We start from the raw sequence: 103,613 nt of genomic DNA, 5'->3' as shown, positions 1-103,613 counted from the left end.
GCACCCATATATTAATAACCAGAGACAGAGATGCACAGTGACGCATTACCTGTCATAATTCTAAATTCGGTTGACTAAAAACGGAGTCACTCGTTACATTCAGTACTTGAACCATCGAGTGCTGAAGCCGAAAGCCTTCACTTCTTTTCTTTTCATGACACTAAATGCGTTCATTAATTACTGGGGAGCAACACTAGACGTAACTGAAGCCTTTAACTACAGCTCTGCTACTTACCTCATTAGACTGCTGTAATGAATTTAATTGACATTTTCTCCCTCCACTAATATATTATTGTAAATTCTAGAATATTGCCATGTCACAAATTACAATTTATAAGAGATAAAGAAGCAAGTCCAGTTAAAGAGTTCGATCCTCTTTCTTCGGTTTGAGCGGGTTTTTTTTCACCTGCAGCTGCGAGCCACGCAAATGTTATGCGCAGTGCTCACTTTTCAAGGCTCCGTACCTCCGCAATTGACAAACACTGCCGTTCCGAGGCAGAAACGTTCCCCCTGGAAAATCCATCCATCTATCCATTATCCAACCCGCTATATCCTAACTACAGGGTCATGGGGGTCTGCTGGAGCCAATCCCAGCCAACACAGGGAAGGAAACAAACCCTGGGCAGGGCACCAGCTCACCGCAGGGCGCGCGCACACACACCCACACACACACCCCCACACCAAGCACACACTAGGGACAATTTAGAATCACCAATGCACCAAACCTGCATATCTTTGGACTGTGGGAGGAATGCACGGAGGAAACCCACGTAGACATGGGGAGAACATGCAAACTCCACACAGGGAGGACCCGGGAAGTGAACCCAGGTCTCCTAACTGCGAGGCAGCAGCGCTACCCCTGCCGCCCCCTGGAAAATCCTTCTTGAAATTCATCGAAAAGCTGTAGTAGAAGTCTGGAAAAGATTTATTAATTGCACTTAAATGTGTAATACTTCTTCAGATGGGCCATTTTGAATTTTTAAACCTCTAGAACAAACTAATTTAGTGGGAGATAAATTACACACCGTAACAGTCCAATAATATTGTTACAGCGCCTTTATAAAATCTTCGAGACTACTTCACTTTCCCCATATTTCACTATGTAGCAGCCATGTGTTAAAATAATTTTAATAAATTTTTTGACCTCATCAAACAATACCTCGGAATGACAGAGTGAAAACAGAATTTTAGATTTTTTTCCAAACATATTAAAAAATGGAAATACTCCACTCCCCCTTGAAACAAGACCCTTTGCTATGTCACTTTCAATTTAGCTCTGGAGGATCCCATTTTATTGATCATCATTGAGATGTCTGGAGCCCACCTGTGGTCAATTTCGATTGACGGACCCTGATAAGGAAAGGCACACAGCTGCCCCAAAAAAACAACACGAGGATGCGGGAATTGTCTGCCGAGCTCAGTGACAGGATTGTGTAGAGACGCAGATCTGGGGATTCATCATTGCAGGTCCCTGTTATATCAGAAGTAGCGGTTCACACACGTGTAATGCTTAACTGCCTTTCTTTATTAACATCCACACCAACAACAAAAACTTCTGTTTTTCTTCTACATACCCCCACATTCGCTTCTGCACAGACATCACATTTCCCCTCCCCTTTTTTTAAAATAAAGGCCTAGTTGGTAACATAGCCCTTAAGCCAGGACGGAGGTCTTCTGTGCCTAAATGAACATGAAACCTCAGCGGAAACCCGTGGGAGTCCATCTAGTCCATTTCCAGCCACCATCTGGGGCTCCCATGCCATCAGGCTATGCATCTTTGGGCCATGATGAAGCTGACTCGGTGATGTGACTTTTTTCAGGCTATTTGCGTGATGCCTAGAACCATCTTGCAGAAGAAAAGTAGCTGGTCCAAGCTGCCGAGTAATTTGCAATGGATTTGACCAATGGGGTCTCATCTTGATACAGCGAGGAAGCCACACACGCACCCAGTCTTGTTCCTTTAGCAATGGCAATTTTGATTTTCTGGCCTGACTGAAATGTTGCTGTTGAGATGTAACATGGACCTGTGTCTGTGAGAGTGTTGGCATAGGTAGTAAAGATTTACCCAAAGAAAGACGGACCAAAGGGAGAGTCAGCTCTCCACCCAACATTAAGGAAGCAGGTGATACCCCTGTAGTAATATGTTTTGTTGCTCGAAAATGTAACAGGGTCTGGAGGAGAGCTGCTTCAAACTGCCAACCTTCTGTCAGGTATGCCCGGATTCCATTTTTTATCGTGCGGTTGAGGCGTTCGACCCCGCCACTCAATTCTGGGTGGTACGCAGCAGTTCTAATGTGCTTAATGGCCTTCTCTTCCAAATAGTTATGAAATTCACCAGAAGTGAACCGGGACCCGTTATCAGTAGTTATCATGTCTGGCAAGCCCCATCGAGCAAAAAGGTAATCCAGGCTCCTAATAATGGATTGGGTAGTCGCAGTTGCAAGAGGCAGGGCTTCTGGCCATTTGGAATGGAGATCATATACCATCAAGAGATAGCGAGCATGGTGTGGAGCATCAAGCAATTCACCACTAGTGTTGACTTGCATGTGCTTCCAAGGAGCAAACGGCCATTGTACAGGAGTGAGAGGAACTGGTGGACTAGGTGGGGATTTTCCACTGAGGAGACGAGCAGTACAGTCCTATACCAGTATCTCAACATCACGGTCTATATTAGGCCACCACACAATGTCCCTACAACGCTGTTTCAGCTTAACAATGCCCAAATGACCCTCATGTGCCATTCGCAAAACTTGTGCTCGTAGCGCTGCTGGTATGAGAGTACGATGGCCTTGAGCAATACAGACATCTTCCCAACAGAGTAAATCGTCCTTAACCCTATAGTATGGAATCAGTTCCTGTTCTATTGTGGTGGGCCATCCTTTCCTAATAAAACAGCGAGGTTTGGAAAAAATAGGGTCATCCCTAGATGCTTGGCGCAGCTGGTCCAAAGAGATAACAAAAGAGAGGGGAGCATGCAACATAAACACCAGATCTGGCTCCAGGTCACAAATCTGTTGTACTGCAGCTGGCACAACTGCTCGGGATGAGAGGTCTGCTACTGCATTGTGCCTACCCGGTGTGAATTCAAGCTTAACATTGTACTGGTGCAAACAGTCTGCCCAACGCAGCAACCTGAGGGGCTTATGACCAGATCCATTTGTGTGTAACAGTGTTGTAAGGACCTGGTGGTCAGTATGGAGAGTAAAGAGGTGCCAGTGTTCACAAGCCCATATACAGGCCAAAGCTTCTCTTTCACCAGTGGGAGACAGTGCCCGCGAAGCATAAGCGGCATGCCTTTCTATGCCATTGTGTACTTGAGAAAGGACTCCTCCCAAAGCTGCAACAGAATCATCACATGTCACAATAGTGGGAGCTGTATGACTAAAGTGAGCTAAAGTAGGAGAACTGGTGACCTGCTGCTTAAGCATCTCCACTGCCTTCTGACAGTCTGCTGTCCAATGCCAGGGAACATCCTTCTTAAGGAGATGGCGTAGAGGTGCTGTTGTTGAGGCAAACGGTGGGAGGAAGCGAAGATAATATGCAGCCATTCCCGAAAAGGATGCCAGTTGTAAGGATGTTAGAGGTCCAGGAAGAGAGTGGATGGCATCCACATGCGACATTATAGGCGTGATGCCTTGCCCTGAGAGCCTATACCCCACAAATTCAACTTCTTGCACCCCAAAAAGATACTTTTCCAAGTTAAGAGTGACATGGTTGCTGGAGAGTTGGTGGAGCACCTGAGAAAGGCGTTCATCATGTTGGCCCAACGTGGTACCATGCACTGCGATGTCATCCAAATAAATGGCTACACCTGGAATTCCTGCCAGCATGAGAGACATGACCTTCTGGAAACAGCTAGGAGCCGAGCTGAGGCCAAAAGGCATCCTCTTGTAACGAGGTGGGTCACAAAAGCTGCTAGATCTCTGCTTATAGGATCAAGGGGAACCTGCAAATAGCCAAGATTTAGGTCCAGTTTACTGAACGCTGTAGACTGCAGTGCCTGCACAGCTTCGAATGGCACCTGAATGTTACGCCACGTCTATATTTTCGAACGTGTTTTTGATGTTGTTTTTGCTAACATACTCTCAGAATAAATGTCGTCACTCTACACTTTGTTGCAGTAAAGGTCAGGTTTTGTTTGCACCTCAGTAGGTGTCTGTGTGTGTAACTCACACCCTCACGGTTTGATTTGGTTCATGAATCCGAGATGCCTATGAACTTGAGGTCATGCAAGTGCTCATCACACTCTTCAAAGGGTTATTTTTTAACACCCTTTGTAGATATGAAATTCTCAGCTTTGGCTTATTAACTGATGCTTATTTAGTAATGCAGTGCTATTTGACCACATCAAAGTTTTATGAGAAACAGTCGTTAGGTTTGCTAAATTAGACTACACGTTGTCTGACTTTGCAGCCGGGCCATCTTCACAGCATCATAGACCCCCCAGGCAAAGTAATGCGCTGGGACTCCTGTTTTGATAGCAAAACAGAAACATTGTGGGCTCCTATGCTCCTGGGACCCCTGGACAGTGCCCATATGTTATGACAGCCCTGCTTTGCAGAATCTGTTGGCCTCTATCATTCAAATCTCCCAAACATTCTACATTTAGGTAATAAGAGGGGAAGCGACATTGTGTCCACACAGGCTCGTCCACATTCATGTAGATTGTTCTCTTGGGAAACAGAAAAGGTTCCCCTATTGTACTGCCCAGAAGAGACACCATGACAACATTATGTTTAAGAGAGTTCACCGAGTTTAGGTCGATGACACGTGAATTGGAAGGACCAGGTTAGGGTTAGGATGACAGACGGTGACATCAGATGCAGGGCAGGAGTTGGGCTGATCATCACCCTGACTGGCATCAGCCATCTGGGGGGACATACCATGAAAACTTGGTTCAAATTTACTTGCTTTGCCAGAGCAGTGTTTCTCTGCCTTTTTGTTGTGACCCACACTTTATCCTATAAGTATTTCCGCGACACACCAAGGGCCCCACTGGCCAATCGAGCGGTGCGATTATCAGAGTGGAAGGTAGACCGTAGATCAAGCACCATTTCAAGATCTACTAATGACCCACCACTGACCCACTACCAAGATAAGCAATAGCAAATTGTGACCCACCACCGCCAGACTAAAACCCAAAAGTGGGCCGCAAGCCATTGATTGAAAGACACCGTACGAGGTGACAGCAAGGAGATTCGTTATTTGTAAAAAAAAAGCCAAATTTCACCCTTGGGACAAATCTATCTATCTATCTATCTATCTATCTATCTATCTATCTATCTATCTATCTATCTATCTATCTATCTATCTATCTATCTATCTATCTATCTATCTATCTATCTATCTATCTATCTATCTATCTATCTATCTATCTATCTTATCCTGCCTACTATGCTAAATTTAAAATCTATCTATCTATCTATCTATCTATCTATCTATCTATCTATCTATCTATCTATCTATCTATCTATCTATCTATCTATCTATCTATCTATCTATCTATCTATCTATCTATCTATCTATCTATCTATCTGAGCGCAACAGAACAGAACAGAGCAGACAAAGAGCTCAGGCCTCATAACTCATACAGTGCTGCCAACCTGGATGACGTGGTCATCTATTCCAGCACATGGATGGAACACCTACAGCAGGGAAAAGCGGTATTGCAGACTTTGGATTGAGCGAAGCCAAGTATTTAGGCTACCTGGTGGGTCGGGGTACCGTGAAGCCACAGTGCTCCAAAGAAGATGCCATTTTGAAATGGCCCCATCCGCGAACCAAGCAGCAGGTCCCAGCCTTTCTCAGGTTAGTGGGGTACTACTGCCGGTTTGTGCCCCGGTTCTAAGAGAGAGCAGCACCCTTGACTGATTTGACAAAGAAGAGGGCCCCAAACATTGTGGTATGGACTGAAAAGACAGGTTCTGCATTTAGTCACTTGAAGCAGGCCCTTACATCCGCACCTATTTTGAAAGCACCTAACTTTTCTTTACCTTTCATCTTCCAGACGGACACTTCAGACACAGGCCTGGGGACCGTGCTGAGCCAAAGTGTCAATGGTGTGGAACACCCCATTATGTTCCTGAGCCAGAAACTGTTGGACCGGGAGACCAGGTATGTGGCAGTGGAGAGAGAGGCTTTGGCGATTAAATGGGCGATTACTCAGCTGAGGTACTACCTGTTGGGCTGGGAATTCACCCTTGTCACAGAGCATGCATCTTTACAGTGGATGGCACTGCACAAGGAGTCAAATCCATGGGTCACCAGGTGGTTTCTTGACCTCCAGCCACACAAGTTTCCGCTTGTTCATTATTAGGGCACTCTTCATGCCAACACTGATGCCCTTTCTCGGGTTCACTGGGCTGAGAGGGGGGCCTTGTCACACACGTACGCATGGGAGGCAGCTAAAGGGCTTGAGTAAGGGCAGTTCTGAGTCATACCGGGATGTGGCAGAGTGCACTGACTCTTTTTCTCCCTTTCCTGCAGACTATTCACGGGAGATTCCACCTGGCCCTCTTGATGTCACTTCCAGGACCGAGCCTATGGAAGGAGACCTTGCCGGCTCCGGCCCCTGTGATGTCATGTCCGGGCTCGAACCAATGGCTGAAGACCTTCATGAGCTCGATCTCTTTGATCTCCCTTCCTGTCTTCCCCTTTAAAAGCCTCCACCTTTTCCCTATTCCCTCAGTTCTGTTTTGGACTCCGTTTTGTGCACAGTCAGTGCTATCATTTAAACAAAGATTTGCAGTCAGGAATCCAAATATACGGGTGGCTGCCTCAAACCTTGCTATGGCTCTTTGTGGCTTTTGTGACAGGGGAAAATGAAGTGAAATGTTTTTAGCAGCAGGCTGCAACATAAGGAAATGTGAAACAAATGAAGGGCTCTGAATACTTACTGAATCCAACGTGTAAGTGTGTGTATATGTAAATATCTTTTTTTTTACATACTCCGTCCTGGGTATGATGTTAACCTGCGTCCAGCCCTGCATGTAGGTCCTCTAACTTGCAGGACAAACTCAGGGGTCAGTGGCAGGACTGGCATTCCAGCCATTGTAAAAAACCTCACACTATGCCACTCCATTTGAACTCATGCGGTGCTGAGGTGTCACCCGTTACACGGCTGTGCTTGAGTCCTAATTTGGGATCCTGAGGTGGTTTGTCATATGGTGTGTAACTTGACTTTCAATACTTGGCACCTATGGCTAACTGGGTGCCCGCTCTTTTTTAAGGCAAACGTTCGACAACAGGATGTCATGTGTGGCTGCTGAGCAAACCACATTGCTTCTCTTCACATTTTTTTAAAAGCTGCCATGGTTTCCCCACTTCTTTTGTGTTTTGCGGTGTTGGCCCCACTGTCCTCGTTTGCTTCTATCTGGACATCTTAGAAGATCTTAATCACCAGTTTACCTCAGAATGTGGGTGGTGAAAAACATTTACTGTCACGTGAATTACTAAAGGAAGGACTCCTTTGAAGTTTGAAGTGACATGAATGCTTGACAGAATCTTTTAAAAAGTAGAAATTATAGTCGTTTTTTATAAAAGACAATCATTTTTTTGCTAAATAGTGATAATCCTGAAAAGTGATTTGCAACCTTAAAAAACCTGCCGAGAAGGAGAGAAAATATTATCTATCACTTTCTGACTGCAAGAACGAGGACAGCCATTTCCTGTGCCCACCTGCACCTGGGCATAACACTAGAGCCAACGTCACACTGCAGTGCGCAAGCCTCACGCCTTTTTATACCTAAAAAAAATACAAGAAGTCGAACTCTAAAGAACTGGCTTGGGCTATAAAAGACGGTCGTGGTTTGTGATCCGCTGTTCTCACACCTCACTCCCAAGTGACAACTTCTGTCATCTGCAGACTTGAGCAGGACGATGGAGAGCCTTCTCCTTGTGCGAGTCCTTCTGTTCCACCTGCTGATGGGCCCCTCGGCCTTCTGTAAGTAGGAAATTCGACTTGGGTTTGTGGGATGTCCAAAGTCAATGGTTTTAATGTTACGGTGCTGGGAAAGGTTCTTCGAAAATGAAGCTGGGTCATTGGGCTTTGAAAAGACTTCTACAGAGTGGAGAAAACGGACATCTTTAATGTATGGTAGGCTCTCGAGCAGGAACACCAACAGATGAAGAAAACCTGAACTGGCACTTTAAGTTCACTCCTATCTATCTATCTATCTATCTATCTATCTATCTATCTATCTATCTATCTATCTATCTATCTATCTATCTATCTATCTATCTATCTATCTATCTATCTATCTATCTATCTATCTATCTATCTATCTATCTATCTATCTATCATATAGTGCCTTTCACATCTATCTGTCTAAAAAATAACTAAGCAGAATGAATGAGGTAAGTGAGCTTTTCCTTTATATATTTAAAAATATCTTGAATTACCATGTGCTTAATTAGCAGTATAATCCCTGATTTTTAAGATGGCTACACAAAAAAAAGTTGCTCCAAACTACTTTTTTTCTCAGTATGTAAAGGTATTTTAAAAAATCATCCCTTTTCTAAACCTACTTATTTAAGGCAGGGGGCTGCAGGAGCCAATCCAAGCAAGCAATGGGCACAGAAAGGAACGATCCCTGGCCAGGGTGCCAGCCTACATATGTTGCAATATCTGCTAATTGTTATGAGATTTGTAAAAGCAGTGTTAATGTTTATGATGCACCACCTGTTGGAATGGCATAGCAACCAGATGGGCATACAGATACACAGATGTATGTGTGTGTGTGTATATATATATATATATATATGATGGTTGAAATAGTTTTACTGTCACATAATGCAAAGAGTACGCAACATGTGTTTTGCCCTAATTTTGGGCTCATCAGGCGTACACACTCACTGCGCCCCCTTTCGGGGAATCGAACCTTGGACGTCAGTGCTGGAGGCGAAGCCTCTAACGTTACACCACATTCATTTGACAGCATGTAGATTGGGGTAATTACATTCATGGCATTCATAGTCTGAATCACAATCTGATTGTATGGGTGGTTACCTAACAGGTAACGCTTGTGGTTGGTCAGCAAGTTGGCTGACCCGACGTGGCGCAAGGTTAGAGGCTTTGCCTCTGGTGCTGACGTCTGAGGTTCGATTCCCTGAGAGGGGGGTGCAGTGAGTGTGTACGCCTGATGATCCCAGAATTAGGGCAAAACACATGTTGTGTACTCTTTGCATTATTTGACAGTAAAAATATTTCAACCATTCTATGATCTGCTTCTCGCAATTGAAAAGAGGGCACCGTGGAGGATATCAGCCGACTTGCTGACCAACCACAAGCGTTACCTGTTAGGTAACCACCCATACAATCAGATTGTGATTCAGACTACAAATGCCATGAATATATATATATATATATATATATATATAGTAGGAAAGCAAAATACAGAAAAAGGGGTTTGGGTACCACCAGAGTATGCCCCATAAAAGAAAAAAAACAAAAGAGTTTTGTGGCCATATAGCAGCGTTTCTCAACCTTTAAGTATTTGCGACCCAAGTTTACGTAACAGTTTTAATCGCGCCCACCTAACGTTTTTTTTTAAAGGAGCCCACTAATACCAATTTGTTCTTTTTAAATTAATGATACAGTATATCATAGATGCAAATTTTATTATACCTACTTAACTTTTATCGACATTTATCTAACTCTATATTTATTTTTCTAGTATCAGAATGTAGTTTAAGTTAATTTGTTTTGGTGTCAATAGATGTATTTTTCATATTTTCGATTCTTGTTTTCTTTTTTTCACATCTTCGCACCCCCCTTTTTGTTACTTCGCGACCCCCTAGGGGGGCCCAGCCCACAGTTTGAGAACCACTGCCATATAGAATGTCATGATCACAAATCGAACATATAACCACTGTGGATAAAGTCGAAGTATACTCTCAGATGTGGGTTCCACAACTGAACACCAGCTCCCAGCCTTGTCTGTCCTTCTATTCCATCAGAGGTGGAAGGGGCCCGACTTGAGGTCTGAGGGTGGTGGAAGTGATGCTAGAAGTCCAGTGGCTGCTCTGTCCTGGAAGCAAAAAAGAAGACAGAATTGCCAAGAATGCCTGTCAGGCGGTGGTATCCCGATACTGTCAAAGCTCTGTGGTGTCTGACACTATATGCAGAAAATATATTGTAAAAGAGGATGTGGACTGCCCGGCATCAGAGCTGGGATTGATGTTTCTTTTCACAGCCAGGGTGCCTTTCTAATGGGTTGTCCGAATGGACGGTTGGGCATTCTGCATAATTCCATGGTTGGCTGTAATAATGAATGGAAGGATGGACACGTGCAACCCAAACACACTGGGTGGCAGTATCTGGCAGCTCTCCCATGTACACGCACACCTGTAGGGTGGTATGGTAGTTTTTGTCCTGCTTGGTGACCCTTCTGGGTTTCATGGGATCCACCAGAGGGACCTGCAGGAAGAACAATCCTTTTCTTTAGAGATGTACTGCCGGATCCAGACCTGGGTTGAGGCTGTGGCCCCAGAGGAAGTCCTGGGTCTGGTATATAAAAGAGACCCAAATGCTGATCTGGGAAGTCCTATTGAGGTTTTGGGGGGGGGAGGGGGGGCGCAATCCTCCCCAGGAGAGGAGAGGAGTGGCGGAGAGGATGACCCAGCATGACTGTGTTTATTTGATTGTACTTATAACCAAAGGTGATTGTATGATTTGATCAATAAGCCTATGAATTCAGAACTGTGTCTGTGTTGTGTTCGGGGCTCTGAGGTGCCGCTCTCGCTATATATAGTATATCTAGCTAATGTATTATCCTGTAATGATAACAACGGTCTGCTTCCTCTTCTTTCGGCTGATCATCTTTTTCCATTTCTTTCTCTCCTCTGCATCTTACTCTATTACACCCATCAGCCGCATGTTCTCTCTCACAAAAAACATATATTTTTGTTTGCTACTGGTGTAGAAAACAATATTCTTAATGTTGATGATTTGCATGTATTCAAGGAGAAGTCAAGCAAAAATGACACCTTTTATTGGCTAACTAAAAAGATTACAGTATGCAAGCTTTCGAGGCAACTCAGGCTCCTTCTTCAGGCAAGATGTAATACAGAAACTGGAGCTCCCTGTGTTTATATGGACACTAGGACAAATAACAACATTGGAAAACCTTTAAGGGAGACATCTTAAATGTAAAAAATTAATAGACCTCTTCAGGCTAAGATTCATTTAGCAAGAGAGGAGAACAATGTATGGTCAAGATCTTTTGATAAGATAACGGTCCAACAAAGACTTTTGAAGTTTTGGATGAGTTTTTCAAAACAATGTGGGTCTGCAGACCCATGTCTCTATTCAAACCATGTTGTAATGTGTTAAATTTTAGCACCATTCTTTTCTCTCTTGCTGTGTTCTGAAGTTGCCCATAAGCCCTGTGACTAAAGTCCCTCTCATAGTGTCCATGGCTGTTGAAGTGGGCTGCTATGGGAACATCTGTGTTGCCATGCTTGATGTGGCACCTGTAGAAATCCATTCTTTGATGGAGTGTTTGTCCAGTTCATTTCATACAGAGAATAAGGTAGACTACATTAGATGATCTGCAGGAAAATCATCCCTTTATGCTATGTTCTAGTCGGCAATGTGGTATAATTACACGGTCTGTATTATAAATGTGGGCACACGTTTTACATCTTTTCTGTAGGCAGGGAGATGTGCCATTTCCTGTTGGTCCACTTAGGGAGTTTTGGACAATTCGTTGCTACACTTTTGGTGGTTGTCTGTATGCCAGGAGGGGAGGTCCTGGAAATACATTTTTCATTTTTCTCGTCATTGTGTGGTTGTGTATGCTGAAGTTCTTTTATAATTTTTCGAAGTGCTTCAAGATGTGGGTTATAGGTGACAACAAATGGAATGCGGTTCTTGTTGTCTTTGTTTTTATATTCCAGAAGGTGTTCTCTGGTTATGGCAGTAGCTCTTCTTATTTGAGTGTCTAGAACCTTGTCTGATGAAATCTTGTCTAAGCTCCTGCAGTTGTTTATCCCGGTCTGTCGGGTCTGAGCAAATACGTATTGTAACGTATTGCTTGGCTGGAAATAATGGAGCACCTTATATACTTGGGGTGGAAGCTATCACTTCTCAGGTAGGTCCGTCTGTCTGTTGGTTTGTGAAAAACAGAGGTTACAAGGGAGTTATCTTTCAGTGTCAAGGAAGCTGACTTCTGTTTTTGAGTAATTCAGTTTCAGCTTTATGTTGGGGTGGAAAGAATTAAATTCATTATGAAAATGGAGGAGGTCCTTCTCACTGGCAGTCCAGATTATGATCTATGTAATGAAGATACAACATTGGTTTTAAGATGCACTTGACATAAAATGTTCCTCCAATTTTGCCATAAATATAGGTTTGTGTAGTGAGGTGCAAACCGACAGCCCATTGCAGTCCCCATTTGTTGCAAGTAGAAGTCTTGTCCAAATGAAAAGAAATTATGTGTCAGAGGGAATTTTATCATTTGTATAATTGACTCTGTGGGTAAATCATGTTGTCTGAGGAACGTTTCACATGCCAATATGCCATCATCATAAGAGATGTTTCTGTAAAGTGCCTCAACATTCATTGTGGCCAGTAAGGTTCCCTCAGGTAAGGGGCCTACAGCAGACAGTTTTTTAAGAAATCAGTGGTGTCCTGGATGTAGCTGGTCATATTGCGGGCGAGGGGTTGACTGCTTCCGACAGAGAATGAAAACAGGGATGTAAAAAATGTCATCTTCAGTGTCATTCTGCTTTAAGCAGGTTCTCCACAAGCTCGGCATCCTTCTCTGCTCTGTGACTGCCAAGAAAATTGTGGACGATCTGCGCAAAGGCTTCCCATGCAAGGTGCAGATTCAGTTTCCTTTTGAGCTCCTCGTCAAGCATCAGTTCACGGATTTCAGGAGCAACACAAACACCTTCCTTAATTTTGGCTTCCCTTTTCTCGAGCCCAAACTTATTTCGTAAAATGCTGAAACGCATCGCCTTGACAATATTTTCTAAGTAACGGTGAATCGAAGAAACGGAATGTCCTCAAATGCAAAGGAAACAGTGAAACCAACCACCTACTGCAGCATCATGTCTGCTTTAGGGTCACATAAGACTTGGTAATCAGTGACAAATATTTTTTCCGCTAATTAAAAATGTGATCATTTTTAAATAAAAATGAATAATGACAAGGTATACAACTCACAGCTGTTAGTAACGTGGCGAATTCGTTTATCTCAATGGAATTACTGGCATTTATCAAAATAATAATAATCCATCCATCATCCAACCCGCTATATCCTAACTACAGGGTCACGGGGGTCTGTTGGAGCCAATCCCAGCCAACACAGGGCGCCAGCCCACCAGAGGGCACACATACACACACCAAGCACACAATTTAGGATTGCCAATCCACCTAATCTGCATGTCTTTGGACTGTGGGAAGAAACTGGAGTACCCAGAGGAAACCCACACAGACACGGGGAGAACATGCAAACTCCACGCAGGGAGGACCTGGGAAGCAAACCCAGGTCTCCTTACTGTGAGGCAGCAGTGCTACCCACTGCGCCACCCCAATAATTATAATACATTTTATTCATTTGTGGGTGCCTTTCTAAACACTCAAGAACACCGAACAATAGATAAAATACACATTATGAACAAAACTAAAATACAAAATTAAAATCAGACAGTGCAATTGTAATCAAAGAGAAAAAGCCGTCTTAAACAAATGAGTTTTAAGTTTAAGTGAAAATGATTCAATATTTCTAAGCTCAGATGGTAATGAGTTCCAGAGCAACTGAATGCTCTGCTCCCCATAGAGGTAAGACGGACGAAGGGGACAGTCAAGTGGATGGAGGAAAAGGATCTAAGGGTACGGGTGGGAATCGCAACATGGAGGAGGTCAGACAGATATGGAGGGTCGAGGTTGTGGAGAGCTTTAAAAGTTAACAGAAGAATTTTGATTTGAATTCGGAACTAAACTGGAAGCCAATGAAGGTGCTGCAAAACAAGAGTGATATGGTGAATAGAGGGGTTTCTAGTAATGATGCTGACAGCTGAATTCTGGACCAGTTGAAGCTTATAAAGAGATTTGTGAGAAAGACCAAAGAAAAGGGAATTGCAATAATCCAGACGAGAAGTGACAAGGCTATGAACAAGGATAGCAGTGGTGTGGGGAGTGAGGGAGGGGAGAATACGATTAATGTTACGCAAGTGGAAATATGCAGACCGGGAGATGTTATTGATGTGGGACTGAAAGGATAAAGTGCTGTCAAGGATGACACCCAGACTCTTAACCCCTTGTAGACGATTGTCACAAAATCGCTTCAAACCGCTTCTGGCCTGAATGCAGCCGAGGTGGCATATGTATCCCACCAATACCAGTTGATGCGTATTCGATACGTACCAAGGATCATATTGGAAGCACTGGTCACACCATCTCGCAGTCGTAGTGGAAACTACATCCGCCTGATGGAAGTAAAGTGTTGGCGTGGCCATGCACATGGTTTTTGGCTACTAATTTCAAGAAATTGTCCAAATTTGAGGAAACTTGTGCTAAGATAAAAATGCGTACCCGCTTATTGTTTGCTTGTGTGCTATATTCAAATGAACAATCTCCACTTAATTTCAACAGAATGTAACTGCAGACTGCAGAACCTGTGAGGTCAGTCATGTAATGCCCTAACGTCATGAAACGCCCTCAACGTCCATGACGTAACACCCATCACATTAGACTATGATTAGCATTAGGGTTCCATTACACTACGGTTAAGATTAGGGTTGTAGGTGGGTTATCTGAGTCAAAGGGTGCTTTTGTGACTGACATTGTGGGCATTACCTGACCTATGTCATAGGTATTGCAGGCTGCTGCTAGACCCTTCTCCTTAATTTAGCATCTACTTGACAGCAAAAACACACATTTCTTGTTTTATAAAATTGTAAATAAATTTAGGCAACAAGGGGTTAACCTGTTATGGTTATCCACCTTTTGCTGTCCAGTCACCCCGGAACATCATAATTATAAAACGGGACGTGTTAGATGAAAGTGGTTTTCATATTTGAAGTAACCAAGTGAAATTTGTTTACGTACCGGTGAAAGAATCCCAGTAGCGAAATGCTTGTTGACCAGTGTAATCGCTCCATCTCAATTGTACCCTTTGGCCTGCCATCCTGGACCTCACCATAACATTACAGAAGTTTTATTGTAGTCGAAAATGGCAAAACAAAACAAAAAAAAAAAAAAATGCTGTCTTACTGTACAACATTACAAGCCCAAGGAGGCTGAATAGTTTTTTTTCCAAGCCAGTGTAGATTACAATGAATTCACAACCCTACCGAGTCTTCATGCATTGCTATAATTTATTGGATCAGGAATCCTTTTGTTAGGCCTCTATGGCAGGAAAGAAATGGGAAAAGTGGAAGTGAAAGCAGATTCATTTGCTACTTCCACACACACTAATGCTTTAATTGTGACAAAGACATTTCTAACGCAACATCTGACATGACTCAGGAAGTTGCATCCTGACTGCTTCCTGAAATCTGTGGCCGTGTTTGGAAAACCCCAGCAGCCACCCCAGACTGCAATAATGTACCACAGTTGCATAACAGGAAAACGTCCAAATGGGGTGAATACTTTTTATACTCCCCGTAAGTTGTATCTTCAGGGTCAACGTGGTACTCCCTCCATGGTGTTGATACTTCTAGGGTGGGCTGTGCCCATCTCGACTCTCTACTGGGAGCTCATGAATGAATGAATGACTTGAATTTCATTGCCCACCTATGCCCATCACAGTCCTATGGCAGTCCTCCCTTGGCAATCACACGACTTGTGAAGTTGGAGGTGACACATACTCACACATCTCATCTTTTCATGCAGTCATTTGCCTTTTAAAACCACACAGCAGTCACCATTGGTCACACCCTCCCTTACCCCCTGTACAGTGATGGCTTCACCACAAAGATGTTGCAGTTCCAGGAAGGAAATCTGTGTGGCAAGGTTTCCTCTGAGTGTTGTGACACATATTAAAAAGTGTTAAGATGGACATCCTTTTTAACTTTGGTTAGTGAGGTAAAAAAACAAAAAAACAAAAAAAGAGAAGGGATTGATTCTACTGCTCAGTCGAGCCAACTATGAATGTATTGAAGTGACCGATTTCAAGATCTCCTCTTTCATCCATTGACCTGGATGATGTGTTCTGCATCATCAGATAACTGACAAAGAAAATGCACACAGGTGGGGGAATCAGCCTGATCCCTTTTTCTTGCATATTTGAATGCCTTTCACAAAAGCCCTACTGTGACAAAAATAGTCCTACTCAAAAGAAGTGGTCTATGGAGAATAAAGCCGGGGCACACTGACAGGGCTCAGTGTAGCAAATTAAGCTGATCTGCTCAAAGTGCTTTACACAGACACTGGGGAGCCACTTCAGCCACCGCCAATGTGCAGCTTCCACCTGAATGATGAGACAGCAGCCATTTAAGTGCCAGTATGCTCATCACACATTAGCTATTAGGGGCTGAAGGGTTGACAGAGATAGTTAAAGGGACAGTGACTTGAGTGGGCAAGGTCATGGAGAGGGAGGGGCGAATATGATTAATGTTACTCAAGTGGAAATATGCAGACCGGGAGATGTTATTGATGTGGGACTGCCAGGACATTGGGGCACACCCTACTGCCAAGACATTGGGGCACACCCTACTCTTTTTAAGCATGCCAAGGTACTGACCAGACATAAACATGCTTAACTTCAGGTGGACGACTTCTGAAATGCAGGTAGTATGGATGCTGCTCCCATCTATCTGTCTTGCTTACTATGCTATAATTAAAATCAATCAATCAATCAATCAATCAATCAATCAATCAATCAATCAATCAGTCATATAGTGCCTTTCACTTCTATCTATCTATCTATCTATCTATCTATCTATCTATCTATCTATCTATCTATCTATCTATCTTATCCTACCTACTATGCTAAAATTAAAATCTATCTATCTATCTATCTATCTATCTATCTATCTATCTATCTATCTATCTATCTATCTATCTATCTATCTATCTATCTATCTATCTATTTTATCCTACCTACTATGCTAAAATTAAAATCTATCTATCTATCTATCTATCTATCTATCTATCTATCTATCTATCTATCTATCTATCTATCTATCTATCTATCTATCTATCTATCTATCTATCTATCTATCTATCTATCTATCTATCTATCTATCTATCTATCTATCTATCTATGTCTGTCTGTCTGTGTATCTACCCTGCCTTCTTCTTCTTCTTGTTTTGGCTACTCCCGTTAGGGGTTGCCACAGCGGATCATCTTCTTCCATATCTTTCTGTCCTCATCATCTTGCTCTGTCGCACCCATCACCTGCATGTCCTCTCTCACCACATCCATAAACCTTCTCTTAGGCCTTCCTCTTGTCCTCTTCCCTGGCAGCTCTATCCTTAGCACCCTTCTCCCAATATACTCAGCATCTCTCCTCTGCACATGTCCAAACCAATGCCATCTCGCCTCTCTGACTTTGTCTTCCAACTGTCCATCTCGAGCTGACCCTCTAATGTCCTCATTTCTAATCCTGTCCATCCTCATCACCCCCAGTGCAAATCTTAGCATCTTTAACTCTGCCACCTCCAGCTCTGTCTCCGGCTTTCTGGTCAATGCCACTGTCTCCAACCCATATAACAAAGCTGGTTTCACTACCGTCCTGTAGACCTTCCCTTTCACTCTTGCTGATACCTGTCAGCCAGAAGTCCACATGACTGTCATCATCAAGTTCTTCCATGTGAACCCTGAATACCAGGAGGACTGATTGAGGTTATTTATATCCTACATACTATGCTAAAATTAAGATCTATCTATCTATCTATCTATCTATCTATCTATCTATCTATCTATCTATCTATCTATCTATCTATCTATCTATCTATCTATCTATCTATCTATCTATCTATCTATCTATCTATCTATCCATTATAGTGCTAGACTCGTCTCGAGTCCCCCCTTTTTTTCTCCTCAAGACCCAGAAGCCCCTCATTTTGGGCCATTTTTGTAATGTATTTTGTGCATAAAATTACACCCTAATGATAAAGAGTAAACCAACAGGTGTCTTCAGCAAAATTAATCAGAAGGACTTGAAGTTGTGCAGGCCATGCCAACCGACCCCAGGGGCTCGCCCCCTAATAACATACCAGGGCTCAAAGTTACTCCCTTTCATAAAACTTTTAAAAAATGGGGATTGGTAATGTAGTCATGTGGAGTGTCATAATATGCTGTCTTGGGGTTGCTGATCATGAATATGAGAATATTTTTGATATTTGACTCTTACCCGGTGGTCCTGGGACTATAACAGCCACTCGCATAAAGTTAAACTGACAAACGTCAAACATAAGCTTGTTGGGTATCGTTTTAGACTACTTTAAGGTCAGGGATTATGAATATGATATTACTTTTGATCCTTTAGTAGGGACCTAGTCCTCCATGGACCCCCATCAGAGGGTGAAAATGACAAATTTCTATTACAGTCAAAGATATTCAGATTTTGAAATTTTTAACTCCTGTTTTAATATTTCAAGCATTTGACACAACTACTCTTATTTATTATGTACTGCTACCTCATGCAGTAAATTATTACATTTCTTATAAAGGCACAAAATCAGGACGACTTATCTTAATTCATAAGTTTTGTTGTTGGTATAAAGAATAATAATAATTAATACTTAATAAATAAACAAAATCCACCTTAATAAAAGGATAAGTGTGTGTATGTCTGTCTGTCTGTCTGGTTGCTATGTCCCGGTCATTCCAATAGATAACGCATCACAAACTGTAATGTTGCTTTTACAAATCCCACACAAAATGGCATAAAACAGAGACATAGACATTGCATTTTTCTTTCCAACAGATTTGTAGTAATAAAATGCATTGCATTTGATATTCCAACAGATGGCGCATCACAAACATTAACACTGCTTTTACAAATCCCATAACAAATGGCTTATAACAGGGTCATCTGCATTGCACTTGTCATTCCAACAGATGGTGTATCACAAACATTCATTTTGCTTTTTCAAATCCCATATATAAAGGCATATAACAGAGGCATATACATTGCATTTGTCATTCCAACAGATGGTACATCACAAACATTTGTAGTAATGCATTTTGTTACTAGTGTTTGTGATGCGCCATCTGTTCGAATGACAAATTCAGTGCATTTTAGCAAAACATGCATTACAAAATACATTCTAATATATGGTGCACTGCAAATGGAGTGGTGGCTCTGAGGCTAGGGATCTACACTGCCAATCGGAAGGTTGCCGGTTCGAATCCCATAAATGCCAATGGTGACTCTGCTCTGTTGGGCCCTTGAGCAAGGCCCTTAACCTGCAATTGATGAGTGCTTTGAGTAGTGAGAAAAGCGCTATATAAATGCAAAGAATTATTATTAAACGTTAACACCGAGGGCTATGTTAATTATTTAGATTTCAACCCTTCTTATACAGGTAACACAGCTAGTAATAAATTAAAAAAATAATAATAATAATAAAAGAAACCAACATTAATAACACAAACACATACATAACAATAATTCAAAATTAACAAAAACAACAACAGAAGAGTGAATAAATACAAGGCAGGGACAAATCCCAGGCTGTCACATAACACTATCATCAATATCTTAAAATGGACATCCTAGCCACATCATCACTAAGCTTCAAAATAACTAAAGTAATATTTAATATTTTTTTTAGTAGCAAAATGAAATTTGTTCATTTGTGTATTTATTTATTTATTCATTGCTTTTCTTAAAGTGCTTCACAGTCGGGGGTCATGGCGTCACCCCCTGGTTCAGAAGTCACGCATTGGTGGTTTGACACACCTTTTATTAGTTAATTCATTTCTGTATTTATTGACAGATGACCAAAAGTGGAACGGTTATGCTCACATTTTACTAACGGAGGGTGAAACGGCTAACATCACCTGCTCGACAGCTGGCTTTGCAGAAGTCAGATCTGTGCGGCTGAGGCGCAGTGTGGTCCGCCGCACGGATGTAATTGATCTTCAGAGAAACGGGATCTTTTATGCTTTACCCAAATATAAACCACGCTTGGATTTCAACTGGTCTCTCACTGAAGTGAACATTTTAATCAAAAACGTGACCTCGAACGACAGCGACATTTACTCCTGTCAGCTCCAGAAAGAGAACTTTGACCATTCTGATTCAGAAATTCTGCTCATCGTGCTGTGCAAAGGTGAGTGCCAGGGCCCAGTGGTCTGCTCTGCTCAAGTTCTCTTGACTTGTGTACTGAAATCGGCCCAATGCTTTTGGCACCTGAACTGAAGACAGAAGGCCCTCGTCTGAGCTGAAGGGTCCTAACTGTTTTAGTTGACTTTGTTTTAAATAAATGTGTCTGTAGCTCATTATTATTACAGGTTTAATTTGGTCTAACTAACAAATTCTCGAAATGTCTTTGAAACTTCAAGCAATGTGAAAAAATCTATAAATAAAGTGTCATGTCTGTTTGTTTTTTTTAGCTGTAGATGACATGCCTAATAGTGTGTCAGAGAGCAATGCAGTAGATCTAAGAGAAGTTCTCATTGTGCTGTTTGTTGTATTTATCTTCTGCATCGTCTCCTGTGGACTCACCTTCGTGTTAAAGAAAGTAAGTATGGATAATAAAATCCACCATCTTGATGACTTGTAGTCCACACCACTGTAAAAACATCTTTAGTATTCTTGCAAGTAGCTCCGTGTTTGAATGAAGTCCTCCTACGTCTTTCCCCGCCCGGAGCTTCTTGTATTGAACGTGTTTGACTGAACTACCACAGCAAAGCTGACCAATCAGACCAAAGTCAAACTGACCAATCAGATTGCTCTAAGGGATTGAACACACACACACACATACAGACATTAGTGTTTTATTATATAGATAGAGTAATCAATTACATTTATATTAAGCTTTTCTAGACACTCGTAGCACTTTACATGGACAATGGGGAGCCACTTCAACCAAACCAAAGTGAATATGCATTGCATTTGTCATTCCAACAGATGGTGCACCACAAACATTAACACTTCTTTTAGAAATCCCATACCAAATGAGTTATAACAGAGGCATGTGCATTGCATTTGTCATTCCAACAGATGGTGCAATGCAAATGTTAACACTGCTTTTAGAAATCTTATACCAAATGACTTATAACAGAGGCCCGAGCATTGCATTTGTCAATCCAGCACCACAAACATGAACCCTGCTTTTACTAATCCCATAACAAATGGCTTATAACAAAGGTATATGCATTGCATATGTCATTCCAACAGATGACACACCACAAACATTAATGCTGCTTTTACAAATCCAATAACAAATGGCATATAACAGAGACACGTAAATTGCATTTTTCACACCAACAGATGGCACATCACAAACAGTAATGCTGCTTTTATGACTCCCAAAACAAATGGCATAAAACAGAGACATGTGAATTGCATTTTTCATTCCAACAGATGGCACATCATAAACAGTAATGCTGCTTTTCTCACACCAGATCGATTACAATAGGAACACATTCAGCCGTTCTTGTGCCAGTATGCTCACCACACATTAGCTTTCAGGTGGTGATGGGGTGTGACAGACATTAAGCCAAAAATGGACTGAATGACCAAACCAAGGTGGGCAATTTAGCCAGGACATGGGGGTACACCCAACTCTTTTTGAAGCATGCCCAGGGATATTTTGTGATCACAGAGAGTGAGGAGAATGACGCCAATTTTTACAACACAGTGTTCCTGTCACGGCACTTGGGGTCATTGTGGTCCACACGCAAACCACCGGGTCAGTGCCCCCTGGTGACCTCACTAGCAACCTAAGCTTCTCATCCATTTAATGGTCAGGCCTCAACTTGCTAAGCCCAGGTGGGTGACCTGTCCTGAAATGCAGGTGGTATGGCTGCTGGAACTTCTGGACTTCCCATTGTATTCTTAAAATGAACAAAAATGATGCTAATTTATATGCTGTTTTGCTTATCCCATATAGTTTGCAGTGGTGGTCATGCAGAACGGACCATCCAAAGGGTACAATGGTGACCAGCACTGAGAAGCATTAAATAAGATCAAAGCATCCCTGAAAATATCACCTGCTACTCGTGACTTGTAATCCAATCATAAACTTATAACATCCCAAATACACACATTTTTACTAAAATATTGTTAATATGAACAGTATTTGAACAGAAGAGCTAACATAGGAGCTTGTGTGCTGCTGTATTAACATATTTAAACCTTTACGTATTTATGGTGGGATTACAGATTGTGGAGAGGCTTCAGGCGGCCATACAGACGGCTCTGATCGTATTGTCGCTCCGTGTTTCTGCTTCCGTGGGACTTGCACCAAACACTTTTCCTTCCATTGTAAGATGTATGATTGTATTTAACTGATTATTTCGTCACACGGATCTTATTCTTTTATTTTTGCAGGTTTACTTAACCCTTAAGGGGAAGCAGAAGCCGGGCAATTCAGTGTATGAAGAAATGTCAGTGGTTAAAAACATTCAGGTTCCCTCATAGGCTGGCTTTGTCCTGAAGGTCAAGGAGACGCATGGCTTGGCATCATCCATCCCAGCAATAAATGGAACGGTGTGTGTCGACGCCAATGGAGACACTGTCGTGAAAACCTTTCCTGCTTTCTTGATCAGCAGCGCTTTGAGTGACGCAGGACATGCAGTTTGAAGTCAATCTGAACGAGACGTCACCTCTGACACCAGTAGTCATTTGGAGTCACTTCATGAGCAGCCGTGCTGTGTCCTTCATTCCCTTCTGTAGTTTACTGAAAGATCCATCGAAGAAAGTGTCGACTGCTGCTCGCATAACTGCTTGATTTTAAATTGTTAAGTAACTGCATAACTTTGAAAGTTGCGCACACATCAGCTTTTTGGTTACCATTGTTTTGTGTTGAGCGTATAATAGATAAAGTAGATCACGAGTAGGGTTTCATTGTTAAGGCAATGTGTGTATATATATATATATATATATATATATATATATATATATATATATATATATATATATATATATATATATATATATGGGTAAGCGTTTTCCACAGCACAATCTTGGTTTCTCACAATTAGCAACTCACAACTCTCTCATCTCTCTCCTTTGCTCCTTACAGTAAGAATTGTCCCCATCCACCTGACTCAGGCTCCCAGAATGAAGTGGGGCTGCTCCTTTAATACAAAACCCCAGAGTACTTCTGGTGTCCCAAAGTCCTGAGCACTTCTGGGTGAGGCTGGAGCCCAACCAAGTAGGGCTTACTAGTCCCTTCTGCACACCCTGGCGGCCCCCACGGGGCTGAGCCAAAGAACTCCAGTTCCCAAGGTACCCTGTGGTGCAATTTTGAATCGTTTCCCACCAATGCACAGTCTTCAGTCTTCTCTTTTCCTCTGTCTCTCCGTCTCTCTCTCTTTCCATCGCTTCTACTCCTCCAGCAAGTTTTATCTACCTTCCACATGACTCTAGCTCATCCTTGTGAGGCAGGCAGCTCCTTTAATTGCAATCCCAATGAGTGCTTGCATTGACATGATGCTGCCACTCTGAAGCACTTCAGGGCGAAGTAGTGGCTCCCAAATCCCGCCACTCGCCCTGTTGGCCCCCAGGGTACCCATCATGACTGTCCCCCAGGACTACAATACCTGGTACGCCTTACGGGCAGCTTTGCAGGGATCCAAATTTGGGGTCGCCACCATCTAGGGCTCCAGAGAAGATAAAGCCCCATTCACATTCTCTCCCCAGGTCCTTCTATCCCAATGGTATCCCAGCCAGGTAAGGACACGGGTCATCCTTCACAGTATGTAGAACATTATATATATATGTATATATATATATATATATATATATATATATATATATATATATATATATATATATATATATATATATAATATAAAAAAATCTTGGGTCGAGACGTGATCATCTCAGAAAAACACTTTGAAGTCCCTTGAGACTTCTTGCACGTCACTCCCTACTTACAAACAATTTCTCGGAGACACCTTAACGTCCCACGAGACAAGGAAGTGAGACAAAAGGACAGCTGCTGTACAGGCTTTTAAATGATAGATGCGCAGCGTGACATGCAGAATATGCAGCTTGGTAGCACCTAGCAGCAAGCCAGCAGCTAATCCGTCTTTAGTATGTGTTCAATTCCGCCCCCCCCCCCCCCTTCACAACGCGAGCGGCAGAGACGCGAAGTGGCTAGTGTGAAGCGCACCCCCAGAGAGAGGGGTGTGGGGGGGGGGTGGGCGAGCGAAGCGAGGAAGATGCAGATACAAGTCCAGCACAACACATGGCTTTAATTTTGCTGTGGGAAACGCTTCCCAAATTATTTCCCATCAACCAGCACAGTACAAAGCACAGTACAACACAAATTGCACAGAGCGATGCCTTTTCCTCCTTCTTTCTTTGTCTTTGTCTCTCTCTGTCTGCCTCCACTCCTTCACCAGCCAGCTTCATCTATTTCCCCCCCCCCCCCCCCCCCACCCCCCTCGATGCTGGCTCCTGGAGCAATGACAGCTGGCTTCATTTATATTGCACCCAGTGGCCTGTTAGCACGGCGGTCTGGAAGCACTGACGAAGTTGGGCTTGCTAATCCCCACAACACCCCCTGGTGCTACCCATGGAGTCCAACAGGGCAGAGTTTTAGAACTCCAAGTCCCATGATGCCCTGAGGGGATCTGAGGCACTGCTGCCACCCAGTTGAGGGGCTGCCATCTGGTGATCTGGGGAAGACAGTGCAAGCTCTCTCCACCCTGGTCCTTCCACTATGGAGATGTTCTGGCCGGGTAAGGGCATCAGCTGTCCTCCACAATATATAAATTTTATACTTCTTTATATTTATTACTATTAGCTCTCATTCTATGTAAAGCACTTTGGTTAACTTTTAGTTCTTTTAAATGTGTTGTATAAATAAAGAAAAACTATGAAGTGATCTTAATAACTCTTTGACTTGTAAAATTCTGTATTTCATCATCTCTTATGTTTAATGACCTTAGAAGTTGCCTTTCCTGACAAATAATATATAAAACTTCCTCTTTCAAAGTTTCCATTATGTCCACTACAGAAGTGAAAGTCTGTCTGAAGTGGAAATCGACACCATTGGGCATGTTACTTTTTTGAACTCTTCCTTCACCCTCACACATACACAGTGGATTCAGAAACGATTCCAAGCACTTCTCCACTTTTAGTGTGCTAATATCCTTTAAATTCATTTTGTTTGGCAACACTCAATGCCTCAGAATGACAAAGCGAAAACAGGACTTTTGGGAATTTCTTACCAATGTATTTGTAGCCGCCGGGGTGTAAGGCGAGTTCAAGGACAGGTAAAACGTGTACCGAAAGAAATCTCTCAGTCCAAAAGTTCGTTTTAAAGTATTTAGTGAAAATTCAAAGCAAACAATACACACAAGAATAAAGAAAAAAGTTGTTACACACGTAACAAAAATATGTATCTTCTCTAAATTTAGCCTTTCTTATAAAACTTTAGTTATTTCTATACTTAAAGATTCTTAACTCTTCTTCTTTACGTTGTGAATTAGATGCTATATAGTGTCTGACCCGGCACAGACTCACACTGAGGCACGTGTAAAAAGACACAAAGACTTTATTTTTCTTCAGCTGGAGGGCATGTCTTCCCCGTGAAACCCCCCAGCCACAACACAGTCCCAAAAGCACTTAAAGAAAGTCACACACCCTTTCTTCTGGCACCACCACTCCTCCCTTGAAGCTTCGTCCTCTCCTCCCGAATCTTGAGTGGTGGTTGCTGGCCCTTTTTATAGCCCACCCGGATGTGCTCCAGGTGCTTGATCACCTGTTTCTGATTGCACTTCCGGGTCGGGCTGTAGAGTTGTCCAGGGCGGCTTCGGGACCCATGCAGGACCCCCTGGCAGCCACCCCAGATCCCAACAGGGCTGTGGAGAACTCCATCTCCCATGGAGCCTTGCGGGAAACTGAGGCACCATCGTCAGCCAGGGAGGCTGCCACCAAGCATCCCAGGGGAGGTACTGAGGAACCCATGGTTGCTCCCCCAGAACATACAGTGCATCCGGAAAGTATTCACAGCGCATCAATTTTTCCACATTTTGTTATGTTACAGCCTTATTCCAAAATGGATTAAATTCATTTTTTCTCTCAGAATTCTACACACAACACCCCATAATGACAACGTGAAAAAAGTTTACTTGAGGTTTTTGCAAATTTATTAGAAATAAAAAACTGAGAAATCCCATGTACATAAGTATTCACAGCCTTTGCTCAATACTTTGTCGATGCACCTTTGGCAACAATTCCAGCCTCAAGTCTTTTTGAATATGATGCCACAAGCTTGGCACACCTATCCTTGGCCAGTTTCGCCCATTCCTCTTTGCAGCACCTCTCAAGCTCCATCAGGTTGGATGGGAAGTGTCGGTGCACAGCCATTTTAAGATCTCTCCAGAGATGTTCAATCGGATTCAAGTCTGGGCTCTGGCTGGGCCACTCAAGGACATTCACAGAGTTGTCCTGAAGCCACTCCTTTGATATATTGGCTGTGTGCTTAGGGTCGTTGTCCTGCTGAAAGATGAACCGTCGCCCCAGTCTGAGGTCAAGAGCGCTCTGGAGCAGGTTTTCATCCAGGATGTCTCTGTACATTGCTGCAGTCATCTTTCCCTTTATCCTGACTAGTCTCCCAGTCCCTGCTGCTGAAAAACATCCCCACAGCATGATGCTGCCACCACCATGCTTCACTGTAGGGATGGTATTGGCCTGGTGATGAGCGGTGCCAGGTTTCCTCCAAATGTGACGCCTGGCATTCACACCAAAGAGTTCAATCTTTGTCTCATCAGACCAGAGAATTTTCTTTCTCATGGTCTGAGAGTCCTTCAGGTGCCTTTTGGCAAACTCCAGGTGGGCTGCCATGTGCCTTTTACTAAGGAGTGGCTTCCATCTGGCCACTCTACCATACAGGCCTGATTGGTGGATTGCTGCAGAGATGGTTATCCTTCTGGAAGGTTCTCCTCTCTCCACAGAGGACCTCTGGAGCTCTGACAGAGTGACCATCGGGTTCTTGGTCACCTCCCTGACTAAGGCCCTTCTTCCCCGATCGCTCAGTTTAGATGGCCGGCCAGCTCTAGGAAGAGTCCTGGTGGTTTCAAACTTCTTCCACTTACGGATGATGGAGGCCACTGTGCTCATTGGGACCTTCAAAGCAGCAGAAATTTTTCTGTAACTTTCCCCAGATTTGTGCCTCGAGACAATCCTGTCTCGGAGGTCTACAGACAATTCCTTTGACTTCATGCTTGGTTTGTGCTCTGACATGAACTGTCAACTGTGGGACCTTATATAGACAAGTGTGTGCCTTTCCAAATCATGTCCAGTCAACTGAATTTACCACAGGTGGACTCTGATTAAGGTGCAGAAACATCTCAAGGATGATCAGGGGAAACAGGATGCACCTGAGCTCAATTTTGAGCTTCATGGCAAAGGCTGTGAATACTTATGTACATGTGCTTTCTCAGTTTTTTTATTTTTAATAAATTTGAAAAAATCTCAAGTAAACTTTTTTCACGTTGTCATTATGGGGTGTTGTGTGTAGAATTCTGAGGTAAAAAATGAATTTAATCCATTTTGGAATAAGGCTGTAACATAACAAAATTTGGAAAAAGTGATGCGCTGTCAATACTTTCCGGATGCACTGTATGTAGAAGGGACGTCCCAGCTGGGAATGGGACCTGGCTGCCCACCACAATGCTTTAAACGTACTTGTAAGTGTTGTAACTCTGATGGTGCAGAACAATAGGGAAGTACATGTTTTGCAAAGCGCTGTCTCTGTAAAACTACCCATAGCTGAATTGCATACCCTAATTTGGATGGGGAACCTGGGACTTTGAGCATGCTGACTACTGTGTACTTCTGCACGTACTGATTTAATGTGTCATATTAAGCTACTTGCAAACTCTGCGTGACCTCAAATTGAACTGACATACTTCCTCTTTTTGTTTAGTAAACAAATAGTTATAAAACTGAACTAACTTCCTTTTTTGAGCAGGTTGTCTGATCTGACCTGTCAGTAGCAACTTGAGCTGGCAGGCGGGCAGCCTGCCTCCTCTCACCAAGAATAAAGAAATTGTTTTTTATTTTAAATAGACAAAGAGCCTGTTTCGACAATGTAAGATGAAACGGGCACAAATTTGTGTCAGCAGTGTATGAAGAACAAATGATACGTAACGAAGAAGTTGTTTTGTAATGATTGTAGTCCGCTTTACTCATTACTGTACAGGCTTGTACTGTTAGTTGATGACTTTTCCAGGCCTATAGTATAATATTGAATGATGAATGTTCCAGTACAATATGGAATAGTAATAAGTATAAGCACCACAAACCTGATATAGGTGTATTGAATGACTGCGTAATTGAATCAGAATGCGTAATTAGGCCTCGAGCTGTAGTCGAAATCGCCTTTCAGGCCTCTAGGGCTTTAATCGAAGTCACCTTTCTCTTTGAATTTTTGCGGCCGTAAAATCGCCTGCCGCAATGTTGCGGTTGGATGTCGGTCTTGTAAGGTTTTTCGGCCAACTGTGCAGAAGGCGACTGCGCATTCGACTTCAGACAGACGTGAGTGAGTGAGTGAGTGAGTGAGTGAGTGAGTGAGTGAGTGAGTGAGTGAGGAGGCAGGTGAATTATGTATTAAGATTGGTGTTTTTGTCTCCCGTTGTTTTTCCGACTTCAGCGACCACAGCACACAAAACACGCACACAAGGTATGCAAGGCATGAAAGGCACGGTTTAAAACCATGTGCCCTCTACACCTTACACATGGCAAGGCTGATTACTAACTGAGAATAATGTTTAGTCAGATAAGCTAGAAGTAGTTAGAATATACCAATTCAATTCAACTGATGGGGGTTATAAGAAACTTCCATAAATTATCCATCCATCCATCCATTATCCAACCCACTGAATCCGAACATAGGGTCATGGGGGTCTGCTGGAGCCAATCCCAGCCAACACAGGGCACAAGGCAGGAACCAATCCCGGGCAGGGTGCCAACCCACCGCAGGACACACACAAACACATCCACACACCAAGCACACACTAGGGCCAATTTAGAATCGCCAGTCCACCTAACCTGCATGTCTCTGGGAGGAAACCAGAGCGCCCGGAGGAAACCCATGCAGACACGGGGAGAACATGCAAAATCCACGCAGGGAGGACCCGGGAAGCAAACCCAGGTCCCCAGGTCTCCCAACTGCGAGGCAACAGCGCTACCAACTGCGCCACCGTGCCGCCCCCCATAAATTATGCACTAGTAATTAGTAAAACATTTATGAACCTTATATAACTAGGAAATGGCTCTTACAGAATTAAAAATAAAACACCAAAATATGACATGGACATAAGTAGGCAAGCCCTCTGCTAGGAAATTTGGCTCTGGTGCATCCCATTCTATTGATCATCATTGACATACATAAATAAATACAGGAATATTTATATTGGCAGGCAACATCACTGCTAGGAATTTCTCTTGAGTTCCATCTGTAAATGTGACAGGGGAAATACAATTAAATGACACAAGACGAGGTCTGTCTATTCTTTAACAAGACTTAAACAAGCAGTGAGAACTGATCATGAGCGCTGGCCATACCTGCACGACAGACGACAACACTCTCTGTCCTTTAGCTGTTTGTCAGTCAGAGTTTAATGCACTTGTGTTTCTCCTCGTGTGTGGTAATCCTGCTAAGTTTAAAAGCTGAGCAACGTGTCAATTTGAAATTTTTAGTAGAATTGAACAAAACACTGACGGGATTTTTTCAAATGCATAGTGAGGCTGACGGTGGAAGACTACGTGGCTCGTGCGTAGGGATGGGAATTGATAAGATTTTCACGATTCTGATTCCATTTTCGATTCTGTTTAACAATTCGATTCTTTATCGATTCTCCTATCGATTCTTATTTTTAAAAAAGGAGAACACCCAGGTCGATTAGCTTAGAACTTTGTTTTATATCTTATCTTTGAACAAGATAGAAATTTAGGAGTAGCATGACCTTACAAACCCAACAGTGAGATCTTAAGAGATCCACAGCCTACGGCTCCTCGATGGGGTGCCACGGGGTCCCCAGAAAAAAATTTGTAAATGTAAAATAATAATAAAATAAATATTCTTCTGTAGCAATAACAAAGTATAACATAAATTATTCTGTAGCAATTACACAAGAATGTCCAGTAACATTTACACTCTCCTTTTTAAAAGTATATATGAGCTGAGCACTCAAAAATAAAACTACATCAGCCAGCAACAAATACAATCAACTCAAGTCCAATGGAACTGTGCACTGTGCAATTCTGCAACCATCAACTATTTTGACAGCTACATCCATGTTGGCCGCAATATCAAGAGTGGCTACCACAACCTTGTCTTTGATACCATACTCCTCCAAGATCTCATCAATCTCCTCTGCTACAGCTGTCCCTGTCTGTGCCTGGTACACTGGTTTGGTTTTGAGGACTTTTTCTTGAGTCTGGCCATTCCTGACATAATGCAGCGTTACTGTGAGGTAATGATCTTGACTAAAACTTGTCCACCCATCTGCAGTGACGGCTGCCTTCAACACATGTTTCAGCTCAGAAATCAGATTTGCCTTTTCGACCGCATACCAAACAGGGATCAAGTGGCTGGTTAAACTGTCTCTGTTTGGGGCTTTTTGCTTAGGGTTCAGAGTCTTTGTCATTTCTCTAAAAGATATATAAATGGAAACAGATGAAACATCTGGTAAGAGGAGAACATGCAACTTTGACATTCCCTGACTTAGCCTACAATTAAACACATTCACTTACCGAAAATCGGGGGCATCTACTGTGGCAAATGGGTGCAAGCCTTTTACCACAAACTTAGTCACTGCTCGGTGACATTCGTCTATCCTGGCCTGTGTCATTTTACTTTTCCCCGCCTCTGTGAAAGGAGAAGCTACCGGTAGACTGCAGCGAGAACTGCCAGCATCTGAGACAGCCAGACTCTGTCTGTCTCTCTCGTCATGGTCATCTAAATGCAATGCACAGTAATAGCAGGTTTTGCAATAAGGCAAATCGCGCTAACATAATCTGCAATGTTAGTTGATTAGTTACCTGCCGTATTAACGGGAGAGGACGTGCAAACGTTACCGCTGCTGCTGGGTTGAGATTCACTAGTCCGGAACGGATCAAAAATACGACATTCATTTAAGGTTATCGCGTGTTTTGTGAGCAAATGCTTTTGCATATTCGTAGTGTTTCCTCACTTTGATGAAATATCTACTTTGCAAGTATTGCAAGTTGCCCTGTTGTCATCCATTCTCGTAAAGTATAACCAAACTTTTGACCGTTTGTGCCGCGTAGGCGCCATGTTTTCTGCTGGGTAAATAACGCTACGCAACGTGGTGATGTCATTCAAGGCGACTGGAATCGATAGGGGAATCGTTTGCAAAAATGGCAAACAATTCCAAGGAATTGAAACAGTGGGAACCGGTTCTCAACAAGAACTGGTTTTCGATTCCCATCCCTACTCGTGCGCGTGTGTTTGAGTGGCACAAAAGAGTCAACGAAGGACGTGAGAACGTGGAAGATGATAAGCGTCCTGGGCGACCTTCCACTTCAAGAACCGAAGAAAATGTAGAAAAAATTAGCCAGATGGTTCGAAATCACCACCGAGTCCGTGTCTGAATGATAGCAGAAACCATAAACATTGACAAATTGCGAATGGGGAGTATACTGAAGGGGACAAGCATTAGAATTGTTATATATGTAAATAAAAGTGTCGTTATTTAATAGACAGACCTCGTATACGATAGATGACGCCATCACAACAAGACACACAGTTGCAGAGTCCACAGTCCATAGGACTAATCAGGAAAGGCACACAGTGGGCCAGGGAAGGTCCCACAGATAAGGGAAAACCAAGCTGTGAGCTCAAAGGAATGGCCAACAAAGCTTAGAGAACATAAGACCATAAGAAATTTGAGAAACAAGAGGAGACCATTCAGTCCATCAAGCCCGTTTGTTTAGCTAATAGCTCGGCCGTCCCAACATCTCCTCCAGACTCTCCTTCAAGGTTGTCAAGGTTTCTGCTTCGACTCCATCTTCTCACAAATGATGAGCCATTCTTCTTCTCTAAACCAGTAGAACTCACACTTTGGTGGATACTTTGCACTGTAAAGAGACAAAAAACAAAGAAAAAGTATTGGGGCACCTTGTGGCCAACCCCGTATATTTGAATGCGTGAAACGTGAAAAAAAGAAAACGTGTGTTAACAGCGCAAAAGCACAAGTCTTCCCGTCATTCATCAGTTAGACTGTCCAGGGTGACGCTATTTCGATTTAAGAAACATTTCGGGAGGAAGTGATGCCATAGGTGGAAAGGTGCCCATCTTCCTTTCTGCAGAGGGCAGAGGAGAGAGACTGTTATTGCACAGCGCCACCTTCATGTCTCGGCAGAGAACTACAATCACTTAAGGCCTTAAGCTGTTCCCCATAGCATGTGTGTGACAGCACTTTATAAATTTACTTTTCAATAAAACCAATATTTTAACCAGGATACAAAGTTATTGTCTGTCTGTATACCTGCATTGTTATCAATCTTTAATTTAATATTGTTCTTTATCAGTATGCTGCTGCTGGAGTATGTGAATTTCCCCTTGGGATTAATAAAGTATCTATCTATCTATCTATCTATCTATCTATCTATCTATCTATCTATCTATCTATCTATCTATCTATCTATCTATCTATCTATCTAAAGAACAGAAAATCGACAGACTGCTGTGGAAGAACGAGAGCAGCGACAAGTCCTGATATTCAATAACGGCTTTAATGAACAGCAAGAATTGGCTTCTCATTAATAAACTGGTTGGAGTGAAATTGGCTGGAGTTTGACGTTCCAGTTCAGCTGGTCATCTGTCTCATTTCTGTTTGGCTGCCATTTAATGAAGAAAAGAATCAAATCAGAGGACTGAATCCTTAAAAACAGGGCTATTAAAGTGAAAGGAAAAGGAGTTAATTAGCAGTGAAAACTGCTCGCTGATTAGGAAAAGGGATAGAATGAAAACTTGTAGCCACTGCGGCCCACCAGGAATGAAGTTGGACGCCCCTGACTTGGAGGAACGAGCCTGTAGCTCCAAGTGCTCTGAGAAAGAGAGAGTGACTCCTTCAGGGTATTTTACATGATGGCATCCAATTACGCGACCATCCCCAGCTCTGTCTCCGGTCTCTAAGCTCTGCTGGCCATTCCCTTGACCTCATTGCTTGGTTTTTGTTCTGTTTAACTGTGGAACCTTCAGCAGACGGCTGTGTGCTTTTCCTAATTCTGGCAGTCCATTCAATTGACCACAGGTGGACTCCAAAACAAGGTGTGGAAACATCTGAGTGATGATCAGTAGAGCCTGAGCCAAAATTCAAGCATCACAGCAAAAGGTCTACATACTTGTTTCGATATGACATTTGGGTTTTTGTTACTTTTAATACATTTGCAAGTAATCCCAAAACCCCGCTTTCGCTTTGTCATACTGAGTGACTGAGTGTTCAGAGAAAAAATAAATTATAAGATTTTATCTCAAGAGAAGTGAATGGGGTCTGAATTGGGGTCCCTATCAAAACTGTCATGCAGGTTTCTAACACAAGTGTGGAAATTGAACTGAATTTTCTGAAGGCGTTGCTTAATCTGAGCTGGCCAGAGCAACAAGTGACATTCATTTGTCACGTATGACTGTCTTAAAATATATCATTGTACTTTGCAAAACTGAGCAGAGAATATGCTATTTAATACAAAAACAGTTGTGAAGAAATTCCCTGTTGGCAACAATGTCACAATAGGGTCTTTGGCAATTTTGAAGATGAATCCTTACGTTCTGCTACTAATGAAACTAATGCCAATAATCATAAAAATCAACCTTAATAAAAGGACAAATATCTGTGTGTCTGTCTTGTTGATATTTCTCTGTCATTCCAACAGATGGTACATCACAAGCATTAGTTTTAATAAGATGCAGTGCATTTGTCATTCCAACAGATGGTACATCACAAACATTAACACTGCTTTTATAACTCCCATACCAAACAGCATATAACAGATACATACTGTATGCATTGCAATTGGCATTTTGACAGATGGCACATCACAAACATTTGTAGTAATAAAATGCAGTGTATTTGTCATTCCAACAGATGGGACATCACAAACATTAACACTGCTTTTACAACTCCCATACCAAATGGCATATAACAGAGACTATCTGCATTGCAGTTGGCATTCCAACAGATGGTGCATCACAAACATTTGTAGCAATAAAACGCATTACAAACATTAAAATCCTCATTTACAAATCCCATACCAACTGGCATATAACACAGACCCTTGCATTGCATTTGTCATTCCAATAAACATTTGCAGCAATGCATTTTATTACTATAAATGTTTGTGATGTATCATTACGGTTTGGACTTGTTTCTGGTTTTCACTGCAATTCATCTTGTTAATTGCTGTCACGGTTTAAAACTGCTGGGCTGCCTTTTGAATAATCAAAAAGAGCCTCGGGACTTTCTGCAGTGAGAAATCTTGAAAAACAGGAAATGGTTTGGTATATCAGGGATCTAGATCTAGATGGTTAACAACTGTGCCTGTGTATGTATAACATGTGAAAAATCAGTGTAACGGTCTGACCATCCTTCTGCTAGATGTTAATGAAGATTTTGAAAATGCTAGCGGTGTCATTCAATTTCTTCATATAATATTAATAACAATAATAATCCACCTTAATAAAAGGATAAGCGTCTGGGTCTTCCTTGCTGTTATGTTTCTTTCATTCCAACAGATGGCACATAACAAACATTTATGGTAGTAAAATGCATTGCTTTTCTCATTTCAACAGATGACAAATCACAAATATTTGTAGTAATAAAATGAATTGCATTTGTCATTCCAACAGATGGTGCATTACAAGCATTAATACTGTCATTATAAATCCCATACCAAATGGCATATAACAGAGGCACATGCATTGCATTTGTCATTTCAGCAGATGCTGCATCACAAATGTTTGTAGAAATGCATTTTATTACTGCAAATGTTTATGATATGCCATCTGTTGGAATGACAAATGCAGCGCCTTTTATTACTGCATGCATTACAAAATACATTCCAGTGGATGATGCACTGAAGGTCTATGTTGATTGCTTAGATGGGCAGCACAGCTAGTACCATAATAATACCAATAATAATAATGCTAATAAATCAATTACTACTGTAAATTACTTACTTATAATAATATGTAAAAAATAGTCCTTTATAATACTTTCATGACCTGTTGACAGGCATACTGAAGTGTTAGAAAGTTACCATTGGCTCTCTGGGTGGAAAGCCAAACTTAAAGCACATGCTTCTGTAAATAAATGAGAGATTTCAGTTTTGCGTTTTGAATACATTTACAAACCTTTCTGAAAACATGTCTTCACTTTGGCATTATGAATTATTGAGTGTATATTGATGGGCAAAAAAATGAACTGATTAAAAATGAAATCTACAACACAATAAAGAGTGAAGAAGGTGAGGGGGGCGAAGGAACACCAGAATGATCAAAAACAAATGGAGTTCTAGGAGAGAAACGAGCCGAGGCTGCCATACGCGGTGCCATCATGGCGACAACTCGCCCTTGTGTGTATGTCCGTCATGTTAACTGTGCTTGGAGAGCCGTCAAATAAACGGAGTCAAATTGCGAGCATCCTTCTTTGCCAATAAATGTGATTCTGATATTACGGGCTGAAACTGTCTCGTTCCTCACTGGGGATTTTAACGATTGTGTCTTCACCCTGGAGCAGTAGGGGGCTTTTGTTTTACTTGTCGCACGAGCAGGTGGGATTTCTGGAGTCTGTTTACTTCAGCGAGACCGTGATGGTCTTTTATACCCTCGTGACAGCACTTCATTCTAAAAGACAGCCATACAATTTCTGCTGAGCGGTAATATGTACGGATTCGACTCTGTTATCCCCGTTTAGCCCCCTCATTGAACACAGAGAGCTCTAAAGGAATGAGATTATAAAATGAAGTCAATTAGTGAGTGATTTCCATCTGGGTTTAGCTGCAGGTAACCAGTAAGATAAATATGTGCGGAGACGGATGGGAATTATAAGTATAATTATAAGAGTGGAGCACGGTTATTTCCTAAAGGGCTGTCTGGAGAATTCCCTTAAAACGGTCCAACCGATCACCTCAGTTGTGGACACGAGCTCAAGTCAAGGTAAGCCAAATGTTATATGAGATATCGTTCCAATGTTTCATTTGAAATGTAAGCATTTCCCTCTAAGAATAAGCGAAACAGGAGTTATCCTTTGTGTTGAGAACTTAAAAACATTTCGGAGAAGGTGTTTTTTTGTGTTCTCTGCTTCTGTGAACGCCGGCGAACGATTGCAGTAAGGGCGGACGTGCCTCAAACCGAGAACAGGAAGCCTGCACCAAACGTGACCACACAGAAGGGCAGAGCTGTCCACAGCAGCCGGCGACAGACTCACACTTCTAATTGCAGTGGAGTTCTTGGTGGGGCCTGTATTAGAAAACTCCCTATGGTGGGGTTTCGCATATAGGGGGTACTCCTGATATGATTTGAGACATGACGAACTTTACAGTTTAAAGAGCCCCCTCTGCTCTGCTCCACTGCAGATGCTGCACTTGGCCTTACAAAAAAATTAACGTGTGAGGGTCTATTCCGGAGTCCGGACAACGAGAGGTTTTAGACCCAAGTAAACGTCTAGACGCCTGGGGTTCGCTTTCTGGGTCCTCCCTGCGTGGAGTTTGTATGTTCTCCCCGTATCAGCGTGGGTTTTCTCCCACAGTCCAAGGTGCATTGGCGATCCTAAATTGTCCCTAGTGTGTGCATGCATGCTGTGTGTGCGCCCTGCGGTGGGCTGGCGCCCTGCGCGGGTTTGTTTATGCCTTGCGCCCTGTGCTGGCTGGGATTGGCTCCAGCAGACCTCCGTGACCCTGTATTAGGATATAGCAGGTTGGAAAATGGCTGGCTAAACGTCTAGACGTTCAGGGCTTTGACAGCTGAAAGCATAAAACAGTTTAGAAAATAAAATCAAAGAGAAATATTCTGACTATGCTGTTGTTTTGCAAACACCCCTCCCTAATCTTACGATCTGCCTTTCAGCACTACGCTCGCCGAGTCATAAATTATTAGCTGCATATGCTATACTGTATATCAGTGGTTCCCAAACTCGGTCCTGGGGACCCCCTGGGGCTGCAGAATTTGGTTCCAGCTGACTTCTACTTTAATTGGACTCCAAGCCCAATTAAGTGAGTTGTTATTTCGCAGTTTCTGTGTTTTGGGGACAATAAAGAAATTACAAAAGTAAGCGTGTTAATACATTTTAATAAGAACTAAGCAGTTATATATGGAAAATATATTTTATTTTAACTCTTTTACCTATGTTCATCCTGATTTCCATTCTGCTTTTCAATTATTGGCTACTTTGTGGGCCTGACGCTGAACCAGGTGCAGCCTTTCATCATTTAGTGTTGCTCACCCGTGTGTCTGCTTTGATTGTTTTTAATTGTCACCATTAGAATACAATGAAGGCGAGCAGACTACACAGAAAAAAGGAAATATAATAGGAAAACAATAGAACAATTAAGCATTTAAAGCTATAGGAAAATGTAAAAAAATTCTAAAAAGTATTTCTAAATATCTTATAGTGTATAAATCATATTTTAAAAAGTATATTCCGTTTTGTCAACAGTTCTGAGGAGACGTGCAAGAAACAAATTCAACTGCACTGATCACTCGTACACGCTGAGCAGGCTGAAATCATAAACCACTAATTTGTTTGTTTCATAAGTTTCCTATCACGCATCTTCTCGCTTGCACCGGTGCGGGTTGGCCGAATGTTAGTCGGTGATTGGACCGACAGGTGCACGGAGGATGCAGCATGGGCCAATCACGATTGCTTCTCTCTCTCTCTCTCTCTCTCTCTCTCTCTCTCTCTCATACACACTTTCTTTCTCCCTCGCGCGCTCTGCAGCTTGTGACCTAAATTTTAAGTTACATATTAATCAGATCACTAGGGCGGCATTTTTTTAACTTAAGAAATATTACAAAATTTTGGATCCCTTATAACTTCGCAAGAGGCTGAAAAATTAGTTCACGCTTTTGTTTTTAGTCGACTAGATTACTGTAACGCACTCCTCTCAGGACTACCCAAAAAAAAAAATCAATCGATCGCGACGAGTGCAGAATGCAGCTGCCAGAATCTTAACTCGGCAAAGAAAATCCGAGCCCATCTCTCCCGTTTTGATGTCACTACACTGGTTACCTGTGCCTTTTAGAATTGACGTTAAAATACTGCTTGTGGTTTACAAAGCCTTAAATCGTCTCGCTCCGTCCTATATTTCGGAATGCCTCTCCCCTTACACTCCAAATCATACCCTTAGATCTTCAAATGAGGGTCTGCTTATAACTCTAAGAGCTTAAAAGAAGTGGTGAGGCAGCCTTCTGCTGTTATGCACCTAAAATCTAGAATAGTTTACCGATAGAAATTCGCCAGGCTAATACGGTGGAGCACTTTAAAAAAAAAACTGCTAAAAACCCATTCATTATTTTAATATGGCTTTCTTATAGCTTCATTTTAGTGCAACCCTGATATTCTGTATATGTATTTAATTATTATTATTTTTTTAATTTCCGCAGTCTAAACTAACCCCTACTTTCTCTGCTGTTCTTTTTCCAGTTCCGGTGATCTGCGCCACCACCATCTGATCAGGGCCATGCAGTCTCTCCACTGATGGATTGAAGACCAGATGTCCACATGACCATCGTCATCTAATTGAGGTTATTTATGTCGGGTTTGAATGCCCAGTGAGGGTTGGGTGGTCTCCTGGTTTGGCAACCCCTGCAGATTTTATTTTTTTTCTGCAGCCCTCTGGAGTTTTTTTTTTGTTTGTTTTTTCTGTCCTCCTGACCATCGGACATTACTTTATTCTTTACTTTTCTTATTTTTATATTTTTCTTTTTTCTTTCTTCATCTTGTAAAGCACTTTGAGCTACATCATTTGTTTGAAAAAGATCCATAAAAATAAATGTTGCTGTTGTTGTGGCTCAAGAGCACTGCATATCCAGGGGGTGCGAGGGGAAGGTTTTGTCCTCTTAGTGCCAATGGCCCCTTCATCCATGCAGGTAATGTTAAGTGTCACCAGTAATTTAACAATAATAAGTGTCAAACTGACCAGGACAAGGCAGATCTATAAAATGAATGGACAGCTTTAAAGATCACTGGTCCATTAGCAAGGCCAGATTAAGGCCTTTTAGAGGTCCTAAGCGCTTGAAAGATTTTGGTGCTCCCTTATATAGTGTAGCGTGCAGATGCCTCCATGCTGGGAGAACCGGGGGAACAATCATGAGTGTTACCTTCCCCTGGTTGGCTAGATGGCAACCCCCATGACTTGCAGTGGTATGTCGGACTCCCGCAGGGCTTCATGGGAGTTGGAGATTTGGTGCAGCCCTGTTGGGATCTGCAGGAGCCACCGGGGGTGCTGCAGCAGGAGCTGCTGAGCTCTTATGGGCAGTTCTTCCGCCACACCTGGAAATGAGTAATCAAGCACCTGGAGCAGTTCCGGGTGCCATATAAAAGGAGCCAGCAGCCACTAGTTGTGAAGCCAGAGTTGAGAGGAGGAGGACTAAGCTTGACCAGAGGAGTGGAGGAGTACAGAAAGAGCGAAGGAAGACTTGTTGTATGGTGCTGTGTTGGTACTTTGGACTGTGTTGTAAGTGTGGGAAACGGGAGAAGGCGTTTCCCACGAGGTAATAAGAAAATAAAAACTCATGTGTGCCTTGAACTTGTGTCCCACGCTTGTCTGTGTCAGGTTCAGATGGCAGTACCAGCCTGGGTGGTCCACAACATATATATAAAATATCATTTTTTTAAAATTAGACCAAACTTACAGTAAGATGGAAAATGTTTATTGTTGTATACTCCCACTTTATTTAAATATGAAAAGCTTTCTCTTACTTTTTCAAATTGCAAAGTCTTTGATCAGATCCTCAAAGCTAATCTTATGTAACACATCTGCTTCTATACTTGGTAGAGATAAAGCATCCAGCCAGCCCTTACTTTTACTATTTTATTAATATTTTTATTATTGTATGTATATGTGTGTGTGTGTGTATGTGTGTGTGTGTATATATATATATATATATATATATATATATATATATATATATATATATATATATATATATATATTGTGTCACACGTGCGCTTGGGAGGCAGTCAATGGGCTTAACTGGGCATAAAACGGTGAGTCAAGGGTTGACGCTCTGAACTTAACGCCTTTTCTCCTTCCTCTGTGGATCACCAGAAGGCAAGACGAGTTAAACCCTAACCAGCTTCCTCATTCCTCACCAGACCACGCCCTCCTACTGACCTCACTTCCGCTACTTCTCTCTTGGACCCTCCTGTTCCTTTCCACTGCCTATAGAAACATCATCTCTACCCTTTTGTCTCAGTCCCATATTGGACACAGTCTCGTGTGACTACTCTGTTTCACTGCAATATACGGGGTGCATCCCCAAACCTTTTTTGCCTTTGTTTTCATGTATTTACAAAATATACAGTATATATATCTCTCTATTATAATAAAGAAATATTGGGTCGAGATGTGATCTTCTCGGAAGACACTTTGAAGTCCCGTGAGACAAGAAAGTGAGACACAAGTACAGCTGCTGTACAGGCTTTTAAATGATCGACGCACAGCAGCAGTTGGCCTAAACAGGGAGGGGGAATAACTCATTCACTACAGCTTTATTACTGGCAAATATCAAGAAATAAAAAATGAATGAAATGAAAATAACAATCTCTTTAAATTGTATATCTACCATAAAGAGAAGACTGCATGAAAGTAAATACAGAGGGTGCACTGCAAGGTGCAAGCCACTCATAAGCCTCAAGAATAGAAAGGTTAGATTGGACTTTGCTAAAGAACATCTAAAAAAGCCAGCACAGTTCTGGAAAAACATTCTTTGGACAGATGAAACCAAGATCAACCTCTACCAGAATGATGGCAAGAAAAAAGTATGGAGAAGGCGAGGAACAGCTCATTATCCAAAGCATACCACATCATCTGTAAAACACGGTGGAGGGAGGCAGTGTGATGGCTTGGAGGTGCATGGCTGCCAGTGGCACTGGGACACTAGTGTTTATTGATGATGTGACACAGGACAGAAGCAGCCGAATGAATTCTGAGGTGTTCAGAGACATACTGTCTGCTCAAATTCAGCTAAATGACGTCAAAGTGATTGGGCGGTGTTTCATGATACAGATGGACAATGACCCAAAACATACAGCCAAAGCAACCCAGGAGTTTATTAAAGCAAAGAAGTGGAACATTCTTGAATGGCCAAGTCAGTCACCTGATCTTAACCCAACTGAGCAGGCATTTCACTTGTTGAAGACTAAACTTCAGACAGAAAGGCCCACAAACAAACAGCAACTGAAAGCCGCTGCAGTAAAGGCCTGGCAGAGCATTACAAAGGAGGAAACCCAGCATCTGGTGATGTCCAGGAGTTCAAGACTTCAGGCTGTCATTGCCAGCAAAGGGTTTTCAACCAAGTATTAGAAATGAACATTTGATTTCCAGTTATTTAATTTGTCCAATTACTTTTCAGCCCCTGAAATGAAGGGGTTGTGCTAAAAAAATGCTTTAGTTGCCTCACATTTTTATGCAATCGTTTTGTTCACCCCACTGAATTAAAGCTGAAAGTCTGCACTTCAACTGCATACTCCTTCTTCTTGCTTATCCCATTACATGATGTCCATGAGCTGGTGGAGCCCATCCTGACCTCAAAAGGTGCAAGAAACAGAAACGAAACGCATGACAAAAGATAGTCACTCACCACAGTCCAGTTGAGAACTCCCAGTGCCACTTTGCAAATGTGGAAACGAACTGCAGAACTTGAGGAGCACTTGAGCCGACACGTGGAGATCTTTTAAACTCCGGGAGGGCCGGCTTAACATCATCACAGGCCCCCCAGTGCACTAGGATCCCTGTTTTGGTAGCAAAACTGAAACATACATAGACATCAGAAACATTGTGGGCCCCTAAGCTCCTGGGACCTCCCCCCCCCCCAGCCAGTGCCGATACGTTAAGTAACTGGGTTGAGATTTGAACCCATGCAGCCCCCTTTACATCGCGATCACTTATTCGGGTAATCTTCATTTTTTGTTATAATCCTTTGATTAGGGAAAACTCTGTAAGAAAATGACTTGAATTGCTTTCTTTGTATTATTTACGTAGCATTTGAAGCCCACACTGAGCTAGATAGAAAATCTCAGAAGTGGACTCTATAAACCATTTCCGCTTTCATGATGAAAACAGGAAGTGCCGGCCTCAGTAACGTGAAGGTTTCGGAAATTCCACATTCTATTCTTGTCCAAAAGTGGCCAAGTGTGTGGCTCAGTGGTATTTGTTCCCCTTCGAAACGTCACCGGCCCCCCACTTTAAAAGGCATCCCCCTCAGACCTGAGGCTCATTCCCGCAGAGAGCTGCAGACCCGCTCTGGTGAGTGCGCCTTTTATATATTCATAGACAGACATCTTAACTCAATAAGCTCGTCTCTTGATAAAAAGTGAAGCTTTCAGGAGAGCATTCTGCTGAGGGTGTTTGCTTAGAAAGAGGGGGGTTTCTGTAGAATGTTAATCTTTGACAAAGGGATGCATTTTATGTCGAATAAAAAAAAAAAAATGTGGAGGAGCTGCCTGCATTTTGGACGTAATGTGATTCTGCAGGGTGGAATTGGTGATTTTTTTGCAAGGCCAGTTAGGGCCACCAGATGGCATATTTGACCTGGAATATCCATCCATCCATCCATTTTCCAACCCGCTGAATCCGAACACAGGGTCACGGGGGTCTGTTGGAGCCAATCCCAGCCAACACAGGGCACAAGGCAGGGAACCAATCCTGGGCAGGGTGCCAACCGACCGCAGGACACACACAAACACACCCACACACCAAGCACACACTACGGCCAATTTAGAATCGCCAATCCACCTAACCAGCATGTCTTTGGACTGTGGGAGGAAACCGGAGCGCCTGGAGGAAACCCACGCAGACACGGGGAGAACATGCAAACTCCACGCAGGGAAGACCCGGGAAGCGAACCCAGGTCCCCAGATCTCCCAACTGCGAGGCAGCAGCGCTACCCACTGCGCCACCGTGCCGCCCGACCTGGAATATGCTCTTAGTAAAGATAGTCGGGTTTGGGGGGGATTAGGTATGGGTAGTGTGGGGGAGTGCCTGGGCATTGGTGTCTGGCAGTGACACACAGGATATGCCACCTCCAGGATGGCTGGTCCACCAGCTTTGTGTTCTGAGGGTCCAACTGTCCATCCATTTCTTGAACTCATGTTCTGCAGTGCAGGGCTTCACCCTTCCAGTCCTGCTGAGGCATATGTCCCAGCTCCGTATTTTATGCCCATATGTGTGGTGTGGGGTTGGGGGGGTTTGGGGGTGGATGGAGCACGGTGGTCAATGGAGGAAACCAACAACCCTTGGGATTAGATTTAAAAAAAAAAACTTGCATACTCGTCTGACGCCCTGCGGTGGGCTGGCATCCTGCCCAGGGTTTGTTTCCTGCCTTGCGCCCTGTGCTGGCTGAGATTGGCTCCAGCAGACCCCTGTGACCCTGTAGTTAGGATATAGTGGGTTGGATAACGGATGGATGGATGGATACTTGTCTGAAATGTGCCTATGCAACACTCCATGCAAAAGTCGGGATTTATAAATGAAAAAGTGATAGGAGAACGTGGGTATAAATTTACAGCAACTCTGATCCGTGCTTACGTAACATTTTTGGAGAACCTGGGAAGTGACGACATTCTGGATCGAGTAGGGAAATGCAGCCAAACCAGCTAAACGACGACTTGCATGCATAATAATTGATATCACTGAGCCGTTACCATGATGTGCGTCGACGTGACAAACCTATCACACCTCAGAAGTATTGCCTAGGACATACAGACTCTATTTTAGTTCCCTCTTAAGAGGGTCAATGCTGTGTATTTGCCTTTAACAACTTTTTTGTTTTTTTGTCACTTTATATTAGCCACCTGTTATCACTTCTTAAGGAACTGCCTGACAGGTCAGGAATATCTCTGTCAAGCTTCACACCATCATGCCTGATGTGCTGGAGGCCATTAATTGACCGACGAGGCACTACATCCACTTCTCTTATGGCATGGATGCACAATACTGTACATAAAACATATTTTTGATGAAAAGGTAGTTTGCAGCCGTGTCCGGTTCTCCTAACATAAGCAATTGGCTGCAGTCGTATTGCAATAAGGGCATAGTGTGAGAATGCTGCTGCTTTTGTTAACCATGATAGCAGTGACATTCCATTAACACACAAGCCTTTCAAGATGTGACTGACAAACGTCATGTCTCAGTGGCCTGGGTCAGCCCGTGATTCATTTATTTTGAAGCAAAGTAGCCTTGGCAGAGATGATAATGTTGGTAGTGGTTGGTTTGATAGTAAGGTAACTGGCTGAACCCTCCATTTTTCACATGGCCGGTACTAGTCATTGTAACAGCAATCACATCATGACATGTGCAAGGTGAGGTGGCAACCTACTCAGTCACTGGCACCTTACACTTTTCCCGGACCCCCAGATTGCAGAGGAGAGGTACTAAGACCTTGTCCATGCTCTTGCACGCTCAGTTGCTTAGTGCCAGCCAATGACGTTTTGCATATGTATGAGGTTGATTAGCATAGTCCATATATGGTTGTTTCAGGGTGGCAACTGGGTGGGGTTGGAGGCGTGTTCACACCTGTACATCATGACTGTGATTTCAAAAGGTAAACTGCATTGCAATGTGTCCTACGTCAGGTTTTATAAATCAGATTTTTTTAGTGTATGTATTTTCCTGTTTTTTTTGGTGTATGCATACTTTTCACTTGTGAATCCATGCAAACTTTTATAAATGAGAGCCCAGGGGACTGTGTTTCCCTGTGACCATGTAACTTTTTCTCTAGGTGTCTGTTAAGGTAACTGGATAATCTAAACTGGCAAGGTGTGGGTCTGCATGTCCTGTAATGGTTGGAAGGTTGTAGGGCTGGTTCTTGTGTCTCGTTTCCCAGTGCTGCCAAGAGACGTCTCGGGCTCCTTGCAGCCCTTTTATATGGATTAGGCAGATTTGGGAAATGTACATATTACTTATCCCCTGAAACTCAGAAATATATCTGAAAATGTTATACTATGTGGCCTATTCAAAATAACGGTTCTAAAATGGCACTTTACTGGATTGTGTGGTTCCATTGCGTGATAAATAACCGTTTCATGGTGGGAAGAGTTTCCTGCATATGGCATCAATTCTGTGGGCTTTGGAAAGGCTCTTGATATATGAACAGAACAGACATCTTTAACGTCTAGTAGGCGACCCTTCAGGATACAAGAGACCGAGAAAAGCTGAACTGAGTCTGCATGATGGGAAGGGATGGAATGAGAATGTTTGGAAGTTATCAATGTGGAATTATTAATTATGAAAATTTTTATTTTGAAATTGTTCTTCAATGACTGGATCATGTGGTTTTAATGAATTACATAAAGAATTACATAAAGATTGGGTTAAAAAAATATATAGTGCCTATCTATCTATCTATCTATCTATCTATCTATCTATCTATCTATCTATCTATCTATCTATCTATCTATCTATCTATCTATCTATCTATCTATCTATCTATCTATCTATCTTATCCTGCCTACTACACTAAAATTAAAATCTATCTATCTATCTATCTATCTATCTATCTATCTATCTATCTATCTATCTATCTATCTATCTATCTATCTATCTATCTATTATACAGTTCCTTTTTTATGTATTTATCTGTCTGTCTATTGTCTATAAAATGTAAATCCTTTAGTTTTTATTTGTTTTTTGTTTTTTTTTTTTTTTTCTTTTTCAGAAACACGGGATGATTGAACGAAACATTAGGGTAAGTTCTGAGTTTGTTTCTCGTCTGAATTTGCCTTGTTGCCTCTGATCCCATTATGAGTCCTCTGATTTGTTTCCTTTGCTGTAAATGTCCTGTCATCCCAACCCATACATTTTCCTGAGTCTGCATTTTCCAATATGCCATCCAGGCATCTATGGCGTCTACCTTGAGGCAGGAGCCAACCCTGGACAGGATGCCTGTCTATTGCACGCTCCCACCGTCACAGTTTAAAGCTGCTAATGTGCTTGACCTACAATGTACTGTAGAAAACCCATGTGGACATGGGGAGAATGGAAAATTCCACTTGGCCTGAGGTTTGAACCATGGAGCTGTGAAACAGCAGTGCCAGCCAATGCACCAACATGCCCACCATAACCAAACACTTGCCTGAAATGCTTGTCTGTGTGTTAACTCTGCGATGGATTGGCGCCTTGTCCAGGGATTGTTCCTGTCTTGTGCAGGATAGGATGGAGCTTCCTCAGGTGCCTCCTCTGGATGAAGCGGGTTTAGAAGATGAATGGATGGATGGATAGATGGATGGATGGATTGTTGGATGGGTGGATGGATGGACAGTAGTCAACATTTTCTCAATGTAAATCCCATCCTGACTGCTCCTTCTTACTCTTTCTGTTGCTAGGGTTACCACATGTGGTAATCTCGCCTCCATAGGTGGGAAGCCACCTTGCATCTTGGACCTGAAGGGAGAGACCTTGGTTTGATTATACCAATGAAGAAGTCTGAGCTGGATGTGTAGACAAGAAGGGGCTAAGAATATCTCACCACAATGTGCCAAGTGAGTTGTGATTCAAGAAGAAGCCAAGTTCCCCAATTCATGGATTGCCAGTTCCCTCTTTCTTTGAAGAAGAACACGAGTGAAAGCTTCCAAGCTGCTCAATTTGACTCGGACAAAATAGCCATCACATAGAATCTAAAAACAACAAACCTCTTTGTCCTAGTTAAGACAACAAACAAATGTGTTCAGAATAATTTTGGGAAGTGGGGTAGCTAAATGGAGATCACTTCAAACAACTACAAACCAAAATAACCAAAATAGTGAAAAGCCATCAAACTCCTTCAAGCGTTTCTAAATTTTCAAATATTTCCTCAAAAAAACCCCAAAAACCATAATTCAGATGCCAACGACACACCTGAGTGTCCCCCTGCCATTCCAGTGTACTGCTCATATGATAACATCGCATAACGGTGGAAGCAGCAGTGCACACTACTGTTCACGCATCCATACTGTATATACATATATGTGGCCTGTAGGGGGCGTCTCACATCCCCAAACACCAATCCAGGAGTCCAAACTGACCAAGCAAAACAAAGACTCTGATAACCAAATCTCAATCAGTGATACAGGGGAACAATAAAGTACAACCAACACAGAAAATGATAAACCCTTCTGCCCCTCTGGAGTCTAACTAAACAACAGTAACCCCCTGGCTTCTCTGTTACCACATTTCTCCTGCTCACTGTCGGTCTCCTTCCTCCATCTGTCCAGCTGAACTCGTCACCTGCTGCCTCTCAAACTTAAAGCTGTCTGAGCAAAGGAACATTGATGACCCCTGGAAGTTTTTACAGCAGGGTACCCAGAAGGTGGTTGAGGAACGACAAGCCTCTTTTATACTGTGACCCAACCCCCTTCTGTGTACATTTCTGTAAGCACTTCCGGGGTCCCCGCTGTCAATGGTCTCTGGTGTTGTTTGGGTAGGACCCTAAGAAGCAGCACCACAGATTCCCACATGTTAGCCCCACTAAAGAGGTGTCTTCCAGATTGGTTGTCCTCTCCAGGATGCCCGTGAGGATACAACACATCACCCCTTAGTGGTCTGGGGAACCTCAAACCCTGTAATAGGGCTTATATAATGGCCTACAGCGGTCTTGAAACAGCTGTTGCTGTGAAGGTAGCATCCTCTGCTGGACATTTTGCTACCCAGATTAACTTCACTATATACAGTATATATAGAGCAAACTCTTAAATTAAATTATACACGAGGGGGGACCCAAAAATAAAGAGAATTAAAAATAAAATCATATATTTCTCAGAACATTTCCAAAATTTAGGCACCCTCAAAATGCTCTCCCTGAGACACAATACACTTGTCCCACCACTTTTTCCATTGATCAAAACTGTTTCGAAACCCTTGCAAAGTGATAGCCTCCAGTGCCCCATCATTTGCTTCTCGACCTCCTCTACATCCTGAAAATGTTTTCTTTTAATGTCCCTCTTCATTCTTGGAAATAAGAAAATATCGCAGGGTGCAAGGTCCGGGAAATGGGGGGGGGGGATTGGGTGGGTGGGAAATTGTTGTCATCCCCTTTTCCGTGAGAAACTTCTGCACACTCAGTGCTGTGTAGGGGGGAGCGTTGTCGTGATACTGAAGCCACTCGCCTGATTGCCACAATTCAGGTAATTTTCTCCACACTGCATCACGCAATCGCTTCAGCACTTCGAGGACTCCGCTTGGCCAAATGATGCAGAGGACAGTCTAGTAGATGCACCTAACGACAAACATCGGAACTAATGCCCCTCACAATTCTCATTATCTTTGGGTCCCTCCTCGTGTATATCTATATACTGTATATATATATGTGTGTGTGTGTGTGTACACCTCCAAGGATTAATTTAGTACCTTAGAATTTAATTTTAACGTTTGCTATCTAACATTTTCTCGATCTGGTGATTCATCTAGATTTCAAATCCTACCACACAAATATATTACCCCTCTACACACACGCAGGCCCAGAACGAGACTCTCAAACCACCCAAGTCTGCTCTTCAGCCATCCTCTGCCCTTCTCATGGCATCACGTTCAAGACCCAAAATGCTCTGCCAGATTGTCAAAAGCACAAAATGTAAGATCAGTTCAGGCAGGTTGATGGTTTTCCCCCTTATGGTTACCTTGACAGACCCCTGGGTAATGACTTCCTGCTCCTCCATGCCACATTCCACTCCAATGCAATGCCAAAGGCAAACAAATCTAATTGTTCATCTTCTCGAGCCCCCCAACTCCGCCTCACCCTGACTCAGTGAAACAGAAAGGGACAAAACACATGCATCAAGCTGCATTCCAGCTGTCGTCCATCTTGGCATGGAGGAGAAAAATATGACACAAAATTCCCTGAAATGTCTTATCCTTCTAAACATTCCCCTTTGCACACACCTAACATGTTTTTCTAATTGGTTAACTATATAATAATAGATAATGGCATGGGAAAGGTGCTATATAAATAAAATGTATTATTATTATTATTATTATACAGCCATATCATAATGTTTCATTGATTTTTGAGTCTGAGGTTCAAAGAACAAATTGGAAATGGACTTGGTGGACATGTGGGAACTTTACGGTTTAGCCAAAGTGAAATCCCACTACTGTGTTTGATGTTCTTATCCAGCAAAAGACAACCAAAGACGGAAAACGAATTTGCAGGGTCCGTCTCTAAGGTCTTGCCATCGTTACAGTGCCAAGTCAGGTCTAAAGATGCCCAGGGTGGTGCACGGCGAGCCTGCGCTCTGGTGCTACATGGTTGGGAGAAGGTGTCAAGGCACTCCCGTAAAACTATTTGATGCAACAGCGGAAAAATCAGAAAGAGAAAGAACAAACTGTCAAAAAAAAAAAAAAAAATGTCAAGGGAGAGACAGAGGGCTGACATGCTTGAAATAAATCAAAGAAATCATTCTTCTCTCTCATGTCTTGGTTTTTATTTGGGGTTGTGCAGTTTACACGGAGAGAAATGTTTAGGTATTGGTGGGCTTGTGGACCACTCAAGTCAACTCAAGGATATTTATTTTCAGGTGTCCATAGTGCAATGAAATTCTTACTTGCATGTCTCTTGTAAGCACCTGATCATAATGCAATGCCAACCAAAAAAACAGAGCCACGCGCTCAAAAAAGTATAGATAGTAAGTTTAAAAAAAAATTTTAAAGGTTATTTCTGTGCTGGATAGGAAACAAAGTTAGGCATAATGCTTCAGTGTATGGCCTGCATCAGGTCACATACAGTCAGGCCATTAAGTGTCAGTCAGTCAGTCATTGTCCAACCTGCTATATCCTAACACAGGGTTACGGGGGTCTGTTGGAGCCAATCCCAGCCAGCACAGGGTGCAAGGCAGGAAACAAACCCCCGGGCAGGGTGCCAGCCCACCGCAGGGCACACACACCAAGCATACACTAGGGACAATTTAGGATTGCTAATGCACCTGACCTGCATGTCTTTGGACTGTGGGAGGAAACCCACGCAGACACGGGGAGAACATGCAAACTCCACGCAGGGAGGACCCGGGAAGCGAACTCAGGTCTCCTTACTGCAAGGCAGCAGCGCTACCACAGCACCAGCCTGCCATTAAGTGTTATGACACAATTATTTTAATTTTGGTTCTATATGCCACCACCATGGATTTGAAACATAGCAATCGAAATGTGATTGAAGTGTTTTAATTCAAGGGGTTTAACAAAAGTATTGTATGAGCCATTTAGAAAAGACAGCCATTTTATACAGGGCACCCCCCACCCCCCCATTTTCAGGGACTCAAAAGTATTTGAACAAACTAACATAATCATAAATAGAATGGTCATCTTCAATATTTGGTTGAAAGTCCTTTACAGTCAATGACTGCCTGACGTCTGAACCCCATGGCCATCTCCAACTGCTGGGTTTCCACCCTAGTGATTCTTTGCCAGGCCTTTACTTCACCCGTCTTCAGCCGCTGTTTAATTGTTGGACACTCAGCCATCAGTTTTTTCTTCAGTAAGTGGAATGCATGTCCAGCTGGGTCGAGGTCAGTTGATTGGCTTGGCCATTGAAGAACATTCCACTTCTTTGCATTGGAAAGCGCTTGGTTTGCTTTCGCAGTATGTTTTGGTTCATTGTCCATCTGAACTGTGAAGCATTCTGATCAGTTTTGCAGCATTTGGCTGAATCTGAACAGACAGTATAGCGTCCTGTACACTTCAGAATTCATCCTGCTACTTCTACCAGCAGTCCTATCATCAATAAATGCCAAGTGACTGACTTCCAGCCATGCACGATCAGGCCATTTCTCAGCATCCACCATGTTTCACAGATGATGTAGTATTCATCGGATCCTGAGCCATTCCTTCTCTTCTCTATCCAACATTCTTGTACATTTTGAACTTAATTTCATTTGTCTAAAGAAAACTGTATCAGAACTGGACTACTTTTTTAAGAAAGGTCTATTTTGTCCTTCCTGTGCTTGAGGTTTCCCAGTGGTTTGCACCTTGTGGTAAACCCTCTGTCTTTACTTTCATGAGGTCTTCTCTAGATTGTAGACTTTGCTGTTGATAGGTCTACCTCCCAGAGAGTTGTTATGGTTTGGCTAAATGTTGTGAATTGTTTTCTCTTCACCAAGGATTCTGTGATTATCCAGCACAGATGTCTTCCATGGTTGTCCAGGCCTTCTGGTGTTGCTGAGTTCACTAGTGTGTTCCTTCTCTTTAAGAATGCACCAACTGATTGCCTACTCCTGGTGTTTCTGCTCTCTTTGATGGGTTTGTTTTGTTTTCTCAGCCTAATGATGGCCTGTTTTTAGTTGCATTTAGTTCTTTGGATCTCCTATTGAGAGTTCACAGTGACACTTCCAAATGCAAATTCCACTCTTGGAATAAATTACTTAATAGCTGTATTATCGTAGTATTTCCCTCTAGTTACCCTTTACCTGTTTTCTCAAGGGTAAGTGTTTTCGTCAAATTCGTTATTGGGTTGGTCTGCTGTTGCACTTTAAGATGAACACACACATACATAGCTATACGCATACACACAGACCCTAACCACAACAGTGCCCCATGAATGGCACACACATGCTGATTAACCTCTAGCACTTTAAACCACACAAGTGCTTTAGGAATAACACAGCCTGTCACTGAGCACTTCAAGAGACTTACTTATTATCGGCACAAACAACATATGTTTTCATGATATCTCAGACCTAAATATTACTCTTGGTCTACAAGAATACATTTAAACATACAAAGATTCAGCACTCTTGACTATAGGCCATTTATCAGCCAAGAATACCTTCTTCACGTACTGTTCCTACTATTGAGTGGAGCTCTCACCCTCAGCCTTAATAAACCTTGCAGCACAGAGGTAATGGCAAATATCTGGCTGCACTAGGTGCTCAAAGAAATCTACCTTATTACTTCAATCACTCAAGACATGAAGACAAAGCATAGAAAGTTAAAAGCAGCATGGTATTTATTAGAAGAATGATAATATCAGTGGAACAAAGAATAATAAAAAATAGGTACTGATGGGAAAGTCTGGATATATATAGTCTTTAGAAAAAGCTTATGAAAAAGTTACAGATGTCAAGGATGAATGTCCCAGGATGGTGTTTAATTTAGCAATTGATGTTCATGATGCTTTTCTGAGGACCAGTGACGTCTTCAGCCATTGTCGCTGTTTCTCTTCTTCTTCTGTTCTTCTTTTGATGTTGCTTTCAAATGAGGCATATTTATTCTAAAATTGTACCAGGGGGTTTTACAAGATGTGATTGATAGATATTCTGATTGGCTGGCTGTCAATATGAAGAATTAATTCACTGTCCGTTTTCCCAAACAATAAAACCTTTTATGTTCTCTGAGGTGTCGGTAGATCTTCCTTTCTCAGGCTGTAAAATAATTAGGCATCGGCTCAGTCTTCCTTTCCCAGGTTATAAAGTAATTGAGTCACCAGCATGTCTTGCTTTCAATATTGAAACAGCTGTTTTAAAAGTGAGGTGTAAGGGAAGAAAACCTGCTTTGATTTGTTTTAAATGTAGTTCATCTGTTGTCTTGTCTCGAACAAAATATAATGGAAAATTAAACCAAAATGTACATATTTTATACGCCATAACAATAGCTAATGAAATAATGAGGGACCTGCTCCCACCTGGCTTTGGAACAGCTTGTCAGTCAAATGTCCGTATACCTTTGAGCCCCTGGAAATAGGGGGACCATGTATTAACATGGCTGTCACTCCTAAATGGCTCATACGCCTTTTCTGTTAAACTCTTTAAATTAAAGCTGAAAGTCTACACTTCAATCACATAATGATTTCTTTGTTTCACATCCATTGTGGTAGTGTATAGAGCCAAACTTACAAAAATTGTTCCACTGTCCAAATACTTATGGACCTAACTGTAAATAGGCCTCATGTCAACTAAATGGCGTGGCATAGTAAACAGCCTGAATGGCACTCTCTTAAATCCTGTGTGGGGCAGAACCCCCACTTTGCACTGCCTACATGGTTATTCAGACCACGTGTTCTGCAGCATATTCTGTTTAGAATAGAGAAGCATCAGAATTCTATAAGCACAATATTGTGTCTGTAAGCTATGAAGTTACATACATTTTCTAACCCTCTTGATTCAATTTTGGGTTAATGAGAGGCAGGAATTCATTCTGGATTGCAAGATGGGAAAAAAAAAACTCTGGACTCACAGCGATGCCCAACATGCACAGAGGACCACTCAAGTTGACATGGGAAGAATGTGCAGACTCCACACAAATAATGACCATGTGTGAGATTTAAACTCGGGATGCTTGGTCCGTAACCAGTTGATGGGCAGCTGGAACTCTTACCTGGCCGGGATGCCCAGAGTGTGGAAGGACCGGGAGAGAGAGTATTTTCAGGACACTTTCTCCACTGGGCCAAAAGAGGGCAGCTCCCTTGGTTTGCATCAGGGTCACGAGTCATGAGCATGGGAGCTCAATCCTGTTGGAACTCATGGCCACCGCCAGGGGAAGCTATACAGACCTTTCCAGGGCCTTATTTGGCCACACTTCTGCCACACCCGGAAGTGTGGTCAGAAGAAGCTCGTTGGGCACCTGGTGCCCTATAAAAAGGGGGCCAATCCCCACCATTGTGGAGCTGGAGTCGGCAGGAAGAGGACAAAGCCTGAGGAGGAGTGGAGGGAGAAGGACTGGCGGAAAGAAGGGACTAAATGGTGTTATGTTGACTGGTATTTTGGGCACTTTAGATTGTAAATAAGTGTGTGTAGTGTGGCAAAACCTGTCTCCTGTCTGTTGTGTCCAGGTTGGCTTCACACCAGTGTACCACCATGAGGACAGTGATTGGGAAACCATCCTCCCTTTTTATTACACGGAGACCAAAAAGAAGAATTACATGTAACTATACAGTAAATACAAAATATAAAACATTTTATTATTTAAAATCAACATTATAGGCAAAACATACAGGCATAATACTGTTACACAGAACAGGAGGCTAAATACAGTTTCAAAGATCTCTGTCTGTTAAAGTTTGTAGCATTATTTACACACTACAAATATTTTATATTTATTCATACCAATCCAGTGGCATGCTATTATATATATATATATATATATATATATATATATATATATATATATATATATATATATATATATATATTTTTTTTTTTTTTTTTTTTTTCATTGTATGGAGTGTGTAAGTTCCTAGGAAAGAAAAGGTGCTGTTGTGGCAGTCGCATTGCCGTTCCAGATGTTTTATGGTGTACAGATAGGGAAATTTACAACAAAGGCTGGCAGGTGAACTCCTTTTCAGTAGAATAATTCTCTGTCCACCCAACCTGTAAAGCACAAGTAAAGGTACATTAAGAATATACAGAAATTTATGTTGAGACATCTTCTTCTGGCATTTGCACAGGTGACACTGTCATGCAGCTGAGCCACAATCATTATGCTTTCAAGTACATTTACATTTGCTTTTTTTCCAAAGCGACTTACAAAGGAGGTCAACATAACTGAGTTAACATCAGTCCGGGGGACTGTATGATTACAGGTGTTATAGGACAAGGTAACAAAATTGATCATCACAAGTGGAGAGCTCAGAACAAAATATAAGTGAGAGACAATTCCTAGTTTACAAAGACCGAACAGCTAATATCAATTAGACAGAAATTCACCAAATAAGAGGGTCCTCAAAACACTTCTGAAACATATTGAGGGAATGAGCTGTTCAGATGGTGGTGGGCCGTTCATTGCACCAACTAGGAGCTACTCATGAAGAGTCTGGACTGAGGTATGATACCACGCAGAGGTGCCATCATCCGAGTGAGACTTTGCTCATTTTGTACATGACTTGTTCCTCCCCTCTAACACTTCAGGGAATGCTGCAGTTGGAATCTACCTGTGAAACACGGACTGCAAGGCAGGAGCCAACCAATGAAGGGGCCCCACCTTCTTTCACAGACTGAGCCATGTGTGGTCAAGTTAGAGTTGTATGTTAAGCATATTTACATATCTTTAAGAAAACTAGAGCCGATTAGCATGGATACAGAGAGAATATGCAATATACACACAGACAGGAAACATGCTGGAATTTTAAAGCAATCCTCTGGACGTCTTTAATTCATTAAGTAATTGTTCTAGTTCTGCTGGGGCCCTTTACATTAACTAAATGAAAATAAGATTGTATTATTACAAAGAGAGACATTTTTCTACCACACAATCAATAATGTACTGTGGGCAGTAAAGCTGCAGGCCAAGTTAGGTTTAAACATAATGGCAAAAGTTTTCTGTAAACACTTACATCCAGGAAAGTTTCTGATGATCAGCTTCCTCAGTTCATCATACGCGAAGATAAGGATTACATATGGCGCAGAGACAAACCAGTACTGGACTCTGTAAAGCAAGCAAAAGGGTGGGTTCCAGCAGAGAAAATGACTTGCTGCTAAAATTGTGAACATAAACTCACTGAATAAATTATTAGGAACACCAGTGCAGCTGATTGTCCAAGCAGTTATCTAATCAGCCAATCACGTGGCAGCAGCACAGTACATCGGATCATGCGAGTACAGGTATGGAGCTCAGGTAATGTGTGTCACTATTTAAGTGTGGTGTACTGGGTCGATAACATCACTTGAAGAGAAGCCCACTGAATCAACAAACTATTTAAAAGGGCAGGCTCAGTTATGGGATGCACTCTGGAGAAGAGAAGGTAATTAAAACAAAATCATGTGCAATTGGAACCACCAAGTCAGAGGTTTTCCTTTCTTTTTGATTTTCTTCCTTTTTTGTCATGGTGGTGGGTACTCAGACTATAGTGTGTGTGTGTGTGCCTATCTATCTATCTATATTTATGTATTTAACAAGCTTCCATAGAAAGCCAATTTTCCCTCTGATACCAAATAAAGTTCTATCTGTCTATCTTGTGTTCACATCAAACACCAGAACAGGAAAAAATGTGATCTCAGTGATTTGGACCATGGCATAATTGTTGGTTTGCTGATCTCCTGGGATTTTCACGCACAGCAGTCGTGAGAGTTTACTCAAAAAACATCCAGCAAGTAGCAGTTCTGTGGACAGAAACACCTAGTTGATGAGAGCAGTTAGAGGAGAATGTGACCAGTCTGGTACAAGGTGACAGAAAGGCTACAGTAACTCAGATGACCACTGTGTAAAACTTGTGAACACAAAAGCATCTCAAAATGCACAGCATGTTGAACCTTGAGGCGGATCGGCAACAACAGGAGAAGACCACCTTGGGTTCCATTCCTGTCAGCCATACTGTAAATGCAAAATTGAGGCTGCAGTGGGCACAGGTTTGCCCAAACTGAAGAGCTGAAAACTGGAATAGCATAGCCTAGTCTGATAAATCTCCATTTCAGATGAGGCACTCAGATGGTAAGGCCAACAGCATCAATTCATGAGCCCAACATGCAATGTGTCAACAGTCCAGACTGGTGGTGGTGGTGGTGGTGTAATGGTTTTGGGAATGTTTTCCCAGACCTAGTAATACCAATTAGTCATCCTTTGAGTGCTACAGACTTTTTGAATATTGTTGCTGACCATGTGCATCCTTTCATGGTCACAATTTACCTGTCTTATAAAGGTTACTTCCAGCATGATAATGCACCACATCACAAATCATGAACGTTACCAATGAAAGGAGAGAGGGAAGGTTTTTCTCTTGCCCCTTGAGGCTTGATAATGATCTTTCCAAAGTTCCACCTACAGAAACCTTGCTATGACTTTTACTTCCTGTTTCGTCACATTCGATCGTCTTCTAAGTGCTCCACCAGAGGCCAAGAGTGACCACAACAGGGACTATCTCAGGACTTCACTAAACTGTTCAGTCGATAGTAGTGACAAGTGGTGTGCACAAAGACGTAATCAGTGCGAGAGAACAGTTGCAAGACCCAGGCCTCAGCACCAATGGGGTTTAACAGGTACACATTGATCCATTCAGTATAGCATGAATGCAAGGGCATTTCAGAGCTGTTATTGGTCAATCTCATGTTTTTCTGCTGCCTCTCAAAGTTTATTTTTCTGGCCACTGATAGGCGTGGTTAGACTGCAGGTGTTGCAAAGTGGGTTACATTTTAGTTAAAGCAGATACGAGATTCCATGAGAATGGAATGAAGATTTACTGTTCAATTTCTTTGAGTAATTTCTCCAATTCTGATATCAGTGAGGTACTTTGTATACCAAAGAAGTTATACTTTTAAACTGCAACAGTCCCACTTCCATAAACAACTGGTTAGTGGGGAAGGCTCTCATAAATCCTAACAGCCCTCAACCTATTGGGTCCTCATCTATGGGTGTTATTCAGAACTTGAAATTTCAGTAACTGAAAGCTGCTCCAGAATATATTAAAGTGAAAAGATGACAAGAGGGATTGGATAATAGTATGGAAACTGAATTTTCACAAGTGGTGTGACTCCAAATACTGTAGTCATCTTACCAATCCTAAAAATAAATAGGAACTCTTTCATGAAGGCAATGGTTAAGATAGCTGAATCATGAAACTCTTATAAAGGACAGCTAATAATAGTTTGCAGTGAAACAGCCAGACATTTTACTGAGGAAAATGTGACCTGGAAGTCATACCTGAGTGGCATAAAATGGAGTCCATCACCCATTCCAGGACAGTAGGACAAGAATGCGGCCACAATGATCTGAGAAGCGATCCCCATCAGGAAAACTCTGTTCCTGTAAAAAGATATTTGGTTATTAGAGTTTGAATCCTATCCAATCACTGCACTTATTTATACATAATATAAATGCACAATGGCAAGGGTTTACCAAGGACAGAGGTGGCAATTTGGAGGTTCAGGACAGGGAAGCTATGAACGATCTAAGAAATAGAAGGGAACCCAAAAAGGAGGGTCCCTCTTCATTCAGTGTGAGCAGACAGAGACGATAAAGGGCAGTAATCAGGTACTTTAGAGTGCCAGTCGGAAGGGAATCTTTTGGGAATACCTTTTAGAGGGAAACAGACACTTGGGTGTCTTGGGAGAACACCTAAAATACTCTGACAGAATATTAAAAAGAAGAGGCAATCAGGAGCTGCCTTGAACACCTGGGGCCTCATGTATAAACGGTGCGTACGCACAGAAATGTTGCGTACGAACCTTTCCACGCTCAAATCGCGATGTATAAAACCTAAACTTGGCGTAAAGCCACGCACATTTCCACGGTAACTCATACCTTAGCGTACGCAATTTCTCCGCTCGGTTTTGCAGACTGGCGGCACCCAGCGTCAAAGCAGTGCTACTGTTCCTGTGTGATCACCCTTTCTTTCTTAGACCTACATTCCTGACGCGGCTTTATAAATACACTGAAATTAACTGCATATTGTTTATTAGTGTAATGCTTCTGATTGTAATTAACCTGTAGGAATATAATGGTCCAGGTAATAGCCATAGTATTCCAAATACCATAACTGCTTTAGCGTTGTTACTCTCACTGCATCTTGTTCTTCTTTTTGCTGTTCCCGTTAAGGGTTGCCACAGTGGATCATCTTTTTCCATATTACTCTCACTGCACCACTCGGAGTATTTATATCACTGTATCTGAGTATGAATCACAGCAGCAGATGATCGGAAACAGAATTATCGGTATACAGTTTCAAGTACACACTACCTCAACCACGGCAAAAAGCGTCAAAAGCCTTTCCTGTACAGACCTCGCGTTTCAGAAACAGTTTCATCCCAAGAACTATAAACGCACTCAATCAGTCCATCAAGTGCTCCTTGTAGAACTGTTTGTACTTATAAGTACAATCACCTCACTGTAAACTTACACTACAGTTATAATATTGCACAACCTGCGCCACTTTATAAAGCGCGTATGATGACAATATCATTTTTAAGATGAAATGCAGCAAAATATGTTGCTTATAGTATACAGATAAAACTTTAACTTCATTTAAATAGCCTGTATTGTTAATAATTAAACATGTGAGGACACGGTGCCGCAGCGCTAGCTAGTTCAGGGATTGTTCCTGTATTGCATTGTATTCTTGCACTGACGCGACACTGGAAAGACAGACGGATAGAATAATTAAACATGTACTACGAAGATATTTCAATGTTCCTTAAAAGTTTTGAAGAATCGGCGTTCTAAGCTTACAGATGGCTTAATGTCTATTACAGAGCTGATTGTATGGCGATTGGGTATTTGGAGAAAGAAAAGGAAGGACAGGAATTGGAGATTAGTACGTCTGAAAGAGACAGTACTTCTGTAATAAATTATTTCATCGAAGGTCGCACATGGTGCAGCAAGCCTCTTGCGTGAGATATGAACAATCACTGCACCACCGTGTTCCCATGTTTAATAACATGCTTTCATTCCTATCATCATGAAAATTATATCACGTATACATCTCAGGATTTTAATTATTCAGAGAGCTGTAATATTACAAATGTAATGGATTCTGTGTCCTGTCGGAGAAAGAAAGAACGGAAGCACGTAGTGATTCACACACATAGAGCACATAGAAGATCAAATACAGAACAAGTATTTAATGTGCTACTTGAGAAAGTAGTAAAATAAACGATTTTAAGATGAAGTTTATGATGTTCTACTTTAATGTCAAAATAAACTACGTGATTAAAGTGGAAATTTCGAGATTAAAGTTGACATTTCGTGCTTTTTTTTCCCACTGTGTGCCTATTTTTTTGTCTGTTCCCTAATAAGCTTTCATATGACACTCAGACGGTGGGCTACGACCTGCTTTTCACGGCGACTTTGATATGTGATTTCTTTTTTATTTCGGGCACTGTGCGACTTTGTGAATGTGAGCCTTCGAGTTTCTCCAACACTCTGTCACTCGATCAACTTCCTTTTGTTGATTATCCCACTGTTTAAACCAACAAATAGTACGTTTTTCCTTTGCCTCCACTTGGTATTCACTGAAATTCTTATATTTCCCCCGTGCTTTCCCCATTGTCTTTTCACAGAAGGCTATTTATATTGATTTGCATATTCAAAGAGGTGTAATTCTGGGAGGAGTTGGGGCGGGGCAGAAGGCGCGTGCACGTGCGTTACTTTTCACGCTGATCGGGATTTATGTAGTGGAAGAACGTGAAAGTATGCGTGCGCACAGATTCCTGCATCTGGATTTTTCTGTGCGTACGTACAATCCCGCTTTTGTGCTTACGCCATGTTATAGTGTGAGTTCTACGCACGGCGTTATACATGAGGCCCCAGGAGTGTTACCCAATGGTCGAGACAGCATCTCCTCAAATTATTGTCAGATGCAGAGAGACCAGGCAGGCATGTAACATGGGACAGGTAAAGGTCATAACCAAAAAGAAAGAGATAACCAGGGGCCTCATGCAGAAGCCATAAGAATGGGTGAAGGTGTTATTTGGGCATAGTCCAAAACTAACATGGATGGCTCTGCTGGAAGTCGCCCAGACCTGGCACATATATTCATATGTGAGTGTTTATAATGAAGAGGATCCATCATGAAGCCAGAAGCCGACGAGTGCTGCTTCCCACCTTGCTGGACCGATTCGTATAACTGCCATCATTCCCCCACTGAAGACTGACTGCATATTTCAATGGCTTCTCTCTGGCCTGGATATGTATGTATAAATGAATTACGCATTGCATTCTTCGGGATGGAAATTACATTTTAAAGCAAGTGAAATGCGTATGTCTCCCTTTGAATCATATTGCTCTTGTCTGATTATTTCTGCCATGGTTACAAAAGGGATTGGCTTTAGTCGGTTGTTCATCAAGAAAGGACACAATCCCAGGGAACAATCGCCCCCTGCTGGATACATTTTGCATGCTTACTTTTTTTTTCCTTTGGAACTTTGAATTCTTCCTTTTTATCATCCCACTTCGGTGTGATATAGAATTAAATATATCATTTGTGGTGTCTGAGATTAATTTCTTTAGCCATTCATTTTTCCAAATGCATAAATTCTAATGCAGTGTCACCAAGAACCAGAGACTCAGATACAAGACAAATGCAAACCGTGGAGTGGCATGGGGTTGCAATGGATAGCACTGCTGACCTTTGGGTTTGAATCCAGTGTGGATTTCTCAGGTGTCCAACTTCCTCAATAGGTGCAGGTTAATTTTACTGGTTACTCCAAAGTGGCCTTGTATAAGCGTGTGAGTGCGTATGTATGATTATGCCCTGCAATGGAATATTAACCTCTCCAGACTTCGTTCTTTCTTTTCATCCAGTGACGCTGAGAAAGAGATCTCGAACTGGGCAAGCGGGTCAGAAAAAGGTTGGGTGAATCGGACAGCATGCAAGCAGATAGCTGCTGCCTCTCACGTTCAAGCCTCTGAACTTCTTCATTGGCACAGTCGACTTAAGCCTATCCCTTCCAAAGAATGGTCAGAGACTCTTAACAACAGCTTCTGCATATCCATTCAACAGGGAAGTGCTCCTTACTTTAAAACATTTTGCCTGAAGAGGGAGAATCTTCTCGTTTTCCGGATGATTGAGTTGATTATTTGACATCCAACAATCCCCACAAAGAAAGATGTGTAGCCAGTCCATTCCATTTGGGCTCGCTGATAATATGTCTGTCACACAAAAAAAAAAGAAGAAGTTAGCGTGGAGTGCTAACACACTGTACATTTTCATGGGTAGCGCTGTGTATTAACCCAGGTGGTGGCCTTTAAGCCCTAAAATTGCTGGTTCACTGACTGCGAGAGCATGATCTCAATGACTTGATGTGGGGACGTCTTGACGTCTTTTTCTATTGTTTGCTGTTGCCCGGCATTGGTCACCATTGGCTCCCATTCAGTTAGTCCATGACAACAAAGACATTAAAAAACGTCTTTGTCCATTATTACAAACCACATAAGGTAAGTAACATAGAAAAAAAGATATAATTTTTAGATTGAGTGTTCCTTTAACCTCATCTTTCAATAACTAATATTAAAAAACACCATAAACTGCAATTGAATGGGCTTTCACTCCCATCTTCATCATCGCAAGCCCACTTAGTCTTTTCTGAAAGCCATCCATCCATCCATTTCTAGCATTATATTAATTGTATATCCATCCATTATTCAACCCGCTATATCCTAACTACTGGGTCACGGGGGGTCTGCTGGAGCCAGTCCCAGCCAACACAGGGCACAAGGCAGGAAACAAACCCCGGGCAGAATGCCAGCCCACTGCAGGCGGCACACACACACCAAGCACACACCAAGCACACACTAGGAACAATTTAGGATTCCCAATGTACCCGGAGGAAACCCAGGCAGACACGGGGAGAACATGCAAACGGGTCTCCTAACTGCGAGGCAGCAGCGCTACCACTGCGCCACTGTGCCACCCTTAATTGTATATGTCATGCTATTATTACTATATTTCAATTCATGAATTTAATTCATGTACAGTAATCTCTAAATCTGTACATTCTAATACAGAGTCTACCCATGCCTTAAAAAAACATAACGAAAGAACTGATCCTTACCCATTCTTGACCAAAGGTATCTTGCAGATCGCCTACAGTGCGGCTTTCCCAGGGAACTCGAATGTTAATCAGTGTTCCAGGAAGGTAGCCTTGTTCAGCCATCACGGTAAAATAACAAAGGAATCCGGAAAACGTCTCAATGATACCTGTGAAAGGAAGAAGCGAAGGTTACATGAGAGCTCATGAGATTTACTTGCTCAAGACATCATATTGAACTTCTACAGGATACAGCTGGAAAGTGGGAAACAGGCCTCCAGGGTCTGGCAGGACCCTGAGGACTTTCTTCAGTGTTCTGCTGTATCATCCAACTACCCATTTTACAATTCTGATATTTTTTTTGTTGTTGCTTTAACGGTTACATTGGGTACAAGGTAGAGACAAGACCTGGATGGAATGTCTGGCCAGTCATTAAAATACATTTTAGGAATTTATCATTCAGCCAGTTTGGAACTTTACACAGAGGAGCTCCTACATCTCAATGACAAGTAATCTTTCAGTCTAGAATTGGCAAGTGTGGGACTTCATGCTTATGCAGCTTCTATTCTATTCTGCACTATTAGCTCACTCAAAAAGAATGGCTTTGCTTGAAATTACGAGGGTAAAACTCATTCAGAGAGTGAAGGCAATCTGACAATTACGCGGTTACTGAGAAGGACAGAAGCTGACGTGATATCACCCGTTTGCGATGGCTTATGGGTGGGTTGAACACGCACAACAGGTCGCACTGCTGTTAGTCCAATTGAAGCCAAGGTCAAATTAGCATGGACGCTCTACTGTGGGATGCCACCATTGTTGAACAACATGCTATAAGTGAGATTTCTTTGAATAGAGGAAGTGAAACCGGCTGAAATACACCTAAAGACTTTGGCTTGTTCAGATCAGTTAGCCCATCTTAAGCAAACTTTACGGAACCCCAAGTCACCGTGTGTTATAATAAGTTTGTTATAATATTAAGTCTAATGTCACTGTCTCTGTGCACACTGTTATGGATTCATTCATACAGGCAGACCAAGTATAGTACACAGGGGCTCAGGATTTAGAATTGCCAAGCCAAGCACAGGACTAGATAGCCAAAGACAGCTGCAGGAATGTATAGTCAGCCTAAAGACAGAATAGTATACATCTGTCCTCTATCAGCACAAAATCTTCTTTCCTTGTTGGGAGAACGAGACAACTGCAAGTAGGCATTGTGCTATTCCTGTATGTTTTGAAGTGGAGTGGAGTCCTTTCCTGTCCTTGTTTGGAGACCAGAGAGAGAGCCTGCATGTGGAGCAACCAGTATATAAGGATGGACCTACTGCCAATACATTTTGAAGCTAATGAGCGGAAGATTATGTCATCCGCCCGGAAAATCCTTTCAGCGTGGTGACGAAAGATGACAGACTGCGTATATCAAGATTCCCGCCTTGATTGAGTTTGTCATAAGCTTCCCGTCTGTAATGCCGCGTAAAACCGTCAGTAAAGAAAGCTAAAGGTATATTATTTTTCTCATGTGATTTGGTACCGCCGTAACACTATGGGAGGGATATCACCTTTTGCATTATATCTATATAGTTTCTGGTTACTTAAAACGCCGCAATTTAAAAAGAATGTATTTCTAAAGAGCTAGTGCCTCCTAAGGAAACACCATGCACTACGGATCCATAGCCACTACCCAAAATGTACAGCAATGGTGGACAACATAATCCGTCGGTCCTTTCTGATTCACCATGTCGATATAGAATTGTGTGTGTGATGTGGATGGTCAAACACATCGAGTTTTGTTGGTCGGTTACACATGTTCTTCCCGCTTACTAAGTCATAACGTTTTCGCCGAGTCCTGCTGTTTTCACTTCTGTACTGGGGCCAACATGCTTTGGTAAAGTTCAGCACATTTCACTCCCCCTGCCCAAAGAAATTTCATTACGGCCCGTAATCCCGCAGCAGAGCGTCCATATTCATTTGACCTTGGCTTCAACTAGACCAGGGGTTCTTAAATGGGGGTATACATACCCCTTGGGGGTATGGGAACCAAATGCTGGGAGTATGGGACTCGATCTCTGGGTACTGGTATTTATTTTATTTAATGTATTAATTTATACTTGGGTAGTATGTGAATGGAACGTGATAGAATCTTCGAGAACATTCAACATCTCCTGCAAATGCTTGTATTTAATTTTACACATGTGTATTTACTACAACTTCCATCCATCCATCCATCCATTTTCCAACCCGCTGAATCCGAACACAGGGTCACGGGGGTCTGCTGGAGCCAATCCCAGCCAACACAGGGCACAAGGCAGGGAACCAATCCTGGGCAGGGCGCCAACCCACCGCAGGACACACACAAACACACCCACACACCAAGCACACACTAGGGCCAATTTAGAATCGCCAATCCACCTAACCTGCATGTCTTTGGACTGTGGGAGGAAACCGGAGCGCCCGGAGGAAACCCACGCAGACACTGGGAGAACATGCAAACTCCACGCAGGGAGGACCCGGGAAGCGAACCCGGGTCCCCAGGTATCCCAACTGCGAGGCAGCAGCGCTACCCACTGCGCCACCGTGCCACCCTACTACAACTTTAATTTTAAATATAAAACATTTTAATTTTAACATTTAAATTTAATAAATGTATATTTACTGCACAAGCGTGTATTTACTCGTTCATTGGCAATGTACGTATCTCGAAGACTCTAGAAGCGTGTTTTGCATTGTATATAAACGCAGCGACTGCGCGCCACCATTCATTCTGGCAACTAATATAAGGAATGGTGATGATTATTTTCACAGTCAAGTAAAGGGGGTATGGGACCATATTGGACAATACATTTGGGGTCTGGAGTCATCAAAAGGTTAAGAACCCCTGAACTAGACTAATGTACCTCACTGTGCGCGTTTGTTCAAAACTACCCATAAGCCTTAGTGGATGTGTTGTATGGCGTCAGCTTCTATCCCTCATAGTTTAATTCTGGTAACTTACCCCAACCAAACAGGCACACAGTCCAAGTTTAATCTTTAGTTTAACAAACTCTCAATGTCACACGACACCCATCCAGACATTAGTCAAATTCACTCTAACGTATCCCCTGTTATTGCTTCTGCAGCAGCCTCAATGAAGCCTTTCAGTTCCTGGAAATCTGAGGGTACAGATGGGATTTAGACATTGTCTTTGAGGTTACCCCATACAAAGAAGCCACACTGTGTCAGGTCCAACATCATTGAGAAAATTAGGAGACCCCTCGAGGAAGCCATGAATGCCGAAGACGAGTCTGTGAACTCCAGGACTCCTTCTTGCTGCGGCAGCACCTTTTTTATTCACTGCGCTACCTGGCCGCAGACTAAGAGGGACAACTTGTCCACCCTCATAAACAGTTGAGACTCAAACCATTTCCTGTCATGTTTTTGAAATTTGAAAACCACCAGAAATGAAACTCATTTCAAACTGGGGAGTTCTTTTTGAATCGCAAACGTACTCTGGGTTTGAGATACATGAAGCATTAAGCACAGGCCGCCAATCCACAAAATCCTTACCAATATGAAAATAAGTGTATGCAGCGAGCTGAATGTTCACCAATCGATCCCTCTTTGGATGTCTAGGTTTCTGATTCATAATGTCGCTTTCTGCTTTTTCATATGCCAGGGAAATGGAGGGAATCTGAGGAAAAAAGAACATGGCAGGCATGAAACTGGAACTTGGCCGTGGACTAAGAAGTAAGCAAGCAACCATTTTCAAACTCCACAGTTCTGTTTTCTAGGCTTGTTGCATTATAATTTATGCGATTCATAACACGTCCGCACATTTTGGGCACTAGTAATGGACACTCATCTGTCACAAGACCTGCCATGGCTGCACTGGGCACAAGGGAGGACACAAACTCTAGGGCATGCTCATCCATTCATACATTTCAAAAACAGTTTCCATAGTTGTGGAATGACAAAAGTCAGTGCTGGCAGTACCTGGTACAACTAACACTGAATGAGATGCCACACATGCTGATACCCGTCTAGTCACCCATGGCATTATTCACACCTTTGAAGACTGCCAAGTACAAGCACATAGGGGACACTTTCAGGTGTGATCGAAGGTAAACAATACCACCCCGAGCACAGAGGGACCACAGTCACTAATCACCTCTCCTATCACCGTCCACACTTCTGAGGCTGGCAGGATACTTCGCTTCTGCCGACAGGCCCCGCCCCCTCCTGGTCGGTGATATATAAAACCAGTAGCCGCCTTAAGTCAGGGCTCATTCTGGGGCCAATACTTGGAGAGGATAAAGACCTTCTTCAACAACCTCAACTTTCTGCTTTGGTTTTATGCCAGTCATGCACCATTAAGTGCTAGTTATGTTCTCTTTTCTGAACCCCAAAATTAAAACAGAATAATAGCTGGTATCCCAAGCCTTCATTTGGGTAACCTTCCCTCCTTTTGTACCTTACATCTGTGCAGTATGACAAATCTTCTAGTCCATCCCAGCCTGCTGAAGTTCATCAATTTTTGTGCACCTTGCTAAGCTGATCTGAGACTTATTACTTTCTGGCCTATTGCTGCTCTTCATTTGTAACCTTGTCCTGTGTCACACACATGCACATGGGGGACAGTTTACAGGCTCAAATAGTGTTATTTGTCAGCCAGATCAGGGGTCGATGCTCTCGCCTGATCCTCTCTTCTCTTATTCCTCTGCAACCCAGCCAAAGACCCTGACTCTTAATGACATCACCATTGATCCACCCACTAGTGACATCACTTCCAGACAACCCTGATGACATCATTTCCACTACCCAGAATTCCCCTTCCTACCACATCAGTTCCTGTTCCGGCTGTCCTGACCATAGACATAGAATTACTAGACGCCTCATGACCAGCAGTATCATTCGTCAACGTCGCCGCCATATTGCGAGTGGCACTGCTGTGGAGTGAAGTAATGGATAAAGATGCCTCGCGCATGTGCTGATTGGGATTGTACAAACCGCTGTATGCTCCAAACCAGATCACATGGATTACATTTCATAGGTAAAGCTGAACAATTGTTTTGGTTATATTTGGCCATTAGAAAATCCCGTTTTATAATCTTAACTTTAGCTACGCCAGGCTAAGATAGCAAAGCTATGCATTTATGTGCTCAAGTGAGCCTCCAAACAACATTTTGGCTAAACGTATTTAGTCACTAACTATGTAGATTGTTGTTAGCTGTTAACATTTCTCAAACTTTGAAAGTTTCCCAAAGAAATCCACCAAAGTAAGCAGTGGGAGGTAGCCCTTAGACGGGATTTTGAGAAAGCTGTCCTGTGACGTGTGCCGTGCTAGTTTGGTAACAGATGCTGTACCGGAATCATATGATCAAAGCTACCACTTACTCACATTAAAAAAACAAAGGAGGTCTGATGGTTCCTTCTGAGGGTGCAGTCAAGGTGGTCAAAGTAGCTGAGCGTGTTATCCAAGAGTCGACATTAGGGCAAGCTGTCAGTGGATCTTTGATCAATCAGTTTGTTTAGGCTGAGATTGGTTCAGATGATGTGTTTTTTCTCAAGGAGCACATTGAGGAAACACAGTTTGAAATTGACAACCATCATTTCATGCTCATGTCTTTAGTTGTGTCTGGCTTCCACAAACTAAGGTTGCACCATATTGCCAGATTGAATACTCTCAAATTACAGAGTGGCAGCACATGGAAACAGCTATGGAAGACAGTTCTGTGTCATGGATTTTAGATCCTATCCTGTATATATTTAAGTAACCATATTGTGCATGTGTGTGTGTGAGAGAGTGAGATTAAGAGAGGAATGAGTGAAATGTTTTCAGGAATTATTAAGCCAATTTGTCATTTTTGTCATTGAGTGTATCATTTCACTGTTAAAAGAAAGACAAACAAAGATAACTGGCAGTAGCAGTGCAAAATTCACAATTGGTATACCAGTTTGAAAAGATAAGTTTTGAGGGTAGTTTTAAACTGTGTTATTGAATCGAGCTGACGGATATGAGAGGGAAGAGAATTCCAGAGTTGAGGAGCACTACGAGAGACGCTCAAGCTCCCATAGCACAGAGTAACTGAGTTTGATGTGCGGTACAGAAAGTCGAGCTGCAGATGAGGATCTGAGTGAGCGAGAGGAGTGTCAGTCTGGAGGAGATCAGTGAGGTTGTGGAGAGCTTTAAATGTTAAGAGCGGTATTTAGTATTGTAATCGGTAGTTAACAGGGAGCCAGTGAAGCTGAGAGAGAATAGGTGTGATATGTTCAGTGGATTTAGAACAGCAGGTTATTATCCTGGCAGCACAATTTTGAAGAAGTTGTAAGCGATGGATACGTTTTTGTGGGATGCCAGATAGAACAGCATTACAGTAATCTATATGTCAGGTGACTCTGTCATTAACCAATACTTCAGTTCTGTGTTGCATAAGAACAGGACAAAGTCTAGAAATGTTTCGGAGATGGAAGAAGGCAGTCCGAGAAATGTTATTTATATGAGAGGAATTATTTAATAATAATGATAATTATTATTATTTAATAATTGTCATTATTAGTGTATAAATGGATGTAAATAATTGCATTTAAACGATTCACCAAAATCTGTTGTATGTAAACGATACCGTTTTAAACATTATTATTTTTTCGTCAGAAAACCCGGTTTCCACATTTACCTGTATTAGTTTAAATGGCACTTTTGCCACTCGCAATATGGCGCACGCACTGATGTATATGTGTCCAATGGGCAACACAGTGAATGCGGTGTCTATCTATATATGTCTATGGTCCTGACTCCACCTCTTCCTCCTACCCACCATTTTTATAGAGCAGTTTCAATCTGTTAGTTAGTTCAGTTGTGAACTCCGCTCCTCTAAAGACATGTTTCTTTTCATTTGCTGATTTTTCAGTATACGGGGTGGCCATCCCCTAACCTTTTTCTGCCTGCCGCCTGATTTTTTATCACACCTGTCACACTTGTTCCTAAACAGTCCCCCACAGTGATGTTTTCTCAGTTATGATGAACTATTTTGTAAGTCGTTATGGAATAAAGAGCATGCTAAGCGAATAAACATAACAATTTTAAACTTGAAAACCTTAACAATCGGGCAGCACAGTGGCACAGTGGTAGCGCTGCTGCCTCACAGTAAGGAGACCCGGGTTCATTTCCCGGGTCCTCCCTGTGTGGAGTTTGCATGTTCTCCCCGTGTCTGCGTGGGTTTCCTCCAGATACTCCGGTTTCCTCCCACAGTCCAAAGACATGCAGGTTCGGTGCATTGGCGATCCTAAATTGGCCCTAGTGTTTGTGTGTATGTGTGTGTGTGTCCTGCGGTGGGCTGGCGCCCTGCCTGGGGTTAGTTTCCTGCCCTGTGCATTGTGTTGGCTGGGATTGGCTCCAACAGACCCCCGTGACCCTGTAGTTAGAATATAGTGGGTTGGAGGATGACTGACTGACCTTAACAATCAAAACACATCACTCTGACGTACAGGATGATTTATAGATTGTTATCAAAGCATCACAATCCTTTGCACATTCTAACAATTAAAACACAGGCGTAGAGACTAACTTTGAAAATGGCTCTGCATTTACTCACAATGTCTGTGCCCAGCTCAATAAAGAGGATTGTGATGGTGCCCAGCGGCAGGGGGCAAGAGATGATGATGTACACCATGAATGGAACCATTTCTGGAATGTTCTTGGTCAATGTGTAGGAAATTGATTTCTTAAGGTTGTCAAAGATCAGACGACCTGTCGATGAAAAAATTGGAAAGTTAAACAGGTTGAATCCCTCCACTGGACATTGTATTGTGGAGATCAAGCAAAAGGGAGGCTTACTGAGCTGCAAGATTGGGGTCCCTTACAAAAATAAAATTATGTACAGTACAATGCAATATTCTCCAAAAAATGTGTACATATCCTTCAAAATGTTGTAACATAATGTATATGAAGTGCAAATATCTATTTTTAACATTATATCTGGAACATAATGAAACTTACTGTACCATTCCCTTAACATGGTAGTACTTGTCTGATACATTTATCTTTATCCGAGATGACTTAGACCATTTAGCACGAGCGTAGCAGCGAGCAGAAGCACCGAGCAGAAGCACAGAGCAGCGGCGTCTCCCACAGGCACGTAACCCTTCGCAAACACCCGAGCAAGTTCAGCGGAAGTAAAGCCGGCAGTTGACCAGAAGAAGCAGAAAACGGAGAAGATGACATCAATACTAAACGTAAGTTCTATCTGCTCTCTGCCCGTTGAGGGCACGTTTATATGTTGTGTGTACTGCAGCATGTACAGTTCAGGTTTTCCGGCCGACATTGTAGACAGCTTCACCTGCCAAAAGTGTTTAGTTAATTTAGAGTTGGTCGGGAAAATACGCGAATTGGAGGACCGCGTTAGGAATCTGATAGCGATTAGGCAAACCGAAAATTGGATCGACTCAGTTTGTTTAGACAATTCGGCTACTTCTGATTCGGCTTCAGTCTCTCCTGGTCCCACTGTAGTCAGTGCGCGGCCGAAGTCAACAGCACCAATTCAGCCACAGGGCGAGTGGGTAACAGTAAGACGGGGGTCTAAGAATCCAAAATGTAGTCCCCCGGCACCCAGGTCACCAATTCGGACCCAGAACAGATTCTCAGCACTCCGCAGCGCGCCTGTGGAAACTGAGAATAAGAAAGTGCTCATAAGTGGCGATTCCATAGTGCGGAATGTTAGAATTCCAAACTGTGTTAAACCAGCAGTTCATGTTAAGTGCCTCGCAGGGGCCAAGATTTCTGGCATAGAGGCCACATTGGACCGTGTCGCCGACGATGAAGTATCTACCTTATTGCTGCATGTCGGCACTAATGATATTTATTCACAGCAATCTGAGGTATTAATGAGGAACTTCATCTCTCTTTGCATCAAAGCTAAAAGAAAATGTCAGAATTTAGTTGTATCTGGCCCCTTACCACGATTATATAGAGGGGATGTGATTTATAGCAGATTGCATTCCCTTCACTGCTGGCTAGAAACCTGGTGTGCAAACAAAAGCATAGCGTTTGTGAACAATTGGGATGATTTTTGGGAAAGGCCTGGATTTTTCAGAAGAGATGGTCTTCATCCTAACTGGAGGGGATCTTATGTATTATCCCAAAATATGGCAGCAAAACTGCCTGGTTGACTGATTAGAGCACCATCCAGGCCGCAGTCATGTGATCTTAAATCACAGGCTGTTGTTTATCCCACCTGTTACTTTCCTGAAGCTGTTACCCATAATCCTTGTCTTGGGGCATCCAGTAAATTTAGTCTTGATACAAACCTTAAATTAATTGATAACCAAAAAATAAGGTGTATAATTAGACCAAGGGATAAAACCAGACCCTCCACCAGGGGCATCTGTAATAGAAATTTACTACAAATTAAAACAAAAAGTATATCACCAATTCAGAAAGAAGCATACAGTTTTAAATGCTGCTTATTGAACATTTGCTCTCTTGGCGCTAAAGCTGTTTTGGTAAATGATATTATATTAAGTACAAAATCTGATCTGTGTCTTCTCACCGAAACCTGGCTTAGTAAATGTGACACTGTCCCCCTAGCTGAGGCGTCACCAGATGGATACTCGTTCCTTCATAAGTCTAGAGATTCAGGTCGAGGAGGGGGCCTTGGAATAATTCATTGTAACAAAATGCAAATCACTTCTAAAAATTTAGGCAACTTTACATCCTTTGAAGCATTCATTTAAATATTAAAACAGATTCCAACACAATTATAGTGCTAGTCTATAGACCACCAGGGCCGTATTCATTGTTCATGTCTGAATTTAGCAACCTTTTATCTGACTTGGCTATAAATTATGATCACGTAGTACTGATGGGAGATTTTAATGTACACATTGATGTGGAAACTGACACTTTTAGCAATGTTTTACTTATTTGTTAAATTCAGTAGGATTTTGTCAGAATGTCAAAGGTCCAACTCATAATCATAACCACACATTAGATTTAATTATAACTTACAAAGTTGAAATTCAAAATTTAATTATTACTCCATTAAATGAAGTTATTTCTGATCACTACTTAATTACATTTGATTTAGTCCTGCCCTTGCCAACACACTCCCAGATTAAAACAAAGACAGTGCGACATCTAGATTGTAATTCTGCTTCAAAATGTATAGATACTTTGAGTAAGTCGAGTGTAATTGTGGAAAACCATTTAGATCAGTTAACATCAAATGTAAACACAGAAAACAATTTAGATGAGCTAACATCACATTATAATGTGACCTTGAGAGATGCTCTGGACACAGTGGCTCCCCTTAAAACAAAAGTGGTCAAAGCACATAGAAACTCTCCCTGGTTTAATGAAAACACTCGAGCTCTTAAATTAGAGTGTCGAAAACTGGAACGCAGATGGAGAACAACAAAGCTACAGGTCTTTCAAATTGCATGGACAGAGAGTGTTAATAAATATAAAAAAGCCCTCTTTAAAGCTCGGTCAGAATATTATTCTACATTAATAGATAGCAATAATAAAAATCCTCGGGCACTGTTTAGAACAGTGGCTAAATTAACAAATGGAAATTCAGATCAACAGTGCAAAATACCAACAGACATTAGCAGTACAGACTTTATTAACTTCTTCAATGAGAAAATTAAAAATATAAGATCCCAGATCTCTTCATCACAGTACAAACCAAATACTAGCTTAGCAGACCCTGTCTCACATTGCACTCAGCACTTTAGTAATTTTAATCCTGTAACTGAACAGGAAGTCTTAAGTTTAATTTCTAAAATGAAGCCCACTACTTGTTCCCTAGATCCAGTGCCAACAAAACTAGTAAAAAGTGCAATGGATGTTCTTGCAGCGCCTATCCTAAACATTATCAATAGTTCATTATTGCATGGCACAGTACCTGATGCACTAAAAGTGTCAGTCATTAAACCATTACTTAAAAAGTCAGACCTTGACCCACATATACTAAATAATTATAGGCCTATTTCAAATTTACCGTTTCTCTCTAAAATACTAGAAAAAGTAGTCGCCAGTCAGCTTCAGACACACCTTATGCATTACAATTTATTTGAGAAATTCCAGTCTGGTTTTCGCACTGGTCATAGTACAGAAACGGCACTAACACGGGTTGTAAATGACATTCTGATATCCTCTGATGAAGGAAACTTCACTGTAATTATGTTGTTGGACTTAAGTGCAGCATTTGACACCATCGACCATTCTATTTTACTGCACAGGCTAGAAAATGATGTTGGGCTTACAGACACCGTGCTCGCTTGGTTTAGTTCTTACTTATCAAATCGATTCCAATATGTACAGAAATGTGCTGACAGTACTCCATCATTATACACAGAAGTTCAATATGGTGTCCCGCAGGGCTCAGTACTGGGACCTTTACTGTTTTCACTGTACATGCTTCCACTGGGATCTATCATTAGGAAACATAATGTTAATTTTCACTCGTATGCAGATGACACCCAGTTATACCTTTCATTTAAATCAAATGAAGTTTCTCCAATGTTGTCTTTAATTAGTTGTGTTAGTGAATTAAAGGAGTGGATGAATAAGAACTACTTGTCTTTAAATACAGATAAAACAGAGATGTTAATTGTTGGAGGGAATGATGCTGATCACAACAATATTTTGTCATCATTTAACTCAGTTGGAATCCCAGTCAATTTTACTGAATCAGCCCGCAATCTAGGAGTTATCTTTGACTCTAGCATGTCATTTAAAGCGCATATTACAAAGTTGTCCAAGACATGTTTCTTCCATCTTAAAAATGTTAGGAAATTAAGGCGCTTTTTAAATAAACAGGATTCTGAGAAACTAATTCATGCATTTATCTCTAGTAGGATTGACTACTGCAATGCGGTGTTCACTGGATGTTTAAAACTGTTCTTTATACAGCCTCCAGTTAATCCAAAATGCAGCTGCGAGAATTATTACAAGAACAAGAAAATACGAACACATAACTCCAGTTCTTAAATCCTTACACTGCTCCCGGTTAAGTTTAGGGCAGATTTCAAAATCCTTCTTTTAACATATAAAGCATTAAATGGTCGAGGTCCGGCTTACTTGTCTGAACTTATCATGACTTACAAACCAGAGCGCACATTAAGATCTCAAGATGCCGGTCTGCTTATGATTCCAAGGATTAATAAAATAACAGTGGGAGGTCGAGCTTTTAGTTACAGGGCCCCTAAACTGTGGAGTGGTCTGCCTGCTACTATAAGAGATGCCCCTTCGGTCTCAGCTTTTAAATCCCGGCTGAAGACTCACTACTTCAGTTTAGCATATCCTGACTAGAGCTGCTGATTAACTGTACAGACTGCATCTCTGTTGTTAGTCATTAGCACTTAAACATAAGTAACATAACAGTTATAATTGTATACTAACCCTCACTTATTCTGTTTTTCTTCTCGGTACTCAAATATGGCACTTGGTGCCCACGGCCCACCTGCCAAGTTGTTTTGCCTGCCTAAGGAAAAGTCATCCCAGATGGAGGATCGCAGGAATCGTGGGAAAGAGGGGTCCTTTCATCGGATTGGCTGGCCTAGCACTGTTTCAGCCATGGAATGGCCAAATGGGGGAGGCAGCTTGAAGGATGAGGTCTCCAGGACTCTACACAAATCCAAATCTTATTATGGGATATATCATCTACTGTTAAATTCTGCTCTGTACTTCTAAAATTTATATTTTTTATTTCTTACTATATTGAGAAATTGTTCTGTTCTGCGTACTGTACTGTATTGTATTGACCCCCTTCTTTTGACACCCACTGCACGCCCAGCCTACCTGGAAAGGGGTCTCTCTTTGAACTGCCTTTCCCAAGGTTTCTTCTATTTTTCCCTACAAGTTTTTTTTGGGAGTTTTTCCTTGTCTTCTTAGAGAGTCAAGGCTGGGGGTCTGTCAAGAGGCAGGGCCTGTTAAAGCCCATTGCGGCACTTCCTGTGTGATTTTGGGCTATACAAAAATAAACTGTATTGTATTGTATTGTATTTAAAATACAACTAGCTGTACTACCCGTGTAAGACTGGTTGAAATTTAAGAAATCAGCGTAGACCTCAACATTAACATTTGTACTGCACCATGCAACGCCTATGTCTTTTTTTATGTGCCATTTGGTATGGGATCTGTAAAAACAGTGTTAATGTTTGAGATGTGCCACCTACTGGAATGACAAATGCAATGCATTTTCTTACTAAAAATGTTTCTGATGTGCCATCTGTTGGAACGACTTAGACATAACAGCTGGGCAGACACACAGATACTTATCATATTATTGAAGTGGAAAGATTTAATTTGTTTGATTTTTTTTTTCATTTGGAGCACAGAGAGGTGAATTGACTTGCTCATGGTCACACTGTGTCAGTAGCTGGATTTAAATGCACAACTTCTAGAATTGTCAGCAAACTAAGTACCTTCCTCCACACCAGTCACGATGGACGCAAAGTTGTCATCCAGTAAGATCATGTCTGCTGCTCCTTTGGCGGCATCAGACCCGGCAATTCCCATGGCAATGCCAATGTTGGCTTTTTTCAAAGCTGGGGAGTCATTGACACCGTCTCCAGTGACAGCGACAAAGTTTCCCTGAAGAAAGAAGAATGGAATGAGAAGTGTTTTAGTTAAAGAGACTTTTCATCGCTCAGGTGAGCGTTGACTCAAAAAATGAGAATAAGAAACTAAAGAACAATGGAATTAGTAACGCAAAAGTGATTAAGCTAATTGGAGGTTATGGGAGCCACCCCAAGAAGGGCACAAGAATAACCCTGCCACGCACACACGTGACAAACCTGGAGCTGCCAGTCAACCCCAACCTATCCCAACTGTCCTTGGAGGATCCTTCACCATTGACATATTTATGATTTATTATGGACTTACAAGGTTCTGGCAGGCTTCCACAATGATGAGCTTCTGCTGTGGAGACGTTCTGGCAAAAACAATTTCTGGGTGATTCCGAAGGATTTCCATCAGTTGCTCAGTGGTCATATCTTTCAAGTCTCCTCCATTTATTACGGCCGCCTTTGCATCTCTGGAAGACGGAAGAGAACCGAGATGATCTGTTTGGCCTGTCATAACCAAGTCAATAAATTCACTGAACAAAGCATTAGGAACACCCACCCAATGACCTAATCAGCCAATCATGTGGCAGCAGCGCAAATCATAAAACTATACAGACACAGGTCAGGAGCTTCAGTTAATGTTCTGTACTGTATCAAACACCAAAAGGGGGGGAAAAATGTGACCTTAGCGGTTGGGACTGTGGCCTGATTGTTAAGCATTTCTGGAGCTGCTGAGATTTTCTCTCTAGAGTTTACTCAGAATAATCATTTACATTTATATAGCACTTTTCTCACTACTTGGAAGCGCTTTGCAAACTCCACGCAGATACAAACTCATGTTCTCCTTACTGCGAGGCAACAGAGTTACCACTGCACCACCGCTGAGTCAGAATGGCACAAAAACTAAAAAAAAAACATCCAGTGAGCAGCAGATCTGCAGGCAGAAACATCTCGATCAGTGAGAGATCAGTGGAGATTGACCAGGCTGGTTCAAGCTGATGGAAAGTCACTCCGACAGCCACTGTCAAGCTGTGGAATGGCAGAATGCACAACGTGTCGAATTTCGAAGGCCTACAAACAGCATAAAACCACTCCTGCCAGCCCAGAACAGAAGGCTGAGGCTGCAGTGGATGCAGTGGATAGTTGAAGACTGGGAATGCATAGCCTGGAGATACACAGAGGGTAGGGTCATAATTTGGTGCCAGCAGCATGAATCCATGCAGCCAACCTGCCTTCTGTCAACAGTCCAGGTTGGCAGTGGTGGTGCTGTAGTAATGGTGAGGGGAATGTTTTCTTGGCATACTTTACGTTAATACCAATCAATCATTGCTTGAATGCCACGGCCTATCTGAGTATTGTTGCAGACCTTTAATGGCCACAATTTATCTGTTTCCTGACGGTTCTCCAAGAATGATAAGTGCACCAGCAAGCTGGCTTCATGAATGTGAGTGAGCATGAATGTCAGTGGCCTCCCCGATAACTGGGCCTGAATTCAATAGAAGACCTGTATGTGTGAATAGGCAGCTGTCAAATCTGCAGAAATTGCATCAACACGGACCAGCCAGCACCCCCAAAAAAAGTTTTCAGCATCTCATGTAATCTATGCCAGGAAAGACCGAGGTGGTTTGGAGAGTGAAATGAAGCCCCCTCCCCAGGATTACTGTAGTGGTCCTAAGAATTTGCTCAGCAAGTGGATATGCAATACAATCCACATCATTCTTATAAAAGTGACATTCACTGCTAACTAAATTATGGTGAAGCCTCAACTAAGTGAAGTGACCCTTCTCGTTTATAAAACAATTATTACTTATTCATTATTTATTAATCCAAGCCAGGCCAGTCAACCCTACCTTCATGTCTTTTAGAGATCCTCCACTCTGATGGGGGGCAATGTGCAGATTTCACGCAGATGGGGACTGGGCACACCGTGCCACCCACTTTTTCCTTTTCAGCAATATTCAAATCCATCCGTTTTCCAACCCGCTATATCCTAACACAGGGTCACAGGGGGCTGCTAGAGCCAATCCCAGCCAGCAGAGGGCACAAGGCAGGACACACTCACACACACACACACTCATACCAGGGACAATTTAGGATCGCCAATGCACCTAACCTGCATGTGTTTGGACTGTGGTAGGAAACCCACGCAGACACGGGAAGAACATGCAAACCACGCAGGGAGGACCCAGGAAGTGACCCCAGGTCTCCTTACTGCAAGGCAACAGCACTACCACTGCGCCACCGTGCCGACCTGTAATTCTAGTAAAGTGTTTTATTACTACCGTCCATACATATCTTCAAATATTACTGAGCACACAATGCAAATACTTTCAAATTACAAAAAATATAATATATCAGGATCTGAGCCCATTGTATGAGTTTGCTGATCTGCAAATCAAGAGGAGACCAAGAAGATATTAAGGAGATCTCTTTTTTGATTTTTCATTCCTATGGCACAGAACAGATAGTACAGAGGATCAATCAATCCATAAATAAATAAAAATAAACTTAACGAGCACATCGGGTGGCGCCACCTCAATATTCAATATTCATATTATCTTTAAAATCAATTCCTCACACAGTCGGCCGCAATAAAAAAAAAAAAAAATTCACTTGGGGCTGTGATACCATTCATTATGCCCGCTCTGTGTCATAACTGTTATTGGTGATGTGACACATTACCTTCAACTAAATATGTTGGAAAAAAGCTAAACAGGCCCAACTGCTGACTGGGCCATTTGTGCAGATTTTGTTCTGCTGTCAGGTCAGGTCAAGTTGGAGAGCATGCACTGGTACAGTGTTTTGCCACACCCACCACATGACGGAACAGCTCGGGACCATGGTTGGCAACCCCCTGGGTAGACACATGGCCCGGTCCCACCCTCTGGAAATGATCATCTATCTGCCACAGCCAGGTGTTATGTGGGTGTCCCCTTTGCCTGCTCTGGCTACTCGAATTCCCAACAATGAAGATCCTATGAGCTGGATCTCCCTCAGGAACGCATGGACATCGTGCCGTAACTGATGCTCCCTCATCTGGGGCTCCATGAGTAGTCAAACCAGTGGTTTGTTGTGCTGTGATCTCTTTTAATTTTAGACATTGCAATAGAACTTTCACAATTCTTACGCTTTATCCACTTTCTCAATGGGGATATTCAGGCGCTGGGCTATGTCTTCCACAGTCTCACTTTCAGGAGAAATGATTCCAACAGCTATTGCAATGGCTTTGGCAGTGATGGGATGGTCTCCTGTAACCATAATGACCTAAGGAATTGACAAAAAAAACAAAAATAAAAAAACAAATCACGCCATTTGTACTGCCCCTTGTAACACTAGAACTCATTGTCAACCATTTTTTCACATACGCACTGCTTTTACACAAGAATAAAGTTCATTTGTCAATTCTAATCTGTGGGTGGCACCGTTGGTGCTGCTGCCTTGCAGATCCAAAGTCCTGTTTCAAACCCCACACCCAGTCATTGTCCATTGTCACCGTGGACTTCCCTCACACATCCTCAGAGAGACGAGCAGGTTAGCTCCTCCAAACATACTTTCACACTCTTGTGAGTACTTTGAGAAAACCCATGCAGTTACTAGGAGGTCCTCAAGTACTTTACTTGGCCTTGTCTTTCATCCATAGAACCCTTGCTTGACAAAGAACCATTTCATTGAGGGTTAGGGTCCTTCGCATATGAAGCTGGTTCTTTGGGCTTTCCATTTGTCCACCTTAATAAATGTCCGTGTGCAAGTCCAGTTGCTATGTCTCTGTCGTTCCAACAGATGGAGCATAACAAACACTAACACTGCTTTTACGAATCCCATACCAAATGGCACAAGTATATATCTCTGCAGCCTGGAGACTCCGCAATAGGTGGAGTTGACTCTAACGGGTGCCGATAAAGTCTAGCAGAGACCTGCAGAGCTCCACCCAGTTATGCTACAGTTAAAATTAGGGTTGTGGAGGGTTATCTGACTCAAATAATAACAGAGTGTCCATAAAGTCAGCTCCACCAATTGGAGCTCCAGTGTGGAAGCTCCAGGCAGCAGAGATATCAGACTCAAATGGCATGTCACAGAGCAGATGGCGCCTCACAAACATTTAGAGAAATGTATTTTATTAATACAAATGTTTGTTGAGGTGCCATCTGTTGGAATGACAAATGCAATGTGTTTTATTACTTCATGCATTGCAAAACGCATCCTAATAGATGATGCACTGTGAACGTTAACCCTGATTAGATGGACTATCAACCAGTCTTGGATGGGTAGCACAGCAGAAACCTTTAAAGTGAAGCAGTCTACAGGATACCGAGAAATCAAGAAAACTTCAACACAGCCGTGTTTTTGCATGTAGCAAGACTCCTTTAAAAATCCTTTAAAAAAACCGTGGTGGTGTGCTGGGGAGGCAGCATTAAGAAGAAAGACGCCTCACGCCTGGACAAACTGGTGAGGAAGGCAGGCTCTATTGTTGGTATGGAGCTGGACAGTTTAACATCTGTGGCAGAGCGAAGGGCACTCAACAGGCTCCTATCAATTATGGAGAATCCACTGCATCCACTTAATAGTATCATCTCCAGACAGAAGAGCAGCTTCAGCGACAGACTGCTGTCAGCGTCCTGCTCCACTGACAGACTGAGGAGATCGTTCCTCCCCCAAACTATCTATCTATCTATCTATCTATCTATCTATCTATCTATCTATCTATCTATCTATCTATCTATCTATCTATCTATCTATCTATCTATCTATCTATCTATCTATCTATCTATCTATCTATCTATCTATCTATCTATCTATCTATCTATCTATCTATCTTATCCTGCCTAATATGCTAAAATTAAATCTATCTATCTATCTGTCTATCTATCTATCTATCTATCTATCTATCTATCTATCTATCTATCTAAAATCATGAAACCATTGGTATTTCACATACCCATTATCATCTGTTCATGGTTATTTATGAACCCTGTTCCAGATTTAACTAAATAAAGGTTCTTTCTGGAACCTTCATGCAGAACGACTCTTGCATCTTTATTTTTAAGAGTGTAAGTCAGAAATTGATCTTTGCAGTGCTAAGCACTGTGCCACCCTACTCCCAGGTGTCACTAATATTTTATTCCTAAAGTAGATCCTGTGTTTGATCCTACGTCTCAACCAATGGAATGTACCGATGTCAATTTTGGGGATCCAATGGTAGTGATGACTCGTCTCTTCTTTGGCATTTAAGCATCGCACTAAATTGAATGGGATATTTTAGGAGATCTTAGCGAGGCCACTTTGTAAAATTAAATCAATCAATCAATTGATCGATCTTCATTTTATTAAACTTTTTTCACAGTCACAAGGTGCTTCATAAAAGAAACAATGGAATCTTAAGTTCAGTTGTTTGACTCACAACTCTTTCTTACAATATGATACTTAAAAATGACTTCCACAATTTTAAAGGAAGAAAAAAACATTTTTAAAAAGCACATTTACCTTTATTCCAGCACTATGACATTTGGAGATAGCTTCTGGCACACTGGATCGAGGAGGATCAATTAAGGATATCAAGCCGACGAAGCACAAGTTGGTGGTTGGAAAATTCATTTCTTCCGTATCAAACTGAAATCCAACAGGAAATTTATCTTCAGGGAGGTAGCAATGGCAAAAACCTATGGTGGGATACAAAGGGTTAAGTCAAATATACAGATTAATTTTGCCAGACATGGAGACATTTAATAAATAAGGAACATAAATTAACAATCTAGTTAAAAAAATGATGATTTGCTTTCCTAGACTGTAGTGGAGTTAATGATGTGATGCTTTTGCAGATCATCAGTTTCAAAATTCTCACAATGACATCAATAATGTAATAAATGACATTGCTAAGTGAAAATGTTGAGCTTCTTGTTTATGTTTCATTCATGTCAACAGAAAGGATGGTTTAGGAGTCCATGAAACTAGACCAAACTTAGTGATTATTAGAACTGTTGTCATGTACGTGTGCTTTGGGATCATCTGGACGGCTCTGGTAAGTCCACAAATATGACCACAGGGCAAGAAGGGGCTCAGTCACTAACAGTGTCTGCTGTTTTCCCCATAGCTTGGTGCTGCCACCAGGAGAAGAGGCTAAGCCCCGTCTTGACTGGTGGCCCCACCCTCCCTGGGCCGGGGCCTATAAATGTAGGAGGATGGAGTCTGCAGTGTGAGAGGCAAAGATGAAGAGAGAAAGACTTCTCAGCTTTGGAAGTTTACTTTCAATTACCTTTATTGTTAGGAGCCCACAGTCACCTGCATTTTGCATTGCAATTCTTCCTTTCAAAAGTTGGAATTGAAAGGTAGCCCATCCAATCTGTGAGTTCTGTTTCTGAAACATTGGTAGCCATGTTTATTGCTAGATCAAGCTTTAGACAGGGGTGCAACATGCTGTTTTTGATTGGGGGGGGGGGGGGGGGGGTATGCAAGATTTGTTTTTTGGGCCCCCAAGTATTTTATGGGAGCATGCACTAATAGCGCATTGCTGCACCCACCACAGAACAAACCACCTGGATTTGCGGCCCAAGTGCAGCAGGTGACACCTCAGTATTTTATGTAGCAAAACAATTACAGGTAACAAAAACTGCACAACAGACTGATCATAAACAGCTGGGGAGGTCCACATCATCCACCTTAATCAAAGTGAAGTGTCTGTCTGGGCATCTCTCCGGTTGCTATGTCTCTGTCCTTCCACTGCTTTTATGGGTCTTTATGGGGCATTGCAATGGGGCATTGCATGGTGCACTGCACAAACATGAGGTCTGCTTTGATTACTTAGACTTCAACCCATCTTAGATGGGTAGCACTGCTAGCAGACAATAATCCAATAACAACAAGAATGATAATTGTCCACCTGGCATAAATTACAAGAGACAGAGGCACCAAAATAAACTTAAACGATCAATGTGGCCATAGGACTGCAGCTTTGTCCACATAAACTCCAGAAAATGTCACCCTCCACTTTTCTTCACCATCTATGAATTGAATGGCATAGCTAGTCTCTCGCTAGCAAAAAAGATTCTTGGCAGGTTGTGTAGTGACTGGATGGTGATATTGCATTATTTGCATATGTTGATAAGAATCAGTAAATAGGAACCACAGATAAATGTTTAAAGATAATCAGTATATTTCATGCACTGATACAGCACTCAACACACCACGAACCACCTCAGGATCCCAAATTAGGACCTGAGCACAGCAGTGCAAAGGGTGTCACCTCATTATACTTCACTTTGATTGAATTTTGTGATTATATTAGGATAGTCCATTTACTTCAGAGACCTCATATCTAAGATTAGGATTATATGTTTGCAATCACAATAAACTACCATTTAGGCCGGTGGATTAAATAGAGAGGAACCTTTCCAAAAATCTTTATGTATAGCACTCACGAGGTATTTTTTATGTTCATGTGACATAGATTTGCTCTTTTCAGAGAAGTCTGGAATACAAAAGAAAAAGGAAAATAGAAAAAAAAGTTTCTGAAATGTCATCCTGCAAGGATGTATGTTTCTGAATGAGTCTTGCAATCAGATGTTGCCACAACTGAATGTCCACCTCAATATTGTCGGACGTCTATTTTTTCATTAAACTCCTTCATGTCTTGTTTCCACCAGTTCTCGGTGGTCCTGCTCCAAGTCTCTTTGAGCACTTTGGACCTGTACAAATTTGCAGACATCCGGTAATATAAACTGTTTGATGTCAGCATGCCAACAATCCACATGTAGCTGGTATTCTTAGTTGTCTATTCATTTTGAGGATGTAAGATAGATATCGATACACGATCATATCTGATTTGAATTGCTCAAACAGTCAAAGAAAAAAATTAATATGAGAAAAAAAATCAGAATTTTGTCACTTTTAACTGCAAACTAACTGTAGCCTTAGTTTTCTGCAGCAACAGATAGACTAAAACACAGCCTGTATGAACTTTTCAGATCACTTCTATCATTTTGACTCTTCTCTATCATTGTTCCAAGATTGGGTTCACTTTGATCCTCCCCATAGACGACACCTATGGACATTAATGGGGACTCCTAGTGGTTGGGGGTGCAGATGCAATGCATACTCTGCATACCCCATATTTGCACCCCTGGATATAGACAGACATTTTCTAATAATTTGTGTAGGTGGAAAACTAGTAGGTCAAGAGATTTTCTTCAGGGTTGCACAGTGAGCTGAGAACTGAATCAGCAACCTTTGGGATTTAAAGTCCAGTGTTAGAACTGCCTACCGTATGCAATGTAGCCTTTTCAGGGACTTACCAAGCACTCTTTCTCCCATACTTCCAAGTTCCATATAAGCTCTTTGGAAGTCTTCTTTCATCTCCTCATCTAGTGGCCATTCCTGTCCAGTAATCATGATAGAGGAACAGCGGTCTAAGATCCTCTCAGGGGCTCCCTTCATTACTAAGAGGTACCGTTTATCAGCTGGGTCATCCGTTTCATGAATGGATAGCTGAAACACATTTGGTTTAACAAATTATAATAAGAATAAACTGTTCATACTCAACATCACCTCCATTAGCACTTGAAAGGACACTGCTCTATGAGTTCACTGCAACGACTTCATCACAATGACACCCACAACCCAAGTGTGAGTGTCCCCTCACTAGTTTCCTGTTTCCTATTAAGTAGATGAAGTCTCATCTGAAGGATATGTCAGCAGATATGGCAAAAAGAACCAGCATTTGATAGTCCATCAATGCATTACAAGACACATTCATATACGCTCAGGCTAATTCATCCAAACACCTAAAGTGATAACTGGGACTGAGAAATGGGAGTACCTGGAAAGAAGTTACAGAAATGCAGGGAGAGCACAAAATCTAAAAACACACACTTCCCAAGATGACAAATAAATTCAGACTTCTGGAGCTGTAAGGTAGTAGAGGTAAAATGTGGCAAACTGCTGCTCCACACCCATCCAGTGTTTCCAGAAAACAATTTTTCCATTAAGAACTTAAGAAAGTTGACGAACGACAGGAGACCATTCAGTCCATCAAGCTTGATTGTTTAGCTAAAGGCTAAGTTGTTCCAGTATCTCATCCGGTTACTTCTTACACGTTGTCAAAGTTGTCTGCTTTAACTCCATGTCTTGGTACTTTCCTCCGGATTCCCACAGCGTTAGTGAATTCCTGTAATGTAAAGCCCTTCTCTGCCACACTGGGTGCCTGCCTACAACCTACAACACATTGCTGAGCTTCTCATTCACTAAAGTCTCGTTTATTTGCATACCATCCATCCAATCCTTTAAGAACTGGTGCCAGACATTAGAACATTAGAAAAATTGGATGAGAACAGGCCATTCAGCCCAACAAAGCTCACCAGGCCTATCCATTGAATTCTTCCAAAGTAACATCAAGTTGAGTTTTGAAGACCCCTAAAGTCCTACTGTCACCTACACTACTTGGTCTTTAATTCCATATGTCTCTGGTTTACTATGTGAAGAAACACATCCTAATGTTTAAAGCAAGCATACAGACACACACGCACCTACACACTCACTAATCCGGGGTCAGACGAAACCCACCATTTCACATAACTTCCACATGTTTGCCATTTGAGAGGAATCACTGAATACTGAGAGGAACCTCACACAAATATGTGCTAATGGGGCTTGAGCCATGGAACTGTGTTTTAGTGATGGTAATTCCTGTGCCACAGAGCTTTGTGTGCATCTCTCCAGCCCTGCACTTCTGAATTCTGCGTTCCATCACAGTTCCTGTCAATTAAACAGCATACTAACAGCAATTGGCACAAGACAGAAGTTTGGGTGGGTGGGATTCCACCAAAAAAAGGTACACCAGCAGCAACAACAAATTATGGGCAACATTTAAAGATGCACATCTTTGGGGTGGAGGAAGTGGGACAAGTTGGAGAAATGTCAGTAAGCCTCATCCCATAAGCATCTTTGGGAATATAAAGCCAGAAGAGAGACGGCCATCACAACAAACTTTCAACCACCCTTAAACCTCACTTCATTGATTTACCTGAAACTTGTTTGTCGAGTTGAAAGGGATTTCAGCGACCTTCGGGTTCTGATCCCGGATACCTGCGACATTACCGAGTACCATCTCCGTGAATTTAAGAAGGGCTGTTTCCGATGCGTCTCCTTCCACTTCTCTCTGAAAACACCACAGTCAAAATTATCATCATGTCTCCATTGGCCGGTTTCTTTTTGGCTCAACCATCTGCTGTCCATAGTCACAAGGACCAAACCTAGATGGGGCATCAACTCGATATCAAGCAGCCTCACAATTAAAGATTAAATGATGTCTTTTTGAGACCTACCCTGCTGATGGGTTTATCTTCTTGGCCTCCTCTAAACACAGCTCGATTACAAAGTGAGGCAACCTGGCCAAGAGCTGTCCAGGTTTTGGAAGACATATCGAATTGTTCTCCTAAAATGGAAGACCAATTTTTTACTTACTGTGTACAAACACAAATCTTATATTTTAATAAAATATTGACCCAACTCTTCCAAGTAGCTTACCTGTCATCTCTTCCGATGTATCTGCAGTGTGGACGTATTTATCAAACCACATGTGGGCCACTGTCATTCTGTTCTGTGTCAGTGTTCCGGTTTTATCAGAGCAGATGACAGACGTGGAGCCAAGAGTTTCCACAGCCTCGAGATTCTTCACCAGACAGTTCTTCTTAGCCATCGTTTTAGCAGTGAGAGACAGGCACACCTGCAACGACACATGGGGTTCAGAGTTCAAGCGCACCTTTGGGCTTGACGACAGAAGCTATTCCATTTCATGGCTTTGAGAAGCCTCTGCCTAGAGAGAATGATCTCCATCTTTCATGAAAGGATTTCAGCAAACTCTGATGCTACACAAGCTACTTTTTAAACCGCTTTGATGAAGGACAAAGTGGGCATTGCCCATTTTGCTAGGGTTCTGTGGCACACAGATTTAACAGGCATGTAGACATTCTGCTCCAATTCCTCACTTGCATTCCAGAGTGATTGGCTGAACTGTATTTTGGACTAACACTGTGGTCAGCTCTGTACTTCATCTAATAACAAACGGGTACATCAGAGTTGAGCGGACCCCTCCTTCAGGCAAAAAGGCACCCCAGTGGACTTTCATTTTAGACTTTGTCACACACGTGCGCATGGGAGACAATTTACGGGCTCAAATAAACGTGTTTCTCCGCCGGACAGGGGGATGGCGCTGTACTCTAACTCTTTGTCCTCTTTCCCTCTGCAGACCATCAGAAGAACCCGCCTCATAAAAATGTCACTCTGTGTTAGATGTTTGTCTGTCTCATGACCTGTCCTCTATGTTGACGTATTTCCATAATACTTCTGTTTATCAGTAAGTTGTATTACTCTGTTTCCTAAAACGAGTGGGCTTCAGTTACCCTGATAAAAGTCTAATGGCCAGAAATCCCTTTCTGCAGAGAAAAGTAAGGAAAATAAAAGAGGAGCCTTGCTCAGCTGTTGAATTAATTATTGGCATTGCCCAAGGAAAAAATTGATCATTAAATAATTAACTGATTGCTTAACGTCACATCCACGCATCACTTCCTACAATAATTTGGCTTCCCTAGGTGGGCAGAAGTTAAACTCCCTCAGTTTCCTACATTAATTTGGCTCCCCTGAGAGAGCTCAAACCAAGCCCATCCATTGGATTCCTTCCATATATTCTTACAATATTGTTGGTGTCCCTGGGTGGACAGAAGTTAAAATCCCTTATTTTCCTGTATTATATACGACTTGTTCTTGCACTGATGTTTTGATTCTTAACATTTTCAAACCAATGACCAGTACTACCTTTTATACTATACCAGGTCTCACACCCATAAAAAATAAATAATTTCTACAAATCATTTATTTATCTAATCTGATCTGATTTCAAGCCCCCGGCGCCTGTCGACTGCATTGTAAACCCAAATGACTGTTTGCTTGTAATGTACTGACACTGATTCTTTAGTGCCATCTATCAGCCCCATTTTTTGGCCCACATTTTCTAGGGCATTATTGGATCATATTTTTGGGCAGGAAATGACAACCTATTAGGGTAAAGCATAAATCATCTCCTGCAAAAATGATCAGATGGACTTGAAGTTGTGTATGCCTCGTCAACTGACCCCAGAGGTTCACCCTATAGTGGGATTCAAGGGGTCAAAGTTACTTTCTTTTCACCAAACTTTGAAAATATGGGGATCAGTAATAACAAGTGTCGTTATATACAATTTCAAGATTGCTGATCCTCAATATAACCATATCTTTGATATTTAATGCTTTGTTGGTGGTCCTAGTCCTCTAAGAGTCACTCCCAGAAGGTTTAAAATAACAAACATCAAACATAAGCACGTGAGGTATTGTTTTAGACTCTTTCTAGGTCAGTGATTACAAAGTTAATTTTTGGTTATTGATCATTTACAAGGGGTTCACCATGGACCTCTAGGTGGTGACAATGACAAATTTCTGTTTGAGAATATATTTAGACTTTCAACATTTAGCTTGAAGCACACATTTTAATATTTCAAATACCAGGCCTAACTCTTCTTGTTTATTATGTACGTCTACCTTGTCAGGCAAATCATATCTCTTATGAACACCCCTTTAAATTTATGTATTTATTTGATATTACCTTAAAGTAATGTATAAAAGCATTACAGTTTTCATGAAAAAGTGTAGCATATTATTTACTTGTGCTGATATATTATAAATGGTGGTTTGAATAAATTCTGTTTGAATGCTAATTGCTAGCTTCAAATAACCTGAGTGAGTTACTGAAGTAATTTACATGTGGATTAGTTAATATCACCAAGTTAATGTAATATACATATATTTAGTAAAAACGCTGTTATTTTTAAATTGGGTGTACTTAATTTAGTTAGTTAGGAAAAATATAACGTTATAAAACAAATATGTATTTCTTGAGCGAGTGAAGTCTGTCTGATCTCTTACGCTGCCATGCGGAAAATTCGCTTCGCCTGTCTGTAAGACGCCACTTTTTATTCTTACAGTATCTGAAGCTCCTCTCTAATGTACATTATTGATTGACTAATTGATTGATTGATTTAGCAGACGGATTTATCCAGTTAAACGCAATATGTTAAGAAACGTCATTATATTTTCTGATGCCCTGACACTTTTCTATTGCACCAACTCTTTATTTCAGTCCACGGTGACGATCTAGCGTTCTGATCTAAAAGCAGCATATTTACAGATTCCACCATCACGAATTTCAAAAGTCCCCATCTTTCATTTTGTTATTACACAAAACGTCCTTTTCCAGGACGCGTGCAATCTAAAGATTTATCTGTCATTAAAAAAGGGGATTCTTACTGTGACCGTTGCTAAAAGTCCTTCTGGTACATAAGCCACGACAATGCCGATGAAAAAGATGATGGCGTTCAGGATGTTGTAGCCCATTCCTAAAGAAATGAACAAGAAGAGGAAACCCACAAACAGGGCAAGGGCGCTGATCATGTGGACAAAGTGCTCGATCTCAATGGCGATGGGCGTCTTCTCGTTCTCTACACCAGACGCCAAAAACGCAATTCTCCCGATGACCGTGTTGTCTCCAGTGTTGATAACAATTCCAGAGGCCGTGCCTGCAGAATCAAAAAGTGAGTTGTAAAATAAATAAATAAATAAATAAATACATAAAGTACACTGAGCCTCCAGCAGCTTCACCTTCCAAACAGGTCGTTGAGTAAAAGGCGATATTTTTGGTTTCCAGAGGGTTCTCGTGGGTTAACTCGGATGACCTGGCTTGCGGCTCAGACTCTCCAGTCAATGATGAATTGTCCACCTAGGAGACATTTTCAAAAAATCGTTTTAATGATACTGCGTTTAGCTTGGAAATCAAACAGTAAACATGTGCAATGGAAGTTTATATTGCGTGAGTTGTTTTTTTTTTAATCATTATACCTTGCAGCCACGGCCAGCAAAGAGCCTGAGATCTGCTGGCACCCGATCGCCTCCTTTGATGTCTACGATATCTCCTATAACCAGCTCAGTGGCGTTTATCTGCAGTTTTGAGCCTCCACGTATCACACACGCTTGCTATAAACATAAGAACAAAATAATGCAAAGAAATACTGTTAGGCACATTCCGCAGGAGAACAAAATACTGTATATAGACTGCATCATTGTGGAGACTACAGGCTCAATTCCCAATAAAGTTAGAGTCACGCACTTCTCCTGTCAACTGCTTTCTCCCTTCTACCTCACCTTGATGACTAAGGACCGAGCTGAGAATGCATTCAAATACTTGGATTTCAAATTGCCCTCACCTGAGGTACCATATTCTTGAACCCAGCCATAATATTGGTGCTTTTTGCTTCTTGATAATAGGCAAATAATGCAGTCATCACTACGACACCAACCAAGACGATACCAAGATACAACTGAAAAAAAAGGAAATGTCACAATGAAAAATTCCAAAAAGCACTGAAGACACAGTGGCGTAGCTGGGGGGGGGGGGGTGGTTTGGGGGGCAAGGGGGACATCTGTCCCCGGGTGTAGCATCCAGGGGACGCCGAATTGATGTTCCCCATTGCATTTTGGCTAACAGGAGGGTGCGCGAAATCTTCAGTTGTCCCCGGGCACTGAAAACCCTAGCTACGTCTCTGTGAAGACCTCGGTAGGCACAAACGTGGAGAAGTTATAGCCATGTAGGGAGAGACTGACTGGCCAGCTGTGCTGCGCTCTAAGGGTTTGTATTGCAAAATACACTAATCTATCTATCTATCTATCTATCTATCTATCTATCTATCTATCTATCTATCTATCCAACCCGCTATATCCTAACTACAGGGTCACGGGGGTCTGCTGGAGCCAATCCCAGCCAACACAGGGCGCAAGGCAGGAAACAAACCCTGGACAGGGCGCCAGCCCACCGCAGTCTATCTATCTATCTATCTATCTATCTATCTATCTATCTATCTATCTATCTATCTATCTATCTATCTATCTATCTATCTATCTACTGTATGCCATGTTTTGAAATATTCCAGGATGGGTAATATTCAGTCTCCTGAGGAGACTGCACAATAAGGATACATTAATTTGCATATAAAATATTTTGAAATATATACGATTCATTCAATTACATTGTTAACGGACGTATTTTATATACTTACGTTATCTCTGGGGCTTGTTGGATCAGACGAAACCTGCAATCCATAGGCAATGAAACACAAGATAGAACCAATCCAAAAGAGTATCTGAAAGCCTCCAAGCAACAACTTCGTGAACTTTACAATCTCTGGTGTGCCTTTTGGTGGAGTCAGCTTATTTAGACCATATCGATCGAGTCGTTCTGCAGCATCTGCTGGCGACAGACCCTAAACACATACAAATTAAAAATCAGAAGAGTGACAGTTTAGGAATCTTAAAAATAGATGCTGAGAGTGACACAAAGTGCATCAATACGAGTATATAGTATATTCTGTATTCAGTGACTCCCTTGTCCAGGGATTATTCCTGATTGCGCCTATACGTCGTCTTGATTGCTGGTTCGGCTCCACAACGGCCTCCCGACCCTGCCCTGGATAAGCGAGTTAAGAAGACGGATGGACTGCCCAAGATGATGAAGCTTTTATATTGATGCTAGTGAAGTGAAGACACTGTTGATTTGTAAAATAGTCTAATTACTATCCCATAATCCGTCATGCGGCGGAATCCCAGCAGCATCAGGAGAAAAACAGGTACCCCTATAGATTGGGCGAAATATAATGTGACAACAGAAAGATCAAAAGCAGCTCACCACTTATCTCTGAAAATCATCGCTTTAGGCTGTGTATACACATTAAGTTTAGCGGCATTTCGGAGTTATAGGAATGTCCTTACATCTTGGAAAAAAAAAATAATAATAATACCTGGATAAGTGTGTTGAGAAGACAGATGGATAAATGGATAATAATAATAATAATAATAATAATAATAATACCTGGATAAGTGAGTTAAGAAGACGGATGGATGAATGAATGGATAATAATAATAGTAATAATAATAATAATAATACGATTGACCCTGTTGGGATCATCTCCAGATCCACCGAGGCTATGGATAAAATGGGTTTAGAAAACCGGTGGATGGATGATTATTAATAAAAATAACAGACTTAAGTCACACCGATTACATGCGCTGATTTGAAAATGTTTGATGTACCGCCGCGTATCTTCTATAAACTCAAGCGCACAGCCATTGCGCGAGCTGTTAAGTAATTTTGCCATAATCTAGATCGGGGATGCGGCTAAAACCGTCAATCAGTCATTTTACTAACCCACTTAGTCCTGAACAGGGTTTGCTGGAGTCCATCCCGGCTAATAGGGCTCAAGGCATGCCAGGGCGCCAGTCCATCGCAGGGCACACACACACACACACAAACGCACACAAACTAGGGCCAATTTTGAATCGCCAATTCACCTAACCTGCATGTTTTTGAATTGAAAGCGACGCAGACACGGAGAGAACATGCAGACTTCACTACGCCACGCGCCCTGCAGCTAAAATAGCCACTTCCAAATCTATGTCGAACTCGGGAACGACATTTTCAACGTTCAAATTATTTTGCACCGTCCCAATGGGTGGAAGTGCTCTTGTTAATAGCAAAGCTGCCGGAAAATCCAACAAAGCATTGAAGTAACGGCGTAATTCTCGGGTCGCAAGGTTTGGACATGTTAGATAAGTATGATCTCCACCCATTCTAAAAAAAAAAAAAAAATGGTTGAACAAATTTTGCTAGAGCTTATCATCTATCAAGACGAAAATAGTCTGGCATTGTAGTGAAGGATTTGCATTTCAGAACTTGAAGTTGTGGTTACTGACATTGTGTGACCATAAGCAAGTCACTTCACCTGTGCTGCGCTATAATAAAACCTTCAATATCTTCCCAAAATTACAGAGTAATAAATAGTACTAGGGTGTTGTACCGTGTTAGCCATTATGAATGTAGTGAAAAGTCAAGCAAAATTACACCTTTTATTGTTCTTCTCTCTTGTTAAATGTACCCTAGCCTGAAGGAGTCTATTAATTTTTTACATATAAGATTTCTCATTAAAGAGTTACCAATGTTGTTTCTTGTCCTAGGGTGTATATAAACACAGGGAACTCCAGTTTCTGTATCATATCTTGCCTGAAGAAGGGACCTGAGTTGCCTCGAAAGCTTGCATATTGTAATCTTTTTGGTTAGCCAATAAAAGGTGTCATTTTGCTTGATGTTTCACTAGAGTAATAAATGAAACACATATTTACCACTTTTATGTCGGTTGCATATTTCTTTTCCAACTCTTCGATGGAAAGACGATGGTCATTCTATACGAAACAAGGACAATAACTCTTTAAACAAATATTGCTTGATGAAGTAAACTGTAAAACAATAAACATAAAAACTAGAGTCTCTGCTCGCGACCTCACGGATCTTAACGTAACGGTTCAGCAGGTAGCCTATACGATTCTAACCGCTTGCCTGCGCAAAGGTAACAATTTCTTAAAAGGCAAAGCTGCATATTGTATAAAGCTTGATAAAAAGAAAACATGATGTTTTTCACTTGATTTAGATTCAGTGAGTACTTTTTTATTGAGTACTAACGGACAAGTAAAGCCTCGAAGGCGCTGGACGCTTGTCTACTTGATAACTTCCAGAACATCCAGTACAACATTGAAGTATATCTTTATGTGTATAGCAATGTCGTGTAGTAGTTGTTTTTCTAACTTCATTTACCTTTCCGAATGCCATTTTTACGAAATTAACTTTTCGATTTGACACTTACTATTTCTACTTCTCTCTTCATGTTTTCCATCTTCCCACCTCTACGACGTACTCGCGTCATGATGCTGGAAAGAGAAAACCTATTTTTCTTTTTGCTCACGTTGCCCCTGTTGAGCGGCTCCACCATAAACACTTCGGATTTCTGGAAATGAAAAAAGTTCAGTCGTTAAACAACAGCTCCACTTGCAGAAAAAAATTGTCGTATTAATATTTTTTGAGCATTTAAAATTTGAGGACACGCATGCAAAGTTCAAAAATACCAGATGGAATTTACAAGAATTTGCAAACAAATAAAAGAATTTACAAAAAAAAAAAAGCATCCTGTGATTTGAATGCAGAAGGTGGAGTGCAAATCAAGAAAATTGCAATCGCCTTATGATATGAAAGACGAACAAACCTCCGTAGTCATGATTTGCAGATCGTGGAATGTTCCGGTTCTCCAGTCTGTGACTTAGTAGGCTGCCTGCTTCCTGTCGAGTCCTTCGAAAAGTGCAGATGAGCCGGTGAGACGCGCTCTCATTTATACCTCCCGGTAGGTAGGTATAGCTTCAGTCATCTGTCATCTGTCCTCATACCTGTTCAAATGCGCAAACATTCTGGTTCTCTCTGGTTGCCACTGGCTTTTGGGATGCTTCGTTAAACGCTGCAAAAAATGTGAACAGGCTGTACTTTACATTTAACGCCATCCTTAATGTAAACTGTAAATGTAAAGGTAACTTTTGTTTTGTTTACACCAGTGAAAAGCGTATTGGATATACTGGTTGTTTAATGGCACTTTGCTGGATTTTGTGCAGGTTCCATTGCTTGATAAAGAAGCAGTTCATTCTGAGCAGGGCTCTTTACATCTGCCATTTCTCCTTTGGTCTCCTTTGGAAAGTTCTTCATGTGTGCGTAAAGCAGAAATCTTTAAGGATCGGCACGCTAGCAGAATACAACCGATCCAGAACAACTCAACTGCGTCACTGTATATGCAGCGAGACACCTTTTATCATCAGGAATCATCATAAATTTGTTACCATCTAGTCACGACACGGCGACATGGAGACGTGTTACTGGTGTAAATAAATAAAAAGACCTCTCTTGAACTTATGTGGGTGGTTCTTTTGGGAACTAAACATGGTTAGATTCGTTAACAGGCTCCATACAGTAAATATCCAGGACGTAGATGTACATCCATCCATTATCCAACACGCTCTATCCATTAAACAGGGTCACAGGGGTCTGCTGGAGCCAATCCCAGCCAGCACAGGGCTCAAGGCAGGAAACAAACCCCAGGCAGGGCGCCAGCCCACCACAGGGCACACACACCAAGCACAGTCCAAAGACATGCAGGTTAGGTGGATTGGCGATTCTAAATTGGCCCTGGTGTGTGTGTGTGTGTGTGCCCTGCAGTGAGTTGGCGCCTTGCCCGGAACTGGTTCCTGCCTTGCGCCCTTTGTTGGCTGGGATTGGCTCTAGCAGACCCCTGTGTTAGGATTCAGCGGGTTGGCAAATGGATGGAAGTCCAGGTTTTCATTGTTATTATCCTATAGCCTACTATGCGTTGAAGATTTCATTTGTTTCTACATATTTGGGAGCTTTTCAATGCAGGAAAAAACAGCTTCATATGCAATGAACACTGAATGAAAAGGTCGTTTGTCAAACAAAGGCTCAACGAGGAACCACACAACCCAGTAAAGATCCATAAAATGCCATTAAAAACCAGTGTTTGATTTTAAGAGTGTACTCCCAAGTGTCACTAATATAGGTATTATTACTAAAGCACTATGTTTCATCCATGTCAACAATAACAACAATAATAATAATAATAATAATAAGAAGAAGAAGAAGACCTGGATAACAGGTAGAGAAGATGAAAGGATACAATACAATATAATTTATTTTTGTATAGCCCAAAATCACACAAGAAGTGTCACAATGGGCTTTAACAGGCCCTGCTTTTTGACAGTCCCCCAGGCTTGACTCTCTAAGAAGAAACAGGAAAAATCCCCAAAAAAACCCTTGTAGGGAAAAAAAATGGAAGAAACCTTGGGAATATTCAATTCAGAGAGAGACCCCTTTCCAGGTAGTTTGAGCATGCAGTGGGTGTCAAAAAAAAGAGTGGGGTAAACACAATAAAATACACAGAACAGAACACAAGTAATCCTCAATACATTATAATAGTGCAATAGAAAAATTACAAGTACAGAGCAGAATTCAACAGTAGATAATACAATTTGGATTTGTTTGGATGGATGGATGGATGGATGAAAGGATAATAATCATAATAATAATAATAAACTTATACTTTAACATCCATCCATGTTCCAACCCGCTGAATCCGAACGCAGGGTCACGGGGGTCTGCTGGAGCCAATTCCAGCCAACACAGGGCAGGAACCAAACACACACCAGGGCCAATTTAGAATCGCCAGTCCACCTAACCTGCATGTCTTTGGACTATGGGAGGAAACCGGAGCGCGCAGAGGAAACCCACGCAGACACGGGGAGAACATGCAAACTCCATGCAGGGAGGACCCGGGAAGCGAACCCGGGTCTCCTAACTGCGAGGCAGCAGCGCCACCGTGCCGCCCTACTTTAACATTGTATCTATAGAAAACAATAAATTAAAAAATAAAGCTTATATAGGCTAAACATAATTGTATAGGATCGCATGCAGGGCTCTCCCCCCCACCCCCTGCTCTTTCACCCCCTGCAGGCACTCCTTCATGTCAGTGTAGATGGCCCACCGCAAATTCTCAGTAAGAGTCAATGTGTCCTGCGTTTGACTGACTTTCCCGCAGATGTGCACACAGTGGCCCCTATATTAACAGAACATGGGCAATGAAGGCGTAGAAGAACTCAATTAAATTTAAATACAGTAACGTGAAAAAGTAAGGAATTGTTGACTTTCTCAACACTTTGGTTGGAACTGGCAAACAGCTGACTTCCTTGCAGACAGTGCCTACAGGTACAGACAAGTGATTTCCAAGAGTGTTCTGTGATGGACTGGCACACCATCCAATGGTGAGTTCTGCCTAGCCCCTAGCACTACCATGAAATGATGAACTCCCTGTGACCTTACACTCAGTCAGCAGGTTAGCAGACAGATGGGATAGTTTCGTGGCGAAGCAATTTCTTTGCATCATTCAAATCGGTGACATTTTTGACCACTTCTCTATGCAGAATTTCTTCACTTGGAAGATGTTTGTAGGTTTTCTTGCATGTCCTGCTCGTTTCAAACCCCACTCTGCCCTCACAACCCGAGAACATTTCCAAAAGATTCAAATCAAGGAAAGTCCATAACCCTCTATTCCTTCATCCATTCCTTGGTGGATTTGCTAGTGTGCTTCACATCATTATCATGCTGGAAAGGTCCATTTCTGGTTCAACTTCAATCTTTGGACAGATGGCCTCCCATTCTCCTCAGGAAAACTTCAAAACGATGCAGAATTCATAGTTAGCTTGATGACAACAAGCTGCCCAGGCCCTGAGCCAGCAAATCAATGCCAACCCTGGTATTTCAACCATCATGCTTCACAGCTGGTATTTGCTTCTTCTCCCAAAATGCTGTCTCTGGTTTGTGTCATAAATGTCTACTGTTACTGTGGCCAGACAGCTGTCTCTCTTTGATTCCTTTGTCTAGAGCACATTCTTCTAGAACACCTGGTCTTTATCTTGGACATTCAATAGCAAACTGTTGTCCTGCTCTGATGTTCTTTTTAGGCAGCCAAGGTACACCTCTCATGCAGGTCACATTTGTGTCACCTCTTTCCTGTTGTAAATGAATGCACTTTGACACCAGCTGTTGCAATAATTACCTGCAAATCCTGTTTTGGAGTTCTTGAAGATTTCTTAGTAACAAATGGTCACATCTTCGGCTGAATTTTCTTGGCCAGCCAATCCTGGATAAATCAACTGTTGTTTGAACTCTACGCCACTCGAAGGTAGTTGTCACTACAGTGGAATGACAGGACATGGAATGATATGATTGATTCCAAAAAAAATTTGGCAATCATTTTAAACCGCTTGTCAGACCTTGTTTCTTAGGGCCTTAGGGGGTTCTTTTGATTGTGGCATGACGACAACACACACATCAATAGCAAAGAGAACACCAGACCCTCGATATCTGCAGTTGAAATAAGACAGTTAGGTCCACCTGCATACTCCCAAAGTAGGTTCTAATCATTGGCACCTACCATAGGAATGAAAAAATCCAAAAAGTGATCCCCTTAATATCTTTTTGGTTTCTCCTCAAAAACAATGAGATCAGAGAGAAGTAAAGTGGAGATATTTTTTTTTGTCTCCTGCTTCTCCAATTTTTCTCTGGAGAAAAAAATACCCCAAAATTCTCACAAAGGTCTCCTCTTGAGTTTCAGTGGAGATCTCAGCAAAGTCACACAAAGGGCTCATATTTTGATATGTATATGCCTTACAAGTGGAGAAGAAGTGTACTGGGGCCGATTTTTAAGAATAAGGGGGATGTGCAGAACTGTAGTAACTACACGGGGATAAAATTGATGAGCCACAGCGTGAAGTTATGGGAAAGAGTAGTGGAAGCTCGGTTAAGATGGGAGGTGATGATTAGTGAGCAGCAGTATGGTTTCTATCCATCTATCCATTGTCCAACCCACTATATCCTAACTACAGGGTCACGCGGGTCTGCTGGAGACAATCCCAGGCAACACAGGGCCAAGGCAGGAAACAAACCCCAGGCAGGGTGTCAGCACACTGCAGGGCATACACACACACCCACACACCAGGGACAATTTAGAATCGCCTATGCTCCTAACCTGCATGTCTTTGGACTGTGGGAGGAAACCGGAGTACCCGGAGGAAACCCACGCAGACACGGGGAGAACATGCAAACTCCATGCAGGGAGGGCCCTGGAAGGGAACCCAGGTCTTCTAACTGCGAGGCAGCAGTGGTACCCCCTGCACCACCGTGCAACTCCAATATGGTTTCTTACCAAGAAAGAGCACCACATATATGATGTTTGCTCTGAGGATGTTGATGGAGAAATATAGAGAAGGCCAGAAGGAGTTGCATTGTGTCTTTATGGACCTGGAGAAAGCAAATGACAGGGTGCCTTGAGAGGAGCTGTGGTATTGTATGAGGAAGTCGGGAGTGGCAGAGAAGTATGTAAGAGTTGTACAGGATATGTACGAGGGAAGTGTGACAGTGGTGAGGTCTGCGGTAGGAGTGACAGAGGTGAGATTACACCAGGCGGAGTGGTGGCTCTGAGGCTAGGGATCTGCACTGGCAATCGGAAGGTTGCCGGTTTGAATCCCGTAAATGCCAAAAGGGACTCTGCTTTGTTGGGCCCTTAAGCAAGGCCCTTAACCTGCATTGCTAAGCGCTTTGAATAGTGAGAAAAGCGCTATATAAATGCAAAAAATTATTATAAAAATTATCATGGATCGGCTCTGAGCCCTTTTCTTACTTGCAATGGTGATGAACAGGTTGACAGACGAGTTTCGACAGGAGTCCCTGTGGACTATGATGTTTGTTGTGATCTGTAGTGAGAGTAGGGAGCAGGTTGAGGAGACCCTGGACAGGTGGAGATCTGCTTTGGAGAGGTGAGGAATGAAGGTCAGTAGGAACAAGACAGAATACATGTGTGTGAATGAGAGGGAGGTCAGTGGAATGGTGAGGATGAGGGGAGTAGAGTTGGCGAAGGTGGATGAGTTTAAATACTTGGAATCAACAGTACAGAGTAATGGGGATTGTGGAAGAGAGGTGATAAAGAGAGTGCAGGCAGGGTGGAGTGGGTGGAGAAGAGTGTCAGGAGTGATTTGCGACAGACGGGTATCAGCAAGAGTGAAAGGGAAGGTCTACAGGACGGTAGTGAGACCAGCTATGTTATATGGGTTGGAGATGGTGGCACTGACCAGAAAGCAGGAGACAGAGCTGGAGGTGGCAGAGTTAAAAATGCTAAGATTTGCATTGGGGGTGACGAAGATGGACAGGATTAGAAATTAGCACATTAGAAGGTCAGCTCAGATTGGACAGTTTGGTGACAAAGTCAGAGAGGCATCATTGCATTGGTTTGGACATGTGCAGAGGAGAGATGCTGGGTATATTGGGAGAAGGATGCTAAGGATAGAGCTGTCAGGCAAAATGATTAGAGGAAGACCTAAGAAGAGGTTTATGGATGTGGTGAGAGAAGACATGGAGGTGATGGGTGTAACAGAACAAGATGCAGTGGACAGGAAGAGATGGGAAAAGATGATCGGCTGTGGCAACCCCTAATAGGAGCAGCTGAAAGAAGAAGAAGAAGATATATATATATATATATAATTTGAAAGTATTTGCATTGTGTGCTCAGTAATATTTGGTGACATGTATAGAAAGTAGTAATAAAACATTTTACTAGGATTACAAAGCTGTAGTCCTTGCTTCTGAATAGTACTTTTAGTTGCAGAAATTTATGTTGCTGTGCTCCAGTTAGATCATATTCATTCTGGAAGAAAAAGAAAAGCAGGCAATGTGGCACAGTGGTTATGACTTTGCATTTCAAATTCTGAGGTTGTGGATTCCAATCCCACTACTGACACCACTATGTGTCCATTAGCAAGTCATTTCACCTGCCTGTGCCAATTATCAAAACAAAAGAACTGTAACTGATTGTGTCTCAGATATTGTAAGACACCTTGGATGAAGGCATCAGTCCAATAATACATAAAAAAAAAATACAAAGTCATGAAAGAGATGAAAACAAGACTAGAAAGAGATCTCACAAAATAAAACATGCTTTTCACAACACATTCTCAAGTTTTTATCCCTTGACCTCAGTTGTTCCTCGTGTCTCCTTTTTCTCTAAAGCTATGTCTTCTAAGGAATTTTAGGAGAAACATCTGTGACAAATTTGATTCCTAAATGAAACATAAATGAGAATCTCTTATAAGTCTCATGAGCCATCAAAGATCAACATTTCAGCAGTAAAATGTTCCAATGGAGAGTATATTGACTGTCCAAGGACCATTGTGGTCTTGACCTGGAAGCATTTCCCAGAGGTAATAGACTGAGCTACAGAAGTATGCCTGGAATCAAGGAGTTAAAAAAAGAGCTCTCCACTTGGCTCAGGGAGTTGGCATCAGGAGAGGAGATGGGCAGCACTCACCTGGAAGAGAACAGAAGGAGCAGGAGTGTAAAGAACTGCTGTGCTGGGTTGTTCTGTGGGAAAAGGCTTATGACTCTGTTGGAAAAAGCCTGCAAAAGGTACACTTTATTATTAAATAAAATAATTGGATTTGAACCCAGGACTGCAGATGAGGTAGTTGTGTCTGGGGTGCTGTTATGCCCCGCTGCAAGCCACAATGGGCTCTCCCCAACATAAATGAGAATCTGTTTGAAGTTTGTTGAGCCATCCAAAACCAGCCTTTGAGAAGTAAAATTTTCCTATGGGTACAGAGGTGCGTGTTTATAATCATTGTGGTCATGCGGGATCCAAAATAAATGTTGGGGTACCAGTTGAGCCATCCCACTTAATAATGGGACTGAATGCAGGAGAGGTAGCACTCGGTGGCACAAACAAACAAACCGAAAAGAGAGGGCTGCAATGCCTTCTCTATTGGTTTGTCAGGTCTAGAGTGGCCCTCTGTTTCATGCCTTCGTCTAAATGAGACAGCACCTTCAAGGGAGCACCTCGAATTTATAGTCCTTGGATCAGAAAGGGCGGAGTCAGTTGCAATCACTGGATGTCTTCTCAGTGCTGTGGGAACTGAAATAGCCGATATTGTTAGTTACTATGTGTGACACTCTATTAGTGCATTCATTTTCATATTAATTTTCAAAGTGCAAGCACATGGTACTTTTCCTCAATCACTAGTCAAACATTAGATATTTAAGATGGTATTTATTTATCTACATCAGTTTTTGCCATGTAAGAATCCATGTAAAGGAGATGATAAGAAAGGGTGTGAAGCAGGGATATTTTGAGATAAGAACTGTAATAAATATGAGGCTCGCCCAGAGCAAGGGGCTCACTTCATTGAACTGAGTCAGGCTTTATGTGCTCTGCAATGGTTTTCTATGCTGTGCAATAAAGTCTATTCTGACTGCCTATCCGGGCACTTTTTCTTCATGACAGGTCACGTGTGTGTTTTTCAGTGTACAGTAACCTCGGGAGCAAAAGTTAAAGTTAAAGGTTCTTGATACAGAAAAGAAAGAGAAAACTAATTCCCAATGCAGACACAGTGTTTACACCAACATTTGAGTTTAAGGAAGTATTTTCTGCTTAAATATAGTGGTTGTTTCAACAGAGATGTTATGCAAGCAGACCAGTATGTGTACAACAAGCATTTAAGCAGAAAAGTAACGTGTACATTTAAACCCCTGTAAGCATACAATTTTTTTTATCTATCTTGTTTTGATCCGGGCAGCTGCCATCCAATATTACTTCCTTCTTTCAATGGATGGTAGGACATGCTGTTATGGCTGGTTATCGTTATTATCATTCTCACAACGCCATAACCCTTAATCATGACAAGTGACCACGCTAGCAGGCCACCAGAAGTACTCCCAGGTATTACATAAAAGGTGGCACTGCTCCTGGAGCCAAGGAGTCGGGAGGAAGGTGACTAAGTTTGCTGGAGGAGGAGTGGAGGTGGAAAACAAAGAAGGACAGAGAAAGAGAGAAAGGGAAGACAAAGTGCTGTGTGCTTCATTTATTGTTGCTTGTGCTGAACTGTGCTGTGCAGGTGGGAAATGAAGGAAAGTGTTTCCCACAACAGAAAAAAAAACCCAAAAAAACACGTGTGTTTCTGAACTTGTGCCTGCGTCGAGTTTGGGGAGCTGGTGTGCCCCCTACAGGCCACACAGGCTCCAGAAATAACCCTGAATGGGTGAGAATCAAATACCGGTGAGTTTCTTATTTTGAAAGGACTCTTGTGGCATACAATAACACAGGGTGGGTTCAGGTTTTCTTGATGTTTGTATCATTGTACATTTACATTTACTCATTTGGCTGATATCCTCATACAAGGCGACCTCCGACATTTTTCGTATTTTGTGTTTCCAAATTGGAGCCCAATCAGGTGAAGTGGCTTGCTCATGGTCAGACGGTGTCAGTAGCAGGATTTAAACACGCAACCATCAGACTGTGAAGTCTTGAAGTCCAAAGGCATGACCATTTCACCACACTGTCGGCCAATAAATGATCACGAAAGTTTTCTCCCCCCTTTAATCATTTTATTACTTATTATTTGGCTGATGCCTTTAGTGAAGGTGACTTACAACATTTCAGATACAATTGGTTACATTTCTTTCAGATGGAGGCCAGGCGGATGAAGTGACTTGTTCTGCTGTGTTGTATTGACCCCCTGTTTTTGACACCCACTGCATGCCCAACCTACCTGGGAAGGGGTCTCTTTTTGAACTGCCTTTCCCGAGGTTTCCTCCATTTTTTCCCTACAAGGTTTTTTTTTAGTAGCTTTTTCTTGTCTTCTTAGAGAGTCAAGGCTGGGGGGGCTGTCGAAAGGCAGGGCCTGTTAAAGCCCATTGCGGCACTTCTTGTGTGATTTTGGGCTATAGAAAAATAAATTGTATTGTATTGTACTTGTTCGTCATCACGCAGTGTCACCAGTGGCATTTGAATCCACAACCTCGGGGCTTCACATCCAAAGCCTTAACCACGACACCACACTACC

At 42.1% G+C, this 103,613-nt stretch overlaps 2 protein-coding genes and 1 long non-coding RNA gene across 3 annotated transcripts in view; 1 reads left to right on the top strand and 2 right to left on the bottom strand.

Annotated features, from left to right (window-relative positions):
• Positions 1 to 443, bottom strand: part of armc7 (armadillo repeat containing 7) — a 4,609-nt gene extending 4,166 nt beyond the window's left edge. The window contains exon 1 of the mRNA XM_028818587.2: positions 236 to 443. The gene's annotated coding sequence lies outside the window, so the exon portion shown is untranslated. The remainder of the gene's footprint in view (positions 1 to 235) is intronic.
• A 42,004-nt stretch (positions 444 to 42,447) lies between these two features.
• On the top strand, positions 42,448 to 49,597 carry LOC114665020 (uncharacterized). Its single transcript, XR_003718335.2, has 3 exons — positions 42,448 to 42,579; positions 45,989 to 46,018; positions 46,656 to 49,597. It is a non-coding gene; the product is annotated as an uncharacterized LOC114665020 (long non-coding RNA).
• A 4,568-nt stretch (positions 49,598 to 54,165) lies between these two features.
• LOC114665353 (potassium-transporting ATPase alpha chain 2-like) lies at positions 54,166 to 94,510 on the bottom strand. Its single transcript, XM_051936539.1, has 23 exons — positions 94,382 to 94,510; positions 93,986 to 94,126; positions 93,468 to 93,527; positions 91,352 to 91,555; positions 90,503 to 90,616; positions 90,138 to 90,272; positions 89,901 to 90,018; positions 89,550 to 89,818; positions 86,739 to 86,937; positions 86,537 to 86,646; positions 86,236 to 86,370; positions 84,509 to 84,701; positions 81,705 to 81,880; positions 79,351 to 79,487; positions 76,543 to 76,693; positions 76,083 to 76,251; positions 70,250 to 70,404; positions 66,225 to 66,348; positions 62,709 to 62,854; positions 61,673 to 61,806; positions 57,862 to 57,963; positions 55,562 to 55,653; positions 54,166 to 54,599 (listed from the first exon to the last, which is right to left on the bottom strand). Exons 1-23 carry the CDS (start codon positions 94,391 to 94,393, stop codon positions 54,571 to 54,573), a joined length of 3,105 nt encoding a protein of 1,034 aa, XP_051792499.1. The 5' UTR covers positions 94,394 to 94,510; the 3' UTR covers positions 54,166 to 54,570.
• Positions 94,511 to 103,613: the final 9,103 nt, after the last annotated feature.

Source organism: Erpetoichthys calabaricus, chromosome 14 (assembly GCF_900747795.2).
Source record: "Erpetoichthys calabaricus chromosome 14, fErpCal1.3, whole genome shotgun sequence".
NCBI lineage: Eukaryota > Metazoa > Chordata > Cladistia > Polypteriformes > Polypteridae > Erpetoichthys > Erpetoichthys calabaricus.
This window is presented reverse-complemented; position numbering and strand designations above follow the sequence as displayed.

Bases quoted from the DNA above. Each gene is read 5' to 3' on its own strand.
- LOC114665353 (XM_051936539.1), bottom strand. The intron at 86,647-86,738 runs GTAAGCTACTTG...CTTCCATTTTAG, and splicing joins TACATCGGAAGAGATGACAG to GAGAACAATTCGATATGTCT. The intron at 55,654-57,861 runs GTATGACTTCCA...CTTGCTTTACAG, and splicing joins CTCCATTTTATGCCACTCAG to AGTCCAGTACTGGTTTGTCT.